At 33.8% G+C, this 144,179-nt stretch overlaps 2 protein-coding genes and 1 long non-coding RNA gene across 4 annotated transcripts; 1 reads left to right on the top strand and 2 right to left on the bottom strand.

Annotated features, from left to right (window-relative positions):
* Window positions 1-87,911: 87,911 nt before the first annotated feature.
* On the bottom strand, window positions 87,912-90,896 carry pou4f1 (POU class 4 homeobox 1). Its single transcript, XM_006638986.3, has 2 exons — window positions 90,547-90,896; window positions 87,912-90,216 (listed from the first exon to the last, which is right to left on the bottom strand). The coding sequence occupies exons 1-2, from the start codon at window positions 90,667-90,669 to the stop codon at window positions 89,242-89,244; spliced, it is 1,098 nt and encodes a 365-aa protein (XP_006639049.1). The 5' UTR covers window positions 90,670-90,896; the 3' UTR covers window positions 87,912-89,241.
* A 1,373-nt stretch (window positions 90,897-92,269) lies between these two features.
* On the bottom strand, window positions 92,270-103,288 carry obi1 (ORC ubiquitin ligase 1). The gene is made up of 6 exons (XM_015363617.2): window positions 103,112-103,288; window positions 102,546-102,681; window positions 99,943-100,034; window positions 99,251-99,496; window positions 99,006-99,094; window positions 92,270-98,216 (listed from the first exon to the last, which is right to left on the bottom strand). Exons 1-6 carry the CDS (start codon window positions 103,181-103,183, stop codon window positions 96,713-96,715), a joined length of 2,139 nt encoding a protein of 712 aa, XP_015219103.2. The 5' UTR covers window positions 103,184-103,288; the 3' UTR covers window positions 92,270-96,712.
* Window positions 103,289-103,558: 270 nt separating this feature from the next.
* On the top strand, window positions 103,559-128,922 carry LOC107079431 (uncharacterized). Of its 2 annotated transcripts, none has more exons than XR_011181619.1 (3): window positions 103,559-103,670; window positions 111,361-111,465; window positions 128,634-128,922. It is a non-coding gene; the product is annotated as an uncharacterized lncRNA (long non-coding RNA). The 2 variants fall into 2 exon arrangements; XR_001480387.2 differs by lacking the exon at window positions 128,634-128,922 and adding an exon at window positions 115,517-115,632.
* Window positions 128,923-144,179: the final 15,257 nt, after the last annotated feature.

The raw sequence follows: 144,179 nt of genomic DNA, 5'->3' as shown, positions 1-144,179 counted from the left end.
GTCAATGTGCAGTGATTGTTCATGATGTGATGTATAACATCTGCCAATATGGTACAGTACATTCAAAGTTTAATCAATTTAAAATACTTTATTCTTTCATCATGCAATGTCATATACTGTAGTACAATACAATTACAGATGAAGGGCAAATTAGATCCTTCTTTTTGGATTTCACCAGGAAATCCAGGAAAGTGCAGAGAAAAACTAGGTAGCATATGCAGTTGTTGTACATCGATGCAGATTACAAACAGATCTTAACCTGAATAATCATTTTCTTTGCTTAAAGTTACTTAATAATTAAATACTACTATTTTAAAATAAATGTGATACAGTAAAAAGGGCACAATTCTTTATTAATGGATAATAGATGAATGGTACTTAGGACATCAATCAGGTTCAGTTTTAACCAGTACTAGTAATCAGTAACAACCAAATAATTGCTCATAAAAACAGACCTTTTAAATTAGGCCCTCTGGTGAACCATTCTTTTACCCCCAGAAATCCAAAAGCAATGTTTTAAAATAATTTATTTCTTTCCTAAATGCTTACAGCATAATGTTCAAATATGCATAACAGCTTTTGATTCCTAGAATATTTTTTGTTGATATAGATACCTCCAAAACAGTTTATACACTTACCACACATTACTCAGTATATTTTAGTATTTTAGTGTGTATCATTAAACTATAAAGTTAAAGCTATATGTGCAATAAAGCAATTAAACTGAATAATTGATTTTAATCCAATGATATTGTTTCAATCATGCGAATCATAAGAATGTAAGAATATCTATGTATTTGAAAATTTATTTAGCATATTATATCAGATTCAAGGTATAATGTAATTTAAGTACTTAAAATTGATGTTAAAAGCATACTTACACAATTTAAAATTTCATAATTGATTTGCAGAAGTTCTATACTAAATGATGTTGACTAGAAATTCTTTAGATATGTAAGTAATGGAAGACAGGTAAGACTTAAATAAATGACAAATGCCTGTTCGAAAACTTGGATTTGTCAAGAAAGAATCTAAACCATTGAGCCAAAGGCCATAGAAGCTACAGGTATGGCCTTTTTTCTAAGTGACTGAGATTGATTTAAGCAATCTATAGTGCTGCTGAAGTTAGATCTAAATAATTTAAAAGTTACTGGATTGTGAAATGACTTAATTCTGAACAGAATACTGCACACAAAAAACACTCTGCTATAGGGTTTTGTGAACAGAAAAATATGCTCATTTGCTCTCGACAATGTGATTTAGTCATGTAACAAATATCCAATACATAATTTAGTGTTGCATACTACAGCTATACCTTTTTAAGAGTATTACATTGACGCTCAGTATTCTGTTTGTTACAATAAACCTGAAATAATTATCCTTTTATCGTTTTAGTTACATACTGAAATATTAGGAACACTTTTTAATTTCCTCCAGTTATAACAATATAGGATAAAAGGCTGTAAAGGATTGCTAGGGAGCTGTAATGTCTTCAATAGATGCTTTACTAGAAGCCCCATATTCACAAGGCAAACAAAACATCATTTTTTAATGACTTCAGAATATATTTTTGAGCTCAAGCCTGCCTGAATCTGCTTGTCATAATAGTTTCTTCAATCGTTTTCTGAAGCCTGTGATGTTCAAGGCCTTCACCTCCTCCTTCCTTACTTGTTTTTAACTGTCACACTTGTCAACTAAAATAGAGCATCTTGCTTTTGTTTCAAGATGGTACCTGATCAATATCATCAATCCGTCTCCCTCTCTCTCCCCCTCTCTCTCTCACTCTCTCTCTCTACAGCTGTATCCATTTCCTCCTGGCAAAAAGGGACTTTATGAATAAATGATACTGAAATGCTGAGGGTTCAGATACTAAATAATGAATTTCACCACCAAAAACACAACAACTTCTCCAATCATAAAATACCTCTCCCTTCCATATTGATTGTGCTTTGGCAACCAGATGCAGTGCAAAAGCTTCATTCTGCAAGGTGTTTAAAAAAAAGAAAAAACAAAATTCACACCAGGAATTAACATGTATGGATACTGCACTGTGTAAGTAGGATAGAGGCTGTCTGGCATTATGTTTCTCCCTTTTGTTATCTCTTCTCAGACTTAGTGGAATAAGATTCAGAGCAACTGCACAATCTGGGAACTTTGCTTCATGGGACATTTAAAGTAAGTGTGGTCATCTATTCCGTGCTCTTCTACTGTAGGGTGATGGTGCTGCATGTGTCTCGGTGTATGTGTGAGAGGCAAAGTGAGGAGGGGGTGGGTATTTGCTTGAAGTCCTAATGTATCTTTCAATTTTCCTCGATGTCCTAAAACATCAGCAATGTGAAAAAATGTTAGTGTGAACTATTCTGCAGAGGAATGAGCAGCTTAATGTCAATGCTATTGAAGTGCATTTTAATGATGCTGGTTGCTTCACTCGTGTCTTGTGGCTTCTCAGAGCAGGTCAGAAATTCAGTGCTTTTTCGTATACAGCTAAAAAGTGACTTGTATTCCTATTTCCCCCTTGAATGGTCTCTGCTGGTGTTTCTGATTTGCACATTACACCAATGTATTCTGTCTGAGCAATGTCTCGGGTCACGGGTAGAGGGTCAGAGTGGGGTGGGGGCGTGGGTGGGGTGAGGGGGGAGCTACTCGGGGTTATAATTTGGTGGCATGTGATTGGCAAAAGACTGATCTTCTCTGGATCATTTTTTTTAACTTGGCATCTGACATAAAGACTTTGTACAGTGCCTTTTTTTTTTGCTATGGATTCAGTTCCAAACAAAAATGGATTGCTTTTCAGTTGTGATTTTTTCAGACATTGGTAAAATATTTAATATGAGGAAAATAAGGAAATGAAATGAGACTTGAAGATGTCTTTTCTTCTTTTATTTGAAATTAGTGTAATTATTAATAGTGTTTCTTTACATCTATAGTTCTGTATAAAAATGTCTTAGATTTTATCAAAGTAATTTTATCCTAGGATTTTATCCTAGTGAAGGACACAAATACATTTAAGCTATTAGCTATCTCAATCTTTTGCTTACAAATAATTGATGAGCTGTACCCAAGATTGACAGGAAGACAGGCAGCAAAGTATTTTCATATGGAATGCAGGGGATTTTGCTTTTGATGTTATCCCTGAGATGCTAAAACATTCCAAGAAACAGTATATTCTCTGCATATGATGATTATATTTTAAAATATATATTTTAATTAGATTTCAAATCAAAATGCAAGTCATATTAATAAGAGCCAATATATTATTATAATATTTGAAATAAAATTAAATAAAAGAACTCAACTGCAGAAGGCTTTTGTTAATTACTCGGCTTATATAGCTAAACTAGCAAATAAAATAATATTTGACTTTGTTGTTGTTGCTTTCTTTTTCATAATTTGAAATGCTAAATTATTTAGAAAGGACTTCCAGAAATATAAGCACATTTTTATGTCTACAGAACATTTTCAGAAGCAAAGTCTAACCACTAATCCAAAGCTCATTGTGTAGTGTCATAAATAATTGATGTCCCAATGAATATGCAGATTTTCACCCGACCAAGTGGCCCTCCTGATCTTGTCATTGGGACACATACATCTCAGTCCTGGTGAACCAGAATATGAGTGCTAAAATATGAAATAGCAGATTGAAAATTCAGATATCAAACTATTTTTGTCCTTTTTAGAACTAATACATTGTATATTTTTCTATATATAATTTCAATACCCTAATCAAAAATAAGTTTAATATATACTCTACATAAAATGATTTTGTCATAAGATGCAAGTATTTTACAAATATTTGTATTAAGCGTTACGAAGAACAAAATTGCTATGTTACAGTACAGAGTAATGATTAATCACAAGTGTTAACTAGGAATTAACATAATTTGGATACCTTTTTTAACTCCACTGCCACATGAGCAGAAGAGCAGTTATATTTGCAATAAGACCCCATTTTGTAGTGGAATTTTTGAAAACCATATTAAAGTTTCATGTAATCAAGGAAATAAGGAAGCAAAGCTGACAGGTGCTTTCTACTCTACTTATTCCTGTCTTGGTGCATTAGACATTACCAGAGGATTGGACCTTTCTGGTGCAGAGAGTGACAAGATGGCAAAGTACTGATTGCCCTATCAAACATATAGTCATTCTGCCAGAATGTCTATGACACAAGAATGCTTACAAACCATCTAAATTATTAAGTAGGTCTGAAATATTTTTTTTAATATTAAGATGCACCTCTTCCTGTTTTTAAGGCTCCAAGTGTCTTTTCCAAATACATAATAAATAACCATTCATTAATCATATTAAATGAAAGGACTCCTGTATTTTATGACTTATGTTACATTAATGCTATACACAAATGTACAGTACATCATTTGGAAAATATTTGTAATTATACTGATTAATTTTATTTCCTGTAATCAGTTCACAGAATGAAGAGATCACTTGATATAAAAAGATGCAATAAAACCTTCAGCTGAATAAAGGCTGTATTAAGGACTGTAAATACCCAAGATTTAAGAATGTCTACTGAACTTGCAAATTGCATATATATAAAAAATAATAAGGATGTAACAATGCTAAACAATAATACAGTGGCAATAATCTGGTACTAAGTGGCCCTGACAAATGATTGTATAGTTATTAACATTAATAACAAAATTAATTCATTGTCATTTATAAATAATTTATCAATGGCTACCTTTATTGTTTACACTTGTTAATACTGCTAACAATTTACTAATACATGCACACAACATAGAATAGTTATACTAGAATATGTAATTAAGAAGTATATCAGTTATTAAAATATGTAGTTAATACAGTTATGCAGACACTTCTTTAAGTGTGTTTCTCAGAGTCTAAACATGTAAAATGCTGAAATCTAGGAGCTCTTTATAGATAAACGTTTAATAAACATGTCTGAAAACTTTACTGTGACTTTCTAATAAAAATAAAATGCTGTTGGTCTGTAGTTTTAAACTGGAAGAACAGAACACTGCATTTAATTTACATGGCACTTCCTCAAATCTGAACTTAAAAAAGAAAAATATCTGATATTAAGTCATTTTTATTGTGATTTATTTATTCTTTGAATAAATCTGATAATTCCAGCTGGTATTTAACAGTTTAAGAGTGAGATAAGGAACACATTCTAATCATTTGTTGCTGTAAATTTATTTGAGATCTTTGGTTAAGATTTGAGATCCTAAATAAATTATGTTCAAATCTCTAAAACAAATGTTAACTTTCCTACATACTTAAGTAAATTGTGTATCAGTTTTAGATTAGATTCTTTAATTTTCTCAAGGTATTACACATCTGCTCTTTGAAATATATACTCAGTTTTTCATGAATTCCTCAAGACATCTGTAATAGAGATGGACAAATTAATACAAATGTAAATCTACAAAACAACTAGGGGCAGAATAGCAAAACAGTTCAGTTTCTTTACACATATTGCTCCAGTTCACTAGTTGTATACATGGAACCAATATTGCTGGGGGTAGGCCCAGTGATGGACTGGTGTCCCATCTGGGGGGGTCACTTCGTGTGTAGAAACCAGGATGAACAATGTTCTGTGTAGTTCGAATTGAATTATTTATTTTAAGAAATCAATGGTATCATTCTTTGTTAATGTTATTGTACATGCATTTATTTCTAAAGCATTTTTAAAACAAAGTAACAAAAAAAAAAGCCAATGAGGGGAAATAGGGAAAATAGGGAAAAGTAGGATAAATAAATCTGCTATAAATGAAAAGATAAAGAATTGAACATGCAAAGATGGAATATGCCATTATAATTGTCGCATTAGAAAAATGTTACCTAGCAAGTGTACATAGCAAGTGTTGAAGGCTCTAGTTAGACCCAAGGACAAATGATGTGTCTTAAAATCTATCAAAACATAGAAATTATCATTGAAAAGACCAGTCAAAGATTCAGCAGTATAGTGACATCAACCATATCTAAAAGTAAAGTAGACACATAGAGTGCACCGAGTCGATTTCTATCGCAGAACAGGTGTAGGTACTGTAGGTAAACATTACTGCTGCATGTGTGTCAGAAAGTGTCAGGAGCCACCTTAATCTGGAACCACCAGTATTCTGATACTTACAGTACAGTACATTCTATGTAAAAATTTAAAATGGAATAGCTGGTGTGCACATTTTTAACAGGAAAAGACAGTATTGTTCTCACCAGGACTAAAATTCATGATTGCTTAGTTTTCAATACCATTCAAAAGTGTGGTATTAGCAATGGACTAGTATGGTATGATATTATTAAAGACAAAAGAAAAATTAATATAGTAAAACGATTAGACATCCTGTAGTGATATTTCATCAGCTATCGAGAGAAAAGAAGCTTCTCATGATAGATCTAGACATGGGATGTGAAGGGCTGAGCAGAGTCTAAGAGTCTTCCTCAATCCTCAATCCCAATGTTATCAAGAGTTACCAGAGGTCTGACCCATTCTTGCAGACCATAGTAAATAGGTAAAAGGTTAATATGGAAGCCCGTTTCCGCCAGGTAGTATTAAAAAAAAAACGTGCTATGGTATCTCGCAATTGCAATTTAGTATCTCAGAATTCCAACTAAGTATCTCGCAATTGCGACATTATATCTCAGAATTCCAACTTTATATCTGGCAATTGTGACTTTTTATCTCACATTTGTGACTTCGAAATAGCCAACATTTCATTGTCTGTCCTTTTGTTATTGTAACGGATTCGGGTTCTAGGGCTTGTGCCCTCGCCGCTCCCACCCTAGTTCGTGCCTCACTGCATTGGCTCGAACCCAAGTCTTGCCAGCTGAGCTAAAGAAGACCTTCTTTTTTAAGTAAAAAAGGACATACAATGGAAATATGTAAAAAGTATAAGTTTTGTGGGGTATTTCGACAACTTTCAGTATCACATGGGAGACTCCTCATCCTATGGCCAAGAGGCTGCCACCTAACGAATTTATTATGCATAAAATACTCAATAAATATTTACAAAGCATTTGATTCTTGGATGTTACTATTGTGAGATATTGATTTCACAGCTGGGTGTCCATTAGTTTTCCTTCTGTGTTTTTATTGTATTATTTAAAACAGCACAAATAAATATATTAACAAGTTATTTGTAATGTATGAATTTCTGCTGGTTTTCATAATAATAATGGCTTACTTTTCAGTGTGGTTCATATACTGAGAATGATGGAATAATGTAGTGCTCTACTATCTTTCAACCAAAGAGATATTAAGCTGTGTTGACACTGTCATGTGCAATTGGGAAATGCATAATCTGGCAGACAGTGCCTGTGCAACAAAAGGAAACAATTTAGTATTAAAGATTTCATCCCAGCTCTCCTTTATCATGTTGCGTGTTAACTTAGATCCACAGTGTTTTTATATCATATGTTTAAATTAGCTTGACAGATTTTTGTCATTTTTAGCTGCATAAAAGTTGTTATTTTTTGTGGCTCTCTTCAACATATCTATTTCTTTGACAGAGGTATGGGGTCAGTTTTTTTGCATTTGTAAAGAAGTTACTTAAATTAAAGATTATCATAAATTACATTATCATAAATGCCTCTCATTCTTTAAATTCTTTAATTTTCCACATTAACTACAAGCTGCATTAATGAGTTATCCAAACATGAGTGTAGACAATCATAATTTCAAATGAAGCATTTAAAAAATGAATTTTCTGGTAATAGGTTGCACTGCTCTTGGAGTAAAGGGCAAGTAAAAAAAAGTCAACAATATCAACAATATTGAAATTGTGTAAAAATCAGGGAAATAATAATAAAATGTCTGTCCTTTCATGTTCAGTCTATGATATGGAGGAGGGGCACAATGAATATTAGAATATTCCTCCAGCTCTTAAATGACTTAATTACATACATGTATCAGTGCTTTTATACTAATATTATGAAAATAGAAATATCTTATTTGTTTTATATTTTTATTAAACATCCTCAGATTTGAGACTGTCAGAAACTGACAGTCACATTTTTTATTTGTGTTTATTTTAAGAGAAAAACAGCGAAGAAAAAGGAGCATGATGTCAGGGTTCACATGGGATAACAGGAGCACTAGAAGCAGTCCACAGCATATGAGACTTGTCTGGTTTACATTATGAACAGTAATGCACATCAAACATACTATGTCGGAGTCTTATTGTCAACATTAGAATTAGAAAAAGTTAATTTCACACTGAAAAAAAAATATTATCATTTACATTGTACAGTTAAAAGCAAATGCTCAGATAAAGTTCCTTTAACTTTGTTAAATCTGTAATTGATTTTTGAATATCTAGATATTAGCTTTAGAATTATCACGAACTCAACAAGGATTTTAATGTCATGTTTCATTTGTCATATCATGTTGTTTTGATACTTGAAATGTATAATTATTTAAAACATTATGTTTTATAATGAACACCTTACAGAGTACTATACTCTTCAAAATAAAACCATAGTTGATTAGCAACATGTAATCCAAGGTAATCTTATCATTTTATTGATATCCAAGTACATGGAAGGAGAATGTATTTAGACTTTTAATAGAAAAGCAGTAAGTACTTTTTTCTTCTGGTCTATTTTACTCTTATTTTCTTCTAAAATCAGTCCTCTCAATAGCACATGCACATGCACATTCATTTATATTTTTCATCTTTATAAAATTCATTTCAGTAGCATACTATAATTAATAATTAATAATAATTGCTTACACTTATATAGCGCTTTTCTGGACACTCCACTCAAAGCGCTTTACAGGTAATGGGGACTCCCCTACACCACCACCAATGTGCAGCATCCAAAAGTGGTTGGTGGGGCAAGTGATTTTTAGTTTACCACTAGAATAATACATTGTCAAGGAAGGGATACAAAAACTTTGTGAGAAAAGGATAATGAATTCTACATTTACTGTAAATGCCTCTTTATTTAATAACTTAAGTACAGTCAAATAAAGTACAACTTTATTTGATTTACTTGGTAACACAATTATACAGTTTTGTGTCAACACTTTTGAGACACCTCATGAACTAAATAGTTCAACTATCTAGTTCAGGATCCCATGTATTTAAAAAATACTGTAACAGAGGTAGAAACGTCTTTTGTTTGTTTTTTTCTTTTACAATTTATAGTTATAAGACTAATCCATGATTATACTGTATTTATGGCAGAATCTCCAATTTACAAAATATTACTGTTATGCAAATGTAACAAAACCTGCTCACTAATTTATTGTCTTGGCTCCATTTGTATTGTAAACCATGAAACTTGTGGAGCATGTGAAGTGCTAACAACATCTGAAAGAGTAAAATACTTTTTGGCTGAGAGAAAAACAGGAAAAAACAAAATAAAATACGTTTATTTGTTTAAAGTTTGATTCCAACATTATTTTCTGGATTTTTTCATCTGTTAGACATAACTCAGTTGATACTTTCTGCTTCCAGCTCCTTTGTGAGTCAGTTAATTTAGTGTAATTCTTCCAAAATTATTAGAACCATCAATATCTTTAGCTTATTGCTAATGGCTTCCAGCCAGTATCTAGTTTCATTATTAGTGTCAGCTCAATTATAACTCACACCCAACTGTTTTTAGACCATCTAATAGAATCAATCGACGAACTGGTTGACGAGATACTTTTTTTGCATTTTGTCATCTCACTAATGTACATGGCTTAAAGGCACTGGCATCCATAATGTGGGGCATGTTCTAAGAGGCAATGCACAGATGAAGCAGCAAGGGCCATTTTCATAAAATATTAATGAAATGGAAAAATACACCAGGCTGAAGGCTTGTCTACTGAAAAGCAAAGTGGAATGTATATAGAACGACTGTCTGATGACTGTAATTAGCACCCCTAATTAAAAATTCAAACCCTGGGTATATTTGAAAGCATGGATCTTAGCTTGTATAGCATTTATTTCCTTTACAAAGTATTTTATTTTACAACACTAATTGAACTGGGCTCCTCCTGGTCATGATGGTTTGGGTGGGGTGGTGCCAGTTATTTATCCTGCCCTTCTTGCCTCCTTCCATCTGTGCATAATAAAGTGGTTTAAAAAAAAAAGCCTTCCACAAGTATTTAATGTTGCCAATATGATTCTGGTATCAGTGGTGTTACAGTATACAGTATTGTGATAACTGACAATGATAAAAAATGCATGTCAACTCTTATTTTCATTATTATTATTATATTATAATTATTATTGTTATTATTATTATTGATGGTTATAGTGGTGGTTGTGGTCATGGTGTTATTGTTATTAATATTAGTAATAGTACATGGTAGCTGTCAGGCCATTAGCTCTGTTAATGAAAAGTGAAATTAAGATCTGTTTTAATTCAAGTTCATATATAATATAGATAATCATGATAACATATAATAGAAGTGGGAAAAGTGTCAAAAGTGAAAGTTGTAAGAATAGTATGATGGTGAGATGTGATGTTCTTCAGAAAATGGACTGATGAATGCTAAGTTTTTGGAAAGAAAAGAAGATACTGAAAACCTTATTATTAGAGGCAATAGATGACAGAAACAACATTGGTAGGAACCTGCAGGAAAAGCATTATTGTATATTAATGTAATAATATCACAATACTATGAAATATAACATTATATTAAAAGGTAATTTATATTATATGCACTCATTTCTAGCTCATCATAAAATGTGTATGAACAGTACATTATGTTGTTAAAAAAACTAAAAATGGTGGCATCTTCTTTTTAATTTTGTTTCAAATTTTGTTTGGCATTTTTCTATATTTTAATATGAGTAATGTATGTGTGTGGATCTTGTGTTAGCTGTTTTATTCACTTTACTGTACTTTCCAGATTTTCTAATATTCCACTCATTTACCCAAGAATTCTCTGAAAAGTGGCCATTGTTCTTCCATCATGCGTGTTACAAAAGTTGTTCAATGACTGTCAGTCATTCATTTCAGTGAATGAATGACTTACAATAATGTTAAACGTAAATATCACCCCTGATGCAGGATACATGACTTTAGTTTTAGACTTTTACCATGATTAGACTATGTACAGTAAATAGTGGAGATAGACTGTACTTCACATTTCTTTTCTGTTTTTCTGGTGTGCCAGTGTTGACATTGGATTTTGTTCTTGACTTTAACTTTAGACATTTCGCCTGATTGATGGGGTGCCATTCAATAAAGCCTGTCTATTGATCATGATGAAAATGCTCTGTGAACCAAGGATAACATCACTGCTGTCACAGTCAAGTAACTGATTGGCTTTCAATTCAGAATTCTGAGTATTCTATGTAACAGTGTTTGTATAGACAGCAATGTGAAGTACTGTAGTGTTTAGGGTTTTGGACTTATAACTGGAAGATTGTGAGTTCGATTCCAAGGCTGAACCTGGTTTTATTGTATACACTTGATCAAGATACAGTACTTGTCTCAGTTAAATTCTCAGCAGTATAAATGGGTACAAATACATACCACTTCAGATAAAAGTGTTAGCCAAAGTAACTATTTCACAAGTTTCTTCCTGTACAACTAAAAATAATGTTATATTTTGATTTAACTTCTATGATTAACTATAGCAAAACCTTTCAAGGAGAGATTAATGGACTTATAACATTGTGTTTCTGTGGCTACAGTACATCCATCTGTGGATTTGATAGTTTTGAGCATAAAGGTTATGAATGACAAAGGTGATACTAAAGACATGCGGGGGTAACTTTGAAACCATCATAGTAACAGTTATATGATGCAAACCAGTACAAACAGGGAAATGAAAAAGTACTTACAAATTTAAACTTAATAACAGGCATCATACCAAGATAGATGTGCATATTAACCTAGAGGACAGTTAAATAATTACTCATTAAACATCATGCATTTGTTAATGGAGTCAATTATATGTGGTTAATTTCAAGGAGTATGAAGTAAAGTTCACAAGAAGTTGAAATCACACTGAAACATTTTAAATTACAATAGGCTTACTTGGAATGAAGAAAGCGAATCAATTATATAAATTATTTTGATCTCTTATTCATTACTTTTGTTTTGTTAGCAAAAGTCATTATAAAGCCATATCACTCTGCAACTCACAACTAGCAACCCACTGAAGCTAAGCAGGTGTGAGCCTGGTCAGTACCTGGATGTGAGAACTCCTGGGAAAAATGAAGGTTGCTGCTGGAAGAGGTGTTAGTGGGGCCAGCAGGGGGCGCTCACCCTTCGGTCTATTTGGGCCCTAATGCCCCAGTATAGTGACAGGGACACTATACTGTACACAGGTGCCGTCCTTCGGATGAGACGTAAAACCGAGGTCCTGACTCTCTGTGGTCATTAAAAATCCCAGGGCGTTTCTCTAAAAGAATAGCGGTGTAACCCCAGCATCCTGGCCAAATTTCCCATTGGCCCTTACCAATCATAGACTCCTAATAATCCCCATCTATGAATTGGCTTCATTACTCTGCTCTCCTCCCCACTGATAGCTGATGTGCGGTGAGCGTTCTGGCGCACTATGGCTGCCGTCGCATCATCTAGGTGGATGCTGCACATTGGTGGTGGTGGAGGGGAGTCCCCATTACCTGTAAAGCACTTTGTGTGGAGTGTCCAGAAAAGCGCTATATAAGTGTAAGCAATTATTATAATTATTACCAACACTGGACAGAAGTATTTGTAGGATTGTAATTATAAATTCAGACCGAAAGTAGTCCTATTTTAAAAGAATTGAATTTGAAATATTCAAATTCAAATACAAATTTTTAATGTAGTTGTTTGCATGTTAAATGTATTGTGAAATTCCTTCTGCTTTTAGAAAATGATTGCGGGAGAAATACTAGGATTCTTGTTTGATTGCTATGGAAAGATGTTTTGTTTAATGTACCTTTATTATGAGCAGTGCAAGTTGTTTTAAACCTTTTTATTCTGACTCTTGAAGCATTGTATTTTGTTGAGTTAATTAGTGGCATGACATAGTTGTTACCAGGTGACATACAGTATGAAAATATTTTTTTTAATCAGGATATTATTATTTAGAAATTCATGTAAGACAAAGTGTTATGAGAATATTTTGAATGATTCTGACTTCAATATAAAGGCTCTATTTGTGGTGTTCTCTGATTTTTTAAAGAAAACTAGCAAAAATATATTTAAAAAGTGCATTCCCTATCAATGAACACAATGTGTCACTGTCCTCATTCTGATATTACTTTTGTAAACAGTCTTATTTTTCACAGAAGTTATGGTTTCTTTCTAATAAAGATTAAATTCTTTTAAAATATAATTTAAGGGATGTTAAAGCTAACTTTCCAATTGCTTCAGTTAGAAGCAGTTGCTGCTGCATTGCTTCCAGAGTATTTTGTGCTGACTACATTGGACATTTATATCAGTATTTGTAATAGCAGCAGAGGTGTCATATAAATAGCAGTGCCCAGTCCTTTTCTGCTGTGAATTTAATCCAAACTTACTTAAAGAATAATAATTGCCAATTCTCTATATTTCTAACCTCAAAATCAAATTGAGCGATTCACTTGCTATAAATTACAGAGACCATGCTAATAATAAAAAAAAATGATAGCTTTATTATATTTAAATTGACTTTAAAAGATTGTGTAAACAAAGAAGCTGGTTATGCTGTATTTCATATTCATACCACAGATTAAACATATTCAGACAATTTTCTATGTAAATTTGACCAGTTCTTGCAGTGTTATTGACAATACAGAGTGTTAGATCTTCAACAATTGAAGTAGGATTACCCAGTCCTTATTGCAAAAAGTCAGAAGATGCATTAAGACATTAAGTATTTCTGAAGCTTTCCACATAAACATATTGTCTTCCTCTCTATCATAAAATTACATTTTAAGAAATTAGCTCTTTATTTAGAAGATCCTTCTATGTTGTATGGGAAAAATATGGCAATAAACTGTTTTTCTTTTCATTCCTGTTTCTATTCATGTTTGTGGTGTGTTATCTTATTTGCATCAAACAAGAAATGAACCAGTAAATCCATCACCTCTGTTCAGACTGAGTTTACAAATGGCAGCCTTGTGCTGTCTTCAACCAGCCGTTACTAATAAGCATATGTTAATTGTGGGAGAGATCATAAGCAGGTCGATTAGCAAGCACAGACTAGAGCAGAATGAAACATACTGCTAGAGGGAAAATTCAGGGCAGAAGCGGACAATGTGGCTGCCTGGGAACAGCTGCCTCCAAACTTTGCTTCTGAGAATTGGAATTCATTGCTGCATTGTTGTAATCATGCAAAGGTTTAACCTTGCTTAATTAAAACTTAATCTAAAAGGACACAGAGATGCATGCCACTGAGTTAGTATATCAAGTGATTAAGTGTTTTTTTTACTTGTACATGCTAGTGATTGTGTAGAATATCATTCAGATCTAGAACTTAGTATTTCAGTTTTAAGACTGATAATATCATGTAAAATTAGCAAACTGTAATTGTACACAAATTTGAAATATATAAATTAATAGTTTTCTCTATTGTCTACATGATTTAATCTTAATACTGTATTCGTGCTGCATTTATTAATGAATAAGATCAAATTTAATCCAGTTATTGCATGGAAACTAAATTTGTTTTAAATCTATCTCTATGATGCTGTAATACAACTGTTATTTTCCCCTTTTATTCATAACACATTCAAAAATAATCGATACTTCTTCAGTATAATGAATACTCTGAATTTGTATTTTCAGAAAAGGTCTCACTAGACTATGAGCTCCTCACATCCTCAAAATTCTATATTTCAGTGATCAAGTGACCTACAGTAGATATCAAACAAAAAAATAAAGATTACTGTATTCAGCCTGTAAATAGAAAAGCAGACAATAAATACATTTGAATGTATAGCAAAATACTGTTTTTAAAAATGATTGAAATTAATAATCAAGAGATGATTCTGCTCCAATAGTTTTGTCGTAAAATGCCATCAAAATTATAACAATAAAGTCTTACATTAGTCATACATTTATTATTAGTATCAGCAATAGCAGAATTTGTATTCTGTAATTGATGTCTCTAAAAGAAAAAAAAAGAATGTTTGTTGTGCTTGTCAATATTTTGTTGTTTCTGTACAGTAAATCATAATGTACCTACAAATACGTATATAGGTTTAAGAAAATGCAATTTATCTAATTCACAAAGTGTACTAAAGTGTAAGCCAGCAACCATATCACCCTGCAATTCACAACTGGCAACCCACTGAAGTTCAGCAGGTGTGAGCCTGGTCAGTACCTGGATGGGAGAACTCCTGGGAAAAACGAAGGTTGCTGCTGGAAGAGGTGTTAGTGGGGCCAGCAGGGGGCGCTCACCCTGTGGTCCACGTGGGTCCTAATGCCCCAGTATAGTGATGGGGACACTATACTGTAAAAAGGTGCCGTCCTTCGGATGAGACGTAAGACGGAGGTCCTGACTCTCTGCGGTCATTTAAAAAATCCCAGGGTGTTTTTACAGGGTGTAACCCCGGCGTCCTGGCCAAATTTCCCATTGGCCCTCACCAATCATGGCCTCCTAATAATCCCCATCTATGAATTGGCTTCATTACTCTCTGCTCTCCTCCCCACTGATAGCTGATGTGTGGTGAGCGTTCTGGCGCACTATGGCTGCCGTCGCAACATCCAGGTGGATGCTGCACATTGGTGGTGGTGGAGGGGAGACCCCATTACCTGTAAAGTGCTTTGAGTGGAGTGTCCAGAAAAGCGCTATATAAGTGTAAGCAATTATTATTATTATTATTACTAGAATGACAGAAAATGCAAACAACTAAAATTAGGGAAGCGCAGGACTTTTAACTAAATTTTATTGATTTCATGATTTTGTTTTCTGGACACATTTGGCACAAAACTTGAGAGACTGTAGATTGTTCTGATTTTCATGCCTCAAAGGGTTACAAAAAAATATATGTCAATTTTTGTAGGCTATTGGGATTTGAGACAACCAAAGTTTTAGAAAATTCTGTAAAGTTACAGAATTGTTAAATTTAAAGAGGATTTGGCAAATAATCAAAAGGTTGCACAAACACTGAATACAAATAATATTGTTGTGTTCACCTTTACACTAGCAAAAAAGTATTCTTATCCATGAACCTACAGTAGCTTTGTTTTAGGATCTACAGGTGCACATGAAGTACTGAGCCTTATTTATGAGGTTTTACAATTATACATAAATATGTTTATGTATGTCCATATCATTAACCTTTTTTTGAAAGAAATCAATGCCTTAAATAAAGTAGCGAATCTTATGGGGAAACATTAAGTACAATATTTTTGACATGGTCATAAGAGTTGTTAAAAGCTGACTGTGTGTCACTGTATTATAATCAAGGGAATCCAGAAGGATCTCTCTGATTCCCCAAGAGCCATGACACAAGCTGGCTTCTCCCTTAACACAGTCACAACACTGTTAACCTAGACAGTGTGCAGGATGTTCCTAGGATGTCATGATATGGGAAAGATGTACACACAGAAAGTAAAATACTGTAAATGTTACAAGCAGACAATGCACGGCTGTCACATAACAAATTAGCTATATTGTCTAAATCTTTTATCTTTTCAGTATTGGTCAGGTCTCAACATTACCAATTGTTTTCTAGAACATGAAAGTTACTTCACATGCATAGGGAGCCACAATGTCCATGAACAATTAAAAAAAAATCCAGCATTATGATTATTTTAGAATGAACACTGTACAGTATGTTAAATGATGGGTGAGAGTTACACAATTAACGATTTTCAGATCTTGCCAGCTGTTTTTCAAATTATTTATATATTAATGCCTCTGCATTTGATAAGGATATTAAGTCAAACCAGCCAAGTGGTCCTGAAAGGAATTCCTTGTAGGTCAAGAAATAATACAATAGGTTGTAACTTTCATATTCAGTTAAAACTGCAGTCATCTATTCATTATCAGAAAGCTAATTTTCCTGGGTTTAGTCATGGGAGTTTGGAGTCTATGCCAGTAACAGAGAGCATGGCAGAACTGAGAACACAAGTACTCTTCCACTGGATGGGATGCTGGTTCATAACAGGGTCACATAGAAATGAGCAAATTAGAGAAGCCAATCAAATCTAGCCAGCACGTATTTGGGAGCTGGGAGAAAACCAAAGCATTCACAGAAAACTCCAAACAGACAGATGCCTGAGGCCAGAATCAAACACAGGACCCTTGAGCTTTGGGGCTGTACCACTAAATACCATGACTGTGCCACCATAAACCAAAATCAATAGAGTTATTATTGCTATTGTTTAAAAGTTATTATAAATTATTAATAGTTGTAGGAGCAGCAGTGGCAGAAATATCAGTGGTAGTTTTCAAAGTTAAGAGTTTGCATGTAAAACGTACTTGTACCTTTTGTAAAACGATAAGAATAAATAATATGTTTGTTTTGGTAGGGAGAAGGGAAACAGAAGCCTTTGTTCTTTATAGTTTTTCAGTGCAACTGATTAACTATCAGACCAGTTGATTTTGATCAGCTTTATGATGAACTACAGACATAACCTTCATAATGAACACTGATTAGATCTGTGAGAAGTGAGAGTAATGCTCTCTATTTCAACAAAGTGAAGAATGCATTTCAATTGATAAAAAATAACCAGAATGAAGACCTAGCTTCTAAAGTAAAATGTGTAGTTTATATTATTTATAAATGAGTAAGGATTACAAATGCGTGCAGGAGCTCAGATCTCTTACCCCCTGGCTTTGTGAAACCTGTCACTCAGTCTCCTGCGGTGTGTCTTCCTGTCTCCGAGCCATCAGACCACCTGCTGCCATGACTCTCATCTACTGCATAGCCTCCAGGCCTCCATGATAACAGCATTGATTTCGATGTACATCTAATTACTTCTCATAATCTATTCATTTCACAATAGTGCAGTGAAACATCTGTCACATCATAAACTCTTAACACTGTCATCAAGACAGCAAAACATAAAGAACTGCCAAATGGGCAATTGTCAGTTGGCTGGACTTTTCACCTCTACTGAATATTTATCTTGTGTTTAGGTGCCAAGTACTCATATTAGGAGATCTGACAGCATTCTCATTTTGGACTCAATTTAATACAATAGATTTATTCCACGTGAATACAACAATTTATTCATTTCAAACAAAGGTTCAACCACGTAGTTCACCTTTAGCAAAGCTCCCATATTTATTACAGAAAATACATTTATTTTTACATTATAAAAACTACCCATTAACCATGAAATATACACATGAGCATTTATGGTCAGGCCATCTAAATTGTACTTAAAGTTTTCATTGCAAGACCTTTTGCAATATGAAATGCATTCACGCTATAGTAGGTATTACATATTACGTATGAGAATTTCGTTTTTACATATGAGACAAACATTTAATTATAACACATTCATGTATGCAATCAATCCCCCATGATGTTTTGTAACTGTATCTAAAAAAATTCTTTAGAGACATATTTACTTTTAAATCCATGTTCACTATGAATAAAAAGGGATTTGATGCATTCAAATTGTCTGACTTTTAGAATCCTCTAAATACCATAACATAATATAAAAACCCCTGAATATTGATTTAAATAAGACTCTTTAATTAGTTTGAGTAACCTCTCACATTACTAGTCATTCAACACCTTTAGTCACACAAAATAGCATTGGTCCTGATCTAACATTACAAAGAAAAATCTTTTCCCCAGAGATGAGCTTTCTTCTGTTTGTGAAACAGAAATAAAATCTTTGCACACAGCCTTCTTTTTATGCAAGTACTATTTTCAGGTTCCTAGAAATAAATATGTTAATTTTATTTTTATTTTCTGAGTTAATGTTTAGCCAACATAAAATCACAGGCTAACAAATTCAACTTTCATTTGGGACATACTGTAGTTTTGTGTCACAAATATTAAATCCTGTAATTAAAACAATCACCCATTTAGGTGAAAATTAAAACAACAACTAGTTTAAATAACTGTGTGCTTGTGAATTATAGTGCCTTTAATTATTGACTGACAATATACATATTTTGTGGACCTTATTTAGAAATGAATTGACCTTGCAGTATGAACTTTAAAACCATATGTTTTTCACAAAGGTTTACACATGTAAAAAAAGATTGGTTTAAATAATTTATCCTTATGTGTAGTGGAAAAAATTATATGATGTTTGTATAACCTGAAATAATCTGTTTTACCAGAAAATAACTTATATGAACTAATGCTAATATTTTAGGCAAGCATCTCAATAATCAAAATACAAATATATCAAAATGTATTGTTTATTCCTTTGAATGCCTTTCTTTTTGGTGGTACAGATGTAGACTATTCTACTGTGAGCATTTTAACTCTAATAACATAGTAATAGACTATATAGTATGTTATTCCTCTTTCTAAACAAAATTAATTGACTTCTCCTTGCATGTTAATAAGTTTTTAAGAAGTATAATAATTGTAAAGGGAATGAGAGGTGCAAACCAGAGGCAAAGAATTATGACATCTACTTTAAGAAACAGAAATCACTATTTGTACTATAGGGAAGATACAGAGCTTCTCAATTACTAATTAAAAGAAAGCAGGACTAATAACTCTAAAAGGAATTTTGGAGTCTCCAGTATCTCCCCTAAGATGTTATACAGACTGGTCTCTCCACCAGAACAAGGAAATAAGAAATAATGCAAAGAAGAGAAAGCCTGTAAACTAGTATGCTTTACAGACAATGTTTATCTTTAATTTTTTTGGTTAATTGAAGTATTTATATTATTTTGAAACGATCTATATGTTGCAGAATGTTTGGTGATAACTTGAAGCTGTGAAATGATTAAGCAGAAATAAAAACAACAATCTCAGTTCTCATACTGTATCTAGCAAACTATGCCAAGTCTAGAATCAGACAATGAATAAATATTTCCTGCATGCTTTCCTTTAGTGTAGCCTTGTCTCTCAGTTTAAATTGCTTGGAGAAGTCTGTATAATTGCAGAATTACGAGGCATAGACGAATGTGGAAATATGATGAATATGATAAAAATATAGCCACCAATAACATTGATATTTCATATTCACTTTGTAACCATTTGTTAAACAGGTTAATAGTGATTTGCTTGAGATGCTGCCACCAGCTAAACAAATACAAAAGAATCAGGCCGGGGGCCTTTGTCACTGGAGTGGTTAAAAGGGTGATAGCGCAAATGGCAATAAGGTGCTCTCAATGCAAATACTTTTACTGTAAACATATGTGAAATAATCGTTTTCTGTGAGCATGTTAAGGTGACATAATCTCCTAGGATACCCAATAGTGTTCACTGCTCCTGCAGTGAGAAGCTGGCCTATTGCCATAGTAGAATTCTCTATATAATTAGCTGAGGAAAATGTCTGGAAGTGATTGAATTCCAGCTCAGGATTATCTGCTTATATTTTAAAATAAAACTTAAATAATCATATTTAGGTAATCACTGAACTGAGCACAATAACTGTTTTAATATCTTTTGGATTGTATTTTGAGACCAATGTGGGAGTCCTAGATGTGAAATTTCTCAGAAATCGACATAAATATATTCTAGCAATGAATTAGCTTAAAGCCATTGTGTCCTATTTAGTGACAGAAGTTCAGGTTTTTGTGTCGTTTTGGCAATATATTTAAGTTAAATTAAAAAGATGCTGATAGCATGGAGAAAAGTTTTCATTATACTTCTGAATTAAACTAACATTATATTTCTCATTGAGCATTCTTAACGCTGTGTAGTTTTGTATATTGCCATAAAAATGTTTATGCCCAATAAAGAAGACAATCCATTATGTTTATGTACAGTGGTTTCCTCCCTGCTTGTTTAATTCTGCATTTTCTGATCTCTTAGGAGGGATTCTGATTTAGAAGCATTTATTCATTATCCCACAGATAGTATCTCAGCATATACTGTACACCAAAAAGGATATTTTAAAACCAATCAACAAAATGATCATATAAAGATATGAGCAGTGACTGGATAGTTGTAGGATGCAGAATACAGGATTACATACAGCTGAATCTAGTCTGTCATAAATGGTAAAAAGATAAACGATTTCAAAAGTATTACCTGTGTTTCAGCTATATTAACATATATTCTGTAGTGATATTAATCCCCTTTTGTTTGTATAATGTTAATAAAATCTAGAATATATTCTACTGTAGAAAACTGTCAGGCGTGACTAATATAGATAATTAATTTTCTGAGACATTAGTTATATCAAATGATCTTACTAAACCAGTCTAATTTAAATAAATTGAACTTAATTTGCAGGTTACTTCAATTAAGCCTTCCTTGCTTGGGAATTTTTATCATTCTCTCTGCTTATCACAAGACCATAATAATTTATACAAGTGGGCGGTCCTTGATAGCTAATTAACACAAAGGGTATAATCTGACTTTCAATTAAGGAAATGTTTGTAACATTCCAACAGCCATATTGCTATTCTATGCAGCATTACAGGAGTGCACAGCATAATTACAGCTGAAAAGAAAGGCTCGTGCGGGGCCTGTTTAGGGGTTAATGAGACTTTGGCAGCTTCCAGCTGAGGAGTTCGGGCTGGTTTAGCTCAGCTTCAAGAGGAAACCACCCATAGGGGTTTCCTTTGAAGTGTCAAAAGGTCCCCTTGTTCTGGGTGGCTCATGTTTCATTTGTCTGAGTGGCAAATAAAAAATAGATGAGCTGCCAGCAGCAGTTCTCATGACATTATTCACAGATTATGTGGTGCTTCCAATGCTTTTTTTTTAATGTCCCTCTGAACTAAATTTGGGTGACAATACAAAACAAGGTTTTCAGGTCAATAGACATGTTTTGTTTGGAAACCAAAAACACCAACTTAAAATGGTTTAAAATCATAGCGTATTTTACAGATATGCCTTTGGCTAAACCTGACAAAGTTTATCTTCTTGATAGTACATTATATAGACAGTCCTTTAGAAAACAAAGAACTAATTACAGCTGCATTTTCAGAATTTCAGATCTTTGTAAAGATCTGACTTACAGTAATTACAGCATTGGCATTTTATAATTGATACATCAGTTAAAATAAACTGTATTTTACCATTGATTATGCTGTGGCATTTTAAAGCATTTTTTGACAGTGGGAATAAACTATATAATTTATCAGCCATCTGAAGTCTTGGGAGGTTTTTGATACATATTAGTGATATGGAAACTGTTAGTTTAAAAATATTGACTTTCAGATGAATCTAGCATTAAATTTCTTTGAATTTTAGCATTACATTTAGATGCAGGACCATGTTAAAAATATCATGTCCATGCTGTTTTAAAGTTTAATGCTTTGTATTTCTAACAATTACATTTTTTTTACTAAACATAATACAAATTAGTGACCTTTTATTTGTTCGTCGGGAATCAATTTTAATAGAATTGCAATTTATGAAATGTTTCTGATGATAAGGAACTTTGTGCAGAACACAAGCTTAAGTGTTACATTTCATTGTATCCTTTGATATGGGAAACATACACACTTTTTGCCCTAATTTATTAAAAATGCAAAACCCATGTAAATTCATTCATTATTTATTAGAGAGAAATGTATTGATTGCTTATTTATGTGTTTGATGTTTTTAATTTAAAAAAAATGTTCACAGAATCCTGAAGCTCAATATTGTTATTTGCAGAAAATGTTATATCCTTAATGTGGACAGGTGAACCTGTAACATTTTCATTTGAGTAACATCTAGGGATTCAAGTTTTATGGAGTTTGGAGAAAAATATGGAGTTTTCTGTTCACTCCAGACATTTCTGTGTCTTACTGCTTTGTTATGCTCATTGATTTAAGTTTGTAGATTTTAGCTACAAATGACAGACTTATAATACCTTAATGAACCACTGTTCTAGTAAAACAGTTTGTCTTAAATCAGTTCTGTATTTTAACATTTATTGATGTATCATCAATGGCTTGAAAGCATATAAATTTATTTCATGACACTTTATAAAAATAATAACATGTTATTATTAGTTAGTGGACATTTATTGTATTCTATTTATTTCATGTTTATTCATCTAAGTGACACTAAATTTACCACACATAATTGTTTTACGTTTATGTCTAATCCGGGTACAGTATTAATAACTTATCAGTTTTGTGGTACACTGAGATTAATTTAGAACACTAGTAATGAACTTTATTTCAATGGATATTGATGTTTTATGATTTATGTTTAATTGCATGAGGCTATTTTTAAACTTTTTTTTATTTTTGAATAGCTCATCTTTTATATCAATATTGTACATGCTTTGTCACTGAAAAAATAAAGTTGAAGAAATGTTTCTCCTCAAGGTAAAAAGTAGAGTTCTTTATTAAAGTTTAAGACTTTCCTTTGGCTAAAGTTACAATGTACTTAACTAATAGCTTTGCATATCTATCTGACTATATATCTAGCTATTGATATGTCTATGCTATATTAATCATTAGTTTGACATCTTGACTAAAAATTATCTTCCTGCATTAAGAGAAGCACAGTACAAGAGAGTAAATTGTAAGTCTCTGCAAAAAGGACACATTAGTTGTTCCTTAGTACTTTAGTGACTTAACATAACACCGGAATAATATAAAATATTGTTAGTCTGTTTCAATAAAGATTTTGCAAAAAGATTCATTGTGTTAGTTAAGAAACTGCTCCTCTGAATCGATTGTAAAATAACAGAACTCTTAACTTCACAAGGATATGTTTGTTCCTAGAATAAGATTTAGAGCTGAGTAATGATATATTTTAAAATTGTTAAAGAAATGGATCCTAGCTTGTCAAAGAAATAATATGCAATTACAAATAAAATTACAATTCTGCTTTCTTGCTTGAACTTTACAGAAGGTAGAGGGGAAGTATTTTTTAATCTAGGAATGATTATATCTGGACTGCTGCTTTTTCAAGGTTTATCAAATTGCTTCTCCTAATAATTACTCAGGAAGTGTTTGATCTCCATGATGAATAGATGATTAGTTTTTCATGAAATCATTGAAGCACACTGCTCAGCACTGCTCATGTGAGACGTTGTTGATTTAGGTGTTTGAGAGCACACAGTCCTCTCCTGGAAGGCAACTCAAAACTGGTCTATGGGGAAAAGACGAGGTCAAGGAGGTCAAGTTTATGGGTAATGATATTGCACTGAGAGATATTTAAGGTTTTGCTAATTCTCTTCTCAATTATGTTCATTCCCCTTCTTCTTGCCCTGAAAGCTATGAAGCTACAGAATCAATTTGAGTTTTGGAATACATTTTTCCACTTATATAAAAGGTTTTGTGACTCTAAAGTAACACTGAAAATCATACAGACATTCTCCAGATGGGTACACCAGTAGCATTATACATTTTCTGTCTATCTGTATGTCTGTCTATCCATTTCTCTAGCCATCTATCTATACACCTATCCATTGCACAACAGCTTGATGACGGTGCATAAAAAGTATAGATTTGACTTATGAACTTCTAGTATCTAGTATAAGATTCAATAATTAATACTAACCCTAAAAGCATTTTTGTAGAGAAAAACTATGTGTGTCTTAGTGACTAACAATAGTGAGCTTTGTCTCCATAACTAGTACTTATTCAATCGTCACCATAAATTTAAATTTAAATTTAGTCTAAAACATTACAAACAATATAGGGCTATTGTAATAGTTGTTCCTAACAAATACACATAAAAACATTTATAAAAAAGTTTTTATTTTACATATGTACCTACTGCAATGTGGTCTGCTAACTTTTAATATTGTACATATAATAGAAAAGTTGGACTATGTTCAATTTATGTCCTAAAGAAACCCTAGAGCTAGATTATTCAGCACCTTAATGGGAGCAGAAGAAAGTCAAATTCTAAATTATACAGGATGCCACAGTTAGATGGCAAACAAGCCACCTATTTTGGACAATTTAGTATACCTGAAGATTCCTCCGTAAGTAGTCTTCAGTGTCTGAGGTGAAGAGAGAGAATCACATACTGTATATTGTTTCTAACATGCATTTCAGATAACAACATGGGGTCAAACATAGTATCAAAGGCTTCTTAATTTCTTCAAGTTTTGATATTGTTATTAGCCACAAATTAGACATCACTGAAATTATTAAACTTATGTTGGGAACTTAGGAGCATAAGCCATCAGCAAATCATTTACTTACTTAAAAATGTCTGTTTCAGTGCTACAGTATGTCTATATCCTAGCTGAAAATAAAAAAAAAAAACTGTAATGGAACTGCCACTGCTCATTGTAGAATTTTTAAGAGAAATGGCAAATCGTGTTTGGGATGGTAGTTGTTAAGCAGCTAGAAATCCAAGCCAGATTTTTCATAATACAGGTGTGATACCTGTTTTTTTTTTTAAGTTGAGCTGCTTATTTGAGAAACTCATTGACGTAGTTAAAACAAATGGAAAGAATAAAAGGTAATCTAACTTTGAGGACACACAATTAATGTCCAAGACACAAAAAGGAGGTCTACCAAAAAATGCAGCATCATTATTAACCAACATTAATAGACAATGTCTAATAGGCTGAGACAATGTTAGGGCTCAGACAAGTTAAGTTTGTCATGTCATGTCATTAACCAACTGTTTTATACCATACGGTGTCGCTGGAAGCCGGAGCCTACCTGGAAAACAACAAGCGCAAGGCAGGATACACCCTGGACAGGGTGCCAGTCCATTGCAGGGCAAGTACAAGCCAATCATACATGGGAACAATTCGGAGGCCATAGTAAAGGGCCGAGGGGGGAAATGTGGTCAGAACACAGGGATAACTCCTTACTCCTATCAAGAAATGCCCGGGGATCTTTAATGACCACTGAGAGTTAGGACCTTAGCATCTACTGGGGCATTAGGACACACACAGACCACAGAGTGGGTGCCCCCCACTGGTCACTCTAACACCACTTCCAGCAGCAACCACAGCTTCCCAGGAGGTCTCTCATCCAGGTACTGACCAGGCTTAACCCTGCTTAATTTCAGTGGGTAGCCAGTTGAGAGCAGCAGAGCGATATGGCTGCTGGCTAGTAAGGTTTGTGTTACAGGCAAAAACATCAGAAATACGCAAACATTCCAAAAACTAAAAAAAATACTGAAATAAAAAAACAGATACATCTCAATTGCTGTTTTAAGAAAGTTCTAAGCCATCATAACCCATCAGTAAATCATTTACTAACTTAAAAAATGCTGTTTAAATAATGTGCCTTTATCCCAGCTGTTAAAAGATTTCTGATTTGCTGTATTGTCAATAGTCTAGTACCAGGTAGTAAAATGTAACTCCACTGCATGATTGTAACACAGAAATAAGTACTTGCAGTGAGACTCATTTAGTACACCCTCCATCATAGGAAGAAGGACATGGAAAAAAGATAAGATAAAAATACAGTTGTGTTGTTATTTTTAAAAAACAAAAAATGTATAATTTGGTAGTTTAGTAAGGATGTTAGATAGTAATAGAATCAACTTTCCCTTGCTTGATTTCTTTATGAATTAATGGGTTTGTCAACCCCCTGCTCAGTTATTTAATATTCTAAAAAATAGCATACCATGCCAGTAAATAAAGAAATACAGATGCAGATTCCCACATTGAATAAGAAAGTCACATTATTCTGTTATTTTCTGAATATTATACTCTGAATTTAGTAATTCATAAATTTTATATGGATAATTAATTAAAAATTTAAATGTAGTGAAAATATCAACCAGGCAATAATAACTCCCTGATAGCTTGTTGATATAATTTATCTTCATAAATAAATTAGTTCTAGAGCTCTATGAAGTATTTTTTATAAATAAAAAAGTGTTTAATAATAATTTATACATTATGAAACAAAACCAAAACTATCTTAATAGGTAACCTGTAAAGTCTACATCAGCTTAGAATAGAATAAAATGATCTTAAGATTAATTGTTTTAATAAAGATAGATAAAATTGTACCAAGAGCTTTAACACTAAGTAGTAGCCAGATATTGTAACACCACCATATTTAACGTTTTTTGAAAAAAGTAAGTGGCATGTTTCTAAGTCAACATCTCTGATTTAGATGATAAAGATTATTGTGAAGCATTTACCTTTTTTTCTTCCTGAGATCATAGCAGAAATGCCAGGATCCGTCAGGTTTGGGAATCAAAACAATGGGGCTGGACCGTAGGCTAGAACTATCACATCCAGCTCCAGCATCTTTTGAACTTCTTTATGCATTTCCTTGCATTTTGCTTTGGGTATGCAGTAGGGGGGAACCCTCATAACGAGCCCAGCAGGCATATCGATATGATGGCAGATGAGGTCTGTTTACCCCAACAAATCGGAGGTGTTGGTTCCAACACAATACAGCACTGGCTTTCTCAGTTTGGCTTGGGGAGAGATGTGGAGAGAGGGTCACAGTGTTCTCCGCTGAAAAGTTACAGGCACGGGAGAGTAATGACGGAGACATGGTAATGACATGGTGTATACTCACACCATGGTTTTTAGAAGTTTACACAATATATTTTCTCCTTCTTTTTATGGTCAGGGTGATACATTTTATAAGTTACCAGGTCCCATCCATTCTAGATCCTGATAGGGGCCTTGCCATTTAGTGTAAAGCTTGCACTCTGGAGCGGGCAATAGTAGCATTATGCAGTCTCCTGGCTGAAAGATTTGAAGTTGAGTGGTGTGATTATAATATTTTTGTTTTCTGTCCTGTGCCTCTCTAAAGCATTGGTTGACCAGCAGTTTGTCTGGGACAACCTCTCTTGGAGTTTATGTACATAGTCCAGGATGTTATTGGAAGTCAGTCATTGTGTCTTCCGGGATTCTTGGGGCTGTCTTCTATAAAGTAGCTCAAATGGGAGAATCTCGTCAAAGCCTGGGGCACTTCCTGGATGCCAAACATCAACAGGTGAAGGAGTTGATCCCAGTCTTTCTTTTTGGTTTGAGAGACTTTCTTTATAATCTTTTTTAGAGTTGTATTAAATCTCTCCACCAAGCCATCAGTCTGGTGGTGATAGACCAAAGTTCTTAAGAATTTTATTCAAAAAAGTTCTGTGACATCCTGCATAAACTGTGAGAAAAATGGGTGTCCCCTGGGTGGTTAGGATTTATTTAGGAAGTCCGACTCTAGTGAAAATTTTGACCATTTCTCTAGCAATATTTTTGCTGACAGCCCTTTGAATGGGTATAGCCTCTAGATATCGGGAGGCATTGTCAACAATGATTAACATGTACTCATGGACCCGGGTTATTTTAGGTAGGTGATCTAGAAGATCCATCACAAAACAGGCAGAAAGTTCTTCAATACAGGGGGAAGGGGCTGTTATGGTGCATGTAAGTGTGGATTCAGTGAATTGAACTGACAGTCAGGGCAGTTCGTGCAGGATCGCCTTACGTCAGCGTATATACCTTGCCAAAATAATCTTTTTAAGATCATTTTGCATGTCTTCTCTGACCCGAGGCATCCTCCCAGCAGATATGAGTGAGCCAGCCAGAGTATGAATTGTTGGTGCTTCATAGGGACCAAAAGTCTGTCCCAGTTCGGTCTGTTACATTGGTACAGGAGATCGATCTTAACGATGAAGGAATTTGAACACTTCTGGTGGCCATTGACAGGTTGTCCATTCAGTTATACTACATGGGCTCTGACGTGGGTGAGGGTAGGAGCTTTGATTTGGTTTGTGGAATTGAACTGTTAAAATCCCCATTTCCCAGCTGTCGATAGGATCAGTGCAGGATGAAGAAACTTGAGATTTCCTAAATCTAGGAAAGGAATAAGAAGAAGAGGTTTCAGCATTAGTGTTGATCTGAGTTGCAACCCCCTTTCCATTGTGTTTGCCAAGTGCACAGATTACTTTTTTGGTTTGTACCTTTTTCTTGACAGCAGCCTCTCATTTCTTTAAAGGATGGTTGATTTTATGGAGATCTGATAAGGCAAAAAGTTCATTAAATCGGGGAAAATTCCTCCCGAGAACAAGGTGATGTGGTAGCCCTAGAATTATGTCAGCATGGATGCAGATGTTTTGGTTCCATAAGCAGAGTTTCAAGTATGCTTCGGGGTGACTCTTCTCTTGCCCATGGATGCAGCCAACAGTGATGCGTCGGTTCAGCTGGATTATCTCTGGGGAGACACAGCACACTTCCCGAGTCCACTAGGGCTTGTAGTGAGTGTCTATTCAGGAATACTGTTTTTAATAGTAGCGTGCGATCAGCAAGATGACATCCGCCTAGTTGATCCGTCAGGGAGGCATGGATGATGTTACAGTCCATTCTCATGTCTTCAGAGAGGCACTGCTCTGCCTCATGTCCCTCCCTGGCACATCTGGATCAACAGGGCAGGCACTGAGCTCCCTCAGGGCTTTGCCTGTGAAAAGAGATGGCCGTCTTGGGTTTAATGCTTTTCATTTCGGCCTTACTCCCTTCCTGGTGTGTTCCCTGATAGATAGCAGAGGCACCCTCTTTTTCTTTGGTGATGTCCACTGCATCAAGATGTCTCTCCAAGGTAACTGCTAAGTCGTCCACGGTCTGTGGATCACTTTGGGCAACAGTCCAGATTATTTCAGGGGCAGATGTCTCAAGTACATATCTAATACTACTTAACTACCTTGTTCGGGGTCAATGTGTCTGGCTCCAGCCACTTTTTGTCCAGGTAAATGAGATTGAACATTTGAGAGCGGGCGGATACGTGGGGATAATAACGCCACTCCTGGAAATGTTGTTCACAGACACAGGTCGTGACTCCCTTCATGTGCCAGAATCTTTGTTTTAAAGCGATCATAGTCAGAGGCAGAGGAGCTGTCCAAGTCATAATTCGCCTTCTGAGCTCTGCTGCAAAGGAGCTACTATGTTAGCCCAAAAGTTGTGATCAAACTGCAGTCATTCCGCAGTTCTCTCAAATGTTCGTAGGTGCACCTTGACAACGTCTTCAGGAGTCATGTTCTGCAGGATAGGCTGGGTTGTACCTGTACTGGTGCTGGGGTCCTGGCTTTGGGAGAGGGGGATGTAATTATCTCTCCCACTTGGCAGCACAAATCTTTTACTGCGGTCACCTAGTCCTGCAGATAGCGGGTTTGGGTGGAGACTGACTCCTGGAGCATGGACAGCTGTGCCTGTAATGTGCTTTAAGCCTGCTGCTGTAGCTCATTAACTTCTCTCTGGACAGTCACAGACACAGTGAGGGCTTGGAAGGCTTCCTCTAACAGACTCAACCTGTCTGCCATAATGACTATAGTTTAAAGGCACTTCCATGTTGGAGGCCAAATGTAACAGTGTGGGTCTTCAAACTGCTTTTTCACGGGCTAGATTGTCGAAAGATCGAGAGGAGGAAGAGAGACACTGCATAATCGCTCAAATATTAGAGTTCTTCACTAAGGGGAGCTAGGGGAAGCGGTGAGACATTAGAGAAATTTAGAAGTTTTTACAGATTAAAGAATGTGCCTTAGCTTGTAGCTGATGGAGTGGTTCTAGGATGAACAAAAGGAAGTTGCATGAGAATGTAACATAAGGTTCTTAATTAGAAACTCAGGTGGTGCTGATAATAAACATTTCCAAGCGACAATCAGGGAGAGAGAAACAATTTAGCGGGCTGTCTTGGTGGTGTTAGGGGCCCTCTCGTGGTGAACACTTTGTTACATTATTATTATTATTATTATTATTATTATTATTGCTGAAATTTGGTAAAAACATGGAAAGGAAAAGCATGTGCCTTCTGTATGTTTTTTTTGTGTGTGTTTTGTGTCAAAGAAAAACATTTGATTAAAGTTTACTCTTACAAACATGAATGCACTATAGGTCTGTATGAATAAGATCAATATAGCCCTGAAATGGAAAACAAAACCAAGTGTTATAACTACAACCAACCTGAAACAGTCAGATGTTAAAATTCAATCCATATTTTATTACTTTCACAAATATTCCTGTGCAAATCCCGGTCAATTGCTAAAATGTACTTACATCAAAACAAAAGTAACCCATAAGTGCAAACACAAAGCTATCAGAAAAATGACCTTTTAGGAGCCTGTGTACTGACATCTTCTTGAATGGACATAACTTAGGTAAATTCGTTATAATGATTAAAATTTACTGAATCTTCAACATGGTTGGTCATCTAGGGATCTGTTAAGAAAGGCAGAAGCTAGTAGCGTATGTGTGCTCAGTTTTGGAAGCAATCCAAGCTGTTATCTGTGAAGTGCCAGGTTGCAAATGCTGTCATACACTACTCTGTCTTATTCCTCTTGTAGAACCAAGACACGCATTTATCTATTTAGTCATGAAGCCTGCTCTCTGAGTCCCAGTTACCCACAGTTGTTTTCCTATCTCATCCCACTAATGTTCAACTGGGCTAAAGCCTGGCAATATAGCATAAAAGTTACGATATTATCTCACAACATTTTTTATACTAGCAACAAAATTATTTTTAACGTGGTCATGTTAGGATGAACCCAAAGAAATGAGACCAAGTGTGGTCCCCGGATTATTGTAGCGCAGTCAGTTTGCTATGAAGTACTTGCTGAGGCCTGGTGTTTCTGATACAGTGGAACTGCAAAAAGTAACACAAAAATGGAGTATAATGATGTGCCAATTTTAGTAAGGTATTGTGATGCAAGGTCTGCCAGACTGTGGCCTATCATTCATGGACTGTACTTGACTATAAGGTCTTAGCAGTTTTAAAATTGCTAGCTGGGAACACCCAAGACAGTGAGTAACAGTGCATTGACTTAGTCCAGCCTCCAACATACAGAATGCTCACAGATATTGTTGTCTTGATAAACTCAGATTTCATCAGGCTTGACACACAACATGTTAAATCACCTTATCATCTTTTGATGCTCAGTACATTATGCTGTTATGCTGCTTTACATTTTTGTGAGTCTGCAGCTCAGGGTCTTTATTTTCTTTTATATACAGTACTTTTAAGAATTTCTCTAAAAAAGTTCATGTTTAATTAATGTCAGTTTGAAATATTTTAACATTAAGAACATTATAATGATAGTGAGATTACCCTATTTCTTCCATTGTAAACATAGGTGTCACGGACGTCCAAAGGGACTAACCGTGGGGAGCAGGAGAGCTGAAAAAGACCCATATGCGTAGTGGCGAGATGGGAAAAAGGCCCGGGCTCATTAGTGCAAAGAGTTCAGGAATGCCGTATAGAAACCTATGCCCTCAGGGAGCGGACGTGGGGCGCCCTGGTGCTAGACGGGTCTCAGGACATCCGAACGTCAATGCTGAGCGAGGACAGAGTGCAAGACCTGGAAATATATAGCCCAAAGGAAAGAGAGGGACAGGAAGGACAGAAGACCGGAAACTAGGGACAGGACAGAGAAGGAGCGCCCTCTGGCCACAGGGGGCGTGACAATAGGGCTGCAGTAACTCAATCTAACATCTCTAGTCTACAGTATTTCTTATAACCTTCTTTGTAAAGTGATTTGATTTTGTTTACCTTTTTATGGGTAAAGTATATATGTAATGTTATGTAATTTATCTACTTTAATATTGTCAATATAAAATGCACAATACATCTTGAAATGCAAGAAAAATAAAATATTTTCTCTTCAATTTTAAGATACACTGTATTATGCATCAACAGAACTTGAATTATCGTGTGGTGTGAATGACTTGCATGGTCACTGAAGTCTCAACCATAACTTTATATTTCAGAAGACAAGTACACACATGAAAACAAAACAACTTATATACAGCAAGTCAAGATAAAGCATTCTTAACATGTTGATATCTACAGTAAATTTGAAACAAAAAAATATTTATACTGAAATATTATTAATTTAACCTGAGTGTAACAGTAACTTTAAATAATAGCCTTAATAGCCTTACCTAGGAGTATTACAGCTCCCTGTAGTATTACTTCATATAATTGTTATTATTCAGCAAGTCACAGTAATACAGTAATAAATAAAAATTAAGGTGTGGTTTTAATAATGTATAAATATATATTACTAATTGATTTACAAGTCTGTATTTCTAATATTTGCTTCTATACAATCATTTCTAAAATGTATCTAAATACTGTTATTTACGTAATTTTAATATTTCTTTCTTAATTTGAAATAATAAATTACATCAGCATAATATTTGTCAGACTCATGTGACTGCACAATTAACACTTCTTTGGGGAAGAAACAGGTTAATTCTGTATAAATTGCATGCACTGCACAGTTTCACTGCTTTTTTGTAATATGTAACATTAAAATAGATTTAATTATGTGAACACAGTATGTAATTACTTGCAGTACCTTAAGCAATAAATTGCCATTTCTTTATCAAATGGTTTGAAGGAGATTTTTTTTTTCTTTTTAAAACATCCCATTAGCAGTTTCCCTCTAGTCAAGCAACCCAAGATGAAAAAACCTAACAAGCACTTGTCAATTCCTAACCATCATACATTTGACAGCAGGTCCACTGGACTTTCTTATCAAGAGAATTTTATCAGTGTAACACATGATTTTTTTTCTTAGAAGAAGGGGAAAACAGAGCTCATCAGAATTTTCAGACACTTGACACGAGGGCATGCTGTCTCCAATGAAGGCCTTTTGATCACATTGCTCTTTCATTCAGATTTGACATCATACCATAGCTAATCAATATCTTGCAAGGTCCAAGACTCCGGTCAGAAGTGCATCACACAATTGGACAGGGAGGCCAGCTAATTGATGAAAATTCAGAGAGCCAGGTATCTTTTTGCCCTCCAGCCATAAATGCAGTGAGATTCTATCATTCCATGGTGTTCTAGAAATGGTGGAAATAAAACTTGGAGATCTGAAAGACAAGGAGTGTAAAGATCAATTCTTGTCACTTGCCACCAATGTTTACTGCTTTCCTGGGCCTTCAGAGGGTGTTTTCTCCATTGCTCAGGGGAAGTTAACCTTTTCTAAATGGGCAGTTCGAGTCATCATGTATATTAAATGACACTGTCTCAACTGTTCTTTGGAACTGGGGATAATCTGAAGGGAAGAAAAAATATTATACATTGATCATGCTGCATCACATTTCAAAGAAATACCACCAAACATTATTCTAAACCTTTGAATGGTTAATTATTTTATGCATCTGCGATTGTGAAAAGATATGGTCCTGCAAATATAATATTCACATGTTCTAAGAAAAATTCAATCTCAGTTTAGAATGTGCCATAGAGTGTGTTGTTCTGAGAATGGTATGTACATCTGTCATCCCCTCTTTTTAAAAGTATATAAATATTCTTCAGTCTCTGTTTTGTTGTATGCAGAGATGTGCTGGACTTGACCAAAATCCTTGCACAGAAATTAAACAGATCACGATATGTAAATGTTTATACTAGATTACTTATATTAAAATTCTAAGTAAGTGCCGTTAAATACAATAGATCATTACTTATCCTGGCACACCAGGGGGAAATTCATTTTCCAGATTTTCAAAATACCGGATACTCACATCATTTTTTTAGTGGCTTCTTTTACAAATGAATTTATATTTTTTTTAGGGTTGTGATGTATATGTATTTTATCATTTTTAATTTGTTCACTGTATAAACATGTTATAAAAACAGAGTACTTAAAAAATCAAATATATTACATTCATGTTTAAAGCTCAATTTTACAGAAACAGTTGTGACACACCCTTGAGTTTGGTGCTTGCGACACAACATTTTCAGTAGGTGAGTCTCAGGAAAAATGGCCTTTATTTAGAGTGCAGGGAACTAAACCAAAACAAAAGCTCTTTGTACAGCTATTGACTAAACTTCTTCCTTTGTCCCTCACTATAACACACTGGGCAGCTAAGCTGCTGAAGGGCTTCAAAATACAAAACACTTTTCACAATTTGTGTCACACAGACTCACATTTTCACACAGAATTCCCCAAAATCATGTACCACATTGATTCACAGTTCCAGACAGGATTTGACATCCCACACATGGTCCTCTTTTAACTATCTCGCACAGCGACATAATCTCTCATTTTCTCTTTTCTCTAATATTCCTGGAAGTCTCAGCTTCCTGGTTTTTAAAGCATCACTTGACCAATTGTCTTTCCCCAGCTGATCAGGAACAATGTGTCAAGAAGTAGTAATGGTCTGGCTGCTGTCCCCTGTTTGTCATATACTGTAGCAAGAGCAGACTCTTCAGTGTAAAAAAAATGTGTGTGCTTGCAACTCCAGCCTCCAAACAAAAAATGGATCGAAGAAAGCGATTTTTGATCCAGGTGGAGTTGAATGTTTCTCCAGACTCTTCACCCCTTGCCCCACCTGTACCTTGCCTAAAGGCAGACTGATGCTCACCACATTGGATTGAGCTGTAAGTGAATATATACAGTACGATACTTTCCCTGGGAAAATAATGTAATAAAAATGGGACTATCAAAAATGTCCTCAAAAAACTGAAACCTTATTTTTATACTTATGTATAGTTTCCCCAGTATCTTGGTGTGCAAAAAGTATTCAACTGTGTAACTTAAGTAAAGTAATGAAACTTTGAAATATTTTTAATTAATTGAAAATAAAAGTTTTCTTCTAGAAAACTACCTGTTATAATATCTTAGAACAACTCAAGTATCTGAAGTAAAACATTGTCATACTTAAATTCTACCTGTGAAAATCTGCTGTCACCCTGAATCTGAGTTTCACACCAGTCGTATTTATCAGCGGCAATGCAATTTTACCTTCACCTACAATTACATGTAAATCTGAAATTATTCATTTTTATAACAGTCACTACTCAATAAAACAATTTATGAAACAATTCTAAGATCAAATGTTGATATTATAAAATCCTGTTTTGAAACTACTTGTAAATTACTGTTAGTATAATAAAACATCTAAATGTCCCCTGCACAGCTGATCAAGAGCATTTTATACATTTAAAAGCATGCATTATTTGTGTTTTCTTTGCAGAGAAAATTATATTCAATATATGTCACAATATAAATTATCACTCTGTTATTACAATGAAACACATCTATATACAATTTTATCATTGTTTATTTTAGCCTGCATAACTGTAGGGAACTGTATGCTATAACAAATTTGTACTACTTGTTAGGAATAAAATATATCAATGTATTCGCATTCAGTATTTTCATAAAATTATACCATTCCCATTAAAATGAAAGTAATTTCTCTGGACAAACAAAATCATAATCATATTTTCTGAAACACCAAAATTACATTTTTTAACACTTATTATCTATTTTTAACACTGTTGGGTGCAACAATAGCAGACATCTACAACTGGGATAGTGGTGCACTTTAAAGGGGTGGATAAAAACAGGATTAAGTAAATGCATTAGATTGGTAGACAGTGTAAATAAGGATTATATTTGGACAAATCACAGCTTTGAAAAATGCATAACTGCAAATTAACATTCAAAATGGAAAATAAAAGTTAATGCATATACTTTACATTTTTTCACACACATTGTGACTGATGTGAGACAGATTTACAGTACTCTACCTTCACTCTTTCCTGTGCACTCTGAGCTCTAGCAAGTCAGGACGTACAAAGTAAACATTGGTAATAAAAAATAAATACATTTTCTGGTTATGAATTGGCACAATTGCAGATTTCAGTCTGTGCATGACATCACTCTGAGTAAGGATGCAGCATGGACATTTTAGTAAAGAAACTACAGGGGCAACATATTAGCCACTACTTCTTGGTTACTTTGAATCAATGGCTGTTCCAACTTAGTACCCTTTGAGAAGATATGCAGAATTTTTTCATGCAAGCGTGATTTGGATTTCACATAAGTGCCAAACTTGCGCAGATTTGGTAACAAAGTCAATAGGATGAAGGAACAAGTATAATAAATGCTTTTGGTAAAAGTGGTGGAGTAAACAAAGTATTCCCTAAATAAAGTTCTTAAGTAAAAAAGAGATCTACAAAAGTACTTAAATTGTGTTGTGAAGTATTTACTCCTCTGCGTGTGTCATATAACCGTTTAAGTGAAATGAGTGGTGTACAGTCTAAGATGGATCAGTGTCCATATTTGATGAGTTAGGCTCCAGCTCCCTGTTTGACCCTGTTCTGGATAAAAATGATGGATAAATCATCAGAAAATGGATGGATAAATTAACAGTTTTAAATGGGATTAATTATTGGTTTTCTGTATATACATTTACTGTATATGGTTATGATATCTCATGTGGTCAGGACAAATGTGTCAGTAATAAGAACATGGTTGGTATTATTTGTAATTTGTAATAGTACTAATAAGGAGTAGGCTGGAGAGGTGATGATCACCCCCAAACATTTAGACTGTTTTGTAAAAATCATTTATTGTTTTGTTTTTAAATTTAATTTAATTTATTTTGAGAAAGTATTGGTTTATTCACACCCCTCACAGTAGAGCCAGTACCACTTGGGCATTTACATAGATGTAGGAGTGTATTAATGTGGAAAGGTCCTTGAGTCACACTGCCCAGACCTAGGAACTTATACACATTAGTAAATATGATGTTTTGTGACTTTAAAAAAATAGCTTAAGTAACAAACAACTGCCTAATAAATGCAAAGTGTTACCAACATTAGTTGTAAAAACTTAAAGTGTAACAAGAATAACTGAATCATTATCACAAATTAATTTTGACTTCATTGGACAATTCGGCAATTTATCTGACTGCAGGAGAAAATCTGGATCACAGATTCATCACTAATATTTTACAAAAGCATTAGTTTGCAGTTGTCTAAAGGCATCATTTGTTAAATTGAGCATAGTGTTTACATACTTCTCCAGTGACATTTTTCAGGTATTGTATTTGCAAGGAAATTAAGAAACCTAGTGAATTCATTCTAGATATTTTTCAGTACCCACATGCTCTTCTTACTCCTAAGATAAGCTTTGATTTGAATTGAAACTTTGATGTGAGATGATTATCTGCTTAAGCTTGGTCAATCATTGTTGTCATTGCATTGGTTCATACACTGAACTCACAACTCACAAAAATAGTTTTTCTGTTAAATTTAAGATAATTGATTATTATTCACATTAGCATCCACACTGAACATTTGTGGAAAGAGCTGGGATGATACGTGGCATCTAGGGCTCAGAGACCAGTGTACAGTCTAATGTGTATTCAGCTGTTTCAGATAAATGGGACAGAATCCCACAAGACAACGAGACTCAGTGTGGCAAAGCATGTACTGCGGATGTTTCATTAAATTGCTTCCAAATGTGGGCACACATGCTACGTGTCTGTGACTTTCACAGTTGATCAATATGTTGATCAAACACGTTGATGACAAGTGTTAACGAGCATAATACATTTATTTAAGTTACTGTTTATCTGTTTACTTCAATTATGTCTGTGGATATGATGATGTTTTTGTGCATTAATATATTAATATTAATATATACTAATTTATCACAATTTTAATATCATTTAGTATATATATAATTTTGACTTTGTATTTAGGAAAAGAAAAAAAATGATAAGTTTAAGACAGTTCTTCTCCCATAGCATTTTGATAGGGTAAAAGTAAATCCATATTTATAAGTGTAGTATTTGCAGCGGCATGTTATAAAAACATTCTAATATATGTGTATACAATAAGTATATGTTATGTATTTTAAGTCTTTCATTATTTGAGTGGACTGACCAACAGTGTTCCTTTATAGTGTTGTAGCATTCTAATTAGAGCCTTGCAGAGAATCAGAGAGGCCCCACTGCAAATTAAGAGGCCCCAATCCAGACCTATGCACATTATACTTTTGACAGTGTTAAGTTAATACAAAAAATAAGATATGGCAGATCGTAACTGTAGCAGGTATTAACTAATAGTATAAAAAGTGTTTATTATATTAATGCTTTCCTGGTTTTAGTGTGTGCAATCTTAATACTTAATAAAATGAAAATACAGGTTTCCTGCTACGTCATTGTTGTTAAACATGACCAACTCATTCAGATGTTCCTGCTCCATTGTAGAATGGTGATAGCTTTTTATTTGTTTTAATATGTTAAAAGTATGTTCACCCAAAACCCCTGACACAGGCAGACTGACAAAAAATAAGTATTATTTGTAAATATGTGCAATATTCGAAAGACAAAAGAAAAAAAAATGAAGTTCCAGGATTTCCTGGGAGTTCCTTTGGCCTGCAATCTGATTTAAAGTTTGTGGAATATATCTGTCTGAGGAACACCAACTCATCAACTATGTCTGCTGGGATTTAATTGTTGTATTTTTTCTGAAACTGTGTAGCCAATGATTGCAGATCTTCATTGCTTAATTCTCTGAAATAACAAAGAAACCCAAAAAAGGCACAAATCTGTCACAGAGACCTGAATCAGCGTGTAAGACTTGATTTGATGGAGTTAATTATAAGAAAGAATACATTGACTCTATAGTGTTTTCAGGCTCTGATTGATTTGAGAAGCTGTGACTGTGGTAGAAATGTCAAATTAAATGAAAATATGTTGGGCGAGTATAACATTACATTTCTCAATCACAAAGTTAGTTTCATGAATCACCTTAAGCAGCTTCATTAGATTTAGAACGAGCCTGCGATGTGAGAGTGAGATCTTCAAGGTCTTTCAAAGACTTTCTCAAATAATACAAATTCTGTGTATCTGATTGTTGACATTCCATGAAGGGAAACGGGCATATGCTTATTTAGAATCTCCAATCTCCAATCATTACCACTGGAAAGATTGTACATTTGCTGTATAGTTCCAAAGAATTTGATTGCTTCTTTGCACAATTCAGCACAGTTAACCCAAACAAGATGCAGTGTGTGGTGTGATCACAGCTGGAGAAAATACAATTTTTTGTGTTTAAACAGATCTGCTTGTACTCCCCTGTATTTCCCAGGCATATTGGATCCATTGTTATTTGCTTGGCCATTTCCAATATTGAACATTTAACTCAGACTTTCTAGGTCTTAAAGATCATGGATAGCAATTTCTTAATCATTTTAGTGAAATTATTGAACAAAATAAAACATTCTTCAATTGATGCTTTTAAAGACTCTGCATTTTTGCATCAAATGATTAAGGTTGTCTCTGCCTTATGAGTATAATTGGAAGTTGCATCAAGAATAACTGAAAAGTAGTTTGCATTTTATACTTGTTTGTACAAAAGTCCCACATAGCTCAATCTAGAGCTCATTTTGTGTTCTTGTAGAAAGATAATGAACCTGCATGCATTTTTGGCTCCATTGTGTTTAATGAACATGTTTAAAATGTTAAAATAACAGGGTCATACCTTCTTAGAAATGTAATGATACCATGAAAGTTTGTAGGTCACCTATACATTGATTGGTGTCAATTAAAGCTAAACCTCTTTCAGAGAGGAAAATAATGATATTCAATATACATTTGAGAATGTTTCTCCAGTTATAAGTTTCTCCTTTAATTTACTGAGAAGAAATATTAAATGGATTTGTTAGCTGATGGTGATCTGCCAGCAGATTTTCATCTTACATAGTTATCTTTATGATATGATTAATGTTCATGGGAAGATATTTGATCTTTTAACATTCTCCAACTTCCGGTGATGTTCCTGCCTGATGAATCAGACCGTACTGAAGAATTTGTATTGGTACTGCTAAAAACAAAAAACCCAGTAAACAGTACAGAGATTTCTTTTCCACACTCTAGTCAGTGTCTGTTGCAGATCTCACCATTTGGAAGACTTTGGGAGAATGAAAAGCATGATTTTCTGTACCTTTTGGAGTTTTATTTGGAATACAAAAACAACTAAACTTTAGAAAAAATTCCATCACTTCAGCTTTGTTCTCTAGACGTCCTATATCAGAATCCAATGCAGATACTTTTAAATTCATAACCTCTTGCTTCTCCTGCAAAAATTTACCATTTTCAGAATATTCCAGTTCTTCAAGATATGTTCAGAAATTAGGCAAAGTAAACTGAAGAATGCTTGTGCATGCTGCACCTGTTGCAGTTTCTATGTCGAGACTAGTGCCTGCCTGTTAAAGCTGTGCAACTAAAGCAGCACTTCTTGTTGTCTCAAGAGTTTCATAGTCAGCAGTATTGATAATACTGTCTGATGTGGTTCAGTCCTTTCTGCAAGGAATAATGTTGTTGACTTTACACTTTTCTTTGCTACATCATTTAGACTTTTTTTCCATCTCTTAGTTGCAAAGCTTTTAAATCTTCAGCAACTGACTTTCAGTTTATTAATTTTAGTTTATTGTTTGATTTTAACTACCCCTGTTTTCATAAACTGATTTGTTATATGTGGAATTTGTCTAAATAAATTGAAATTTTGTGTGGGCCTATGAATCCAATGGTCATGTGTCACTTTTTAGTGCCTGTTGTTTGGTTGCTTACTTCTGCTTCAAGTTTTATTTAGTGCATGTTTTGTAATGCTATCCCGGAAAGTGAAAAATGAACCCACATTAATAAGGACACCTATAGCTGTGTTAGGCTTGAATTTTGTAGTTTTAAAAATAAATAAATATTTTCTTCAAAATCTGCTGTCCCCCAATCCCCCCGATAGGCCCTGATTCTAATGCCAAGAGAATTATATTTTGTTTTCCTGTAATATTAAATACCCAATTTAAAAGTATAGTGCTCTGCAAGCTTACTTATTTTGTTAGACTTCCCTACTGTTAACACCTACATGTTAATGGATTATTTATTCTACTATTGCATTACACTTATTATGTATTATCAAAAAGCTTCAACAATAAATGTCAGAGACTTGAAGAAAAGAAAAGAGACTTGTTTTAGCCATGAACACCAAACAACACAGTAATCTTAGAATTTCACTTTCAATAATACATTATATAAAGCAACTGAAAATTGTATGATTTCACACAATATCAAACCTTGCAGCACAACAATCTTACAAATTTTGTAGCAATGTGAAATTATATTTTACAGTGATTTTGCTTTTGGGTTTCTTCTGTGACATCAGAAGTTGTTGTTTTCTTCTATAAAGCATGTTGTTAAAGTCATAAAACAATACGTTTTCAAATTCATGTTTATTTATTTCTCCCATTACAAGTAATACAACCCATGTAAAAAGAAAACATTTTGAAGAGAAAAAATTGAATTACGGAGAAGATTTGTAAAGTCTTGCCTTTGAAATTGTGAAGAAACAACTTTGTGCCTTTATGCAGAAAGGCTAGTAGTGCTGCCTGAGATCTAAAACTCCTGTAGACCTGTAGAGACTCTTACTCTATCAACCAGCTTGTGTAAGGGTATATTTTTTCTATAGACATGTGGAGTGTCTATTGGCAGAAGACGATACCAGACTCCATTCATTACAAACAGTGCCTAAAGAAGCACCCCTCACATCATCTTGTATAGATCTTGAACTATGTATCTTCCACTATCACTGTCTTCAATGACTCTTTTGTTGTTTATTCTGTAACCACATGCTTTACAATCACTAAATGAGTGCCAGAAACAGGATAATGCATACAGTATATTTCTAAATTAGCAAATGTCCAGGGGTATGATGATGAACAATCTACTGTTGTGCATTCCAGTGATATATGTAAATCCAAAGGATTATAACTGAGATCTCATGAATTCATCTGAGAATCTCATCCTGTCACATGTTGTAAAAGTCCTAGGTATCAGCTTCACAATCATGGCCAGGTAGTACTATTATCAGTCCTAGATGAATTTCTTAATTACTCTTTGTGTCCCCAGACTTCAATTGATGATTCTAAACTATTCTGTTAGATTTGTACCATGCCTTGAATCTTCTGTTTGAAGCTAAAGATAAAGTATTACATTGTATTAACTTGTTTACAAGATACTGTACATTATAGACCAGCAATTAATCCAATTGCTCTTCTTTGAACAATTTCGAGAGCAGAAATGTGTTTTATAATGTGGCGACCAAAATGTATAATATTCAAAATATGATCTGACTAGTGCATATTTTTTTAAAATTTTTGTTACAGTTTTAAATATATTTCCATATATTTATATTGTCCGTTTTTTCTGCATTTTCTGGAGTATAGAGAAGCTTAATGACGACACAACATGAACACTTAGATCCTGATCATAAGCACATCTTCATGGTCAGTCCCATCCATTTTTTTTAAATCAAATCAAATTAAATTGCAGCGGCTAAGCATGGGCTTAGTCCTGAATTTAGTCTCTTTGAGGTACTTTTGGTAGTTTTTTGCAGCTCTTCTTATTTTGGTATTTTACATACAGTTCTTTACAAAAGTTATTGAAAACCCCCTCCTTAGTCATGTGGTTGAAAGTGACTCAGTGGAGTCCTTTAAGAAAAATATTGATTAAATTACTAAGATATTAGGAACCCACCAATGCTGAATTAATTTAACAAGCTTATTAACTATACTACAGTCAAAGTCATCGATACAAATAAGGAAGAGTAACAGTCCTATAGATTCAGCTTATCTATACTCATTGTTTTCTATCCATTAACCATTACTTAAGATACCTTAAGTGTTTAATTTAGAAAATGCTACTGTAAATGTAATTTATTTTAAAAACTTGAACATTTTACTTAAAAAACAGGAAAATAAATATTACTAATCCCTCCTCCATAAAAATAATAAAAATACCTACTGTATATGATTTTTTAGAGTTCTCTGCTCAGCTCCCTTTTACCAACCCTATCTTTACAAACCTTGTAGAAACCCTCACTCAGGAGGGCTGAATCATCTCATCTATATGAACAGGTTTTGACCCCTCTAGCCAAGTTGATTAAATATATAGTAAAATGTTAAGCATTCTCTATCAGTATTTCAGTGTTCTCTATCAGTATATCAGGATGAATATGTATGTACTGATTAACAAAAGGGGAACTGACCTTATCATTTTTTTTAGGCAGATTGATGAGATTTACGCCTGTAAGGAAACACACTGATACACATTACAGGTAGAAACATTTGAGTATGAAATACAGCACATACAGTAAGATAAGCAGTAGCCACAAGTCTGGGTAATATTATTGATGTTTATGACAATATAGCCTGACTTACAGTATAAATAAGAATATAGATAAGAATAGATACTTTCAACAGAAAAATTCAAGAAAAATCTTTATTTCATAATATTAACAAAGGACTTAATATAAAGTTCTTCATTTAAAACATGTTAATTATCACTCTAATATTTATATCTCTTAACATATTGATGAATTGTTTATCACAGTTGTTGATGATTAGCACAGAAACATGCCATGCTGTGATAAAAATAATAATTTTGGGCTCAGAAGGATGCATGTATTATTAATGTTAGTTTTTAGAGGCTTAATAACTCTCACAACATATGAAAATGTGGATCTGTGACAAAAATGTAACATTCAAAATTCAGTATTAAGGTTTAATTATAATATAAACAGCTAAATGTTGTTTTCAATGTTTAAATCAGGCAAAGTGCTCCTGGAGTTGACATAATTGAATATCTTAAAAATATTTAAAATAAATGTATCTATGTATTTTTTAAAATATCTTTTTTTGTGATATAATAATAATAGCTGTAGGAGTTATACTAAAATGAATAGAAGATATAAATGTTTATCTTTGTTATCTTTTTTATTGGCTCCACATATGTAGTTTACTGCAAGACTGTAAGTAACACTGTTGGCTTTTTAAAAGTTGATAGGTAATAATAATTATTCCTTACACATACATAGCACTTTTCTCGACAATCCAATCAAAGTGCTTTACAGGTAATGGGGGCTCCCCTCCACCACCATTGTGCAGCATCAGTGGGGCGGAGAACAGAGTGATTAAGTCAATTCATAGATGGAGATTATTAGGAGGCCATGATTAGTAAAGGCCAATGGGAAATTTAGCCAGGTTACACCCCTACTCTTTTCAAGAAACACCTTGGGGTGTTTAATGACAACAGAGAGGGATCTCAGCTTTACATCTCATCCAAATGACAGCACATTTTTACAGTATAGTGTCCCCATTACTATCCTGGGGCATTAGGATCCACACAGACCGCAGGGTGAGCTCTCCCTGCTGGCCCCACTAACACCTCTTCCAGCAGCAACCTTTCCCAGGAGGTCTCCCATCCAGGTACTGGTACCAGGCTCACATGTCCTTAGCTTCACTGGGTTGCCAGTTGTGAGTTGCAGGGTGATATGGCTGCTGGCATTGTTGAAAGGATTCAATATTCTTCTGAAACATCCATAGCAGCTCGATAGCACACATACATTCTTACAGTATAGTTGCTTGTTCTCTTTTGTGTACTTCCTGCGTATAACACAGGTTAAAAACTACCTTACTTTAAAATGTACTATACCCATGCTAATGAAACAGTCACATTATATCTGTTTGTGAGAAGACTTGTAAAACAGTGAATTTAATTATACTTGATTCATCAGACAAATTGAGAGGTGAAATTTGCCTTGAAAAATGTTCATCTCCACAGCAGCACATATTACTCTTTTTAACACCTCACAATTATCATTTTTGATGAGCACAGTTTCTCAAAAGATTATACTATGTTACCATTACAGCACAGTTAAAAATTGACTTCCTTCACTCTATGAATATATTGTTATCACATACAATAACTACACCATGATAATTATCATTAATAATTTAACAGGATAAAAAGGCAGATGGGTTTGCACTCAAAGGTCTTCGATGCACTTCTTAGATGTTGCAGAGACATTCATGCCAGCATGACTAATTTAGCATTCTTTTATGTGCCACTGAAGATTTTCATTATATTTTCACATGAATATTTGTGATCTTGGTTGTTAGTTACTAACAAAGTTTTTCTGTGGTTGTGATTGTCATTAACCATATGCTCCCTATAATGAAGACAATGGACTGCGACATTAAGACAGAATAATAATTTTAATGCTAAATAAAATTAATGCTTTTAATGCTGTTCTCCTAGTTTGTTTTAAGATTCTATGTTATTTTCAGCTCTGTTCTGTTTGGTTTCTTCCTTAGGTGCTGCACTGTTGTTTATGCATAAATGGTTAAGCAGGAATTAATTATTGAAACACAGAGACAAAATGTGTTAAAGAAAAACACAATCAATAGAAACTAATAGGTTTAATATATTAAGAAATATATATCACAAGCAAATGACTAACCTTCAACTGGGATGAAAATGGAAATTGAAGCTGATATCCATGTTAAAATATCCATATTAATTGAAATAATACAGATACAAGATTTTTTAAATGCAAACAGTGTTTCCTCCAATTATGATTGCAATTATAAGGTAATAATGCTGATAATAATAATTCATTGTATTTAATCAGTGTTTTCATCCGAATGGATCTTCAGACACTTTACTTATAGAAAGGTAACTGCTTATCCAACAGTGAAGTGCAGTGACTATCTTTATGCACCAGTAACCCCGCTTTACACCAGATTAGATGGGAAAGTGAGAAAATGCTTCACCAATTGAATTAAGTGAAAATGTTAGGTAGACAAGATTGTCCAAGCCACGGTGGACACTGAGTTTAATTCCCCTTATGGAAATATCTTCACAGTTCTGTATATAGATAGCCAAAATTTGATTTATAAATTATAGATATAAAATATATATTTTCATTTCCTAAACACTCTAGGCAAAGAATAAAAGGGAAAACAGAATGTTAGAATACATAGTTAAAAATGCATTATTACAGATTTAGGTGACTAAGATGTGATAAAGTTTGTGACACCTGGCAGAGTAACTTTAAAGCAGAGAGGACATTTGTTGAGATCTGCGGGGTCCCTTCAGCAAAAACATTTGTAAGGTCTACCTTTGTATACTTAGGTAAATTGTGGGTTAATGATTGTCAATGAGCAGTATAGAAACACACAATATAAGATCATGTTAAGAGAAGAAACAAGAAGCAGTGAAGAAGAAAAAGGAGTCCAGAGAACTTGGAACTTGAAGCTTGCACCAGGTGAAAGCCCCTACTTCATGATCATCCAAATAAAATGCTCTCACTGGAGCTAAGTATTTGAACCTTGCAAGAGAGTACTTGCTATTCTATGTTTTTAGGGAATTTGGGTTTCCTGGGTAAAAGATAGCTCAGTAAAAATGTCATTCCTGCTTAGGGTGCATTTTTCATATTGGGAGATAGGCTTCCATTTATTTTGTAGCATCCGGGGTGTAGAGAGATTTAACTGCAAGCTGTATCACATTTATTTAGAAAGGCAGCCTGTCTTGTTTCTGGCCTCTATAGGCATTAAGGGTTTCATACTTAGTGGAAGTCTGTTTTTGTCTGGGTGATTAGAATGTTAGGCCTCTGAAACACCTTATTTGTAAACTGTACATAGAGTACCTTGTGTGTTGTATGTATACCTTTCTATTCTGGAGAAATCAGTTACAATTTGGGGGTTATGAAATTATTTGACTTATTGACTTAACCTCTCTGTCAAATTCTGATTTTCACCATTTTCGTAAGCCCCCATTTGTAACAGTAAATGTCAGTAAATCAGTAAAACAGTAAATCATTTAAATGTCTGTTAAGTTTGTCTCATCCAAATCATGGAAACCACCAACACCAAATTGTAGAAATCCTAGTTTCCTGGGAGGAATAGCCTCCCAACACTGAGCAGACCTAGTCTTGATTTTACTTATAAAGTTATTTTCTTGCAAAAGCACTTGAGAATCAAATTAGCAATAATAATACTTATTATTGTCAAATAATACAATAAAATGCTATTCAAACAGACAGCAACGTTATTGGAAAAATTAAAGTCAAAGAGTTTATAGGTGTTTCTTTCTGATAAATAGCTGTTATGCAAAAACAACTAAATAGCTGCAGTAGTTTGCAGTTCAGGGGCTGTGGGGTCCCACTGTTTTTTTTTAAATACTCAGCTCTGGGGCTGCACTACTTTGTAAAACCTCCAGGTGGAGCAGTGAAAGCTTAATGTGGCATGTGGAGCATTTGGGCTGTCGCCAGAAAATGCCTGGTTTCGAATCCCATTCAATGCTGAGGGACAATCTTTTTCCAATTACAGAATTTAAGTTGTACACTGTTTAGACATTTATTAATTTTAAACTGTGTATTACAGCATGTTAAACATTGCTGTTTAACATTTATAGAAGAAAGATTGCTCAGTTGGATATAAAAAATATTTTATTATTATACTGAGGCTTGTGATCATGATGTGCCTCTTTCAGGTTTACATCCACATACAGAAAATCTAAAGGTAAATTTTGGTAGCTAAAAGTAAATGCAGTAGTATAATGTAATACATACCTAATGTACACACAGTAGATGCAAGTGGTCGCTAAATATAAAAAAGTATACAACAGTATTCTACCTTCTTCATAAATATTTTATGCATCAAAGTCTTTACCTTGGTGACTTACAGTGTGTTATGGTTTTAACATGCTTGTTCTAACATTATAAAGTTGATATACTGTACTTCATAACAAGTTAGAACGTTTTATCCTTTTCTAAGAATACGTATCAAGAACACCACTTGCTGTTATTGTAAAATAAAGTACTGATTTAATACTACTTGATAGTAATATTAATAAGAAATCGTGTAACTAAGCAGCTAAAATATCACAAATAGATGTTTTGGAAACAGTTTTACATTCATTAAAAAAAAACTTTTATTGTCCTAATCATGGTAATGGGCAATGTATAGTAATGTAACATGCTGCACCAAAGCGGTTCAAAGCCCAGTCGAAAAATTACTTTTGGTATGTTTCTTACATAGCCAAATATATAAAAATAGTCCACTATTATAGGTTGTTGTGAACCTGATTTCGGTTTACATCAGAATTGAGAAAATCTATATTGTGTCTTAATCCAAACTTCAGCAGATAGTAATCAGCCAACAATTTAACCTTAAATTTCAAACTTAACCTGTATATTGTACTGTACAGACTTACTGGGAGTTTGTTTCTGGCAAAATTGGCTCCGGCGTGAGTGTGTGTATCTGGATGAATTATTATATGTGATGGTTTCATGATTAAGGATTTCTTCACAAAATTCTGTAAGTTAAACAAAGGAGGGAAGAAGTTACTGGTTAATTGCCAGTAACCAGAATGCAGCTTATCAATATGTTGAAACAAAACCGTGACAGTGAAGACAGACATGTTACACCTTTAAGTGAGCCAGCAACTGTTGTTTACTATGTTGTGATGATGTTGTGTGGCTCTGTGGGAATTATTCTATAAACTGAAGAGTTATAGAGAAGACGTGTCACAGATGTCGGAAAGGACGAACTGTGAAATGGCAGGAGAGTGAAAAAACACCCTATGCATAGCGTTGGAATGGGGTTTAGCCCAGGCTCGGCTTTCCAGGAAAAGCCTTATAGAAACCTATGCCCTCAGGCCACAGACGTGGGGCAACCTGGTACTAGGCAGGTCTCAGGACATCCAAACCTCAATGCTGAGCGAGAATGAAAGCATGACCCGGAAATATATAGCCCCGGAAGGACAAGCAAAGCACAGGAAACTAGGGACAGGAGTAGGAACACCCTCTAGCTGTAGAGGGCATTAAAACATGTATTACCTCTTTATATATATAAAAAAAGTTCCATTTTAAATGCAATATGGAATATATTATTAAAATTATTAATAATGAATGACCATGGATGAGCTGTAAACTGAAGAGTTAAAGAGAAGACACATTGATTGAAATTAACCTTTAGAGTTATCCTTTTGGCTATACATTTTACAAAGCCGGAAGTGTAAAAATAGTTTGTTGTTATAGCTTGTTGTGGATGTGATTTGCCTCTTTCAGTTTTAAATTTCAGCAACGAGAAATTTAATTTTTAAATTTTGATGAAGAGAAATATTTGGACTGGTAGTATACCATGGACTACGGTGTGGAACAGCAGGAGGAGAGACCCGGTGAGGGGTTTATTTTGATTATACTAAGAATAAATCCATGTGGCATATCATCCAAATTTTGGAATTATAAAAAATAAATCTTGATGAGTTTGCATGAGAGAAAAAGGTACCTTTACAGAAGTTGTGTACTTCACAAAGTAGGTGAATTTGACAAACAGATAATGTTGCTTAAATATTTTAAAATCTATCGGACTGTACTGTAGATCTCATGTAATTGAGCAGAAAGTCACCTTGCTCTCACAAGCAGCTCTTGTGTTAACACACTGCACCCTTTTGAATTGATTTTTATCACATTTTTCATCTTTTGTCTGTCTGGGGCGTAGGGGTTGTGTCCCTTTCTCAGTTTAAAATCTGATAGGTCCCCAGTAAACCGAAGACTAAAACCAACTATTGATAAAACATCTGCCTTGTGACATTTCTCAAACTGCTCCAAAGTTTAGTGCAGAGTAAAATCCTCTAAACTGAAAGCCACAATGGATACCACAATTACCCGTAACACAAACTGTAGTACCATAATACCTGTAATACAAAGGACCACTATAAACTAAAACAACTTCAACTGCAGCAAGTGCAAATCAAAGGAAAAAATACTGTTTCTACAAAACAAATCAAAGATCCTGAACAAACCCCAAGATGCTATATCCCCACTATAGTTACAGGAAGGTAAAAGTGGGAAGTTGATTTTTTAAACATTTTTAAATAATATCAAAAATAGGAAGAAATGGTATGTCCCTGCTTAACTTAGACATGGCATGACTTTAAAAGCTTAAACTTTAAGCAGTAGAACCTCAGTTTTATTCGCCATTGTATTAACAGTTACAACAGATACAAATCTTAACACAAATCCAAAACCTTTTAAAACAGAAGCTGTTAATTCTACTTCACACCTTCATGTCAAGATCACATTGTGCCCAGCAGCTCTTTTGTTTGGATTAATCTATGAATAAGACCCTGAGGCATACTATCCAAGGTTTCAAAATTTAAAAACAATCTAACCTTTGTTTGCATGAGAGAAATGGGTATCTTTTGAGAAGTTGTCTACTGATTGCAAAAAAACTGATTTTGACCAACCTTAAGGAGCTAATTTTGCTTGAAGAATTTGAAATATGTTTGTCTGACTGTATTGCAGCTTATTTGATCAAACTGTTCAGACACCTACGGAAATACTCGATCTGAATTTAAGGTCTGCTTCTTTTAATGGTTTTGTTATGTGAAATGTTTTTGCACTTGTTACACACCGAGATCCTGACTGATTTGACTTAATATTTGCCCCATTAAGCTGAAATACAAAAAGAAGATGTTCTGCAGTTAATCTTTTTGGAATTTTATGTACAGATGCAGCCATTCAAAATGCACAGTACAAACCCGCAGTACGGTAAACTACCCAAAAACCACCGCAAGGCACCGCGGTAAGTGATTGTCTGGCCAAAATGACCGACCGGGGCACTCGTGGTGCATTGGTTGGTAGTGCGAAGATTTAATCATTTAATGTCTTTACTGTGCACATTTTAATCCGCTTAGTTTTGAATATTTATATGGCTTTTACCACTAAAGGGAAATTTTAGTAGCTGAGCATAAAAAGAAGAGGAGCATAACGCATCTGAAGGTCATAAACGATATTAATTTAGGAACATAAACATTACTGTATGTATGTAAACTGTACTGCGTATGGCTGGTCTTGGTAGTTTAAAGAAAAAATACACACCAGTCTTCCATTTCTCCCTAAACATTTTAAGTATGAAAGTTTTATGAAACGGTACCCAGATATGCGATTGCTGTATAGAATGAATTTTAATTTAAAAAAAATTATTTAACACGAACATTAAGCTGTTTACATCTTCCGCTTGAGAACAGTCACCCGTTGCTACCCAACGCAGAAACACAGCCACTAACTAGCAAAGAGAGGACATTAGCTACCCAATATGATAAAGAAATAAATGATTATTTTGTTTATTTCTTTTGCACATTTATTTGAACATTTCCATCGATTGTACAAGCACTTGGAAACTGTCCAATCCCTAGTTCATCAGGCATTTTCTTTTACGCTGCGGGCATTCTCCCGGTCTGGCGCCAGTCTGTGTCTTCTAGGATATAATGCCAGCGAACTCTTGTTTTTATGTCCTCTATAACAGACAATCTGCTTTGCTTTTAACTGAGCATTTAATAATTTCCTAAAATGAAAATGATTTACTTTATTTCCCTCACGGGATCAATAAAAGTATCTATCATCTATCTACATAAACTATCGGACAGAATTCTGGGGTATCCCTATACCAGAGATTATGGTAGGGCTTCAAAATGGTGATCGACTGACACCATCTGACACCCCTCTGGAGAAAAAAGACGTGCTGGTTTGCTATACATACTGTACCAGGAAGAGGATTTCTTTCTATTCGAAACGTGTATTTTAAAAGTTTAAGAAGTAAAAACCTTACAGCGTACACAGATTTCTTAACTGATCAGGATCGTTATGTTTGTCTTATGCATAATAATGTTCACCACTCTGTCCAGCAAATTAATAATACACTTTATTTTATATAGCGTTTTAAATGAATAAGTAATTAGATTGCTCATAAACCTAATCACTTATTCTACATAAACACAGCGTAATTGCTCTCTGAAAATGCTTTTTCTTTTTATTTAGGCTCAGATTTCAACTATAGATCGTATTATTAATAACCATAATAACGACCAACCAACAAAAACAACCATATAAACATAATACCAAACAAAAACATAGATAACAACCACAATACAAAATCAAATATATCAAACCATTAAACTCTCTCAAATTCCTCCAATTATCATAATCCCACCCCTTATGCAAAACCAAACCCTCCTCCATCCCAGTTTATCCTCTTTATTATAAACAAAATCCACCTCAATTTTCAACATAAAGCATTACACAAAATCAATACCTCAACACTCCATACTCAACAACAATAATTCACAAACAGCCAGAACATGTAACTCCACATTTCCAAATAGACCTCATTTCCATAGCCCCTTATGCAAAATAAACATCCCTCCCCTGTTCTCCCTCTCCGCTGGGTTTAATAAATCGTTTTAATAAACCGGTTTAATAAATCGTTTTTTATTTTTAAATAAATTTGAGCAAAGTCATGTATTTTAAAAATCTTAAGATTTCTATATTTATATCTTTATTTAGTGGTTTCATTAGTGACAAAGGCTATACTTTCTTGGAAAAATGTCTTTTATGTAAACCATGTTTGCTATTAATTCATTTATGGCTAGAATATGTTCATTGTCTTCCAATGAAAGAAAGGTTCCTTTCGCCGTAGTCGAGTTGACATTAGAAGCTTGCCACGCCGGGACTGTTATACCAACGCATTAGCATGTTAAAGCGATTTCATTGAGGAGCCTAGTCTTCTTAACTAGTAAGTACTGTACTTACTGGGTTTTTGAGGGGGGGAGGTGTCTTTCGCTGGAAATCTTGCCCCCTTCTACTTTGAAAATACCTGTGAAACCGGTTTAATTTGTCACAGCCAGCACTTCCGCAGAGAGGGGGGTTGTATTTGTAATGCATCGGTATACAGTAGATGGGAAAGCCAGAGCCGACTGCTACGCCGCCCATGTGTTATGCTCTTCGTTAATGTCTAAGCCGGAACATATCATTATATCTCATTTTGTATTTCTTAAAGAAAAATCGTTTGCCCAGCCTAATAGTATTGTTGTTATTGTTTTTAACCTGTAAAGCGCTTTGAGGAGCCACCTTTAAAGGCGCCATATACAATAAAGTTCATTATTATTACTATTGTTAATTTGCTGGATAGAGAGGTGAACATTATTTCACAGAAGACAAAGATAGCGATTTACGTTGCATTGTGCATTATGCTACTGTAATACAGTTTTAAATAATTAAAGTCTAAACAGTATCAGCTTTATTTATGGGTTTTAAATAAAGGCGATTTAAACACGATTTAAATCAATATAAATGTTTATATTGTAATGCATAAGTGACTATTCATTGTTATTGAAATGACTTAAATTCGATCATGTTGTGATATTTAGAAATATACATTTGTTTGGTGCGAGTGAAGTTTTATTTAATCTCTGAGCCATACTGATTCTTATGGAAGCCAGTTTCCACCAGGGAGTAAAAAAAAACACACTATGGTATTCTCTCCGATGCAGTGCAGTTAAAAACATATTTCTGATGCTGTTCCTAAATGAATATCGTTTATGACCATCAGACGCTTTATGCTCCTTTTCTTTTTTCTAGTGGATTGAACAGGGAGAGGTATTTCATGATGTACTTTTCACTGATGAAACAACAGTGCCTCTGGAACAGTTTTCAACCATGTCGTTTTATAAAAAGGGGAGATACGTGAACAAGCAAAACCCAAAACAAACATGTATGCCATATGGCGTATGCGTTACTGAAGCTAAAAGTTTAGCCTTTGTCACTAATGTAACCACTAAATAAAGACATATAGAAATCCATACGTTACAGACTGTATATGGCTGGTATTGGTAGTTTAAAGAAAAAATACACACCAGTATTCCACTTTCTCCCTAAACATTTTAAGTACGCTGGGCAAACGTTCCGAGGTCAAATTCTTCCAGCACGGGGGTACCTTTAAAGCGGAGACGACGGCACCGAAATGTTTTGGCGCGCCTTTTTCTTTAAAGCCCTGGCCAAATATGAAGACAGTACGTATAGTTATAATTCAAACGGAATTAAAAACTACACATCCCAGTTACCATGGTGGTGTTATTGCGTTTAACCAATGAAACAGGGCGAAAAATCAGTCACATGACTTTGGGGCAGAGTTTCTTAAGCTTAACCTATCAGCAACAAAGCAAAATTTCCACGATAGGCTACCTCAAACTGTCAGTTACACGACTGTGTATGTCGCTTAAGCCACTCCTATTTGGCATTTTAGTTATGGAGGCGAGAAGACGCCCACCCCCCCCCCCCCCCCTCTCTGGGTGTCTGATTTGCCGCCATCTTTTACCGTTCCGTGTCCGAATGGTAGTAGCTACGCGTACGAAATAAAGTTAATCCCAGCTACAAAACATATATATTTTTGTGGTAAGAGGGAGCAAAACATCAGTATTTACTGCTATTAATTACTGTACGATTTATAGTTGAAATCTGAGCCTAGATATAAAGTTAGATATAAAGTTAAAATCTTGACAAAGCAATGTAGGAAATGCAGAGAAAATAAATCCTTTCTGACATCTAAAATTAGTTTCGATCAAGGTCTCTAAAAGGATTTTCAGAGGGCAATTACGCTGTGTTTATATAGGATAAGTGATTTATGAGCAATCTAATTTATTGTTCGTTTAAAACAGTGAAATGTCAGCTGCAAAAGATCGCACCAGAAACAGCACTCTCTCTGCTTATCATAGACGTTCAGGAAAGGCTGAATGAAGTCATGTCAAGAACAATAATTCGGTGATCAATAATAACAGTTGTAGGACAAGAAACAAAAGGTAATGAAAACTTTTTTAGGCTAAAACTCAAGTTTATTCTACAAATTAAGGCAAATGAAAATTCAGGACGTTAAAGTGCTAGAGGTGTAAAAAATACAAAAATGCACATGAGTAAAAAGTTTTAGAAATGGAGCAGGTGTTGCTTTGAAATAAGCAAACAAAAAAAAACCATGACTATAGTGCAGAAGAGGGATGCAGGAACACTTGCTTAGATATACAAAAAAATCACAGAAAGGTGTATGTTACAAAAGAACATGCAAACATGTTCATCATGTACATGAACATGTACATCAATTTCCCTTCGCGATCAATTAAGTCTTATCTATAAACATGAAACAGAGTAAGGAATCAGAAAATTAGCATGCACAAAAAACAGCAATTCTGTCAATGAGCCCTAAATGAATTAATAGCAACCATGGTTTCATGGAGGGCTTCTCAGATAGTTGGGCATTCAGGTAGATTGCCAGGTGAAAGGATTTGTAAACATACTTTGTTAAAGCAAGTCAGTTTTTTCTGCAACACATAAAATACATTTTTCCAAGAAAGTTTAGCCTTTGTCACTAATGAAACCACAAATAAAGACATAAATAAAGAAATCTTAAGATTTTTTTATTCAATGTTGGTAGCAGGATGAACTGTGCTAAGTGTATATTTTGTTGCAGAGTTGCTGCAAGATGTTAACAGTGAAAAAAGGTATTTAGAAATGAGTTATTTCAAGAAGAAAATTTTCAGAATAATTGCAAATCTAGCAGGATAGAGAAAGCGCAGAAAACAGGCAGTTAGATTGATCAGATTAGTATGAAAAGTTATTTAGCAAAGGAAATGAGAAGAGTGACAAACTAGTATGCTTTAGATCTTTTTATCTGAACCAGGGAAAACTGATCATGTTTCTCTATAACAATACTAAAAAACTTTATTTTATATATCACCTTTAAAAGTGGCATCTCAAAGCAATTCAGTAGATATAAAAACAGATAAAAGGACCACAGATTACAAAGTAAATACATATAAGAAAGACAAGCAGTTAGAGGTGCTACCAAAATTAGAAAATGAAGCAGATACAGACACTAAGTCTTCTGAAAAGAAAGGTTCTGAGGTTAGATTTAAATGCACTCAGGGTACGTGACTGATATCACTGGGAATACAAATTGAGAGCTCTGGGGTGCAGCTAGAGAAGACCCTGTCACCCACAGAATGTAGATGTTCTTGAGGACAGCTAGAAGACCAGAGTCAGACGGACAATGGTGGGGAGTAGACAGATAATAAGCCATATACTGTAGGTACTGAATGAGGATGAGGATTTTGAAGTTGACTCGAAACCTGATAGGTAACCAATGTAAGGACTTGAAAACAGGTGTAATGCATCCCTGATAGGATTCTTGCTGTCATATTCTGAACATATTGAAGATTGCTCAGTGTGGATTTAATTTCCCCAGTGAACAGGATGTGCATTTATTAATTCTAGAAAAAAAAGCCTTTCTTGATTTCTCTAGTTCTTTGTTTCTCTAGTTCCTTTTAAAATAAACTATTATTCCACAATGCAGAGTATTGCATGGCCAGTATTTACACATGATATTTGTGATTTAAAGAAATTAACACAAGCAGCTTTTGGAGATTTAAGTGTTGGCTGAGTTATTGAAGGATAAAAGACTAGAGATGTTGGTAAGAAGAAGATAATTTTGGGATAGCTGAGGAATACACTGATAACAAGAACACTTCCTAATGGGGTTAGGCATACTTTTGATGAAGATGATGAAGTTAACAGACTGTATGTTTACATAGATACTGAAATGAGGATTGTATTTTAGATTTTGTGTAGTTGCTAGCATTGAACTGTGTATTGGATGCACATGAATTGAAGGAATGGGCAAACATAGCTGATGCGGATCCACAGAGCCAGCATATTAAGATGTTTATAATTAGAGGCAATTTGTTTAAATAACTAGGTATGGATACTGATGTGCAAGAGAGCCAGCACTATAAAATATTTTATTCTCAGTGAGATGCTGCCATTTCATAGTGGGTTTCTAACACTGTGTATAGTTCCATCCACACAGTGCCTTTACTTCCATCTATTTCTAATCTCTTTATCCAGTACAGAGGATTTGGAGCCTATCCCAGTAAGCAACAGACACAAGGCATAATACACCCTGGACATAGCGCCAGTCCATCACAGGACAGACAGACACAAACACACACGCACCAGGGCCATTTTTCCCATAAACCAATTAACTTACCAGTATGTTTTGGAGTGCGAGAGGGAGTCATATCACACATATGGAGAAAAACCATGTAACCCAAAGAGGACATGCAAACCCCCCACACACAGGATGGCAGGAATTGAACCTAGGACCCCAGTGCTGCAAGATAGCAATGCTAACCACTTTGCCACCATTATAAATGAATGGATATCTTAGTTATCTTTCTAGTTCACAGGTTTGCATGCATAATTTAATTTTGAAAGCCACTGAGACATCAGGTACTACTGTTGTATTTATGAAAAAGAAACAAAACAAAAAGCATACTAACAACTGTGCCATCCTACTCTTTAATTAATACAATTTATTATTTATAAACAGTTAACATTGTTAGCAAAATATTTTGAATTATATTTAACCCTATTTTTTCTTTAGTTTTGTATTTAACTTATTATATGATAGTCAGATAGCTAATAGTTTATGCTAACACCTAACTTTCTTAATTAGATGTATTTAAAACAGTGAATTAAGTGTAACATACCATTCAGAAATACAATCGAGAATAGTTTTGTGGTGTTTGTATGGATGAAACGTTTCTAAAATGTATAACGTAACAAAATTAAAGACAATTAAAATCTGTAATCTTTCCACTTGTAATGTCATTAGACAGAACAAGAAGTTTCTGCTTTGTCTAAGGATGGTATCAAAAAGTAGTCTAAGTGGTGAGAAAGCTGTGCTTAATGATAATTAAGTGACTTAAAAGTAAAAAGAGATGGTTCATATTGCTTGATTAATTTTAAAAACTAAGTTATAAAAGCAGACGCGATTGCTGCCATAAGCGCTCCAGGCAGCAGAACATTCGTTCTGTACTGCTGAGCTCCGCGCCTCCTCCCTCTCTCGGTGCCGCGCCCCTCTCTGACGGAGCGCAGTGGGCGGTACGCTATTTTCAGAGCCTCTGATTGGGAAAAAAAGACCTGCTGATCAGTTTCACACACCAGGAAGAGAAAAGAATGGGATTTTTTCTCTTCGAAACGTGTATTTTAAACATTTAATTAAGAAGTAAAAACCTTACAGCGTACACAAAGATTCTGAACTGATCACGAGGAAGAAAAATCACCAATTTTTCGCGCATAAAAAGTGGTTTTTAACTCTCTAAACCTGTTTTTATATTTTTTAAAGTCATGCAATGTCTAAGTTAAGCAGGAACACATCATTATATCTCATTTTTTATTTATTTTTTAAAAATTTTAAAAATCGTTTGCCCAGCCTATTTTAAGCATCAGAGTCTTACATGTGGTTATTTCGGAAATGTTTGTACGTGCTCCTTCTGAGCATGTTACTGTTTACTGTTACTGACCATATTAAGTTTAAGTGCCTGTGGGCACTTTTCCTTTCCGTGGCGGGGGTGGTGGACCGTCTTTCATTAGAAGGTTAGTCTGTTCTACTCTGAGAATGTAGAGGGGGTGGAAAGTGCCCGCGGTCATTTAATTAGTACTAAAATTCGCACTGATTCCCTTGCAAAGATACGGACATAGGAATATTCATGCGTGGTCAAAAAATTGGCATAAAAACGACAAAGTGAATGCTGTGAAAACATTCACAATGTACTTTATACACAAAGCAAGTGTTCTCACAACTCTAGGAGGTTTCGTGAAAATGCTACAGGCGTGCCAAAATCGTTTTTTTTAATTCAAGGTGACTTTACCGCGGTTTTCATTTTCAGATTGTGAATCAAAAAAGGCATTTAATTAAACACGCAATTGCGATTTTAATCAATTACTGTATTGATTGAAACACACATTCTGTACAGATACAGTACAGTCACATTCTCCTGTCGTCCAGTGGTGTAAAACGAATTAGCAGGTGATTGAGATAACAATGCACCGCCCACTGAGTGGAATGTTCTCATTTGTTCTCAAGTGTAAAAAGAGGTGATAATTTTTAATAATTCCGTGTCGCATTAACTAACCTCTTCAGTTTATTCAGCCAGACAGTACATGAATATAATTATATCATTATTAATTTGTTTAGATACACAATTCCATATTATATTCCCTGTTAATCAAATTCTAAAAGTATGCATTTGTTATATAACAAGCGAGTTCACAGAAAAGGTTAAAAGACTATCACTTTTCACAAAGTATATAATCCTAATATGGTCAGGAGGAGCACATAAAAACGTTTCCCAAATAACAACATGTAAGACTTTGATGCTTAAAATGTTTAGGGAGAAATGGAATACTGGTGTGTATTTTTTCTTTAAACTACCAAGACCAGCAATATACAGTACAGTTTACATACAGTAATATGTTTATGTTCCTAAATTAATATCGTTTATGAACATGTGAAAGGTATGGTGAATCAGAGATTCTCAAGAATTACTTTGTATGATTGGAAATTAATGCGTGATCGGATCAACTAAATGCCGTGGTGTTACTTTTTGTCAATGAAAAAATAACCTCTTTTAGTTTACAAAGACGGTTACAAAGAATGTGAACCAGGGTAATACTTTGAGCTTACAGCTTGTCCAAGGTCATTCATTATTAATACTATTAGTAATATCTTCGGTAAAGACTTTGATGCATAAAATATTCCTGCATAATTAAAATATTTATGATAAAGGTGGTAGGTTGTGTACTTTTGTCCAACAGAACAATCTTGCTTTTATAAAATATACCACCTTTTTAATGTTTAATGATTAACATGCTGTAATACACTGTTTAAATCTAAAAGTCTAAAGAGTATACAACTTAAATTCTTAATTGAATAAAGATTGTCCCTCACCAGTGATCGGGATTCGAAACTGACATTTTCTGGTGACAGCTCAAATGCTGTACAGGAGAGGTTAACCTTTATTAGCTCTACCTGGCGGTTTTACAAGGTGATTCTGGATACTGTAGTGTGCTCTCTGAAGGCACCAGTTCTGTAGGGTTTGGGCATTTACTGCCACAATTATTAATTGTAGCAGTAAATCACAAAATTGATTCTTTTGATGGCTTTAGAATCCAACCATGCGATATAACTCAAACAACACACACACACACACACACGGGTAATAATACACGAGGATACATTTATTAATACATAAAATGTACATGTAAACCTAACAGATCTTATCGAGAGGGTTATCAGAATACAAAAGGTATATATTCAGTCAGTTACAAAGTGTTACACATATCAAGAGGACATACATTCAGTATATCATTCATTTAGACCATTTCGTAAATGAACTTGGTTATAACTTCTACATTAGATACTCAAAACAAGTACATAAGTCTTAGGAATTAAATTGATATCAACTGGTTGGGATAACAATTGAATTCTCGAGCTGTAATGCATTGAAGTTGAATACTCATCCAATCTCTGGGGATTCAGATCTCCTGAGGGCACAAAGAAATAGTTTTAGGCTGTTGCTGTCCAATCCGCGCTCTCTGGCTTGGTGCCAGGCTGTGCTGTGCTGCTTGCGACGGTGCGCTGCTGATGCTCACTGACCGGCTAGTTAGTGTTGGCTTTAACTAGCAAAGTTTGTGCACAGGAGAAAAGATGACTGTGGGTCCCAGCAAGTCAGGAAGAGGACCGGTTCGTTCCTGATGAAGAGCTAGTTCTGAATAGTGATTCAGCTGTCCACAGTTCTGACCTGTTCACGAGGCCTGCTGCTGGTGCTAACCTCGGGTGGATCCTTGGGTTACTCTCTGGCAACCTCCGCTCTAGACTCTTAGAACAGAGGAAAGTTCTGGCACTCGGACACACTGGCCGTTCCGTGGTTGTCTGAGTCTCAGGATGGTCAGGAGGCGCGCTGCGAGAATGTACTGCCCTTGGGAGCCTTCTGCTCCTGGGCCGTCCTGCCCTGGAATTCTCCTTTGAATTCCCTTTAGAAAAGTCCACAGAATTCTCTCCAGAATTCTCGTGTTGCCTGTTTTTACCTGGAGGAACTTCAGCTCGTTCATTGGCTGAAAGTTCCATGGGCATCAGAGTCCCACGTGGGTTACTCGGCCCTACCAGTTCCTGATTGGTTGATCAAGGTGAGATATGAGTCACTTACTCCTGACACTTAGGAGTGCAGTCCAGATGTCCATCTGACACTCCTTAGACAGATAGGTGCCAATGGATGACCATTGATCATGATAGCCAGGCTTAGCTAAGTGCATCCCCCTTTGGGAGCTCTCCCTTATCAAAGGAAACTTAAATCAGCCTGCATGAATAGTTTCTCTGTGGCTGCACCACAGAGATGAACAGAGAAATGAGGCCTCATTTGGGAAAGCTCAGAACACTTAATTCTTTCTTATTAATAAGCCTCGCCACCACAGTACTATTAACATAATCTAATTTGCATACGGTATGATGCGGTATACTGCGACACGCCTACAGTGTTATACTGCAGCATACCCCGCTTGTTTTGAATGGCTGCATCTGTGTTATATTATTTGTTAATTATTACTATTGTGAATAATAATTATTATATTTTTTTACTGTAAAACCACTAACATCAACACAGGTGCTGCTGCTGTTCATAGCCTCTCATCAATTTAAAATGTGCTGAACTCCCCTTTGAATTTTTCACAGCCTTATCACTTTTGTCTGTCCCCCGGATTGGGGTCCCCAGTACCCCGCTATGAGAACATGAATGTGAATTGAACATTTAAATATTGTGATACCTAAAATTAGTACCCTGATACAACTAGCTAAATGTATATATCTACAGTATATAAATTAATTAATATTGTTAACGGTGCTCAGAAACTTATTGGTAGCAAATTCTGCAAAAATTAAGAAGCTACATATTTCGGAAACATCATGATTGTTACACAAGGAAGTAAAATGTGACAATTTGTTACAGTTATGATCAGGAGAAAAAAAGTTTATTTTTAATTTATTTGTGGCTGCTGCAGTTACACCCTTTGCAATGGCTAGATAGTTAACCTTTCCAAATTGCTTTGACAGTCTGTCTATGGGGAAGGGGAGGCATCTCCTTGACATATACTATGATATATAAAATTAATAAAAACATCAATGTAAATGTCATAGCTATAATTGGTTTAATCTGTTATCGCACTTCAAACTTGCATCACAAAGAAAATAAAAATGATTGTAAAGTTCTCCAAAGCCTTAAGAACCGAGAGTTCAAGTAGGGAACTACGTCAGCATGCATAGGCTGCAAAGGAGCAACTAAAGGTTTATTCCATGCTAAAAAGGTTTCAGGTGTGAAGAATACAGAGTCCCAATTCAATTGCAGCCTAAACCTTACCCCACACACCCTCCCTCCGCTGCAATTAGGATATACACAGAAAGAAAGCACTGAAAACTTTATATGGGGAAGTGTTTTGCACACATAGAATAGTAATCCTTGCATTATGAACTAGTTTACACCTGGGATCCCCTTTATTCAAAATAAGTTTTCTGAAAATGGAACGAGGTACTAGATGTTGTTTATATTAAAGTTGCGAAAATTTTCACAAATCACGATCTTTAAAATGAATGTGGTTTGAAGGCTCTGTGTCATTTACTGGTGAAGTTATTGACATCTGAAGCATCCTCTCTCAAAAATAGGCGTTTTAATAAGAAAGTGAAGGTTGTGAAAAAAGTGACAAATGACTCTGAACAAAATACAAACAGTTTGAAATTGTTATTTTTAATAATTAAACATTATTAATAGTGATCATATACATTATTATAGTTCAGTTTCAGTGGTATTTTTAATATCGCTTTGTTGTTCTCAATTATAATTATAATATATACTATTCTTAAAATGAAATAGTCTTGAATTGCTAGAATTGTCTTGAATTGCCCCATTAGGATGAAGTATTTTTAATTTAAGTGAATTAAGATAAGATAAGATCACTTTATCATCCATGTACAATTTCTTGCATTAGGAATTTGTCTTTTCACATTCCCCAGCTTGCTCTCCATGGGACACACAGGCAGGGAGAGAAAAGCTTGAGGTCAAAGCGCAGGGTCAGCCATTTATACAGCGCCCCTGGAGCAGTTGGGGTTAAAGGCCTTGCACAGGGGCCCAATGGAGTAGGATTCCTCTGCCGGCTGCAGGATTTGGACCGGCAACCTTCCAGCCACGGGCGCAGATCCTTAGACAGTATTCACATTTGCTCATTCATATTTTCAATTTATTTATTGAACACATTGTGATATATAAAATAATATTGTTATTAATTTCTCTAGATATGTGATTCCATATTATATTTCCTATTAGGTGGATTCTAAAAAGTACAGTTTTTTACTGTGATAATGAGTGGAAGTATTCATAGAAAAGGTTAAAAAATTCTAGCTTTTTATAAAGTATATAAACTTCATATTGTCAGAACGAGCACGTCAAAATGTCAAAAATGTATTTATTTCCAAACCAAACACAGTAAGTGACCGAGTGAAAAACTTTGATGCATAAAATGTTTATAAAGAAAGTGGAATGCTTTTGTGTATTTCTTATTTAAGCTACCACTACCAGCCAAATGCAGTTTGTATAATATATTTATATATTTCTAAATTAATATAGTTTATGATGTTCAGAGATGTTATGCTCCTGTTATTTTTATGCTCAGCTACCAACATTTCTCTTTCCTTTACTAAATTACTAAATTCTATATTTAAACATGCACAGTAGAGAGATTAAATGAAGCAATTGTTCTCTAACATCTATTGCACCACAGGTGACACCTGTCGATCATCTTTGGCCAGCAAATCACATACTGCAGGCGCCTGTAGCTCAAATCCCAGTTTTACTGCACATTTTGAATACATCTGTATGTGTTTATATTATATATTGATTGTGCAATTTCTGTAATGAGAAAAATTGCACATTTCAAGAACCTTGCATGACAAATTATTTACAAGTGCCTTGCAAAAGTATTCACTCACTTTCAATGATGTCCCTTTTTGTTGAATTCTTAATAATGTATATCCAATTTAAATTATGCATACATATTTTCATCAAAATGTGAATACACAAATTGAGCTCTTTTATGAGTGAAATAAGTTAAATGGTAGTGCAAATTGCAAAAAACAAAACTAAAATATGTGGATTGCTTAAATATTCACCCACTTTGTTATGGAAAATCTAAATTAGGTACACAAAATTACTTTGGCAAGTCATACAAGGAATTAGCTTGCCCCTGTGAGGGATAATAATAGATCATATGATTTCAGAATAAATACACCTGTTTTGTTGAATTTGTATTTACAAGTACTTGTATACATAGAGAATACTTATACCTTTAGTCATATCTTAAAGAACAAATTATTTAGTACAGGTATGAATTATTTTTCACCTTTTTAACGTAGACCAACAAAAAACACAAATAACAGTACACATTCAAATTAAATAAATATAAATTATATGTTCTTAATATATATACCCCCACATTTAGAACTTTTCAATTATTTATGAACTCGACTTATCCCTGAAAGGAAAAAGATAAAGATAAACGAGAACCCTCATTCACCCGCCACATATAAGACCAATTTGTTATTTGATCTGTTGCAAACTCCAGAAGTGGTATGTAGTTAAGTCATAAAGGATAGTTAAGTCATAAAGGAGGTGATGAGTGGCGCAGTACATCCCAGGAACCACTGTTGTGCAACAGTGTGAACTCATTACCAGTCCAGGGGCAGAAACTTCTCCAGTATATTCTCATCCATTTTTAAGGAGAGAAGTTCTTGCAGGACTCTTAATAAGAGAGTTCATCTCTTTGTAAATGAAGCCTCTTCTAGTAACAAGGAATGCTAAATTGAGCTTCTATTAATGAAAGGAATTGTGTTCTGTCCCCCACCCCCCCTCAATTTAGTCTGAGCCCATCCAAGCTTGAAGGTGCTCATCTAATAGTTCACTGTCACTTGGGGAATCCTGGCCACAGTCTTTCAATGACATACAGAAGACCAGTCTTGAATTAGTGACGTTAAGTTGAACTTCTGAATGAATTAGACATCACATCACAGGATTGTGAAAAAAATATGGTGTGGTTTTATGAGTAAAAATTGTGACTGCTGATTTAGTGATGTTTCCTTAACTGATAAGAAAGATCAAGTTACAAAAGCCAAGACCTGAAAATTTGACAAACCATATGTTCTCTATCTCAGTAGATCACAAAGGGTTACCGAGTTCATTTATGCAGAATCTGAGGAACATGAGCTCATCATCACTCACTAAAAGCTAGTGCATAACATCACTAGTCAGTACAGACGATTAAACTAGGTCATACTGGCCTCATAATAAAGTCCCTTGAGCCTCTAAAGGACTCTGAAGAACCACTCAAGGGGAAACTTCTTGTCTACAGAGTTCAACATCACTTAAAATAAATGACAAAAGACTAACTGTAAACTAAAGTCATTAACTCTTTCGGAAATGAATTGCATTTTAGAATAGGAAGCATTTTACCTGATTCTTTTCTTTATAACAAACATCTCAATCTGTGGTCAGGACTGTGACAGTGCATGAAGGATAAGCGTTCTAAGATATTTGCCATGAGCTACATGGTACTTCATGTACATGTACAAGTGTCCTTAATGAAAAATAGTCATTTTAATTCTAATGTATTTGTAATACAAATAAACCATAATTTGATTCTGTTTATGTTTAAATGGGATTTAAAAATATAAACAGTAAAAGACTCATTATATTCTTGATGTGTATTGGGTACTGCAAGAATAACAGTAGCAATGAAAGAACCACTTTGACTGTAGATACATGACATACAGTCAGAGAATGTAAGCACAGTTAGAGCTGAGCAAAATGTATTAACAGTTTGTCAACAAATTATGACAAACAAAGAATGAATCAAGCTAACAGGTGCTGGAAAGGCTATAAACATAATACTACTATCATAGAAAAATGTTTGAAAGGCCTATGCACTAAAATATAGATAAAAAAATAATTTTGAAATTTGAATATACAGAATATAAAAGATTCAATAGATGTTGATGCTGATGTGATTTTACATTGGAAGGCTTAAGGTACTTAAATCATATTGGAAATACTGGACATGTGAGTCATATCATAGTGGCTACCTTAACTTTAATTAAATAGGTCATGTTGTCATAACCAAAACTTGAATTTTACTTTCACAAACTATATATAAAAAGCTCAGACTGAAGGAAGTGAAAATCTACTTGTGCTGTTTAAAAGTAAAGTGCTAAATGTCCATGGCACTTAAACTAATATGTTGATTTTTTTTTCATTTTAACTACAAATTATACAGTAAGTGAAATATTAAAGTATTGTCTTAAAAACAGATATATATATATATGTTCTAATACATACTGTAGGGCACTGATATAATATTGTATTAAAGAAAGGATTAGTCAAATACGTGTTTTTCTAATTTCGTAATATGTAATAACGGCTGTCAATAAAAGTAATTGTTGCCTGTATCTTTCAGCAATTTAAAAATCATTGCATGGAACTAATAAGATAAACATGCAACACATTTCTTTGTGTGCAAAAAAAAACAACACACTGTATAAATTGTGCTCTGTATAAATCATAAATTGTGTCCTTCATGATGTAGTATATGTATGTTTATGATAAATAGTAGTTGCCATCTACAGTTATATGCAATATGATTGCTGCTGTTACGAAAAAATTGTTTTGTTGTTTTTTACTGGTAAATTATGTGTGCTTTCTGTGTTCATGGTATTTATGCTAGAAGACCTCTTTCAGTGCAGTCAGAGGTTTTTCCATAAGTATAAAGAAAGTTCAGGGTCAGTATTGATTGAAAATGATATACCTCTGGGAATCTGTGCACTTTCCAAAATGTAAATTTTGTTTCGAAAGATTTTTTTTTCACTGCTGCTTTTGAAGCTTATGAATTCACCTTTAAACAGCATAACATAATCAATGGTATGTTATTAATAGGAAAATCATTTAAGTACATTTTTGTTGCTTCCCCTGCTGAGTTAGATAATTCTTTAGAGTGCAACAGTAAGAGTTTGCTATCCATTAGATCTGATATTGAATTTTCTGTTGTTTTTCATTGATAGATTGTCTCAAGACAGACTTAAAGCTTTGGTCAGTTTGATAATTAGTTTTTTCAGTCACCTTATTATTTTAAAAAGGGATTTTAATGTAAACGTATTGGCACAATAGCTTTACAGGACAATGCGTAATGTAGTTTTACTATTTAAAAATATGATTGTATCTTTGAAAATTATTATTGTAATCGCTAAAGTTAGCTAAATATATTCACTTTTTTTGGTTTTAAGAAAACTATTTTATGATCTCAAAACATTTTTTAGAAGTGTCAGGTTTATAATTTTTGAACATATGAATAATTTCAGATAGTAGAACATAAAATTACAAAAACAACCTTTTGCTCATATCCGCAGGTATATAATATAATTGTTCAAATTCATTGTGTTTTTTTCACAATATGTATCAGTTTTTCGTGAACAGTTTTAAAATATGACATTATAAAATTAAATTTTAGTCACTTAAAACATTTTCCCTTTTGTTATGTATTTTCAACAATTTAAGTATTATATATATTTTAAAATTTCCCACATAAAACACAAAATGATCTGTGATCCTTTAGGATTTTAACATTTGTCTTTCTGTGTCTGTAAATTATGCTTATGCATTTTGTTATGTATAACTTAATTATACTGCATATATATGACACATTTTCAATTCATTTTATCTAGCTCAACTTAAAACATATTCTAGAGCATTCATAGTGGCAACTGTCAAACATTTTATTAAATATAAGGATTTAGTTAGAACTAAAACCATATTTACCTAGTTGCTGTTGATTGTGGTCTTTATAGCTATTTCAAGCTACCTTTATCAAATACTCATTGGTGAAATATGTTGTGAACCTATCTGTTTGTATTTATTTATTTTGTTTCTGTTTAACAGAATTAAGTACATAGAAAAATAATTGTATTATATTTAACATACTGTGGCTGGTGTATGCATTGTTGAAAATTAGATTGAAAATTGTCAATAAGTATGATTGACACATTAAGAAAATATGAAACACCAGTTAGAGATATTATGTATCTTTACTTATTTAAACAGGATTCTAGAGAAAAAAAGAAACAGATACTTTTCATTTCTATTTCCCTGTATGCTTCTTGAGTTTGTTAATTATCTCTTTATTGTGTCTGTATATAAAAGTCACCACCAGCTCCCATTAGAAAGTCTCTGTTTATCCATCAAACATTTACTGATAGTGACGGCTGGGAGCAGGCTCAGATTTCTTCTCCATTATACATTTGTAGCATAAATCACATTAATTATAGATACATTACTGTATTCAACTCATTGAGGAAAATTATACGATCAAGGCTCATTTTCCTTGACAATAAGCATGTTAATGAAAATACTAATTACCTGGTGATGTAGTGAAGTAGTTTTCTGCCCTCCTCCTCAGTGTGTCTTTTTTTAATTAGGGTTATAATTGGGCTATAATATTTGCATTGAGTAATACTATTTGATTGGCTTACATTCCAGTGCTATTAGTGGACATTTATATATCTGCCACGGGCTTTTTCCATTATTTACAACAGTAAACACAACTTCTCCATTACAACTTCTGGATTTATAAAAAAATAAGTTTAAAATTTTTTATTTTCTAAAAGTGGGAATTTGCAGTTCTGTACTTGTATCTTTTACAATTTTCATTTGCATGCCTTGAAATAAATGATGTGATAAATTATATCATTTATCATGCCTAATTCTTTAGGAAATGCTTACTCTTTTTGCATTTCTTACTGTACATTTCTACATACCTTGTAATTAAAGTTGTAATTATCACTAAACCAAAGCTTGCAATAATATGAACAGTTTATATATAGACATATAAATCAGAAACTCTAAATAAAAATATTAATATTATGATTTTTTTTTAAAGTCCTTCCAAGTCATATTTGTAAGTAGGACATGTATGGTCACTTAAATGCTTAAATGGTGTTCATGGTTCTTTCCTTTGGATATTACATCTTTTAATTCCTGACGCACTCCGTTTTCCAACACAATTATTTCATCGTCTTTCATTAAAAGCCCATAGAATGGCTTCAATGTCACTGTTGTATATAGTTAAACTTTGTCGAATTCCTGTTACAGTGAAAAAGTGATTTGTCCTGTTGATGAGATGAAGGAAGTCTTAGATCTTCATTAGCTCATGCAGCGAGAAAATCCACCCAGTGAAAAAATCATGTCAAGACAGCAAATTAATATTATGAATATTAATTAATCAATCAATTAACTAGAAATCAAAGGCATTTGCCATCAAATATAATCATGTGTACAACAATCTGTAAATGAATTTGAATCTTGAAGGCCAGAGAGCAATAAGCAATTAATATATTACAAATAATTGTTAATTACACTAGCTTCTATATATAGCAGTTCAGTATATACTGTATGTCTAAATGAACCAATATTAATGCACTTTAAACCAAATTATGAAAGACCAAGGTAAAAAACAAAACCAAAGATTCTGTGAGATGAATAGGTGAATAGGATATTGTGTTATAAAAGTATCTACTAATACAAATGTTCTAGGCACAAAACATAGGTATGTAATGATTTCTCTCTAAAGCAAAAAGTCTAAAAGAATAAAATAGAAAATAATGGAATTACCTACAAATTAGAATAATAAATACATGAAAATGGAAACAAACTGCCTTATAAAATTAATATGAAAGAGCAGTATCTAGTTAAAAGAAAGAAGTGTATTGAATTGCAAGCACAGAAGGAAAGCTGAATATAAAAACACAAGAAAAATATATTTAGAATTTTAGGTGGGTGAGCATGCGTAGGCTTACACCTGAAGAAGGCTCCACAGCTGAAATGTTGTGTTTTCTCTCTTCTCTTTTCAGCATGGAATAAACCTATTACTTGTTCCTATTTAGAATTTTATATGTTGTAGAATCTTATTTTATAAAAAGAAAATATATTAGAAAACTAAATAAGAGAAAAAATATGGTAATGAAGGCTTAACATTTTTTTTTTTCAGAATTACAACAGCAAAAGAAGAGAAGTTGATGAAGTAGAGTGTCTCAGAGATTAAAATGGAAAAGTTTTAAGGGAAAGGGAAATGTCTGATGTATTAAATGAATATTTAATTATGATGTTATTATGATTAATCAAGGAAGAAATCAACAATATGCCTTAGGCTGCAGAAAGCTAAAGTTCTGTACTATATAATATTAACATATAAAAAGCTTAAAGTGTCACTGGTACTAGAAGCACTTAGAATAAACAAATCCCCTAGGTTGATATTTCAGAAAATGTACATAAAGAACAAGAAATGTTATTCTGATGACAGATCACCTGTATGGCAATCAAATTCTAAAGGTTTGTCTGCATGGTTTTGGAAAAAAATAACTTACTTTTAAGTTAAATACTTTTAGGTATTTGAATGAGCAACAGAAGCACTGGATACAAATAGAGCATCTAATGGTATATTTTCATTTTCAGGAAGCCTTTATTAATAAAATTTAATAAAGTTCCACACACATTTTGAAACAATGTGGTGTAAGTCTTCAAGGAAATAATACAGATTTAAACTGAGATTAATTGAAAATTAAGTACAGATAAGGTGTGAATGCTCAAACTGAAATGATGTGATTAGTGCAGTACTTTAGATGTGATTGGGAAAACTTTTATTACTAATTTTTATCAATGATCTGGGTCAGAGATAGACAATCCTGGTCTTGAAGGGCCAGTGTGCCTACAGTTTTACCTTCCACCTCAGCTCTTTATGGCCTAAATTAGCTCATTATTGGCTTAATGGGACCAATTTAACAACTTCTTTCAGTTGTTCAGGTGCTAGTACTTCAAAGAGACCTAGAAAATCAGTAGACACTCAGGCACTCTAGGACCTGGTTTGACCTGATCTAGATAACAAAGCCTCACTTATTGCTGCATCTGTTAATGCTGGTTTGCCATAAAGCTCTTTGTATTACCATCATTTTAATTGCTCTGAACACACATAATACATACAGAATGTCTGCATATCTGTGTGTGAAGTGCATACTGTATATGCAGGCCAGAAGCATGAAGAGAACATACAAATTGTAGGCATTAGTTATGGTTCCTTCCTTTATGTTGAAAGAAAAATACCATAAAAGATGGTGTACAAGCTCTCGGCCAATGATAGTGTGGCATAATATGTATGTTTACTATATGGATAGCCCCTTTTTTAATCATTTTAAACCGTTTTAAACAAGTATCATACCTTGCTTCATCAAAAAGAAGTCTCAAGCCCTCCAGGATGAGCTACAGGTTGGCCTGATAGATGTAGCTTCACCCAGTGGTCTCCCACCAATATCAAGTTGGAGGAGTGAAGCCAGGTAGTGGTTAATCTATGCATGCTCTGAATGTATGCATTGGTATATAGCCATATTTTATGTGCTTCTTCTGTAAACATAATTTAAAAGTAAGCTCCTTTCTATGTAGAATGGATCTCTGTATATTCTTTGGTAAAAATATCAGCAATGTCATTACCAATACACCAATGAAGCCCTCATACATTGCATGTGTAAGAAATAACACTCCTGGGAATGTATCCCCACTGAACCCATGCTATAATTGCTTCTATTTACACTGATTCCCACAGTGCTCCTTTCTGTAGGACATATCCTCAGCATGTAGCTGAGCATTGGTGTAGTTAATAAATTAGAAATTGATACCAAAATAGAAGGGTTATAGCAAGCACTGAAAAGCTGTAAAATACAGTATATTCAAAAAGATAGAAATCAAGATTCTGAATAACACTGTAGAGAACTGCTGAGTGTCACATGCACAATTGTTCAATGTATTAGTAAGACCATTTTTAGTATATTAGCAATTTTATTTATTGCATAGAAGGTATGCCCTACTCTTAACAGTCATAAAGAAACTACTGTTTTTTTAGAGAAAAGAAGTTTACAAAGGAAACTGTTTCAACATCCTCAAAGGTATGGACAAAGCCAAATGGACTTCTTCAAAATCACCAGTGAAAAACAAACCAGAGGAAACAAGAGGGAACTATGCAGAAGTGCATTTAAAACTGACAACAAGCTACTGTACATACCCATGTTGTCAAAGTTAATAATCTGGCTTGTTTCAAGAAACAGCTGGATGAGATCCACTTATAATACAAACTTGAGTGACATAATTGGATCGGCCTCCTTTCATTTGCAAGCTTTCTTAGATTCTAATGCATTAGTAGAATTGTATTAAAACTCTTGACATAGTGGGTGGTTTATTGGTGCACTGGTTAGCAATGCTGCCTTACACCTCTGGAGTCCTGGGTTTAATTTTTGGGATGCTAGTTGCAAGGAGATTACATATTATACACGTGTTTACGTGGATTTCCTCCAGGTGCTCCGGTTTCCCTAACAGTCCAAAGACATACAGGTAGGTTAACTGGAGTAAAGTGTTAATGTTAAATTAGTGATAGTTGTAAAATAGAAAATCTGTAAACAGTGTACCCTCTTGTGCCTGTTGCTTGCAGGGTTAGCTCCCACTGCAAACCTGGACTGGATAAAGTAAGTTAGAAAATGAATGAATGGTATAACATACAAATACTAGTTACCATTAATGCACATTAAAACTGCCAGACTAAGAAACAATAAAACTTAGGAACCCCCTCCTCCTTGTTAGAAAACCTGTCTCTTTGCTAATGCTGACTCAAGCCACCTTACACTATCTCATTTAATTTGTCTTTAATATCAGATTCTTTACATTGATTTCCTTTGTGCATGTTTTCATTCTGAATAATTCAGTGGCACAATTTTTCCTTTATGGTCAATAAAAGGAGCAAATTTTGAGAATAATCAATTGAGTCCTGTCTGACAATCAGTGGTGTTGATATCCCCTGATGTAAGAGGATTGGAAATGCAGGCATATAATATAACACAAGAGTCAATCACTGCAATCAAGCAATATATCAACACTGGTTTCGTGTTGGAAGACTAGATCCATAAACCAGATAATGACCATATATAGTTCACACTTTTCACTTTGTTACTGTAGCTGCATGTCAGTGTGGATCTTAAATCAATTTTTCAACCATTTACAGTGCCTTGCGAAAGTATTCGGCCCCCTTGAACTTTTCAACCTTTTGCCACATTTCAGGCTTCAAACATAAAGATATAAATTTTTTATTTTATGTGAAGAATCACCAACAAGTGGGACACAATTGTGAAGTGGAACGAAATCTATTGGATTTTTGAAACTTTTTTAACTAATAAAAAAATGAAAGGTGGGGCGTGCAAAATTATTCGGCCCCTTTACTTTCAGTGCAGCAAACTCACTCCAGAAGTTCAGCGAGGATCTCTGAATGATCCAATGTTGTCCTAAATGACTGATGGTGGTAAATAGAATCCACCTGTGTGTAATCAAGTCTCTGTATAAATGCACCTGCTCTGTGATAGTCTCAAGGTTCTGTTGAAAGCGCAGAGAGCATCATGAAGACCAAGGAACACACCAGGCAGGTCCGTAATACTGTTGTGGAGAAGTTTAAAGCCGGATTTGGATACAAAAAGATTTCCCAAGCTTCAAACATCCCAAGGAGCACTGTGCAAGCGATCATCTTGAAATGGAAGGAGTATCAGACCACTGCAAATCTACCAAGACCTGGCCGTCCCTCTAAACTTTCAGCTCAGACAAGGAGAAGACTGATCAGAGATGCAGCCAAGAGGCCCATGATCACTCTGGATGAACTGCAGAGAACTACAGCTGAGGTGGGAGAGTCTGTCCATAGGACAACAATCAGTCTTACACTGCACAAATCTGGCCTTTATGGAAGAGTGGCGAGAAGAAAGCCATTTCTCAAAGATATCCATAAAAAGTCTCGTCTAAAGTTTGCCACAAGCCACCTGGGAGACACCCCAAACATGTGGAAGAAGGTGCTCTGGTCAGATGAAACCAAAATCGAACTTTTTGGCCACAATGCAAAACGATATGTTTGGCGTAAAAGCAACACAGCTCATCACCCTCAACACACCATCCCCACTGTCAAACATGGTGGTGGCAGCATCATGGTTTGGGCCTGCTTTTCTTCAGCAGGGACAGGGAAGATGGTTAAAATTGAGGGGAAGATGGATGCAGGCAAATACAGGACCATTCTGGATGAAAACCTGTTGGAGTCTGCAAAAGACCTGAAACTGGGACGGAGATTTATCTTCCAACAAGACAATGATCCCAAACATACAGCAAAATCTACAAAGGAATGGTTCACAAATAAACGTATCCAGGTGTTTGAATGGCCAAGTCAAAGTCCAGACCTGAATCCAATCGAGAATCTGTGGAAAGAGCTGAAAACTGCTGTTCACAAACGCTCTCCATCCAACCTCACTGAGCTCGAGCTGTTTTGCAAGGAAGAATGGGCAAGAATTTCAGTCTCTCGATGTGCAAAACTGATAGAGACATACCCCAAGCGACTTGCAGCTGTAATCGCAGCAAAGGGTGGCTCTACAAAGTATTAATGCAAGGGGGCCGAATAATTTTGCACGCCCCACTTTTCATTTTTTTATTAGTTAAAAAAGTTTCAAAAATCCAATAGATTTCGTTCCACTTCACAATTGTGTCCCACTTGTTGGTGATTCTTCACATAAAATAAAAAATTTATATCTTTATGTTTGAAGCCTGAAATGTGGCAAAAGGTTGAAAAGTTCAAGGGGGCCGAATACTTTCGCAAGGCACTGTATATTTTCTGAATTGGTGTTTTATGTTAAAAAATAGTTTTCATAATAGATATATACATAAATAGTTTTAAAAATTCTCACCAATTCCTAAATATATTATACCTAATAGATATACTTTCAAACTTAATGAAATTGTATAATTTATTATATGCATATTAGAAGATGGGTGTGAAATGTTTTATGTTATCCCTTTTGTGCGGACAAAATTACTTTGCCTTTCAAACATTATACCACCACATTCTTTTCTAAGCTCATTCCATCACTGTTAATGTCTGTAGCCACTCATTAGGAAAATACCAATCTGAAGAGTAATGGCAGCATGAGTTTTCTAAGTTAATGTCTGGAAATATAGCTCATGAAATCCTTCATAATTTTATTACAGTATTTGGTTGAGATTGCATTGTTGTGATTTTATTTCATATGACTCCAGTAGTATAACCAAACATTTTACACAGTTGACTTTCATGGTAATTGTTTTTTAAGACATTAACTAGACCAAATTTAATAGCTCTCATTTTACAATCAGCACTCAGTTGATTCACAAATATCTATTTGAAAAAAGCTTAGACTTTTGGATGAATTATCAGCAAACAACTAGATTACCAAAATGTTATTATATGATCTACCATCCCTAATTTCTAATGTTTTGCTTTTTACGTTGTGCATAAAGTTAATGATTATCACTTTCAATAATTAAAAAATAATTTCACTTTTATTGAGAGACTGAGGGCTAAAACATATATAAGCTTTTACTTCTAATATTTTACATGCTTAGAGCATGCCACCTCTCTCAGCTACAGTTTCTCAAGTTTATAAAGATCCATCACAGTTTGCTGAAGTGCTCATCCAACTGGCGGGTGACAAGAGTACAACAATACTGTCACAAGATACAGTGGGTGATATTCCAGAATGTGAATCCTGCTGGAAGGATGTTATCGAAAGCACAAAATAGTGTCACTAGCAGTAAGACGATCTGGAGTACACACAGAAACACAGCTCGGATGTGGTTTTCATCGTGGTTTGAAACACACAATTTAAAAAAAAAAGCAATGGGTGGCCTCAAGGGTGCCCATATAGAAAGAAGTGCTAGTGTTTATGAGCTGCTGGTTCCACTGGAAATGTGAATAGTTTACATCAGACAGGAGGATTTAATCTATATCACAACATGAAGTTCAAGAACAATGTTGCCTATGACCACACCTGAGAATGGTAGAAAGTTTTTTTGGTACAAACAAAGAGACTTGATGAACAGCATTAGTGATTATTCAAGTTTAAGAACAAGCTAGGAACAAGTGCCATTAGATCTAAATTTTGATGTATTCATTGTTCTTCAAATCAAAATTTAAAACTACAAACTATAATTCTACTATAAATATAGGGGGGAAAAGCTGTCAAAGTTTCAACCTTGGTATTATTAGTCTGGCTTATAGAAATAGACTACTTTGTACAGTATTATAAGCTCTTTATGGAAAAGGACCTTCTCTAAAATGGTCTGTTAATCAAGGCTTCCCAGCAAGTGTCTCATAATAAGGGAGAGGTAGGAGTGAATCTTTCTTAGCCTGCCCAAGTCTGATGATATCTCTCACTGCAAGTCATTTAAGCTAAAGATTGTCTGACAGAAGAATTCTTATATAAATGACAGATATTGTCATTTATATAAGTTGTGTAACTTTTGTTTTCTCAATAAATACTCAATCTTCTACAGCAGTCAATAGGAATGAGAATGTAATAAGAAACTGGGTAAATGCTAAATTGGACATAATAATGCTAAAAAGTATTGTTTTTTAAACAGTAGCAATATACAATTTTTATTAACACTATTATTATTTTTCATTGCGGTAATAAAAACATTTTAAAACATCCTATTAGTTCATCAATGACTTCAGTTCTACGCATTTGTTTAATTTCTTTAACTGTTAATTCCAGTGAACTGTAAAATGTATTGCATTGATATGTTTTGTAAAATTTGAATTTCTGTCTTATTAAAGAAAATCACTGAGGTATTTTCTGTCTGCAGCATTAATTCCTGTATTATGATTAATCACATCACCATTATTCATTTGATATTCAATTAGTGCAATTCTTTTTAGAACTGGATCTTCAGCTAAAGTGCACAATCATGCAAAGTGAGTTAATTGTTGGCACTTTTTTTCTTTATTTTGTAACGAAGTATTAATTTATAACTGTGAAGCTTGGGTAAAAACATCTCTACGGCTAAATGTGCAAAAATAATTTTAATATATCTCACCTGTATTCCCTTTTCCCCTTATATCATGCTGTGTTGCTTTTGATAGATATACTGGATGGATTATTACATTTTGTTATTAGTATGCAAATGGTATTACTAAGTCTTATGCTTTAAGACATCATATCTCAGTTTCCTTAGATATGATGCAAATAGTGATCTACTTTTACAAGATGTAACACAGAGGTTTATTTTCGCTGATTCTTTGTTATATGGGAAGAAACCAAATTGTTTCCAAAGTAGTATGTAATACATTTGCTAATTGTTAAGTAAAACTAATCCAATGATAACCTTAACATACCTTTTAATATATGTAGGAAGCATACACCATTATCTCCAGCAAATTCCATATATTAATTATATTTTAGGTGTTGCAGTTTCATAACAGCTGTAACAAATTTTGCTGTGACATAGTTACATAGTCCCCTAAAATATATATATCTCTGGACACTCCACTCAAAGCGCTTTACAGGTAATGGAGTCTCTCTAAAATGGATGATGCGAGGGCAGCCATAGTGCACCAGAACGCTCACCGCACATCAGCTATTAGTGGGGAGGAGAGCAGAGAGTAATGAAGCCAATTCATAGATGGGGATTATTAGGAGGCCATGATTGGTAAGGGCCAATGGGAAATTACACCCCTCCTCTTTTTGAGAAACTGGGATTTTTAATGACCACAGAGAGTCAGGACCTCGGTTTTACATCTCATCCAAAGGACAGCACCCGTTTACAGTATAGTGTCCCCATCACTATTAGGACCCACATGGACCACAGGGTAAGCACCCCCTGCTGGCCCCACTAACACCTCTTCCAGCAGCAACCTTAGTTTTTCCCAGGAGGTCTCCCACCCAGGTACTGACCAGGCTCACACCTGCTTAGCTTCAGTGGGTTGCCAGTTGTGAGTTGCAGGGTGATATGGCTGCTAGCTGCTAAATACAGTTAGTTACCTAAATTCAATATGCCCTTCAGGTTTTTCCTCATATTCCCAAATAAAATTCTGGCTTTTCCCCCAATAGTAGTAAAAGGGTTGTGTAACACCCATGCCCGGGGCTTGCCTTTAGTCAGGTACATTAGGCATTGCAGTTACTTTGAAGGCAGTGGTAACTCCAAAGGCAAGACCTAAAATCATAAACCAAACATGTCACATGGCTTTGGAATTGACAAATTCTATGCTTAAATAAACAGGTAGAAGAATGAATTCTCCTGACTGGAATGTAATGTCTGACTGAAAACATTTGTTCATGTTTTTATCAACATTCTTAGCATAATGCCATCCTGAAAGTAACCTGCAAACTACAGATATTAAAAATTGACACAGTAAGTAAACTAAAGTTTCTTCAGGTGTCATCTTGTATTTTATAGTTAGGTTAGATTAACATTCAGTTGTCAGAAATATTTTGGTAATTTAGTGAGACTTGAATTTACAACATACGTGTACAATTGGGATGGAATGTGCCACAGTAAACTAAAAGGTTGAAGACATTAGTTTAAACACTGTACAATATATGAGATAGTGCTGTATTCTTAATAAGGAAAAAAAATAGGGCTAATATATAGTAAAAATAAGATACTGGGAGGTAAAAATACTTTAAAAATTGTATGCATATGCATTACCAACTACACTACACAGGTCTTATCAGCTCATATAAATCCAATTTTTGTATTTTTGCAAATTTCCTGGCTGTTGACGCCAACTCTTGAAAATAGTTTTTTATTTTTATAATGACTTATCTTAATCATTAGAATCTTATTAATAGCCATTATGCATAAATATGTGGGAAAAATATGAAATGAGAACCTATCCCTCTAATTATCAGTCATTATGAAACTATGATAGCATTCTATTTTTCCATAAGACCAAGACATATTAAAATATCAAATGGCTGGCATTCTAATTTTTCAGTGCTGATGGAGAAACCTGACTTTAACATTTATTCTTTTCCACCTCTGCCTGCTGAAGGCTTTCCAGAGTTCTGCAAATGAGTTGAACTAACCTTTCTGACCACCTTCTTTCCTGTCTTCTCTATCTCCTCATAAAATATTTAATGTGCTTCTGAATGACCACCCTAGTTTTCCTTAGAATCTTTTTTCAGATTCCCAGATGATGTCATGGAAACGTTAGAACCATTATGCTAAGATAGAGCTTCTGGCTGCGGTGACCCTTTGGCATACATCAGCTTCTGGGGACAACATGATATTTTTTACTTATAAGCCAGTCTTAATTCACATTTGTGACACACGATCCTGCAGTACAGCTCTGTTTAATCAACACTAATAAATATTTCACTGCATAGCAAGCAATAGAAATACACTGAGTCTCCTTTTTAGATTTGCATTTTGAAGAGTTTTATTATAAATTGTATGAGACATACACAGGTCATCAGCAGTCAAACCAAACAAGTGATTTAAAATAAAATTCCAGTAGAACTTGTGTAAATTATTGTAAAATCATTACAATAACTGAATAATTCAAGGAAATCTACAACAATCTTGTTTATTTTAATTTCATCAGGTTCACAGCAGCTGGACATAATGAACATACAATGAGTTTTATTTATAGCAATGTAGTGAAAATCATATTAATGCAAACTTTGGGTGTCACTTTTATGGATTATCTAAAGTATCATAACAATATACCTCAAATTGAATTTGCAAAAGCGCACAATAGTCTTCACATTGTTGTACAAGTTTAGTATTCATTCAGGAAGTACTTTATGACAAGTTTTGACACTATTCTAATAAACAGTATTAACACCTGTTCTATAGCGAAAACAAAATGCAGTGTTTAACCAGTTTTCCACCTGTAAGCAAGACTATACTGTACTTGTATATTAAATTAGCAAGAGGCCTATGTCAAACTCTTAAATGACTCACTTAATAAAAATTTTCATTCAAAGTCATTGATTGTCATGATCTGGATTTCCTGGTTAAGTTCCAAACTCAGTTATTAACTCACAGTAATGTATTGCTCTCAGTGGAGAGCAGAGACTTTGGTGGGTTGGAGTGATTTGAGAGATTCTTGTATTGCCACATCTTTGACTTCTAGGTTCCTAGTCTGATACACAGAGGACTAAATGTTGCAAGTACTAACATTGGTCCATTGTCATTTTAACCCTAAAGCTGTTTTGTTCAAGATATTTCCTAAAGAGGTTGGTGTAGTTGAATAATAATTGGCCTTTAACAATAAAAACAATTGTTTTTAACAATAATAATAAAAAAAAACATTTATTTATCATTATTTCATTCATCAATTGTATAAATTAATATTCCATTAGTAAAGTCAAACTCAATATACAATACCACACATTGTATTTTCCAAGAAAAGACAATAATAAAGAGGTACTAAATTATTGTAAATGAATGCTATTATTAATGCACATATTGTACTTCACTTTTTTCACATAAAACTATTTCAACATGATAAAAGAATTTGTTACCTATTATTTTTTAGACAGGAGATTCATTATTGAATGAGTCCAACTGACACATCTGTTCATATCATCCAAGGAATTATTAATTATTTTGTATTATCAAAACATATTACTAGAGGGCACTGTACAAAGTACATATTTCTGTTCCATTCTGTATAAGTGACATCACAATATTAACATACAGTTAAACAAGGCTTGTACATGACTGAAGTATTTTTATTTGTGTAATAGTTAAATGTTTAACAGTTTCTGGAATTTTAAGTGATCAATTGTGAATTTGACCTAAAACTATGATTGCTTCTTAAGAATATTGTAATTGTTGTATATCTCTGCAAATATAAACTTAATTGTCAGTTAAATACAGATACTCAGATGGAACCCAAATATTGATGTTACTTCTTGTCTTCAAAAGTAGACAGCTGTCAAAAAATGTGAATGTGCTTCATATGGGATTTAAGTTGCAAAACTCAGAAAAATGGTCTCTTCTTATTCACAATACAAGAGCACTGATGAAATATTAGTAGAAAATACGTGAACTAAGCAGTTCATGTAAAATTAGAACTTGAATTGAGAAGTTTGTCAGCTTGGATTTTCATACTTCCTTTTTTAACTGGAGTCCTTCTTATATCTACTATCTTAGTGAAGCTAAGACAAATTTATCAGTGGCATAAAAATTAAGTACTCTAGGCTCTATACTGTATAACAGTGATAATGTTAAACAAATATGATCAATATGAGGTCAACAGTGCAGGATCTAAAGCTGTCACTGTGCAGCTAAGCAGACAAGAAAAAAGACAGGAACTTAGTCAAACATATTCCTCACTAAAGAGGGATTGAGGTGTTGTGAATGTGTTAATCTCTTTATAAGATGATTTCTATCTGAGTTTTGTTAAACCAGGTCATCGTCTGTGCCTAACACTCTCAATAATGAATATTTTTTTAGTCTATCACAGCCAGTCTTGAATGATCAATTAATCAAAATGATGCCAAAAATGTGTAATTAATATCCAGAATATATACTTTTTTTCTTGAGGCCTATAGACAATATGATTAATATATTTGTTTTATTTATGTAATAATAGATAAATTTAGTGCCCATTGTATTAAGAGTTTGGGGATAGATGTTGTGATATGTTTTTATGGTAGCTATGCTGCGCACAGCATCAAGATTTATCATATTAAAATGTATTTAAAAACCTAAAAGCTTTTAACAAAACAAGTGATTTTATTGATATAAGGAAAACACAGGTATTGTCTCATTAAACTGTCTTACAATGTTTAAAGTATGCACTGATTTTTGCACTGAGGCTTCTGTTATATATTTAAATTGCATTTTGAATTGACAATTTTCATGTGAGTCTGCCTTTATGTCTCTGGGTATTCAGAGATGGCCTTCCTTTCATTTTGCATTTCCAAGCGTCTTGCAATAAATGTGACATGTGAGTAACAAGAGGTCAAGTACGGCAGCTCAAATATTTTTCTTTCTAAATGACGGATTTATTAGACAAATAAGTTTCACGTCTGATTCCGAACCCCTTGTGATTGAATTTTACCGTTGTGTCAACAGCGACTCCAACTACATCAGTAGCCCAAGATTCAGTGCTGATGGTTGAGATTACTGAACAAATATGAGTTGGAAATGAATACAGATTTCAAGGATCTGCACCTCTACCCTCCGTCTGACATTTCTATTCAAAGGCCAGCCTTCATGCTCATTGTTAGAATCAATATTACATTGTGTCCTTGGCAGCTATCTTGAATAGAGCCTCACACAATGGGGTTGTACAGTTTAAATTTACATGAAATGAAAATCCACATTCTTATTTGACCGGAAAGTTTTTGCATCTGCGAAACCATTGATACACCAAATTTTAGGAAGAGTTATGTTCCTAGTGGTTTTCTTTAAGTAGGCATTTTGGGTACAGCATCAAAGTATATACTTCTGGCTAACAGCTATTCATTAAAACTTATATGCACCCTATATTAATTATTTATCTATAATGCACCTAATATATTTAAAATATTTCTTGTGCTTCAGTGCAGTAAAGATAATGCACTGAAAATGGCTTAGTTTTTTCAATATGTAAATAATTGCATCCCTTGCTCTAAATTCTAACCTAACCAAAAAGACTACTAGCTAGAGAATCATTTCTCCACCTCTGCAGTCAAAACATGAATACATTTTAATGATAACCTGACTTTCAATAGAAAATACATTTATTAGGAATGAGCAAGGAAAAAAATCATCAAATTAAAAACAGCTAGCATCGTAAAATGTGAATACTTCATTGAGTAAAAGTACAAATAACTCATAAGGAAAATGAAAAAAAATTCAACTTTTCTTATACAGTATGTAAATAGCATTTCAGGCTGTGTATGTGCGTCTTTGCACATAGATGTTGAAAGAGAATATGTTTTTTGCAATACATTTCAATATAAATGAATATACAGAAGAAATCATTCATATGTTATAACTTTTGGCAAATATTTTTTATAAATCTTCAATACTGAAAATCTCTTTAATTGAATGTCTTCTTTGTAATGCCATTATTTCGAACAAAATGTTGAACATGTATTGTTTTTTACTTTTGTGGAAAATCAAGATAAAGTTATTTTTCTTGTCCTATGCAACAAGAAAAGTGTAGCCAATAAATCCAGCCACGGATTCTTCTATAACCAAGAGCCGAAATAATTATTGTCCTATCCTGCTCATGTCAGAGGCCTCTTCATCTCATCTGTCATGAAACCAATTTCACTTTATTTACATCCATTTGCTGGTTTAATTACTGTCCCGATGAATAGCCTGAAGGAATTAAGTTACGAGTCCTTGGACACCTCCAGCGACAGATATATAGGTCATATTTTACTTGAAAGAAGAACATTATATGTACTTTTATTGGTACGTAAAAAAATGGAAATAATCACCTAACCTTAAATATTTTGTTGTTATTGAAGCCGATTTCTTCTTTTAAGAAACGGCAGGATGAGATTCTTGAAACAGTTAGCTTATAAAAACCAAAAGAGCTAGACAGGAAACAAGCCTCGTTTGTAATCTTTCTTGTATTCTTAGACTTTTGTGTTTTTGTAACATTTGCAAGACGAGCCACATCCGATAATATCGCTTAACTAACGTGCATGATATTTAATTTAATAAATGTACAATTAAAAACATTTTATGATAAAGTAACATACTTAAAATGTAATGAATGTTTGACGTCTTGTTTAAGTCCTTTAAAAACTTTAAAAGAGAACGTTTTTCCAACTTCAGTCTTGCAACATGTTAATTATGTTACGAGATATTTGTCCGGATTGTATTATTAAAATTGTTTAAGCATACATGCAGCTGTCAATGTACATGGCTGACTTTACAGTCCGCTAAAGATGTTGTGAGAAAAGACGCATGAAAAGAATTCTTGCGTGAAATCATTGGATCCTCCTAGCAGCAAAGCATAAATTAAACATATCATGGAGGTATTATTTAGGCTACATTTTTATATCAAGTCTGACAGGCGCTAATATGAAAGAATCAATTGAGTGTTTTTAGCATTTTTGTTCATTAAATTAATCTTGATTTAAATTATTATATGTATTAGCCTGAACTAAAGCTGCGCGGTAATGTTGCTAGCTCCTTACTTCTTTTCACTGTTATTTGCGTCAAAGTATGTTCAAAGTCCATCATAATTAAGCAATTTATGCGACTGCATTTTGTATCATGGAAAATGTAGATGTCATTTTTACAATCTTTATGGAAAATAAATGAACAAGAAGTACACTTCCCCGAACAGATTAGTCAGAATAAGTTTTAATATTGCTTTCATAAGTAAATTATTCTTAACAGAAAATTTGGTTGAACTTTGAGGGTGGGATACTGTGGTGGAGTTTTGGTGATGATTCCTTTCTTGATTAATAGATCCATGTGGTAAGCAGCCTGACATATGGTGTGCGAAGCAGCTGGAGATGGTACCTTAGGCATCCCCTACGGCCATTAACATATTAGAAGCTTTTGTGCAGTCAGACAGTCGGACTTCATCTAGAGCCCAGCTCAGAAAGACAGCACCCCAGAGCTGTTTGATATAGGCTTTCAATAATGCATTACTCTTCAATTTGCAAGGGAGCTGTTCTTGGTGCTGAAATATTACTGTAGTGCCAAGCTCGCTTGAAGTTCATAAGCAAGGGTCTTACAGCAACAGCAACAATAACTATAACAATAATATAATTATAATAATAGTTCTATTATACGTCTTAACTTTTTTAAAGTACATTTCCCCAATGAAACCATCTTACCCGGCCCCTTGTTTTTTAACAACTCCGTTTTTAGCGTACTTCAGCCTAAAGAAGCATAAGACAACAAGCACATTCTGTCAATTTAACAAATTATAATTACTGTATATAATATTGTGTCTGTGCAGCACTATACTTAGTGTTTATAAAACTAACTCTATAGCTGCATCATTTAAAAATCGCGTATGATTTAAATATAATAAGTATTAAACCTTAAAAACAAGACATTTTAAATATTGTGAAAAATAAATGCATACAACCACTTTATAGTTTAAGAACACTCTGCACTAAAGTTATATTGTAAACATAATCATACAACCTATGAACCTGTACCATTGGCTTAAGATCACAAAATGTATTCTTACTTTGTTACGTGTAAAAAAAATGTGCTTTTATTTTTCGGGATTTTTTTCCCCTTGGGTAAGTGTAGGCTTCTATTCATCTTCATAAGATGCAACATAAGCCTACATTAATTTTACTATTATAAAATTTACTTTAAAAATAAAAGAATTGTGAACAATTGTGCAAATCGAAATACTGCCCCTTTAAAAACGTTAAATTTCAGTCTGCCTAGACAAAAATAGAGTAGAAGTTCTTACCCACACAACATTGTTCCTTTCTCTGTAGCCAAAAGCCAAACAAAAGCAATAAATACGTTGGTTTTCTCCGGTCTACAGCTGTGGCCAGTTTTCATCAGCCCTTTCTCAACAAAACCCCGTTAGCTGTCTGAAAATATTGCATTTTATATCACCAAAAGCCGATTAATATTGCATCACCTGTATTTAACATTTCATTTTAAGCACATGAAAACGGAATGGTTCGAAATATTTTTAGCAAATATCAGATATAAGAAAAAAATAAATTGCGGGTTAGTTGGTCAGTCTAAATAAATAAACTTTAAATGTTTTTTTTTTCTTTGATGTGAGAAGAAGCCATGATCATGTTCACTTTAAATTATTCTGACACTGTTCGGAGACAGGCAGGTCTCAGCCTTCATTAAATGTTTATTGTCAACACTTCACTGAAAAAGAACAAAAAAAAAATCCCCGTGTATGCAAGTTTCCGGGACTAAACGTTTTAAAGTTACAGTATTTCAGTTCGTGTGGTACGAAGACACATTACCCGAGGTTTTGTGATGCGCCTTTTCTCATTAGATAAGTCGTATAAGCGATCTATCAGAGTCATTCATGATACATAATGTTGCGAAATAAATAACAAAGAGATGTATACATTTCTATGTGTACATTCTTTATAAAGCAGATTATGCTGACACATGAGATCAAGTTTTTAATTAGCTTCTTGTTATAACTCCGTTTATTAATTTTCTAAGTCTCAGTCCATGAATTATTTAAAATCCCTAATTACGTATATTTCAATTTACTCATATTACCAATGCTTAATTAAAAGTGCCTGTAAACTGTTAAAGACAATGTGAATTTTTATTAGTAGTAGTAATACTAGACGCATTCAGTCTTTGTTGCATAAAAAGTCAACTTTATTTTTCATATTCTCTGATATAACAGTGCCCTTTTTTCAGGGTAAAAAAGGACAGAGTTCCTATTTTTATAGAAAAAGATAACTGTCTACCGCATTAAAGGACTTTGCTGTTTATAACTTAAGGAAATGTATTCAATGCGAAAGGAAAAAGTAACAGTATTGCCCCTGTTCTCTTAAGACAGAAGTACTGGTAATATCACAGGAGAGTAAAAAAATCAATAGTATCATGGCAATGGGTGTCTATTATTCATTTGTGATGGTCTTATCTAAGTTGAAAGCATTTGGCGAACAAGTGTTACACAGAAATTCCATAAGTCCTCTGTTCTAGGCTGCAGGCTTTACTTCCCCAATCACAACGAAACAACAATAAACATGTCTTCAGTACTTCCATAAAACTAAAACTAAAATTGAAAGTTACGAAAACTAGAATTGTCTTATATTGACTAGAGGCGTGACAGTAAGAAGTAATTTGAATTCGTGTTTAAGTGTAGCCGTAATGGACGTTATTCGTGTTCATTTACCTCATACTATAACGTTTTTGTTCATGAGTACTATGCGAGGGAAATAATTAATATGAAGTTCTTGTTTGGTCAGTTACTAAGTTTTATAATAAATTCATAACAAATTAATATAGGTTAATATGATTCTAACACCTAATGCAGTTACAATTCTGCAATAAAAGTTACCTGTTATTTAAAATAACAGGTATCGTGTAATCATCTAGAGTTTATATCACCACATTTTTTTTAATTTCTGAACGAATTTTAACTTAAAAGAGCGATTCGATTGACGTAAGCCTTTGTCAGATCATTGCATTTTTTCCATTGTTCTTAATTCAACATATTACGTTACTAATTAAGTAATTTGGGGTTAGCTACACAGAAAATTGAAAAAGAAGGATATTATGTACTGCATATGGTACACAAGTTTATAAAATGTTAATTTAAAATACATTGTTTCAGGCCTTATTGATTTTCGTCCGAAACATATTAAATCAAATTATTTTTTAATAAGTTGAACTTTGTGTATTTATTTCAGTAATTTGTTATAATAAACGTGTTCTATTAAACTTTATATATTTTAACAGCTTGATTCCTTCGATTTTTAAATCCTAAACGTTTTTTGAAATACAGAATTATTCACTTCGAATCAGTAGGTGGCATCCTTCCCGTTACTAATATTAATATTGTAAATGTGAACGGAATCATCACAAGCAACTTAATAGGCTTCACACAACTAAGCCTTCTAACCCATATTGCTCATTTTAACCGGATCCATTAATAAATGCAATTATAGACAATATCGTGGTAATAATATGTAATAAACATATGAAACTGTGGATGTCATCACAAAAGACAACTTGTACTATAAAATACTGTAATGTTGTGCAATATAATTGGGTGCATTTTAATAATAATTTGTGTTTATTTTTAAAACAGAAGCAAAAACTGATAATCATAGTATCAAAGAAGAAAAACGTTAGAATTTCACTCAATAATTGAAATGGCTTTGTTTCATTTTTTCTTCATTTATTTTTAAGAGTGCTGGGACACATCTCCCTGTTGTTGTATTTGGCTTACAGAAATAATTTAATATAAATAAAAATAAGAAAACACAACGAAGGAGAAAGCTCAGCAAACATACAGTGGACAGTTATGGAACAGTGAGACATTTCATGATGCACATGTGGCCGCAGTTTGTAAACATACTTGTGCACAAAATAAAATGTTACTTACACAGCTTTTTAACAATCAACACGACAAATAACGTTGTGTTTTTATGTGAAAACAGGCAGTAAACAGTGAATTACACCATCCACAAAGGTCTACCAGTAGTCTATTTAGTGCTTAATTCTTTCAATGCATAGAATGTTTGCACTGCAAACCATAATATACAAGAAAATATTTCAGTTTTTACCAGAATCGCTTTGTATACAAGTATACCTTCTTTAATTCATGCGAGATTTATTTTCTAAGAGCTATATTTAGGATAAATAAATTTTCATTAAAAGCCAATACCTTAAATATATTTCAAATTTGAAACAAAATGGGATTTACCTTCTGAGCTCTGATCACGTGTCATATATATACAAAACATATTCAACATATTTAACATAATATAAAATAACGGTGGGTTTCAGTGCAAATTAAAAATAAAACAGTGGTGACCATTAACGTTAATTACACATCAAGAAGTTAAACGTATCTCTTTTTGATAAAGAAATCATGCAGACTTTGAAAATAAATATAGATTATAAAGACTGAATTATATATTTCTGAGTTTGTTTTTAAACTTTTGAATCATTTGGACACCTTGTAATTTTTTAGTAATTAAACTTACAGGAGTATAAGGAAAAGTTGGGGCCAGCATTCGATAGATTTCTAAATCAGTAAAACACGGCACATCCCAGATGTCGTCAAAATTCAAAATAATAACTCACCCTTTGAAGATAAATAATGAGGTAACCTTTGAATGGCTGTTTTGTCTTTTTAAATAAACGTGACTGAGCAGACATTACTGATAACTAAATGTAATTAAACACCAATTAACTCTCATTGTACAATGATTTTCCAAAGGCAATAACTAGTGTAGATCAGCTTTTTTTCCTCTTATCTCTATTCAACCGAGAAAGAAGACGAACTTAATTACCTGTTATTTGCATACTTCACATTCACCAATAACGTGAAAAAATCAATGAAAAATTATGAAGCCTCATAAAATTGGTGATTACCACATCACCCCACCATGTTCATTTTTAAAGCTTCCATTAATAAAAGAAGCAAAGACCGAATATGATGTTGATTTGTATGTTCCTTGGTCCCCAAATAATGTCTTTCAATAAAGTCTTTTTAACCAGCTAATGTGTTGCAGAAAATTTCAGTCTTTTTTGTTTCTGTCTTTGATTACAAAACCATACTCGCACGACATTCTTTTTGAGGTCCAATTTTTCTGCAATAGCCGCTATCTTCTCTGACGATGGACGAGGTTGAACTGCAAAGTAAGCTTCTAGAGATCTTTTTTCTGGAGCAGCGATCGAGGTCCTCTTGCGTTTCTTTTCTCCACCGTTAAAAATGTCAGGTTTGCTCATTTTCTCTCTCTGGGCCCCCTCCGCCTCTTCCAGCCAAGCTTGAAGAATGGGCTTAAGAGCTATCATGTTATTATGTGACAGCGTTAACGACTCAAATCTACATATAGTACTTTGGCTGAGAGAGCCCACACCGGGAATCTTTAGGTTAGCCAAGGCCGCTCCAACGTCCGCCTGTGTCACTCCCAGCTTGATTCTCCTTTGCTTGAATCGCTCTGCAAAAGCTTCTAACTCCCTAGGATCTGTGTCCGAATCATTGATAGAAGGAAGTCCGTTATTTGTGAGTCCTGAAGCACCTTGAGTGCCTCCGTGGTGACCAGGTAAGAGCCCGTGATGGGTGAGAGGTGAATTCATGTTCATAGCAGCCTGGTGAGAAAGATGGCTCAAACCGTGCATGTGTGAGTGCGGATGGGCTGAAGTAGAAATCAAACTTCCACCCCCACCTCCTCCACCACCTCCAGTACCGTCGTGCCCGCTGGTCATCAAGGTCAGTGAAGGCGAGGTGATATGGTCCATGAGGTCTGGGGGTTCTAAATTTTGATGGTGGTGGTGATGGTGGTGATGGTGGTGATGGGCAAGGGGAACGGTGGAGGTTGAGGTGCATGGCACGCTGTTCATCGTGTGGTAAGTAGCGTCGGGTTTGAAAGGATGAGTCTTGCCCTGAGACACTGCGATATCCACTGCTGCGAGAGCTTCCGCGCGGGCAAGGAGAGTTTCATCCAAACTAGCGAAGATATTACTCTGCAACTGCAATCAAAAAGAAAGGAGAAAAAAAAACAGAAGAACAAATGGATATGTTACTCTCAGCTGGGGAATACTGTCAACACATAACACATAAAGAAAACTCCTTTTAGAAGCTCAAGTCATAAAAATTAATACAAAAAGGGATGAAGTCTGAGCCTTCTGTGGATATGCTTTCAAAAAAGATCACAGGCATTCAGATGATTGCCGAGGAATACATGAAAAAAACATTAAGCGCAGCTTGTCAAAATGTGCCTTGCAGCGCTCTTTATTATTACACACATGCATACTGCTCTGATATAGAAAGGGACGCAAAGATAAGTTCAGTTCATTTACCTGTGGAGTTGGCAGACAGGCTCTCCTTATTGCCTCAGAGCTGGAATGCAGAGAGGTATACTTGGGTTCAGGTAAGGTTGGATGCATGGCAAAATGTGGTTGTTTGCTGTTCATGGACATCATTTTTGCAGTCTCTTTAAAAAATAAATAAAAAGTCCACCAGAGAAGAATAAAATGTTCTTAACTTGTCCAGCAAAGCTACAATAGCTTGTAGTGCTCAGTGCAGCTTTGAGCCTTAAGATCATACAGAGCTGCCTGCAGTCTCTCACCCGCACTTATCTGTCTGCTGTTTCCTTGTGCTGGGATGAGAACAGCTCCTACACCTGAGCCCCTCAGATCTCGTCAAGCAAGCTCGGGTTCTCTCGCGAGACATAGAACAGTGGAGTCTGACAGACAACAGACGTTTCAAGCCCAGTTGCCTTTCGAAGAGCAGATCTATGGGCCGCTGCTCTCGAGCCGGAGATCATTATAGTGGAATATAAGGATCAACAAAGAGTAGGTTCAACACCTGTAGATTCAGAGCCTGCGCATTCGTTTACCTGTAATTCTGAAATTTGATTTGTAAAATGTTAAAAGATTGTCATGAAATAAACGGATTACAATTTGATTGGAAAATCAGTTTCCCGTTATTTTTGAAAAGTATTTGCACTGTTTCTATTTTGTCTAGTGGTGAGATCCATTAGTATGATGACAGAAAGGGAATACATTTTTTTTCTTGGCAGAGCAATAGCATGCTTCTCATTCGCTGTGAAAAACAAATGTTTATGTGTGCATTTTCGTACTCGGTTTTGTAAAACGCAAGATCCGATGCAATAACGATACAATAACTTTTTTAAAACAATTTTTAGAATACACGTTCATCGAGAAACGTGTTGAATGAATGGACAACTTAAAAGGGCACAATTGCTTTCAAATGAATTTAAGTTCTTTGCTGTGCCAATTTATATTTTATACATTAATATTATTTAACTAGACAGACTGTGTAGCAAAATAAACGAGCCCTTAAAACATTCACCGATTGAAGATTTAAAATTGTTATTATTTTACTACTAAATCATACTCAATAACGGAATTAATTGAAGTTAAACGTGGTGACACAAAACTAATAAATGATGTGTTAGGGGTGACTGAAAATGTTTGGCATAGCATCATACATAATTGTAGGGACCTTATTAAACTCCTACCTACAGTGTCCAGATGGGATTTGACTGTGTGTGAAGTGCATACACATTCTTATAGTATTATATATTTTCAATCGGGATCAGAGTAATCATTCTGCCGCTATAGAACAATGTTCTATAGTTTAAGGGTGTGGGTTAGGCAAAGGAAAAACTACAGCCAATAAAAAAACGATTTAAGTATACTCTGTTTTCAACCGCAATTATTGCATTAAAGATCAGGGGTAACGGACTCAGCTATTTCATAAAGCCATTCCAAACCTTTAAATAGTAACAGGATGAACCTCTTAACACTCGCAATTGTATACCATGGAAAACAAACATAAAATGACAAATAAGGCCATAACGTATTCTCTACTATTGTCTAATTGCAATAATCTGAAATTATTTTACAATTATGTATGCACTGTTCTAAATGCAATCTATCGTATAACGTTCAAAAGCAACTGTGCTTCATAAATACGTGATGCAAATAATACAATCTCGCGGGTTTTTTTAGATATGCTTACATGATTAACGAACAAAAGTGGGCAAATCAGACTAGCCTATGTGAAAATAACGGGACTGAAGTTCGTTCTTAGATCTTTTTATTAACAGTCGTTTTACAATTAAAATGCAAGCCACCTTCATTACAAATGGTAAAATCGCGTTAAAATTATTTGGTACATTTCTCAACACCAGTTATACAGCTTAAATATGTGTTCTACTATAAAATAACTGCTTTTGTACTTTTAGGACGTATTCTAAATCATTTACTAATGATGCTTGAATTGAAGATGCTGCACTAATATCTAGTTAATATCTAGCTAATGAAATTAAATACATACTGCATTTTTAATGTTTCATACTAGTTAAAAATGTTTCACTATAGCGACAGTCTAACACTTGGCGCAATGTTTAATAAACTCCCATTTTTAAGTCTTCCCAGTGCACAATGTGTACAACTTTGCTGTACATTTTTATATAATACAGTATATGCTTATCCCTTCAATGGGTTATGTATGAATAGACAAAAACATTTTCGTGTCATAATAAAACGTATTCTACACAAACACAATATACTTCCATAACTCCTAGTGTTGTAATTTCCAACAACACAATTGTTTTACACAAGTGTTAAAATGTATGATTGAACATTTTTTTCTTTGTAATGTGGTCTCTAATGCAAGCATCCGGTAATTTAATACTCCCATATATCTGCATTGCAGTTCTTATACTAGTGTTTATATGTACGATCTAATTTTTAAATATGTAGGCGGTAATCAACGAGGTTGATATTGATAGCACAGATCATTTTACTTTCTTATCTACAGGTAAGCTATAATTTATTGTTAGAACTAGTTTGGAAACAATAACATTTCTAACATGACTAAACGTAATTCTTAACTGCGTATTCATATGAAAAACACTGAAAATAATATTCAAGTTTTAGTCAGAACAACATCACGCATTTGACTCTTAACAGAGGTGTCAGAAACGTTTGCCTTGTTGCCATGTAGCACAATGCACTGATTTATTATAAAATTTTAACGAAATCATGTATATTTTACAAGCCTTTAATCACTGCATGAAAATTTAATCCACGAACTGTAGTGCGGTTAAATAAATGAAGTGTTAATTCATTAGTTTTAATTAATTTGTTAAAAGACTGTGTACAAGGTTATGGTGGAAATTAGATTTTTTTTTTCGCTTTCCTTTAGTAATGACGGTTTTAATGATAAGGTGTACAAACTTAAACCTGCAGTGTAGGAATCTGTTGGAGGTCGAATTTCGACTATTTACTGTACACTGGATTATTAGTAGTAAAAGCTTGATTAAAAAACAAAATTCTGGAAGAACAGCGTGGCTACATTACTATACAAAAATCTTATGACTGGAGATACAGCTTAATAATACATTTTAAAAGAAATTTACAAATTAAAGAATTCAAATTAAAAGAAAATACGACAGTGCAGCTAGAAATAAAGCTTAGAAACAAATTATTACTATCTGGGTACTGAAGTTACTTTTGCATTGTACTGTATATAGGCAACACTGCTATTAGATTAAGGTTTCCTCAAACCAGTCAAAAGTTTGTATACTGTCCATTGTTTTAACATTCATAGCTTCACTTCCCGAAGTGTCCGGTAGTTCCACGATGTTTTTATATTGTGTGAAGAAAACGCACTCTAGTCTTTTGGGGGACGGGGTTCTGGGCATACAGTATATCAGAACACTAGTCTGTAAGAATTTCAAGAGGATAGTGTAAATCCCAGGTGAAAAACACCACATGAAAAGTAGCTATGGACATTAAATGCATTGTGTTCCATCAAAAAATAACTTCTTCAAAGTTATTGCCAAAACGTATTGTATTTTTATAACTTAAATATACGATTATACAGTTGCAAATGGGGCTTATCTGGTGTTAAAAAGATCCTTTTCCACTGAATGATCAAAATCAATAGAATACTGTATATTCCTACAGCATTTACTGTGAACTACTTTGTAAAACGTAGTCAACAACAAACTTGAAAAGGCTAGGACAATTCATCACATTTTAACAACCAGATAAACAACTATAAAAATTCACAGGAAAGTCAGAGAAGGTTTACTCAGAGTAGTCATTATTTCTATGATAATACTATTTTACAAAGCATGGCAGCATGCTCAACAAAGTTCAAATTGAAAACAACATAAAAATTCTAAACTGAACTCAATAATTACACTTTAAATCACAAAAGAGCACAAATTTCTCAGTAGGTTTAAGACATACAGTAGGTTAGGAAAGACACACCTTGAAAACATAATATCTGGGTATGTAGTCAGCTGTGAGATCGAACATAGTTGAGAATTATATGCCAAGGGTGACTATTTGCATTTAGAAAATAATTTTAATTTTAATGCTTTAGGGAACACATGTACCTCTTTGTTTTGTCTGGTAGCAAATGTATAATTATATGACTTAAAAAGTTACCAATCTGTCAGTAAAATTCCACTCAATTATGCATTCTGCCTTAAGAGTTTAAGTAGTCCTATAACATTTTTTGTAACATTTAACAACACCATTTATAGATACCTATTTAGAGAATCTTTTTTCTGTAATTTAATGAAAAATCATCCATTTTCTATCCATTTTATTCAGTATAGAGTCATGGGGAAGCCGGAGCCTATCCCAGCAAGTGACGGGTGCAAGAACTGGTGTTTGGGACACCAGCCCATCACAGGGTAGTCACAGACACACAAACCCAATCACACCTAGGGCCAATTTTCCCAGAAACCAGTTAACAGTACATTAACTGTGGGGTGCTAATCTACCAGTGAATCCTGCTGGGGCTGGTACTGACCGGATTGGACAAAGTGACAGTACTTGCTTTGGCTGCTGGTGTCCTAATGAAACAAGGACTGTGGAACATGAAAAACACTCTCATCCAGCACAACACAGAGTGGGAAGTGAGGGAGCTGGAAGAGGATCCTTGCAAAATTCAGAGGGAGTATGAAATGTAACATAACCAAATGCGGACTATGGACCCTGTTCAGAGACTAAGGAGGAAAAACCTGTTTCTCTGAGCTTCCACAGAGGATTAAATGACACCAGTTTCAGAGCCATGATGGGAAAAGGGCATGGACATCACCAAGTGGTGGGGCTTCAAGGGACTCTTATTGTGCAAATCCAACCCCAGCAACCACTTGCATAGGTTGAAAAAGGACAATCACCCAATTTAGAGTGTTTCTTTAACTGAGCAGTTTTTATGGTTTGTTAAGAGTGAGTAGTCATTGTAAGATTTAAACTGTGAAATAAACTTTATGTTGTTAATAATGTCTTTGAACTGTGGGAGGAGCACAAGTACTGGGAGAACACACAGACCTCACACAGATAGCACCCCAGGTCCAGAACTGAACCCAGAGACCTCACACTGCAAGGCACTGTGCTGTCCATATGAAGAGCTATAACTGTCAAAAACATTACACTTTTATATCACTTGAAAATTAAATGTGTATACACTGGATAAGTAGTTTTACTTTTAACTAAGAAAATGCATAGTTTTCATAACTACAGCAATTTACATAACTGGATATGTGGAGATTCACATTATGCTTAGAAATCAGAAAAATAAACAGTTGTACAATATTTTTTCTATATTATTAGCCTAATTCACTCTAACTGCCTCATAAAATTGAAACATTTCTTTCGATAGCTAATGAGGTTTAGGAAAAAAACATTTCACATATAACTTTTTTCAATACCTTTCATTTAGGCCCTTAAAAGGTATGCAACATCATCTCTTAGTAAAGCCTACAAAATGATACACCAAGACATGATTTCAATGACAGATTTTACACAGTCAATACAGAACAGCAATATATTAAACATAATAGATTGTACTAACAAAAAGCACTGTGATATGCTACTCTGTTTACACTGTCTTTGAAAGATTAAAAAATGGGGGAATTTTTTAAATGTCCTTTTATTCAGAAAATATTAAAAAATATACAACCATTGTCAAACAGAATCAGTCAGCAAGAACATTGCTTAAACTTTCATGTTTTATATCCTTTGAAAGATTAATAGATTTAGTGTACAATTGCATGTCAAAAATGTCTTTTTCACAACAGTATGAAGACAGAGTCATCCATTCTACTATATTATCTAGATTCCACGTCATTCAAGACTAACAGTTTGGAAGCAAAAATGAAACTGTACATTGTGTCTTTCTATGTGTACAAGCTACGTATATACAGCATAAATATTTTAAATTTAATTAAAAAGAGAATGTCATGCTTTCACATAATTTATACATACAAATACCAATGATATGGCAAGACCTTAACTCAAAACACTAATTGTGGGAACAGATACTTAAGCTCTTCTTTATTCTTTCAAAACAGCTATAAGCATCAGTTTAGTTGCCATAAAACAGAATGTATAGAAAATCAGATGTGAACTTTTAACATGACTAAAGTTACTGCTCAAAAGTATTATAAATAGATGGAACAAAAAATACAACCTTTCATTTTTCACACTTAGAGATTTTAGAGGGACTTGCTATGTGAAAAGCTTTCATAGATTTTCTTTTTATCAGTTGACTAGTGCTGTCATTTGACTCTGTTCTATTTACACTTTCAGATTTCACTGAACTAACAACTGGGAAGAGATCCTCAGTCTGATTGTGGTGAGCTTCAGTTGAATTAGAAGAGGACGATGATCCAGGCTTGACCTCCTGAGAAGATTCATGGAGGTCAAACAGCAAGTCAAATGACATTTCATCCGATTGTGAAGAACCTTGTTTCATTTGAAGACTGTTGACCCATGTATCCTCATCACCAGATGAGCAAGACTCTTCTTTCATTTGAAGAACTTGTAAATGTTTGTTGGACTTGGAGAGTGGTTTACTGCTGGTTATACTTTCACTTATTTCTTCAGAGCATGATGCAACATGCTGGTTCTTTCTCACCTTTTGCTCACGTCTTGTATTTACTTCATTCAAAGGTTCAACACAAGCCAGCTCTGATATTAAAGGAGTACCAAGGTCAGTGGACTCTTTTGACAAAGAGAAATGAGAGCACCTGCTGCTTTCAGATTCAGATATCATGGAGTCCAATTCACAGATTTTATCAAGATAGGCAGCATCCATGGAAGCCTCACTGGACATTCCTATGTGGTTTGCTTTAGTAATATCATGAAAAGGTCTGCCAAAGATTTGTTTGCTTTTACTTCGTCCGTTATTGGCCTGCTCCCCAGTTTGAGTTGGACATGCCTGTCCTGAGCCCTTAGTGCCAAGATGACAAGTTCCCCAAAACACTGGCATTGTAGCTACAGCTTGCGTTTTACATTCTACAGGTATGGTGGCATCTAAAACATGGTTTTCTGTAGTTTCATTCTGTACATCAGACAAAGTATTAGAACTGAAATCATCAAAGCAAAGTTTTCGTAGGTAGGATAAAGGCTTGGTGCTAGTCTTTTGACTGCAATCATTCGGGCTGTTTAAACTGAGAAAACTAAAAGATGAAGAAGGAGTATATGGAACAGAGAGATCAAGATCTAAACTATTTCTTTCTTTCTTTTGTGTACCATTTTCACAGCTCTCCCTCTTTTTATGTAAAACGGCAGACATATTACTTTCTGTAGCTGTAGTGGAAAAACATCTGCAGGATCCTAATATTTTTTCACTTTTCATATCCAAATCTATACATTCAGGTGTATTCTCCATATCATTAATTGCTTTTCTGTTAGTCTTGCTATTATTCTTTTGACTTTCATTGTTCCAAATTAGCAACTGTTTACTGCAGACCTCTTTTTCTTCAAGTTGAGAATGTGCAATACTTACGTTAACAACCTCACAAGAATCCCCCCCCTTGTCCTTTTCATCTAACTTTCTCTCCATGTCTGATACATGTGCCTCCAACTCCTCTATGTACTTATCACTTCTTTCAAGGGCTCTTCTCAGATGGCTTGAATCACGTTCATACTGATCAATTTTTGCCTCCAATGCTGCTACCGTGAACCTGCCAAACCTGTTTAAAGTAAAATGATACATCTTATCTATCATGAAAACTGATAATATGCATAACACAGTAACAAAAAAAGTCCATCATTGGAATTTTCAATTAAAAAAACTCCAAAGGTGTCCAGAGAAATGTGCAAAAAGAGAAAGGGTTTAAAATCAACAATGAAAAAAAAACATACACATGAATTATTGAAAGACCGCTAACAATTATCAATATACTTGAAATGGAGGCTCCCCCTCACCCCCCAAAAATCTATAATTGAGCTCTAGTTCAACTTTTATAATGATATTCCATCAAAAAAAAATGTCCAAACCATAGCTTTAACAAAGATTGAGCATAATTGACGCTCACTGTTGTAACATCTGAAAACAACCTTATTGTTCTATGTTAATGAGCAGGAACATATTCTTTAAAAAAAAATATCTTGATATTAAGCAATAGCAAATAAAATGTGCAACAAATTTAAATAATTAATAATATATGGTATGTAACTCTTAATGGAGAAATTATCCATTAAAAGTGTTAAAATCATTAACAGGATATCTGAGAAATAGATGACATACATCATAAAAACAATTAAGGGAGATGTGAAACAACTGCAGTTAAAAATGTATGCATTCATGGATAATTACAATAACTTGAAAACAATGGATGATGTTATACATGTGGTTTAGCATCAGACATTTGAGAACAGTATCCCACACAATAAATAGTGAAAGACTTATTTTTATTTCTGCCTGACAAAGAATATTTGTCATTTTGTAATAAATTTTAAATTAGAACAGGATAACATACTTTTGAGGAGATCTGTTTTCCACCTCTGCTTTCAGGTGCAGATTGTCTCTAACAAGATCGATGATTTGAGCTCTCAGGTTCTTGTTTGCCTAAGGAATAAAGTTTACATATATTTTTTTAAGGAAGCTGCAATATTACTTAAACTTAACAATAACTGACATTTATAATATTAATTTTAACATTTAGTGCCATATAATTATACAAAATATTGAACATACAACAGATATGCTACTGCTAAACATTACCTCTTTCAGTTTCTCCATATCTGATTTCACTTTCTCATAAATGTCAGCTGCTGCTTTGAGTTTATTTTCCCATTCCTTCAGCATATTGGGGTCATCTCTCTTGTCCTCACCTTTCTGCTTGCAGTCTCCATTTTTATGAGGTAAAGATAAGGTTGAAGGATCTAGTACAGTTTTCAACTGTGACTCAAAGCGTATGTTTTTGTTTCTTAGATCCTCATTTTCTTTTTGGAGAGCCTCTATTTCATCCTAAATCACAGGAAATAGAACCCATCAAAATGTTATCTTTGAGTTCTTGAGTGAAATGTAAAAGTGCATATTTCTTTCATGTAACATTGTAACAGAATTTGTACAACATTTCAGTTGAGGTTTTTGAATAAAAGCACTTTGAGGGGAGGTAGCTCTGTGGCTAAGGATCTGTGCCTGTGACTAGAAGGTTGCTGGTTCAAATCCCGCAGCCGGCAGAGGAATCCTACTTCATTGGGCCCCTGAGCAAGACCCTTAACCCCAACTGCTCCAGGGCCGCTGTACAATGGCTGACCCTGCGCTCTGACCCCCAGGCTTCTTTGGGGTATGTGAAGAGAAATACCTAATGCAAGAAATTGTATAGGGCTAATAAAGCAACATAATCACATTAGTTTAAGTTTTAAGATTATGTTTTGAACAAAAATTATTTTCTTTTATTTGAAAGTTACCTCACATTCCTTCAGAAGCAGCTCAAATCTGGTTTTCCGAAGATGCTTTCTAACAGATTGACTGTCATTACATTCACTCTCATTGGTAGCTCCTGAAACGGTAAATTAACAGTAACCAATATTTTAGCACCAAAAGTAATGCAGGATATTACAGCTACAATAATAATTTCTCAATAGTGATTTGAGTATTCTCCTTTTAAGCTTGAAGGAAGTTTAAGTTAAAATAAAGTAGTAATTTAAATATGAAGAGTAAACGCTTTACTCAACATCCAAATGTTGAGTTACATACCATATTTAAGATACTCCATGCAAAAAGGAGTGTACATATGTCACTATTGGGGAACTATATTGAGATAACAAGAATTTACATTATCTGATTTACATTTTATGACTTTCTTTGTGTTAACTTGTCATTTATGTACATACTTTCTCCTGCCAAATAAGATGTATGCTTTGTTTCAGAACTGTTGCAGAGAACTGTTTGGCTCAATCTAACAGCTAAGAACAAGGGAGGTTTAAAATGTCTTTGGTGTAACCACACAAGTGTACAGTAAATCACACATAATGAACGCCTAAATACAACATTAAACTGTTTATAACAAGCTTTTTATGCTGAAGTGCATGTACCTCTGCATGTAGGAAGATTAAAAATGTAAGTATTTCACAAGATTTTAACCTCTAAATGCTTCACAGCAAATAGAACTGCAAGATGTGTTTATAACAGTAAGGTTAGCATAAAATTTCATTCAATCTGAAAAAAATCTAGAAAACCTTAAAGCACTTTTCTATTACCGCTTCCTATTAGATATGTAAGAACATCGCAGAAGTTCAATGTCCCCAAACTCAGCCAGCTGCAATAAAGTTTTAATATGCCTGAAAACAGATAATTTAGGAACATGTAGCCACTAATCCATAGACAGATACAATATGATGCATTAAAAGGCAACAAAACTATTGAATCCAAAATTGTTTGTAATGCCTTTTACTATATATTTTTTTATCATTACCAGTGTAGACACTTAAAGAGGAACTGCAGTCCCAATTTCTCATGCTTGTTATTAAACCTTGGTAACAAATTAAATTGACAGTTTTGCAAAATTTTACAACTTCAAATTAAGCACAGAATTGTGAACTTTTTGAAAGTACTATATTGTCACCATGTTGTCACAAACAGCTGGTTTCACCATGGGCGAGAGAGTTTCTGAGAATTGTGAATTAAACCAGCCCTTCCTGCTCACTACTCACTGTAATGACTAATGTAAAGCAAGATAAGAGCGAGTAAGTAAAGGCTGCACAGCAGACATTTCACCACAGAAATTTTCCAATGTGATCTGCATGCAGAGTTAACAAGTAGTATTTGTCTGCAAAACTGTCTTAAAGCCGAGAGCAATATTTCTACTAAACTAAAAGAGATTTGTATGCAAGCCTGCTTGTTTACAATATAATATGGCAGACAATTGCAGTCAATGATGGCAATATGGCACTGCGCATACCAGAAAATGTAATTATTTTGTGATGTAAGCTGCCCAGTTAAAATGCACAAAATGTAGTCTTTTGACCATTCAGCTATTTCAGAACTGCAGTATATGCATGTTGTGAAAATACAGGCATACAGGCACAGTGTGCATATGTTTGGCACTTATAGTTACATATACAATAAATCTTGCCAAATTATAATATCAGGTTGTATTTACGGATAAAACACACTAAATGTTATGACAAACTTATTGCTTTTAGTAAGGCATTAATAATACTTGCTGTAAGTCAGACAATGTGAAGCTAACACAATAGCCATGAAACATAAAAAAGCAATTATTCGGACAACTTCCTATGGATGTTAGGAGGTAAGAAAATTATTTACTTTCAAACTCATATATGAGAATAGAAAATAGGTCAGGCAGCCATTTTGCCTGACCGAATATTTTTCTCAAAATCTGAAATTTATTGTTTTGAAGATTAAGCCAGCAATGCTTACAGTTGATGCCATAAAATGTTTTCAACAGTTTTTGGAGAAGGCAAAACAGATCAAGCAGCAATCCTGGTATACAAATCATCTACAGTCTTTCATATATTTAATACACAAACATCACATATATTTACAGCCAAATAAATAATGCATGAAACTTCTTGATATCAAAATAATGTGAGTTCACTCGCTACATACAGTAGTTTTTAAAAGAATGTTGTAACTTGGGCTGTATTTTTCCCCACTTTTGATTACATTTAGATTAGATTTAGTGTAGTGCTTGGCTGTCAATAAAACAGACCAGTCTGCCATCTTGGTTAATACAAGAAAAGTATGAAGCCATGTGACTGAAAATAGGAAGTTAAATGTCTCAACAGATCAAGTAGGTAGCTGCGTCAGCATCCGTATGCTGCAAATGAACAAGTTAAAGGTTTATTCCATGCTGACAGGAGAGAAAATAACGTTTCGGCTGTGGAGCCTTCTTAAGGTGTCAACACCCAGTGTCCACACCCGAAATGTTGTTTCCTTTCTTCTCTTTTCAGCATGGAATAAACCTTTAACGTGTTCCTTTGTCTTAATAGATATTTCATTTGCTATTGAGAAAAATAAAGACTGAAAAATACCTTAAGTGTCTTACCTATAATTTCTTTACACGGGTTTTCCGGAGTAATAGGAATCCTGCAAGTTGGGCACTGACTATTTTTCTTCAACCATACTTCAATGCACGTTGAACAAAAAACATGGTTGTTAGTACAAATCACAGGATGCCGTACCTAGGACAGAGTGCGAAAGAATTTAACATCTTAAAATTGACGATGTTTAACACACAACGCATGGTTAAAGGTTTTAAATTGTCAAATAAAAGCGTTTATATAAATGGGTTTGGGTTTAAAAACTCTTTCATGTTCTTAATGCGGCAATGTACACGGCGAGGGTATGAAGTTTCATACGTAATACATCCACTTTGATTAAAAGCAAACAAATATAATAACAAGAAACAAACGGCCGCTTGTCTACCTTCATGCAATCATGGCAACAATTTTAGAAAATAAACAAAATAAGAGGTGCAGAACAGTACTTCAGCATTTTTTAGCTTTTTTATTCGATGCATAACCACACAACGCAGCTCATACTATGACATTTCCGGCCGAATAAGCTTAATTAAACATACATGAGCTCAATCTAAAAAGCTACAGTATGTACCTTTCCAAGACAAATCTGGCATGACATCGGTAACGTTAAAGAAAGAGTCACACTTTGAACACACTGAGCCATTATCTCCTTCAAAAACGGATACTAAAGCTTTTGCCACGGAAATCCTTCTATGAAAGCAACCCACGGTAACTCACAAGCATAACCTTAAAACATCACGATTCTACGGAATGCCAAGACGGACAAACCATGTACTCGCGAGCTTTGTCGAAGATAACCGAAATGGCAAAAGTCAGTTCGAATAACAATTGAAATTACTGGTTCATTACAGTATAAGTGAACCTGCTAAATGATTTACAGCTTTATCTTAATTCGGTACGTTTTGGTTGATTTTTGTCTGGTTTTATTTCCAATGTGGAGTTTTTTTCTTTTAATCCTGTTGACTGTGCCTTTCGTAACTAGTTTTCATAACTAGTTTTTATATTTTTTTCATAAAATTGTAGTACCAGCAGACCTATACTATTCAGTTCAGACGTCTCCACTACTTCATAAGCACTTTGAAAACTATTTTTGTCTGTTTTGATATTTAGCTGAGATACATACATTTAAGGTAAATCTATTTTTATTTTACGAAATAAACATTTGTGTTAATATTGTGTGATTTTGTATATTTCCTGATGTTTATAAATCACATTTCTTAGGTTTTAACTGACATAAAGTTCCTTTGCTTTTGTATTGTCACTAAACTCGTAACATTAATTTACTCAGTGTCAATTACCTTATTACCTGGGCACCGTTTATTTACAAATTCTGGTCATTTATTTTTATTTTGTTATTTATTGCTAAGTTTGTTCTTTTTCCAACTATTTTTCAGTTTAAATATTCAGATAAAAACAGCTTTAGTACAAATGGACCTGTAATAACTAAGGACTCGAATATTTTGAATATTTTTATGTGCCGAAGGTTTCCTGTTACAGACTTCCATTTAAATCAAACTTACATATGCTGTTATTGAAATTGTAATAATGAATTTTCACCTTATTCAGAATTGTTTTTTTCAACATGAAAAATAATTGTGGGGATTCTTGGTAGACTGGGTAGTGCTCCAGGCTGATTAATAAGAAATATGTGCTCTGGAAGGATGCTGCATATAATTTTTCATGCTGGAGGGATTTTAAAATTCCGGTGGCAGAAACTAATTGGGTAAATTTGCTTTAAATATGCAGGCAAGACACTGAAAATAGCCCTTGCAGATACCAGCCACAACTAAATGCTCAAATTTAAAGAGTAGAGTACAGTATACTAAATCAAAAAATATTTTAAATATTTGCTATTGAGCTTGATTGCACATGCATTGAAGAAGTAAAATGATTTCTGCATCTGTCTCATCAGAGTCCCCACACTAACCCCTAACCCCCACTGTAACTTTAATCTAAACAAATCCCAGCTGAACACTTTTTCTTACGTTAGGCACTTACCAAAATATTTTATACCCAAGACACTTAAGACCTGGGAGATAACAGTTTAAAATGGTAGTGCTTTTTTTTCCTAGCAGCAGACATGCAGTCATCAAATCATGACAGAAGCATAAAAGTATCCACTACATTACAACTTCAATGCAGATATTTTCTCCCTTCCTCGGTTTTTTTCCTATTTAACTGCTCATTTGATTGTGTTCCTATTCATAGTTTAATGTATTAAAGTAAATTGGCACAATGACAGAGTGGTAAGCATTGCTGCCTCACAGTGCTGGGGTTCAATCCCTGTCTGGGAGTGCTGTATGTGTAGAGTTTGTATGTTCTTCCTGTGTTCATGTCGGTCTCCTCTTACAGTCCAAAAATATACTGGTAGATTAATTGACTTCTGGGAATATTGGCCCTGGTATGAGTGTATATGTGTCTGTGTCTTTGTATCTTCCCTGTGATGGACTTGTGATTGTCCGCTGGGTTAGGCTTCTGCTACCCCGTGACCCTGAATTGAAAGAAGTTCTTAGAAAATGGATGGATGTAAATATATAGTACAGATATAGTTTGATAATTATGCAGTTGCTTTCCCTATTGACAAAAACTGCTGTAGAGTGGTGGGACTGAGTTCATATCCTCCATTTACAGTATGTCCTCACACCTAAAAAAGGATTAACAGAAAAAGTTTTGCATTAATTATTTAGACTTTATAAAGTAGAATTGACCTTTAATTGATTCACAAAGCACGTCAATTGGATTTAGTAGGAGGTTCAAAGTGTCCCAGTACTTAATTTTCACTAATTCTAAGGATAATATGCTGTATCACAACATTACATTTGGAAAGAGTGTTTTACTTCATAACACTCATAGCCTTCATTAGCCTTTGTGTGCTGTAGTATCATGCTTCTCTTCTATTCTTTCAGAATTTGATTGATCGGGTATGGCAATTACTACTGTATCAGTGAAATATATCTTAAAAGTGTATGTACTTACTATTATGTACAATTTATTCAGTACTTATTCATTTGCAGCCAATGCACAATGGTGTATCTGCCTACTAAAACATATTTGTGAAATATCCACCAAATATGTTCCAGAAACAGAATAGATTATTTTATTTTTCAGCTCACTTGTTAATCGGTGTGTTTCTACCACCACTTCACAAGATTTTAAATGCCCTTGTAAGATGAATGGGGTAACACCTCAAAATCAAGCTTGGCAATGCACTGCACTGCTGCACTTGCTGTGCATGGTCACATAAAGTATTGATATGAAGCCCCCCAACAGTCTGGATCTCCACGGTGTTGGATTTTCATCTATTTGAACTGATGAAGGATGCTAAGATAAGAATTTCAGTAATGACAATGAGGTTTAACTGGCAGTGCAATAATGATTTACCAACCAACATAATTTTATTTCAAATGTATCCATGAGCTTGTTACAAAAACTTGTGTACAGTATGTGCTCCCTTTAAAATCTCACTAGTGTTGAAAAGTACAAGTGTTCTTCACTTTTGAAACATATTTGGTGGATAATACACAATATCCCTTATGCATTCACTCTCAGTACCCTTGTATTACTTGGCAACCACTCAAGTTTTCTTAACTTTGTTCCTCCCGCCACCCACTTGATCTGAGCTACTATACAGTAGCACATACTCCTCCAAAGTCTAAATTTCATTACAATTGAGCTATATGTGATTGCTTGTTTATATTTGACAAGGCTTATAGATTGATTATAAACATGAAAGTGAGATGGTGTAAATATTTTCATTTCCTTATGGTTTATAATCTTGTGTTTACATCAATATTTGAATGAGTGACAGTTGCTAGCCATGCCTTAAAATATGTTCTGTGGCATATTTTACATACCAGCTTAAAATATCCCACTATTAATACAAGAACAGAAATTCAAACTGCATGTGTTCACGCTGAATAAAATTAATAAAATGTAAAAGTATAGAAATCACTGTAGCATTTTAGGCTGTTTTCTGAATAAATATCTGCTGGAATATGATTGTTAAATTAGAAATATATGTCCCTAACACATTTGTAAAGTATTCACATTGTGTAGTGAAAAAAGAAGAAAAAATAAAAAAAATAAAAGAAAAAGAGAAAAAAAGAAAAGCACAACAAAATGAGACAGTGAAACCAACACTGAAATTATAAATGGAGCTACAATGATAAAATAGACCTTCAATTCTACTTAACCAAAAGCAAGTGTTGAAATATCTGTGTTTGTCATCTTACTTGTCACCTTACTTACTGGGTAAAAGGTTCTACATACAATAGTTTTAAGATTTCTGGGTGTGTGTTTGTGTGTTACCTAACACATAATTCAAATAATTATTTAAACTGTCCTAAGTTCTTGGTAAATTAAGAGTGGACATTAAGGTTCTCCTGCTCATGTTTAAGTCACTGATTGATCTAGCTCTAGATTATTTTGAGGATTTTTTGTATTATTATCATAAAACTCTTAATCTGAGATCTGTTGTTTCAGGTCTGCCTACACACAAAAAACCATGCTCGATTAGAGTCCATTAGAGATTGTACAGCAAATTTTTAAAAGGATTGTCTTTTCAAATTAGTTTTTAACATGTTGTATATTTTAGTTTGGGTCTAACAAGTCGGTTTGCTGTGCTTTTCATTTTTTAGCTTTTGTTTAGTGTTGTTATGCGTATTATGTGCATGCTAACGTACAATGCTTTAAGTTTTTGAAAAGCACTGGCATTGCAATTCATATTATCATTACCTTTTCTTAAATAAAAAGTAAAGATGATCACTATAATTTGTTTTATTATCAGAAGGAAACTAAAAAATAACAAAATAAAAAGACTAATATGTCAAACTTAATGTCATTGCTTAAATTTACAAACTATACTGTGTATCAATTTGTATGTAAGATAAAATTTAGAGTGAGGTCCCTTCATGTTTAATGTGACTAGCAGTATATGGCATGTCCTGTACTCACACAAAGAATGTTTTAATGATACAGAAAAGGCATTCAGAATGCTTAAGCATATTCCCTCTAAAGCTAATATTTCTTCAGTATATGTTTTAAGCAAAGGTTTGTAATCATTCCGTCATTAATTCCTGACAGTCAATTACTCACTACTAGTACCAACTGAAACAGCTATTGATCTTGTACAAGGCCTTATTTTTCATCCTTAAATGACACAAATCACCAAATTCAACTTGTACATATAATGGTCAGATGAAACCAATGACCAACATGTCATGTTATGCTAAGTTTTTATCCATGAAATTTCACCTTACCATTTAGCCTGAAAAGGTTTAGATTGCCCTAAGAGCATGGCCTCTAAAGACAGCTCTTTTGCTGCTAACTCGACCTTTTATGTTTGAAGCTTAATCACTGACAAACGCTTGCATTAATTAGCTACTCTCATCTCATGCCTCATAGTTTCCATGCCTTAAAGCAATGCTAAACAAGATGACCATGCTCTGATGAGCATGTGTGTGGAAACCTAAGTAGCAATGCGCAAATGAGTCTTGCCACCACTCTTGCTGACAGAAGCCATAGCCCCTTGGCCCACAGATCCCTCTTTTCCCACCTGCAGATCTTATTTACTAATTATTAACAGCGTTAACTGCTAGCAACTGTGAAAGACTCAGCATGGTGGCAGTGCTTGGTATGTTTAACTGTTCTCTATAGACCTCAAATTCTCCTGAGTGACAGCTGGCTCACTTTTAGTATTGCTTTAATAAATTTGTCTTCGGTTCTCCCAATTACACTTTCACACTAGCTGCTTTCTTAATGGCTAAATAAGGGTGTTATTTTTCTGTTTAAATGCAACACAGAATAAAACATTTGCCATTAAAGGGTTAAAACACTACTACTACTACTACTACTACTACTACTACTACTACTACTACTACTACTAATAATAATAATAATAATAATAATAATAATAATAATAATAATAATAATAATAATAATAATAATAATCTTTTATTTATTAAGTGCTATTCCAGACCCAAGGATGCTGGAATGGGATACCTCTAAGGAAAACAAGTTTGTTGATGTAAGTGCTGTTGACTACATCAGTATGCTACTATGGGGACCACATACTGTACACTGTACTGTGGAACTTAAAGTCCTTTGGATAAGACATTACACCAAAACATTACTATTTGACCATTAAAGATTACAATGATATTAACCCTAATTCTTGTAAATTTGTCATGTAAATTCCTCTTGGAACTTGTGAAACCCAGACCCACCACAATTTATACTTTAATCCAATTGGTAATACAATTTCTAATTTCTACACACGATCTGCTATATAGTGAGGCTGCTGGCACATGATAGCTGCCAAGTGTCATCCAGGTCATTGGGTCATAAATACTGTCCCCTCTAGTACTCTATGTGAAGCTCCTTAGTACCTTTAAAATGAACCATAACATATAGAAAGCAATTAACTGAGTGATTAATGAATTAATTAATTACTTCATTAATAAAGACATAAGGAAGTCTAAATACAAGAGATAATTTGGTTTTTAGTCTTGTCTTCAGTGTATAATATTATAATAATTCAATCTAACCCTTTCTTTAAGCATCCCAAGGAGTCAGCTATGACGTTTTGTTCTGGAAAGTGAATCAGAGTCCTCTTTTGAAAAAAAATGGTCAATTATTCTAAATTTAATTTCCACTTTTGTGGCTGCTAGTTATACACAGTTTACTTCATTCATGGGTTTGAAAAAAGCAATTCAGTTTGAAGATGTTTTGAAACTTTGAAAGACTGGAAGACTGAAAATTATTTTAAAATAAAGAGTAAAGGGAGGAGACAAAAAAGTTCTCCTTACGTCAGGCAGGCCAGCAGTCTCTGAAAACACCTCTAGCTCCAGTGCTGACAATAATAGACATTATCTTCCTTCCTAGAGAATCTTAAGCTCGTGGATTTGAAAAGACAGCACAGGACACTCACTCCCCTCATTGATATCCTCATTCCTGTAAAGGCACATTTCTGTTGGGATGTTGATGGACTGAAATCTAGGTAGAAGTGCAGAACATATCTTCCATTTAGCACATAGGTGATCTTCTGTACTGCCTACCTTCCTTCAAATAGAGCTGTCTATCTGTTTACAGGGTAAACTTTTGGCCGTGGACTGTCTTGTCTTCAGTGTTAAATTAACCTTTACTTGATCCTTTTAAGGCAACTCATGCTGATGCAGCTCCTCAGTTCAACCTCCTTTAGTAATACATTCTCTGAATGTACAGTATATAACATTTTTTTTAATACCAAAGGATCACATCATGCTTTACATATAAGTGGAGACCCACTTCTACCACCTTCTGAAGTCAGCCTCCACCCTTGTCATACAACCCAAATACTATTCTCATCAGGGCATCTAAAACTGAGCAACAAGGCAAGCAGGAAATGGGTTTAAAATGTCATTGTGAAACTAACAGTGACTTTAAAAGTTCTGAAGTTTTATGTCTGATAAACTGTAGGAGTCACTATTCATACATTGACAATAAACCAATAAACCTGGCCTGTATGGGTAAGTGGCAAGAAAGTAATAACTCAAATGTTTCAATTTAAATCTCTTATAGGTTATACCACAGACATGTGACCAAACATTTTATGGCTAGGCTACACTAAAATGCAATGTGTTGGTATAAAAGCAAAACGTAACATCTTGTACAAGCCCAACATAACACATCACCTAGTCAGTATCATTCCTACTGTCAAGCACAGTGGTGGCAATATCATATTATGGTGATAGTAGAAGTATCTGGAACTCAGATATGACCGAGAAAATTACACGTAAAAAGCTGCTTTAGTCCCTAAATAATCTAAATGTGTCAAACACTGAAAACATTTGTATGGCAATGATATCAAGCACAAAGGCAAAGACATACTCAAATGGTTTAACAAGAAAAGTTAATGTCCTTGAGTGGTCCAGTGAAAATCTGGATTTGAATCCAGTGGAAAACTCCGAAACTTAAAGATTGCTGTCTATCAGATTCAGTATGTCCAACAAACTTAATAGAAAGAAGTTTTTTGACAGAAAGAATAGAGAGAAATATAAAATGCTACTGTACAATGTACTGTAAATCTGACGCCTATTCAAAAGACTTAGAATAGTAAGTAGTACCAAATTGGTTCGATCAAGTGTTGACTTAGAGGGCTGAATAATTATTTAATAATTCAATTTCACTATTCATATCTACTTTGTGGGTTTAGCTGACATTCAAGCCCCTTTACGTATAATCGTGTTCAATGAAAATGTTCAAAAAAAAGTTCAGTTGAAAACAGCTTGTATACAGTTCCTTACATGGAATTCTTCATAACTGTATTTTTTTTTGTATATACTGTAGAGTCATAATTAGCAGCCATGGAAAGCTGTTTTCCCTTATTTGGGCTATTCAGCTAGGCATGATTAATTTTAATCTGATAAACATGAGTTTAAATGTGTCCTACAAAGAATGTCTTTCAAGACTATGGTTCAGAGAAAATAGCCACTATGAATTATGAGAGTGTGAATATTTATTAACTCATTTATAATGATTCTATATTATATATATATTAGTAATTTGCTACATTTAATTATTTTTAAATAATTTAAAATTCCACATAAGAATTTGTTCCTTTGTTTTACTGCACTTTACGTTTCATTTTTTATGAAAAATGAATACTTTGTCATTGATTATTCAGTATGTATATAAAACATACCTTTAAACAAAAAATAAGAAATGTTCAAGATCTAATTTGACAGCACTAGTTAACTCTGCACCACACTCCCAGTGCAGAAGATGGGAGTTTTATTTATTCTCCTTTGTACCATTAAGCCATTTTTATTACTTTGCCTACAGGCTGGTGTTGGCACACGTGTCAGTGAGCAGTCCTCCAGATGAGGCCCAGCAATAGAGTGACTTGTTCCACCAGAAGGCTCATGGGACCTGAGGCGGATTATTATGGTAATACTATAGCCTGCTGCCCTCTCCTTTAGCACAGCTGGGCTGCACCTTTCATTACAAGTATTGTAGCAATCTGTTTTGGAAATTGCAGGATGAGTACAGCATATATAGAACACATAAAACATGATTAAAAATGTGAGCCTGAAATAAAATGCAAAACCTGTTATGAACACCTTATATCAAATCACAGTGAAATGGTTAGAATCAATCTTTCGTTGCAAGCCATTTGTACTAGCCTGATTATCTTTTATATACCATTCTGTATTATTAATGACTCTGTTACAACAAAACGTAGCATTTTTTTAAATTTCAAGATACATGTGAACTTTGTTCTTTTGATTAAAATGTTAATTCAGTTATTAACTGAATTGTGTATATTACAGCATGTACACTGACTTACTGAATTGTGTTTATAACAACTGATCCTAAGACACTGAGCCTTAGGCTTTATATTATATTTTGTTATTTTCTGTTTGTAGTATGTAGGTGAAGTGATAGGATGATATTTTAAGTATGTTATAGAGTATGTGAGAGACATTTTCGACAATTTCCACTTTATTACGAGACAAAGGTTGTTAACATTTTGTACAATTGAACATAATTGATTTGCAAAAAGAAGACTAAATCAATACCGCATTTATTTTCTATCCAGAATACATTTGCAAATATTCATTTTAGGTCACTAGCTTGTGAAACTCTAATTATTTAAAATTTAATCACTGTTTAAATTGATTTTGGATGAAAAAAAAACTATCCTTTGTTATTTTCTGACATCATAATTTGCTAGCCACCTGACAGTATGACATCTGAAGATCAAATGTAAAGTAGTTCTGCATATGCTAATTGTGTTTTTGTGAAACATTTTTATAAACCTCTAAGAGTTCTTATACTGAAAAAAATCTTTACATATTACTGATTCCAATACACTGGGCTGTACTGGTGAGCTAGAACTTCAGGTATCAGTTGAAAATGTATATTTGCAATGACAAAAAATACATAAAGAAGGATAAAAACATTTCAAGGTTTTTTTTCTGTTGCATTTGACTGAATACAAAAACTGATGTTTACTTGTATTTCTGTGGTTAACATACTGACAAAATCATCTGATTGTTTTTGCCCTTCCTGATAGGCGAGCATGTTTTTTTCATTTACTGCTTACAAACTCAGTCATTTTTCTGATTCATAAAGAGGGTAAGCAGAGTTGCTACATTACCTTGATAGGAGGTAATACACTACTTAAAATAATTAGTTTTTTAACTAATTAACTGCATACACTGTTACACTGTAAGTGATTAAACATGATTCAGTGATGTAAATACCACATACTGTACACAACTGCTGGTGATAATAGCATATGTTCATAAAAAAACATGTATTCTTACCTAGAATGATAGATGATAGTTGTTTTTTTTTCATTCCACATTGCAGTAAAATAATATTAAATAAATAATAAATAGTAATAACTAAAAAGTAAATTATTTATCTTGTAAAGTGTGATCTTGTACACCATGGTCTACAACCCACATGTGCATTTTATTAAGAATATAACTGTTAGAATTATGTTATTAAACAGTTATTTGGGTTTTGTCATATATTTCAAGAGTCAATATAGGACAAAGAGAAATAGACAAATTTTTCACAGGAAAAATTAATCTCTTAATAGAAATATACTGAGAAGTTTACAATGCAATTTTATTGCAGTGTGGCCTATTTTCCACACAGATTTTCACAGTCTGCTGCTCAAAACCTGGGAACATAGTATATCTGCAGCATATATATAACTGCAAGCAGAAACAACATATTTTTATATATAGATTCCTATGCTTGATGTCATCTTTCTGTGCTAATTTCTTCTTAGGTTTATGACATTAATTGGGACAGATGCTTGATACAGTAGATTAATGTTGAAGTAGTGATGTTTTTGTTCCTGAAATCAAGTAAAATGTGGTGTATAGATGAAACTGGGAGAAGCAGAAGAATAAGTCTTTAATTCTTACCCTCCTGTCACCAAAAATAATACACATTTCTGTACCAGTGTGAATTTGGAGAGTTCTACAGAATTTCAGAGGAGGCAGAAACCAGTGGTACATACAGTATGCCCTGTTTTTTCTATGTCAAACTTCACCTAACAGTCACTATCAGCAAAAGCAGTTCTGTGGAAATGGCCTACTTTTATTAAGTTCATGACTTACAATTTTTTTTACAGTCCAAGAAGCTATGCTTTATGCAAAACACAGCATTGATATAATTATTAATGCCAAAATAGTTTTCTCTCTTTTAAAAATAAAGTTATACTTGTAACAGATGTCAACAAATTGAGATGTGATTGATTATTATATCAGTGTTCATTTAACTTAAGGAAAACAAGTGCCATGTACAGTAGTTTGTTTGGAACACAGTCTTTAAACCATGCATTCAGCAAGACCTTGCTTGAATTAATAAGCTCTATATGCAAGACAAGCATCATGATAACACACTTGCTTATAGCACTTTTGTGCTTTAGGTGTGGAGATACATATTGTACCTCTACTGTATCTGTATATGCAGAATTCCTATAAACTTTACTGCATAAGAGTAGACAATATAATTTTTGAAAGTGAAAGTGATAGCTTAACTTTGCATGACCTTAATAATGAGTACATTAGCATTTTGAATAGTTGATGTCTTCAAGGAAGTCTCCCACTCTTTATTCCTAGCTACTTCTAGACTCTACAGTTAAATGTAGTCATTTATTGATGTAATGCTAGCTCATTAAAGGCTCCATTTTGCAATCACACTTCTTATCTCAGTAGCAGAAAGTGAATAACAACAGCAGTCTGAATCTATTGATCATGTCGGGTGAAGTGAAATGTCCCCCCATAACAAAATGCTTGACCACCTAAATGAATGAGCAGTTAATTTCATGAGAAACCAGTAGTTACTATTGTACTTAGTTTCTTTTCAACATTTGATGATACATTCTGGGTATTTGTTGAAAATTACATCTTGGTGAAATCTGCAGCGCAAGATTGCACAGTTTTTCCATAACAATTGCACAAAGGTAGGAATTTGGGAGACTTAGTAATTCAATTCAACTCTAGTGTAAAGCAACAAAATATAGTTTTTTTTTTTATATTGTACAGTACAAATTGTTAATACAATAACTTTAAACTAAGTACTAGCTTTGTTAGTGATGAATGGGTTTCTGACAACATTTCTGACAAAATTGGAATTTGCATGATTTTTACCAAAATCTTAAATTTCATTTAACTACAGATAGTTAAAATAAATTATTTTTATATAGGCTTTACTTTTGCCTATGATATGCTTAATGATAATAATGTCTAGTACATACTTTAATAATGGAGATGATCTGATTGGCGATTAAGGATGCATAAGGCAAAGCAGAGCATAGTTGTAAAAGATTTTACTGATCACATCTTCATCACTACTTTCCCTCAGGGCTTTAAATAGTCAATTTTACACAAGTCTGCATAAGCTAACTATTATTTTTTGCAATGAGTATTTGATTACATAATAAACCTCGCTGGAAATATACAAGACAGCAGATCTTTCAAATCATCTTTAAGTTGAAATTGGGTAGTAATTTGATGTGAATCCACATTTGCTCTGCCATTCTTTTCAATTGAAGATGATACATTTGTCTTTCACCAGATATTTACCACATTGGCCAAAGTGCGTTCTTAACTTTTTATTTAATAATCATGATTGAATGTAAGTTTTAATTGTAATTATGATTGATACAATTTACATATGAATAAATCACTACCTAATCTCCATTGAGATTTGTTACTTAAGATCCTCATATCAACAGCAGGCCCTTGTTTTTAGGTCATTTGCTTACACTTTATATTTACCTGTAGGGGAGAAAATGTATTTCTGAATTAAGTAAAACATAGTTTACATTTGTAAAAGAAAAAAAAACAAAGCCAAGAATTTAAATTAGAGTAAGAAATGAGACTTTGAAGGGAATGTAATTAGTGTGCTTAAAGATTAGAGTGCTTAAAGTCTGAACCTTTTCTGTTTGTCTTATTATTGTTTGACTACTAAGGTATAGGTGTGCAATGCAATGCTGGACTAATAGATGTACAAAATTACCATCAACCACAAGGAGACTGATTATTCAATTGGAGTCTATCCGCTGGTGGATCCTGGATACACTGCTAATCCAGGGGCAGGTCACATTCCTCAGGGAAGTAAATGGAGTTGATGATATACTGATAGAAGGTTCAAGTATATACATCATCCTTCTTCCATTTGTCAGTGTCACAGGCAACAGCTTGCACTGCTAAGTGATTCTGCAGTGTCCTCTCAAAGACTGCTCCCTCCACCTTATCAGATTAAACTGTCAAAAAGGAAAATCATTCACTGTTAAATAAACGATACACATTTCTGTTTCAAAATTTTACTTTCTACTGTATTTCCAAAATAAAACCCATAACACCAAACAAGATGTAATGTCACTTTCTAATTCAACTCAGGAAGAATATTACATATGAATTAATATATCTAAATCATTTCCATTCTTGAGGTCTGTTTTTTGTATATTTAGGACATATTTAGGATAGAATGAGCATATCTTATTAGAACATGTTTACTGTATAGGCTAATGAACTTACGAACAAGTAAAAAAATGACTGATTATTTACTAAAATAGATTCTTAAAACTATATAGCATTTGATGATTTGATCTGTATACAAGCAGAAATGGAAGGCAGGTTGTGTTTTTCTTTATATAGGATATTGGGAAATTATATGAAAGCGCCTTAGTGTGGAAACTGTAACCTGAGTCCTCAAAGTTCTGGAGTGAAGGACAATCCAAATGATGGTGTGTTTTTATTTAAAAAGAGAACAAAGCACAGATAGCTGTGAAGTCAGTTCCACATAAACACTAAATTACAGCCGATAATTCATGGTTAGAACAAAATATTTTAAAATAATGTGATATGGTTGTGAAATATTTTTGTGCTTACAAAACTGATATACTTAGAAGGTTTGTATTTCCCCATAAAAGGTTATTAATTATTTGTGGCAGCTTGACTTCATATTTGGATGCTGGTGGCCTGGTCAAGGATTATAATTACCACTTCTCTATTTGCATCGTATTTATCTCCCCTCTTCTTAGTGCCATATTACCCACAGCATCTCCTCTCTCCCTGTACACAGAACCAAAAGTGCAGGCACATCATTTATTGATAAGACAAAAAGAATGTAATGAAATTATCAATGTTCTTGAATTAATTATGAACATGATTAAGAAAGCTAAAATCTCAGGAGCCAGGATCTCATTACCCATTCAGTCTTAGGGATTGCTTTCATTCAGTGAAGGAAAAAGGCTTTGAGCAGACCACTTTGCATTTCCCTTTCATTATTATATTGTCTTGTTCAATGTGCAGTTGTCCTAATGCTTTTCACCCCTTTTGGTTTTTCAACTGCCTTCTTCAGTTGTGCCCTCCTAAGAATGTTTTCTTCACTTTTATTTTTCCTATGAAGACATCTTGCAATGAATGACCTGCAATGGTTTTTGGTGTCTGTGGAAGTGAAGAGAACCTCAGCCTTTTATATCTCTCCAAGCAATATTTGGTTCAGTTTTCTCAAAATATCTTACAAGGTAAGTAAAAGACTCAAGCCAAAAACTCCACTTGCTGATGTATGTGTGCAGGTTTGATGTGGCATAGTACCTGTTGTCTCACAAAGATAATGACATCATTATTGCCTTGTATAATCGGGGGCTAATTTAACTTCATTGAATAGTTTCTTGATGACAGATATTAAAACAGCTTAATTTAAAAACTGCTTGCATTTGAATTTCTTGATTACCATTGATACTCATTATTATAAGGATTGTCAGTAGATATATTCTTTACTTAAGTAAACTACATCACAGCATTTAAATTACTAAAAATGAGCAAAAATCAATCAAAATTTAAAATAAGACATTACTAAAAACTACTACCTTCTGTGCCAGAACTATTAAGTTATTGGATTCACTTTAATGACAAATCATTAACATCATTACTCAGTCATTATCAACCACAATATGTAGATATACCAAGCTTCCTTTTCAAAAATTGCTTTAACAATCGTTTTTACTCTGTGAAAATATAATCAGAATAAAACTGAGTTTAGTTTTTTCTATTACCAAAAGTTCTGTTCATAAGCTCTTTATCCACTTTTCTGTGTTTCAAACAGTTGTAGTACATCTTATGTGTCAATATGTGATGATTCATAATGATTTATGAAAGTCAGGATAAGAATGTGCATGGTACAGTATGTACAGTTTTATCATTTGATCTACATTAGATATTTTATGTGAATCACGGTAATAGATCCTACCTAGGAAGCAGTAGTTAGTAATCCATGATAATGGATAATGGCAAACAAGATATAGTAATCTAAGACACTTTACAATTGATTTATCTTAGACATGTGATAGCATAATAGTAATTCATTTCAAGAAATACATAGGAAATGCATGCATAGTAAATTTAAAAAGAAAAAATAATAAAAAATATAGATAATTTACACATAAAAAAATCTCCAGAAAATACATAATATTTAGTAACATTTAACTGTTCATAGGTTGAATGACTACATATACTGTGTATTATATAATGTAACAAATGCTATTGGTGCAAATACAAATTTGTTGCATTTAATGCTAGTTAATATATGAACAACTAACAAGTTATTGTTATATCGAATGAATTAGGACTAAAAGTCTTATGACTTAAGATTTATTGGGAAATTATCATGGAAAAATCCAGATAAGGCCCTGTAATGTATATTGCTTATAAATGTATTCTATTTTGCAATAGGTGTCTATGAATTTAAAGACATACCTTTACTTTTTTTACAGTTCATAATCAAGTATATTTTATTTTGCAACATTGGTTAAGCATAATTCCTTAAACCTAACTTTCAAATATGTGGGAAATCGAATCTCATATTCTCCTGTTTAGGTGTGTGGGGAAAACATCTTCTTTAGCATTATTAGGTTTGCAAATGGTTTAATATGGATGATTAAAATGTGTTTTTAGTAATGCTTCATATTTAGTCACATGGGAAAAGCTCATTAATATGTTTCCCTTGCTGAAAGGTTAGAGCTGGAAAGTTTACAACTGGGAAGCTTAAAACCCTTTGGGCATTCCGCACAAAACACCACTATTCTGCTATAATGAATCTGTACAGAAGGTTTTTACTTCGTTACTTTTACTTTTGTACTAAAAAAAGTTTTTACTTCCTATAACTATTTTATATCACCTTTAAATGTATTTGTTAAAATAGTTCTTTAAAAAAAAAAACACCTGAAACAAGAATGAGCTCAGAAGTACTGTACACAACTAAAATCTAAAGATATTAAGAAGTGTACTGTACTCTGTGAAAAATATAATTAGCAGGAGCATTGTGTTTCTATTCAACAAAGGGTTATCATTTTCTGTACCCAGACAGCAAAAAAATTATACTGTAATGAGCAGACACAATCACAGACAATATCTACTTTAATATAGTAAGTGTTGTACCTAACATATTTATACAAACCTATTGTTCTTATTAATGCTTTGATTAATTTTGCCTTGTGTCTTTTTTTACCCCAATAACAGCTAAAAAATAAGTGTATTATTATTCTGTCACTGTAGATGTAAATGTATTAACATTATTTAAACATTTTTTGGCAAGAACGCAATAACTGAAAACAAATTTTAATTGCATAAAAAAATAGCTGGCATGTTAATTGTACATGCTGCTTAACAATTTCTAAAAGTCTTTCCATAGGCAGATATACTGTAGGAGAAATCAAACAAGTGTTTCATTGAAGGGTTAAGAAACATTTTTGTGCTTCAGATTGATCCAAGTATTGGATCACACATAAAGCTGCTGTTACTGGATATTACCTCTGCTATCACACTGCTATGATAGCAGAGATAAGAACTGCTTACCAAAGAGGATGCTCCTAAAGGAGAGATATAGTTTCCAATTCCTTAGGGGGAGAAAGAAAAACATGCTGCTGTCTCAGGAACTTTTAGTTTAGCCAGTAAATTTTTGGTCTTATCAAGTTACAAGTCCAAACTGCATGCATATTTTAATGTTCTCATTAAAATCTGCTGTAAGAATAATCCAGGCGATGACTAATAAAACCTTGTTTGTTTTACCATAAATAAACATTCATCTTTGTACATTATGTGATTAAATAGAGCACAATTATACATAAGTATATGAATTAGGAAGTAATTTGATTTAAATATATGGCTGAGACTTTATAAAAAAAGAACATTTTGGTTATTTACATATACAGTAGATATTTTGCAGAAGGTATTTATATTATGCCCACCAAATTTATAATGAAACACATTGCTTGCAGTTTTTATTGCATAATAATCTGCAAACATAGGTCACAAGAAAGTTTTATCTTTTTATATGTTGTTCTGTAATTTTGACATTAGCTCACATATATTACCTGGTGATAAACTAATTCATTAGGTCTCATATATTAATATTAGTGTTAACTTGTATAATAAATCAGAGCGCTGAGTACCAGACTGGAGCCTCAAGTTATATTGCAAAGTACCACAGACTGAAAGTGGGCTTGAAACTCTGGTAGAATGACTGCAGAGAAGAAAGCAAACCACTTAGTGGGGATGTGTTTAATTCATAGAGAAGCTACAGGTTATAACCTTTCCTTCTCTGTCTCTAAGCATATTTCAGTTAAAATATAGTAATGGCCTGGTCCTTACCTGGATTTCAGTTACAGTATATCACTCATTTAGTGCATTAAAATGTAGTACTCATGTTCCAAAAGACTTATGTAATCAGCGTTATTATTATTTCGCTGTCAATTTTATAAACAACAGTCAAAGTGTTTTAGTAAGTCTGAAAGTTAAACTGTTTTAATTTGAAAATGAGTTAAAAATCTTAACACATTGTATGTTTTCAGAACGTTCAATGAAAAGTTTTTTTGTGTTAGGTGTTTTACAAACCACAAATTACTTGATAGGTTTTGAGACATTTAATTAATTTAGACAATAATTTTTATAACCCTAAATGTATTGAAAAAAGTACTTTTATGGTGTTGCAAAATTGTGTGTAGGAAAATTATATAATTTTTCCATGTATTACTGATATTTTCTTTTTCATTATTTGCATAGCTGAGGAAATATTACTTTTAATTAAACTGTAAATGTTTAATTTGAAGTGATCTTTAAAGCAAAACAAATGAATGAATAAAGCATTATATTTATTTTAAAAAATTGATCAGAAGTACTCCTTGAGAACAATTAGAGAAAATGATGGATATGGCATGATATAGATATAAATATAGATATAGATATAAATACAGATGTAACTAGTAAAAATCTACACTTACGGGAGGATAAAAATACTATTGCACTGCCATATATACATGACTTGTATACTGTGTAATAAAACTGCTGCCAGTAGAAATGGTAAGTGCTTACTCAAAGGTTATCTTCAGCTCACTCATCTCTGGAAAGGGTAGATTCAAATGTAGCTGTTGTTATTGAACAACAGACATCTAAATCATGATATGTGCTATTTAATTAGATGTTTATTTCCTTTTTTAAGAAGTCCAGCAACTGTCAGAGGCATTTCTATTTGCTAATTATGTCCACGTTTAGTTATAATAAATTGATGATTGCATTGCCTCACAAAAAAATATCTAACAGCCCTTGGGGCAGGCATCTAGACACCATGTACAGTCAGGAAACTGTCAGCCATGGAGCTGCTGTTAGCCTGGTTTACTAAAGTATCCAGGTAGCAGCTGGTGCAGGCTATGTGCCAACTACGACAGCCCATATGGTCTCTTTAGTAGGGTAATTATTTCAACACAAAAGTCTGATACCCCAGCCCACTGGGTCCAGTTTTGCTGCTTTAAATTGACTCACAGGCTTTGTTAGTAAGTTCTTTTGACAAAATAAAATGTAAATGAAAATTGTAGTAACATGATACTACAACCTCATTGGGAAATGCAGTATAACCTATAGGTGCAGGACAGATGCAATATTAATCCTTGGAGATTTCAGTGTATAAAACTGTAGAAACATCTTATTAAATTTAGTTTCAGGCCCAAATGTAGAAAGAATTTTGTCTTGCCTGTTGAAACTTTGTGCATTTACTGTAAGATGCCTTAATTGGTTATGCTTTTAATTAGATCATGTTACAATAATTAGATTTACATTTTCAAAGTAAAAATATTTTAGTGTTCAAATAAGAGTTGTCAGTGTGGTATGTATGCCATGTGAAACGCATTGGTCAGAAAAATCCCTGCTGGGAATAAACAGAGGCACAGTTAGGTTTTGCCTTAGAAGAAAACCTAAACTATACATCTCACAAGTATGTCAGAACCTCTGTAGATACAGTATCATTCTCCTTACCTATACAGAGGACTTTAAATTGAATCCTAATAATGTTTTAACTTTGTACTTTACAAAACATGCAGTTAAGCTGACTGACGTATAGCTTCCATTTCAATATATCTGTTGCAAATGAATATTTATGAAGTGTTTGAAATAAAATCTATTTTAATACCAATTTATATGTAGAATATTATTGTGAAAATTCGTATGCAATACAATACATGTGGTGAAATAAACCAATAAATAGTATAATTTTCAAAAGGTAACAGTCTAAAACTATGTGAAGTAATATTTTAAGGTTAGGTTAAAGTTTTTTTTCATGTGTGTTCATGGATCATTCTATTTCAAATTATTAGAAGGCCGTTAAATGAGTATTTTTGCATGTTAAATAATATTTTGATTAAATGAAGCTAATTTTAAAAGTGAACCATCTGAACTGGTGGAATGGCCTTAAATGCTTGAGCAAAATACTTCACTCAGATGGCTGCAGTAACAATCTCAGTTATATAAATATCAGACAAATAAATTAATAATACACTGCCATGCTTTTTAATTATGGTTATGTGCACAGAAATGACAAAATATAAGATGGGAGAGTAAAAACTGAAATTTGAACTACATATGTACAGTTGCAGGTAAAATTTATGGGGGTAAGACATTAATGTTCAGCTGTGTATTTCAAGATGGTTCTACGTCCTTACGTGATGTCCTTTTTAACAGTGAGAGAGGCAGAAGACAAAAACATTTTTCATGCTATCAATACCACATATGGCATTAGACTGTCAAGGAGTCACTTAGAAGAACAAAGCTAATGGGAATGCATCTTGATTTTTTTGTTTGACCAAACCCTTTTAAGTCATATGCTTTCATCTTTATTAAATTCTGCCAGCTAAATTTTTAATACTTTAATGAAGAAAGCAACCTTCATTTTGTACTCTTGCATATTTAAGAAAAAAACTAAAATTCTTATTTAAGCTACAAAATTCTTGAGATGCCATTGGTAACTACTGCATATCAATCTGCATTCTACTGTATAAATTATATTAATAAATGATATGTCAACAAAGTCCTGGTCACCACAGCATTTAAGCAAACTAATAATACTTTTAGTCCTTTAGAAAATTCCCCTGAGGAGTTTCCTTGTAATCACAATGACAGAATTAAAGTGTTTTTTATAATAACTGCTAGTAAATGCTCGTAAACTAAATACTAAGGGCTTCATTTAAGTGACTCTGCCTCTATTAAAAGCTAATGACTGCACTATTACAAATACAAATAATTCCAACCCTTACAGTAAGTCCATGCCTTTGTGAAGACAATCTTTCAAATGCTGTAAGCTATATATAAATATGTATAACAAAGAATGTTATACAGCCATATTTCCTTTTATGTGAATTTTTAAGTCAGAGATTTTGCAATATGACATATATTTCTGTAGATAGGAGCTCCATCTTAAAAAGGTTTCAACATGCCTGCTGGGGATTTAAGGAATTCTGACATGTATTTGTTCAATTAATGATCAAATGTAGTATTTTTCAGTATACTGTAATTACTAAAACCTTTCCTTTAAGTTGTTTAAAATATACATTTGGTGATATCTCCATATGAAAAAAAAATCTAGCCAATCCACTGAACTGAGATACCAAAGTACTAAATGTAACACTTCTGAATGAAAACCTTTTTGATAAAGATTTGTGCTCTTGGAGAAGATCTTCTGATAAGAATTTAAGAATGAATTGCATTATAAGGAAATTCTTATATCCTCATTATTTTGAAAGTACAGTTAAAAAGATAAAGCAAGTGGCTAATTTGTGGTGCCCCTGCAAACTAAAATGGGTGTGCATAATATCTCAAGGGGTTATTTGAAATAAATAGCTCTTTATTTAATAACAAACAATCAGAATGTATAAGTCTATTTATAGCAGGTTAAGTGATCTTCTAAAGCATTCCAATTTATCTTCAAAGGAATAGCTTATCCTAATAAAGTGTTTATTAAAATAGCCTTTTGTAAATGTCCAGTTTTTTTAAACAACCATCAGTAATAAAGTATACTTTGTATTAGTTTTTACAATTCATACCTCAATGACTGATCTTGTCCCAATAAGTTAAATCTGTTGCTATCACACCTGTGATAAAAAGAAACCTGGCCAAGACCTTCAAGTACTTAATAACTCCAATCCTATTGTCAAATTGCCTTTGGAACAGCAGTTCTGGAATGGGAAGTGACAGCTTAGTTAAAATCTCATTTCCCATATAATGAGTTCTTTCAACATTTTCTGCAAGAGTTTAGACAGAGATAAAGTACTGAAATGGCACTTGTTAGGTAATTAAGGATTTCTAAATTCCTTCTGACTCTGAGCCATTTAATGTTCTTCTCATTCTGCATTTAAGTGCAACTTTTGATGCTGTCAATCATAGCGTCCTACTGGATTGCATGAGATATCATCTAAGTTATTGTATACTGGTGCTTACTGCTTTGAGTTTGACTTTGCTTTTGTTATCAGGGACCAATTTATAAATTCTGGCTTTATTATAATCTAATTTTGTCCAATTTATTCAAGGTGTTCCACTGTGTTCTGCAGTGGGGCCTTAACGTATTTACATGTCAGATTATTTTGATTTCAATGTTGTGCTGATTACACTCTGATTTAATTGCAGATCTAATCTGATACAGTACCATTACTTCCATTATGCAGTTAAAGGTGTCTATCTGATATTAATATATGATTGTAAAAAACCTTTCTAAGACAAACTGTGCTTGCACTGGTGTTATTATGGTCATGCTCTCTTGTAACAGAGCCACTGTATCTCTCAGCTGACTGTGACATTGTGCTGTTGGTGTGTGACTTAGAAACAAGTCAGATAAAGAAAAGCTGCAAGAATTTTCACAAAACAGTGGTAGTCCATTCTGCTGCAGCTGTGTTCAATGATTGCTCTCTCTATAAAAACGGTTCAGCGCAGCAATTTTAATTTCTAATCGGCTCATCATGGTGTCAGGCTAGTTCAGGGTTACATTTACACTAGCAGAAGAAGGTTCTACAGGGTTGAAGGAAGAAGAGAGACGGCTTTGTAGCTTAAAAGTGGAAAAACAGTTTAGCATTCCCTATGGTTAATAGTTAAAAGGGAAAAAAACAGATAGGTTCAGGTTAAAATGGTGAAGCACAGTGCTGTTTGCCCAACATTTATACTTTAGGTTAACAGGGGTATCTGGTGAGATAATGGCAAGGGACGTTACACCAGGGTTGGTCCAGATTTGGTTAACAAAATTGCCAGAAATGTAATAAAATTTATCATCAAGTAGGATGATGAGACCCTGCTTTAAAGAGGTTGTATGTGTACAGGTTCTCCATACTACCAGTTTAGTATGCCAGATTTGCATCAGTTGCTGTCTTATGTGTTGATGTTAATAATGAAATTAAATTACCGATGGAAGTCACAGGCTTTGGTTTTCATTTTGGCCCAGTTTTGTAATTAGAACCAAATGTCAGGGTTGTCACAAGAGTACCTTTTTTCCTCTTTCAACTTTAATTGATTAAGAACCTTGATATCTCTACCTGTTTCTGTACTGTTGATACATAATACATCTTTATTTCATCAAGATTAGTCAAGTACATCTAAGTGCTTCTAAGATACTGTTACAGTTACTGATTGGGAAGTGGCTATTGAGATGTCATAATCTGAAGGGCAATGGTCAGCACTTGGCTAGTATCAACATTAACATTTCTCGGGAGCTTCACAGCAAGGTAATGCCTTCTGAGATGTTTGGGTCCTAGATTCAGTGATCAAAGTGATCATAAAGTTTATCTTGGTTTACTTTAATTTGTTTCTTAGTTAAGTTACTTAGTTAAGTTCTTGATACAAGGGTATCAAGGGTGTCATCAACGGACTAGGAACACAGCATAAATCAGCCAAGAGAATACAGAGGGAGAAAAAAAAGTGAAGGGATAGAAAGACAATAGGACAGAGAGGAGTGGAGGAGAGAAGGTCAGAGCTCCTTGTCGAGATCATCCAAAAAGATTCTAGTTAAGTACAGTATATGAACCTTGTTAAGAGAGCGTGTTTTAGGAATCTCTGATTTCCTCTGTAAAGGATCCCCCAATTAAAAACATCCTCTGCTGGTGAGTGGGTGCATTTTTACAATAGTAATAGTAATAGAGATATGTTTGTATTTATTTTGTAGCCTTTTAAATGTTGGTTGTATTCTGTTTAGTTTTCGAAAGCAATTTTATCATATTTTAGCCTTTGTAGGTGTTATATAATAATGTAATACTTGGTAATAGTCTGGTGTTTTTCTGGGTAATCAGGACATACAGTAGGCTTCTGGGATGCCTTGTTTGTAAATTTGTAAAGAGTGCAAATTGTGTGTTGCATGTGTATGTTGTCTAGTGTCATTTTCATTGTTAATAAATATTTGATTATCCTAGTGTGCTTGAATTATTATTCTTTTCACCAAAGCTCAGCCATAGTACACATATTATGGTTATTTATTCTAATTATTGATTGATCTGCTCAGTCTTTTTGTGGTATCTGCTATTTTTGTAACCCACTATTTGTAACAGTCCTAAATAAGGTTCACTATGTCCAATACTTAGCACCCACAACTTGTGTGAAAATCAATGTACTGTACACTAAGTACTCCTGTTCCCCTTAAACTGCACTGGCGTCCTGTGAAAATTAGAGTGAAATCTAAGGTTTTCCTTTTCACGTACAAAGCACTTAATGGTCTAGATCCAAATTATTTTAAGGATTTCCACAAATATTTCATGAGTTTAATTCAGCCTTTAATCTGAGATCTGCTGATTCAGAATTTCTTACTCTACCAAAGACCAGGCTCCATACAACAGGAGCAATAGAGCTGTTTGTGGACCTCACTGCCCAAATTCTGAATCTATCAAAAATCTTAAAAATCCCTAAAGCTAATAAAGTATAATTTATATTTAAATATGAGTTACTAGTTTGACTACTGTACTTTTCTTCTTTCTCCTTTTACTTTTGTTATGTGTATTATGTATGTATGGCACTTTAAGTTTCTTGAACATAAAAACATAATCTCTTCTTCTTCTAATAATAATAATAAAGGTTTCAAATAAGTTCAGTATATTTGGCCAACATAGCACGTGTTTCAGCTTCAGAAAGAGATTGGGCTACTTGTTCACAAAACCTACTTGCCTTTGTGTAAAAAGTGCCTTCTGTTCTTAGTTATAAACTCACTTCCATATAGATTCCATCTGAGTTCTCTAGTCTGTATTTCACATACCAGAGACTGATTCTGAAGAAGTAAAATTTTCATTGTTCAATCAGAATTCTGAATACAGAAATATTAAAGAGTGTTGAAAAATGTATTTATGTAACATAATACCCATTTATGTTATCTTTGCTAAAATGACTTTTTCTAGGCATCAGTCTATTACACGTTGAATGCCATCATTTAACTTACATTTTAACAGTTTGAAAGAAGTAGACCTTTCATTTGAATATTAAATTGTTAATTCACATCTGAAGAATAAACAGGCTTAGAAGCAATATTTTATGAACAAGCATGTTATTAATAATAACATTCTACTGAGTCAGCTGGTCACCTTTAAATAATTTACAATATGTTCAAGATTTGCTTCAGTAAAGTTCACAAATAAAAATGCATGTCCCACATTTACACTCTAATCCGTTAAAATGTATGGTTTCCATGAAAATGGCTGATGGAACAGTGTTTGAAACGTGAGAATCACCTGTGTGTCTTAGAAAGAGACACAGTCCTATGGGATGGAAATCGAAGCTGTGTTCAAGGATGCTCTATAACTAAGTTACATTAAACAATCACAAATTTAAAAATGCAGAAATTTAATCCAAACACATGAAAGTTTTATGACATCAAAATAAATTACATCAAGTTTGCCAATTTATTTTCTCTGCATTATCAAATCACATAAACACTATACACTGCATAATATTTTTACATCTTACAGATTGCATAACAACAATTTTCTGAGAATACAAATAATAGTGGAAATACAGTACTTTATTATTGTATATGTAGCATAAATAAGAATGACAAATGTATTTTGTACTTGTGCTGCTTTCCACCACAATAGCAAAGCTTCACTTATTTAATAAATATGCAAAGTATGCTTTATCAGATATCTGATATTGTATATGTTAATTCTATGCTTTGTTAAGGCTTTATGTAAGATAATGTATACAAATATGGGAGCATTAAAATGTTAGCAAATTTAAAACTCATTAGACAATAGGATATCACACCTAATTGCTATAAATAGTACTCAAAAGGAATATCCAAAATGTATCTACTGCCATGGAAAGTCTCAAAATAATGCTGTCCTTATGTTGGGTAGATTGAATTTTAAACATGTCTGATACTACTTTGGTGTTATTTTGATATTATAACTAATTACTCCTTTAAATCACATAAATCACCACCCCACTTACAAAAGAAGGGAAAAGTTTGTTCTTTTGCTAGATGCTATGTTGTTTTCTATTTTATGTTCAGTATACTTATTCAGAAAAAAAGGTTACTTAAAGCTTATGTATTTAATTAAGGAAATGCATGTTCATCTGCTCAAGAATCTGCTCTCCTCAGCACTGAAAATGGGAGCAGCACTGCAAAAACCTCAAGACTCTTGATAAGGATGGCACTGAGCAAGGTGCAGGCCCCTCAGTGATAACCTACTGACTTCAACATTATAGGTCTTTCTGCTGGAATTGAGTTCTACATCTTCCTCAATTGGTTATTGTCACCAATGAGTAATGGATGTTCCCTCTGCGTGTTTCTGGGTATAGGATCCAGTCCATCAAGCCAACAGGAGGTACAGCTGTGGGCCACAGGGACCTGCAGATAAAGGGAAAGCTGTTAAAGGTACAGGGACCACCAGGAACTCGATGGAGAGCCTCCTGTGCTCTGAAGTGACAACTCTACCTCAACCCCCTCCTCCTCATTTGTAACAGTTAGAATACCCATTAATCATACTGTACCCATAGGTAATATAAAAAGCTCAGATAAAGACAAAAAATACAAAAGAAAAATGTCCTAAAATGGCACCTTTGAGCCTGAGTAATTTATAACATTTTATAATACACACATACAATACATATATTTTTATTGCTGCACCACATAGGAGCACATAAAGAAATTAACCATCAGAATAACTTAATTGAAATTGTCAATTGCAATTACAGTATATTGAGGATTTAACAATGTAGATTTTTAGAAAATAAATATATATATGTATTTATATGAATAAAATCTGATAAACTGTGGAATTAATTTAATACTTTATTTGAGTATTGTTGTTAAAACTAACACTGTCTTGAATTTTAATCAATATTAAAAATTTAATTTAAAAAATATTTTGCACCACTTATTAGGTGCATTATACTAATTACAATGTTAATACAACTATACTGTCTACTCTGTGTACTGCAAAAGATATTTAAGCTTTATACAGTGTTTCGCTAGCAATTTCTGTATGATTAAAAGCTCTGGAGATAAACCTGCATTCCATAAACATAGTATATTTTATAAATATAATACTTGTATTTATTTGTAATTATAATATTGCAGTTGTTGCCTTTAATATTCTGATATGCTGACACAGGATAATGTAAGTACAATATACATAGCTACATGTATAAAACATGATCAAAGCAAACAAAAATAAATCCTCATAATAAATAACAGTGACATATGATGAAAATAACAGGGATGTTTTATTATCATTAGACTTTGTATTTATGTTTTATAGATATTTTTAAATGTGATATTATTTATACTGTCAACTTGTGCTTTTTTAAACCTTTGAAAGTCTTTAAAACATCAATGAAAATATTGAGGAAACATTGAATTACTGTTTTAGTTTCAGGGAATGCATTTTTATAATACTAAAGTAAAAGCAAAAATTGTGATTTAAGTTTAAAATTTCAATTAAAAAATAGAGAGATCTGAGGAACTTAATCCCACTTTCGCACTATAAGAATAATACAAATTGTATAGTTACAAAAGTAGATAGATCAGGTCCTTGGATGTAATAATGTGAGTTAATTATTTGCAAATTATTTATTATAATTTACTAATTATACCAATTTACAGTGCTTAAAACATGTTGCTAATATTTGCTAAATACATTAAGACAATTACCTTATGCATTTTATCTGAAATGTGTCAAGGAATTTCAGTGTTATTTAAAAGACAAACTTGGTGGAAATATCCAAATACTGTACATGTACAGGACTCTTAAAATATACTTATTGTTTTAAATACAGTTTTAAATATGTGAACAGATGCCTCTTGTTGTCAAGATAGTATATTCGAAACTAACTTCCTTAATAATAAGCTGCTATGTTTTTCCACAGTTTTCAGATAAGAAATTGCGGCAAAATAATAAAACAACCAAAATATTTTTCTCAGTCAAACAAAGCCTTAATGTAGGTTTGCTTTGACATCATGTAATGTTACTTGTGTTGATTTATTTCTAAAGAAATCAATTTTATAAAAAAAACTTATTTTGCATGACTTTTAACAATGATTTTTTTAAACATTTTGTTGCACTGAGGCTTATTTGTTTGTGATCAATTAGTTGTGAGAAAGCAATACTCAAGGATCATTTATGCTCCTCAGTGCCTTCTCTCTGCATTCCCCAAAGTGTATCCCATCTGCTTTTGGGATTTCTCATTGCAATATGCAGCGATTGCAGGATAAGCACACCGTTTTCCTGTCAATACATTCCTATTAGCCTCCTGGATCCATACATCACGGTCCTGCTGGCCTGCAGTTTGCTTATCTTTGTTGCAGAGGCTGCCTTTGATTTATCTAACACCCAGGTTAATGAGACATGGAGCCCAGGGTGGCTCCAAGGGTAATGTACTCCTGTATAAAAATGCTTAGGAAGGATCAAGTGATAATCCATAGTAGACTAAAAAGCCCAGGACTTCAACAAATGTTGTACTTCTTAATCGCTGAACTAAGACACTAATAGCTTTCCTTCAAGCTACTGCAGCCATTGGGAAGATATAAATAGCAGCTGCAAAAAGCACAGGAAAATAGGCATGAAATTATTTGAAGTATGCCCATATAAATGGTGAGATTCCTTGTTTAATTAATAAGATAATTACATTTTGTAGTTTCATAAACAATTATTATAATAAACAGTAAGAGTAAGTCATAATATGTAAAAACACACAACGGTTAAATAAAGATAACAGCAATAACAGCATTTGTAAAACTGGCATGTATCGTGGCATAATGGTTTCATTTGAAGTGGCCAAGTCACTTGGTGTTTCTTTAGTCACTGTATTCTTTCCTTGTGAAAAAAGGGAAAATAAATAGTTGTTGTTTCTATAATTGTATAATATCATAGGAAATCTAAACATTTACAATTTCAATGCATCTAAAGCATTTACGTCTGTGCTGAACACAAAATGTGTACATAAAATATCTATATTTATTTCACTTTAAAATACATTTTGAGAGGAAATATGGCATCAAATAAGTAATGCAAGTTAATTGGATGTACTGTACAACTGAAAAATATACAGGCTGCAGTACCAGAACAAATCAATTTAATCTATGTCTTTATGTAATTCATTAGAGTTTATTTTCATTTCATTAGTACAAACATAAAACAAGGAAAATCATCATTTGGTTTACAAAAAACAAATGATCTTCCATACCTAAAAAGAACCACAAAATATTATTTTATTCACACTACAAAGAGACATCATCTGAAAAGTATATATTCCTACTGGTCCCTAACTTAAACTGTTTAAGACTGTTTGTGTTGTTAAAACATGACAGGTTAGCAATTGAGACTGAAATGTGAATGACATAGGTAATGGTTCATTTAAGTCACATAAAAGACTTGTTTAAAAAGAAAATTGGTTATTGATTTCTTTTACTATTAACAATATGAATGAAAGTATTGTATTTCCATATGTTTTACATGTCAGAAACTTACCAAAGAAAAAGTAATTATCACTAGTTCCTAAAACTGAAATTGCACAGTGAAGTCAACATTATGGTCAATCCACAAATTTCACCTAAATCTGCTAGTATAAACAATCTGTACTTTAATTTTACTGATGTTAATTGTATTTCCCCAAAATCATTTTTTTTAAATGTTGCCTTAAAGGTTCATTGTGCATGCCTATAATTTCAGTTTTTTGTTGCAAATTTTAAATTTAATTGTTGCGAATATAGATAAAACAGTACCCCACTGTTATACTGTACATAATCTCACAGTATGCAAAGGCATAGTAGCAGTACTGCATTAATAAAGTAATTTAGCATTCCTTAAGTGACTTACATCTGAGTTGATATTTACTGTAGTCTCTCTACTTGTACATTGTGATAGAAGTTTTGTTTACATACACTTGGATACTTGTTTGTTTCATAAGATTTATGAAGTGAATTTCAAACTCAATATTTAATAAGAACAACATGAAAACATATTATTTCTTATATGTAAAGTTAGCTAACCTAAGTGCTGCAATACATACATATTGCACTTAACCCAATTTTAAAGCATTCCACATAGTTATAAAGACATTTTACAGATTCTTTTATAAAGTAAAAGGATTCCCTGATCTCATCAAGATTTCAGATTTTGACACATTCTCCACAACACATCAGAACATAATATCTATCCTAAAATTATGTCTATATTAGATTCAATTCAACTACAGTCTCTTAATATATGTCAACGTGTATTTTTGTCCCTTTAATTATTATTATATTATTACTATCATTACTATTATATGTTAGCCGAGGGTACTGACATGATAAATTCTACTTTTCTACAAATGTTTGGAAACTTTCTCAAACGTAAAAGTCATGAAATTATTGTAATTATTTTATGCATTAAGCTTTCTACAAAATTCAATAATGTTATAAATGCTCATATATATTTATATTTCTTTAGCTGTCTACATGTTCAGTAATATTCCACAACTTGTACTAAAAAATGGGGAGACACTGCAGTTTTAATCCCATCATATTATATCACTTTCAAAACAATAATGTTTACGTTCCTGAATAGATAATTGGCCCCTCTTCAAAAGCAGACAAAATCTTTTAATGAGCAAGCTGTGTCACTAGTGCAGTCATACCCCCAACTGTTTTCTTTTTACTACCATGTGTAATAACTGGGGGGACATTTGTTCCTTAATTTATCACATTAAACTAGTTGCTGTAATTATACCACCGTATACATGTTTTGTAGTAAAATAAGAACAAAATAAAGATGTAGCCACTCTCCTATTGTTTTGTTTTCATTTGGATGAGTCAAGACAGGAAACATTTTTTACTTCTGTTCTACAGATTTAGAAATACCCAATTAACACATATTTTATATACACTGTATATGAAATCTAAGGTAGGAATTAAATCAGAGCTTATCTGGTCCATCATTCTCAAACTGCTGTCTTGATTTGGTAGGTACACCCCTGAGCTTTAGGAAACAAAATTATGTCTGGAATTCACAATTGAATGTTTGGTTAAAGCTTTGATTTAATATGAGTCTCAGGTTTATAACACCTACTGAAAAGCTGAAAAAACATCCAATAGTGTAACATGAGCAAACATTAGGTGAAACAATTTTTAAACATCATCAACATATTGTTTATTGCACAATTGCCCTTTCTTGGCAAAATGTACAAACCTGTTTTATACTGGTCAGAGAAAATTTAGTTGTGATGGATTAATGCAGTTTATTCCAGTTTGGTGCCAAATGTATTTTGTTTCTACCACTATTCAATAATAAATGGTACCATTAATTCTAGAGCAGGCTGTACAGACCATAGAATAATTTGCTGAGGGGAACTGTAAGGTTGCTGTTATGATTATTAGATCTGTGCCATTACAGTCATATAGAGCAGTAAAGACTTCACAATACTGTGGTTGCCAGAGCATTTTTATGTAGTTCTAAAGCTACATAAAACTACATGTTGGAGAAACAAGATCACTCACTTTATTTAGACTGCATGAAAATTGAAACTCTGATAACATATGGCTGTGAGCAGCCTCCCTTTTTCCCAAGGCCTGCTTTCCAGCTGGTTTCTATGTACAACTAAAGAAAAAAAAAGCGTGTCACATCTCCCTTCTTCCTGCCTCTGGCAGGTGTGTTTTAGGTGCTGACTGCTAAGTACCTTGTAATTAGTGTGCCTCTAAGCAATCATAGTCATCTTACATCTGTAACTGGGGTAAGGGCATGAATAACATCTTCCTCTACATTGTAACAATGTCCCAGGCTTGTACCCAAGTGCACAAGCTGCCTGAAGCATCAGTGTTTGATGCACGGAATACAGACAAGTACAGAATCTCATTACCTAGTTTCATGATTCACAGTACTAACTTGCAATAGCACCCCCTACTTAAAAATGAGGTATTTTACATACTGTACTGATGCTTAGTTTTGTATACAAAATCAGATACTCAAGCATCCACCTGTGCATACATAAAACTGACTTACGCTTGTGTTCATACTCTAGGTATTATGGTCCGTTTTCCCTGTATTTATTTTTTAATACTCCATGTAACACTTTTATTCTTAGTAAGTTGTTTTCCAATTTCTCCTTCAATTTTTTTTATTTAGAAATAATTTCCTTGGAAGGGGATCTAAGAATTTGATTTTACAGTGCATCCTAGATTTTTTTTTCATAGATGGCAAGAAGGAATAATTGGTTGTAACTGACACAACTACAACTTTGATGAATTGATTAAAATCAAATGCTGTGAGATTTATAATATTAATTGTACAAAAAGAGACATAAAATACAAAACATTGGCTTAAAAACTGCATACCACAGCAGAATATCTGAATATGTGCAATAACCTAAGAAATGTAATTTTTTAGTTTGACCCAATATTCTGTTTCTTTCTGGCATAAGAGATGAAATTAGGGTTTTCGCAGAATAAAGGGAACTATGCAGAGAAGTGGCAGTCCATTGATTGACATATCTTCACTTGTTTTATATATGCTGTAAATCACCTTTCCTTTTGGAAACTCCCTTAATTCTAGTGATGTACACATTCTCAAGACTTTGATTGCCTGAAGAGTTCAGCAAAATATTCACAGTTCAAAAATGAATCTTTTAGTAACTGAAATTACCTAATCGGTGCTTATTTAATATGTGCTATGATCATCATTCAGTAATTACTAACACATGTCTTCCCCTAACTATCTGACTGTTTAAAAATGTCTCAATTAGCACTCTTTTATTTTTACACTGCTTATATATTTATTTCTGTTGATTTTAGCAGTTGCTATTCAGACATTTAATTTAATCACAAAACAAGCTTCACAAGGAGAACATTTTACAATCGAGAAATCCCTTTTAAAAATATTTATGAAATTAACATAGTTCCATCAAAAGAAATAAATAGTATGTTATTGACCATATATGTGTTTAAAGATAAATTTAAAGGGTCTCATTCGATAAAGATTATTAAAAGCAGACATAAACTGTGCTATCCTGTAACAATATGTCTCTTATTGTATGTAAGGTGGTATGCACTAAGGTCAAATATCCCTTCTTAAGACAACTGCTATGCTTAATATCTTCAGGTAGGTGTCAAAAAACAATACAACTTTTACAATAAGGTGGACCTGATGATAAGTTATTTCTTAAGGAAATTTCACCAAACAAAAGGAACCACTATCTGTAACAGAACAAACTGGATTTTACAGTTTTCTGAAATGTTTTTATCTACTGGGTTTTCACGTGTTTAACACAGGCAGAAATCCCTGAAAATGAAAGATTCATAAGATGGAGTCAGTACCGTATTTGTTCTCTTCTTTTTCTGCCAGACTTAGTCAGGTTGGCCTTGCCCTGATATGTCTGAGTGTTACTGTCCTTCAGGATCTGAACCTTTCTTCTCACTCTCTTTTTTGTGTCAACATGATGAGAAAAAAAAACATTTGTGCTGAAAGGTAAATTTTATAACAAGCATCTCATTATTGCTAATGCATGTAAAATGTGAAAATAGTATATTGCTTACATCAAGTAAGTTCATTCCAAAACTCCATTAGTTTATTTTCTCTTCAATGTTTACCTGTAATCAACAATGGGTCTCATCTCTATTACTTGGAGAACTGATTTCTGAAGTGAGGATGACCAAGGATAACCATGCAGTTTACCACCATCCTGCAAAAGTGTCCAAAAGTGATATGTCTGTATCTTAGACTGTTTTCTCTTACTGGTACCCTGTAGAACACCGGGTGTTTCCAGTGTCACCTAGACATTCGTCACAACTCTATGAGTTTAAAGGAAATAAAATCATTTCATTGTAGAAATACAACCTAAGTACCAAGCCAGCCTGTTGCAAAAGGCCCATTAGTAATAACTTGTGGCTTGTAACAAAAGTGCCTCCATGATGAGCAAAAAAACATTTGTGCTGAAAGGTAAATTTTATAACAATCATCTCAACTACTTTCCAGGAGTGATAGATAATGTGTGTTTTCAGCTGTACCTATTGTTTAGCACAGTTTAAAGAATACCATGTGTATTGGATTACCCTATCATTATATATTTTCAAATCATTTTACATGCATTAGCAATAACATGCATTCAACAGATTCAGCAAATAATAATAAGCCTTTTGTCTTATTTTTTCAAAATTTTAATGTGCATCTCATGCTTTAAGAAACATGTTGTTGTTCCTTATGACATATTTTATCAAAAAAGTTTGATAAAATATGCCTTATCCTTGGATAAGACACACCCGATTGCATAAGACTCTTTAATGAATGAGGCCTTAAAAAGATACTGACAATATTTTTTGGCTGTGGACAAAACACCATTTTCATTTTAAATAAATCAAATAATTTTCCACCGCAGAAGAAAATGAGACAAAAAATTCTGTTACATCATTAGTTATCAGCAATCATAATATTTTCAATGTGTACAATAATTTGGAAAGGTTTAAATATATGCATTTTATGAGTTATGAGTTTTAAATACCGCAGATCTTTCATGTTGTAGTCATAAAGACAAAATAAAAAGCACACATGACCTGTTTCTTGAATGTCCTAAATGTCTTGTGCATAAATTTATGTTACAGATACTAAGTATACATTGCGTATATCACAAGAGTAATACCTTGCCAATCATTTTGAGAGACTATACCACAAGCGTTTTGTGTTCATTAAATTAAAGGTGAGTCGCTGACATTTCACCCTTCTTTTGTTCTTTTCAGTTCTCTTCAAACGTAGTGACTGCTTTTTCTTTTTGGGCCATTCCTTTCAGGATCTCTTTTAATTCCTACAATATGAGCCCATGGGAAATAGTGCACTTTCAGAATGTTGGGCATTCTGCAATATATACTTTCTAAGTTAAAAATCAATGATGACAATGCATTAAGGGCCTTAAGGTCCTACTTTTTGAGTTTCTTTGTACAGAGTGGGTGCTTAGAGACCTGCTTCATGTTGCAAAGCTGCTGTCTTCAAAGACTTGTTTACACCTTTCATTCAAACAGCTTATAACAATTCAAAGCAGTGAAGTGAAAGGCTAAACTGTTTTGTTGCTCTTCGAAGCCAACATTTTTGTAACCTACAGTGTCTGTGTTTTTCAATTGAACTATTCTGAAATGTTAATTTCATTCAAAGCAAAGAAAAACCTTAACTATGCCTTTTCAAGTACATTAAGAGTTTCTGTGTATTAAACATCTTAAAATGTGTACATAATTTTCTCTGTGTTGATATTTTATTTCTTATTTGTGAAAATAGTATATATCTTACATCAAGTAGGGGATACAGTAGCTCCAAAACAAGAATTCCTGAACAACATGTAGAATGGGATAAAACTCTAGGATGAACATTAGTGTAAATTATGTATATTTTGGCATAGCCATTATTTAATAGGTTAAGAGAAGAAATGCAAGTGATTTTGCATATGTGACGTGCATTCCAAAAGTGCCTGAATACTTCTAAAAAAATAGATGCAGTCTTGTTTTGCTGTAGAAGCAATGCAACATTTAATCTAAGATCAAAGTTCAAGAGCCACTGAAGCTCAAAAATAGAAGGAGCAAAGAGGAAATAGCTGCATAAATGCTGCGATTTATAATGCCAATTGTAATGATTTGGAAATATTAAAGATCTACTCAATAACATATTCCTAAAATATGCTACTATCAATGTCATCGGACTAGTTGTTTCTAGGACACTACATACTGTAGCATACGTGGTATAGACACATACAGTTGCAATAAAAAAATTGTAAACCCCTTTGAAATTACCAGGATTTCTGAATTAATTACTCATAAAAATGTGGTCTGATCTTCAACTAAGTCACAATAATAGACAAACACAATCTGTTTAAACTAATAACACACAAACAATTGTACTTCACACATTCACAGTCCAGGTTGGAAAAAGTATGTGAACCCCTAGGCTAATGACTTCTCCAAAAGTTAATTGGAGTCAGGTGTTCCAATCAATAAGATGCGATTGGAGGTGTGGGTTGGAGTTGCCCTGCCCTATAAAAAAGGCACACAAAGGTTGGTTACTGACAGAATTTCCTCTTCTCAAGAAAGAGCTATTCATGTGAACCATGCCCCGATCAAAAGAAATATCAGAGGACCTTAGAAGAAGAATTGTAGAGATGTATAAAGCTGGAAAAGGCTACAAAAGCATTTCTAAAGGCCTGGGTGTTCATCAACCCACAGTAAGACAAATTGTCTACAAATGGAGGAAATTCAGTACTGTTGCTACTTTCCCTAGAAGTGAGCGTACTGTAAAGATCATGGCAAGAGCACAGCGTGCAATGCTGAAGGAGGTGAAAAAGAACCCGAGGGTAACCGCAAAGGACCTGCAGAAATCTCTTGAACTTCCCAAAGTCTCTGTTCATGTGTCCGCTATAAGAAAACACTGAACAAGAATGGTGTTAATGGGGACACCATGGAGGAAACCACTGCTCTCCAAAAAAACATTGCTGCACGTCTCAAGTTTGCAAAAGATCACTTGGATGTTCCACAACACTTTTGGGACAATGTTCTGTGGACGGATGAGTAAAAAGTTGAACTCTTTGGCAGAAACGTGCAATGCTATTTTTGGAGGAAAAAAAGCACTGCACACCAACACCAAAATCTCATCCTAACCATGAAAAATGGTGGAGGGAGCATCATGGTTTGGGGCTGCTTTGCTGCCTTAGGGCCTGGACAGCTTGTTATTAAAGAGGGAACAATGAATTCAAATTGTATCAAGACGTTTTATAGAAGTATGTCAGGGTAGCGGTCCATCACCTGAAACTTAATCGAAGTTGGGTGATGCAACAACACAATGACCTGAAACACAGGAGTTTCAAACACAGGAAAATTTGTGTTCTGGAATGGCCCAGTCAGAGTCCAGACCTCAACCCAATTGAGATGCTGTGGCATGACCTCTCATCAGCAGCTACAGAAAAGTTTGGTGGAGTTTATTGCTGCTAAAGGATGTTCTACCAGTTCGTAAATACAAGGGTTCACATACTGTCACGCCCTCTGCAGCCAGAGGGCGCTCCTTCTCTGTCCTGTCTCCCATTTCCGGTTCTTTGCTGTCCTTCCGGTGTTTCTCTCTTTATGGAACTATATATTTCCGGGTCTTTCAGTCTGCCTTCGCTCAGCATTTTAATTCAGATGTCCTGAGACCCGCCTAACACCTGGTCGCCCCACGTCTGCTACCTGAGGGTATAGGTTTCTATACGGCATTCCCTGAACAGCTGAGCCCGGACTAACCCCCATCTCACCGCTACGCATAGGGTCTTTTCGCTCTCCTGTCATTCCACGGTTCATCCTTTCCGACATCCATGACACATACTTTTTCCAGCCTGGACTGTGAATGTTTAAACAGTGTGTTCCGTGTTGACAAGAAGAAGTACAATTGTTTGTGTGTATTAGTTTAAGCAGATTGTGTTTTTCTATTATTGTGACTTAGTTGAAGATCAGACCACATTTTTATGAATAATTAATGCAGATATCCAGGTAATTCCAAAGGGTTCACAAACTTTTTCTTACAACTGTATAGGCTTCATCAACAATGGTCCATGATCCAGTGTTTACATATAATATTCTTTAATGAGTCAGAACTCATAATAGTCATATGAAATAGACATGCTTACATAGAAGAATGTAACAGTTTCTTTCAATGTTTACCTGTAATCAGCACTGGGTCTCATCTCTACTGGGTGAACTGATTCCTGAAGTGAGGATGGTCAAGGATGACCATGTGTAGTGGAGCTAGTCCGGATACGGTGACGTCACTCCCCTCCCTGCGCATAGCAGGGACCTCGGCTGCCTGGGCTGAGGGAGGTGTCATTTAGCTCATGCGGCTGGTTCCATGTTGCGTTACGCCAGAGACCCGGGTCCACACCCCAGGTGTTGTGGGACAAAACAGGTGGCGGAGGGCACGAGCCCACACGGAACCGTGACGGTCACACATGCAATATACTACCATTCTCCAAAAGTTTCCAAAAGTGATATGTCTGTATCTTAAACCCTGTAGAATTTGTGTGAAACATCAGGTGTTTCCAGTGTCACCTGCAGTGTCTATAGAAAGTCTACACCCCCCTTGGACTTTTTCATATTTTATTGTGTTACAGCATGGAACCATAATATATTTAACTGAGAATATTTCCCACTCATCGACACAAAGTACTCTATAATGTCAAAGTTAAAAAAACTCCAGACATTTTACTAAATTAATTAAAAATAAAAAAGAAAATAATGAATGCATAAGTATTCATTCAATTATTTTGTTTTTTATTTTTAATTAATTTAGCAAATGTTGCAAAATGTTTAATGCTCTGAATAGCTTCCTGTAAGCAATCTAAAATTGAATGAATTGAATTGTGATTGTGAGTTGTTTTGTGATTATCTGACATCCCTCAGCTTTTTTGAGATTAGTAGAAGTGTTTAGTTTATTCCCTGTTCATTGTTAATTGTCCCTAATTAAGCTAGAAATATTTGATCACTCCAAGAGAATTCAGGGTTCAGGATTGCAAAACAGGAAAAACAGACCATCAAAAACACTTAATCAAAAATAAATCTGAAAAAGAAGTGAACTGGAGTAATTTTACTGTTGTAACAATTAATTTTTTTTTTTACATTAAATTGTAATCCTCAGTGATCAGAGGAGGATTTTTTTTTGTGTTTAAGCAGATGGCTTTCACATACCTAGATTCTGAAACATTAAATGCAAAATTAAATCCTTTTAACTGATTCTTGATCTTAGTGCAAGAAAAAAGAATACTGGGATTTATCGAATGTTTCTCAATTCACTGCTTTAAAACAACTTGCCATATTTGAAAGGAAACACCTTAAATTAATGCAATTTCTCAAGCAAAACCAGGTTACATTACATCAAAACTGTATACATTTGGAATTAACAAAAATATTATGCTTGACAGTTTTAACAGAGTTTAGATGGCTTAAATGCTGTTTGCATTACTGCACAGAACTACTGTAATAGTACAAGCACATGCTGTCCATGTAAGCTTTTTAATGGTAACAAAAATGTAAACATTTTTATATAAATTTAGAATTGACATTTATTATATACACAATCTGGAATGACCACATGTAAGTCTTTACTCACAGATATTACTGTTGTGCCCAAAAAGGGAGAATGAAAAAGTGAAGACTCCTCCTCACCCTTCAATGTCAGATGCAGAGAAGTCGCAAGGCTTCTTTTCGCTTGGAATTGAGAGACCTCTGGCTGCCTAATTCCATCCCTAACCTTAGCCAATTGTGCACCAGAGTTTGGGTAAGCTTCATCACATGTGGCTAATGACATAACCAAGGCTTTTATTTTCAAAATCTCTGAATTATAGAACTCACCATGCACCAAAGGCAGTCCTATCAGTCCAGTTGCTTGTCTAAATAAAAAAGTAGTAGTTTAGTTTTGATTTTTGAACATCTTCAAAGACAAGAAGGGGATCAATTTCCAGTGCAGGTGTCCAGCATTTGTTGATATTGACAGGTAATATTTCACACTAGTAAAAATTAGATGCATCTCCCCTCAGCATTTTTTATTAGCAAAGGTCAGCATGTAAACGGCACATTAGTGAGGTTAACTGGCTACCAACAAAAACAAATGATCCAGAAATAAAAGGATGACATTGATGGTACCTAAAACATGCTTTATGACAGCCAATTCTAACAATTACTATTGATCATGATCTGTGCTGTATCTTATGCACATTGACACAGTATTTTTAAACATAGTCTTTAGAGCTCTTCTGTTTTGATATTAGTTTATTATAATGAACATGCCAGCTTTATTATTTTTTCAATTAAATAATAGTAACATTTCTAATACTACTAGAGTTAAGAGACAGATTACCTTTCTTTAAAGTTAGCTTAAAGAAAAGAGGATGACAGTAAGAACCACAATCTGATACAGTCTGTGACATTTTAGCAATATTAATAACTACATTGAGAAATGTAGGTTGCAGAGTTACTAATATTTCCCATTTCCATCTTTGGGTTACCTGAAGTTCACATTTGGGTGCTTGAGATATGTTGTAATGGATTATGAATTTATAGAAAACCTTGCTTGATTTATCTTTTTGTTATCTCTAAATACCATGTAATCTACCAGACTCTTCCCAACTTCCAAACTTAGGTTTTACTGTATCCTCAGGTACCTCCTCAGTAAGGAAAGCATTGAAGCATTAGTTCTTAATTTCCCCTCCACCTACATATTGTACTTACTGAAACAGGACTGAATTGAATAAAAAATAAATATGTTTGAGAATGCATACTATAGCTACTTAATTTAAGATAAAATCATGTTGGAAAATATACAGGCTTTCTGTTTCAGGCTTTTATATGTTATACTATTTGTCATAAATGTTAAAACATAGTGAATGACTTTCTCAACTTAATAGTGCTCTTATCAAAGAAGGCAACAATTGGAATCCTATTGAAACTGACTGACAGTGTGGGTCTACTTGTCATATAATAGAACTAACATCATATGGAGTGGTCATTACTGAGTAGAAAATGATGTACATTGACAGGTAAGTGTCTAGAGACAGTAACAAAAACACTTACCAGAAGACAGTGTTAGTTAACGTCTCTTTAGAAGAATTTTTCAATGCAAAATATTTGACAGCTAAAACAGGAATTTGCACCTTTATTTTTTTCTTAATCTCATTTATAATTTCAAAACTGAACAAGTAGTTTCTGCAAATTAATTTTGTACTTGTGCTGAAGCAAAAAAAAAATATATTTTATTATTAATTATTTAATTTAATTATTTATAATTATAAGCATGTGTTACAGTTAGTTTCTTAAATTTGTCTTGTGTAATTACCTGAACTGATCATAGCTTGAAATATTTTCAAGGCTTGACATTGTATAGTCATCGCTGCTGTGACTATGAGTTCAATGATGGAGTTTGGGCTGATAAAACGATGACATCCATCTTTCTTCCCCACTTTTTGTTTTATAGTAGCTCCTGTGTTTCTTTGGTATGTTACTGAGAAACCACTCTCAAGATAAACTACATAAATAAAAGAAATAGAAATTGATTAGATAAAAAGAAAAACATGCACACAGTTATCTCAAGAACAGTGCCAATTAGCTCTTGAGGTTACTGTAAATGTATTAGCAATATATTAATTATTAATATAATATATTAAAATACATACAGTACACACACAAGTACATTGTATACATAGAACTATCACTTTACATATTTTGCTGCAGTTGTTATTTTTCTCTTTTTCAAATAAACCAGCAGGTCTAGGAAATTTTATCACTTTTTAGCATTTGCATATGTATAGAACAACAATATTTCACGTCATGAGTCATCAGGTAATATTTAAATGTGACATGTAGACACAAAATGAGAAACTGTGACACGCGCTGACAGGAGTCCTGTGAATGAAGAAGTGATATTTCCAATTGACTAAGTGTTAGAATCATCAATAGAACTACAGCTGCCTTTATTGAAACCCTCATGGGCTTGTAAAATGCAGCCTTGCAAGTCTGAACACCGCCATTACCTGCCTTGCAATTTGAATGCACATTCATTGTATTCAGCCTTTGATCTTGTGATCTACTGAGCAATGAGCCTTGTGGTGTTTACATACAATTTAAAGAAATAAACCTGCTGTTATGCCTGCATTTGTCTTCCCCAGTGGCCTCACTGCGACAGGTCCTAATCCTATTGTGACTTGATTGTTTCATAGCAAAGTGCTCCACAGAGGCCAGTAATTGGTACACTGGACCAAATTAGATTGTTGTGTGTTTAGGAAAGCAAGGGTCATTTCACATCAGCACCTCTCATTAAAAAGCAGACTGCACCGTCCTTTGTAAAAGAAAATGTACACTGTAATTCAGGACCTGTCACCATT

This window comes from Lepisosteus oculatus, chromosome 15 (assembly GCF_040954835.1).
Source record: "Lepisosteus oculatus isolate fLepOcu1 chromosome 15, fLepOcu1.hap2, whole genome shotgun sequence".
Taxonomy (NCBI): Eukaryota; Metazoa; Chordata; class Actinopteri; order Semionotiformes; family Lepisosteidae; genus Lepisosteus; species Lepisosteus oculatus.
The sequence above is the reverse complement of the archived record's forward strand: the minus strand, read 5'-3'. Positions and strand labels throughout refer to the sequence as shown.

Bases quoted from the DNA above. Each gene is read 5' to 3' on its own strand.
- pou4f1 (XM_006638986.3), bottom strand. From the start codon at position 90,669: ATGATGTCCATGAACAGCAAACAACCACATTTTGCCATGCATCCAACC. The intron at 90,217-90,546 runs GTAAATGAACTG...TTTTGATTGCAG, and splicing joins CCTGTCTGCCAACTCCACAG to TTGCAGAGTAATATCTTCGC.
- obi1 (XM_015363617.2), bottom strand. From the start codon at position 103,183: ATGGCTCAGTGTGTTCAAAGTGTGACTCTTTCTTTAACGTTACCGATG. The intron at 99,095-99,250 runs GTAATGTTTAGC...TTTATTCCTTAG, and splicing joins ATATGGAGAAACTGAAAGAG to GCAAACAAGAACCTGAGAGC. The intron at 98,217-99,005 runs GTATGTTATCCT...TACTTTAAACAG, and splicing joins GAAAACAGATCTCCTCAAAA to GTTTGGCAGGTTCACGGTAG.